General features: G+C 47.7%; 6 protein-coding genes across 7 annotated transcripts; 3 read left to right on the forward strand and 3 right to left on the reverse strand.

Annotated features, from left to right (window-relative positions):
• Nucleotides 1-27,273: 27,273 nt before the first annotated feature.
• LOC140896823 (olfactory receptor 10D3) lies at nt 27,274-30,984 on the reverse strand. Its single transcript, XM_073308828.1, has 2 exons — nt 30,953-30,984; nt 27,274-28,219 (listed from the first exon to the last, which is right to left on the reverse strand). Exons 1-2 carry the CDS (start codon nt 30,982-30,984, stop codon nt 27,274-27,276), a joined length of 978 nt encoding a protein of 325 aa, XP_073164929.1.
• Nucleotides 30,985-37,445: 6,461 nt separating this feature from the next.
• On the reverse strand, nt 37,446-52,706 carry LOC140896824 (olfactory receptor 10D3). Its single transcript, XM_073308829.2, has 7 exons — nt 52,670-52,706; nt 52,133-52,244; nt 51,960-52,088; nt 50,134-50,152; nt 49,109-49,280; nt 46,409-46,700; nt 37,446-38,391 (listed from the first exon to the last, which is right to left on the reverse strand). Exons 1-7 carry the CDS (start codon nt 52,704-52,706, stop codon nt 37,446-37,448), a joined length of 1,707 nt encoding a protein of 568 aa, XP_073164930.2.
• A 16,368-nt stretch (nt 52,707-69,074) lies between these two features.
• Nucleotides 69,075-79,383, reverse strand: LOC140897094 (olfactory receptor 10G6). 2 transcript variants are annotated; one of them, XM_073309398.1, is made up of 2 exons: nt 79,351-79,383; nt 69,075-69,959 (listed from the first exon to the last, which is right to left on the reverse strand). In XM_073309398.1, exons 1-2 carry the CDS (start codon nt 79,381-79,383, stop codon nt 69,075-69,077), a joined length of 918 nt encoding a protein of 305 aa, XP_073165499.1. The 2 variants fall into 2 exon arrangements, with proteins under 2 accessions (XP_073165499.1, XP_073165500.1); XM_073309399.1 differs by lacking the exon at nt 79,351-79,383 and having other exon boundaries at nt 69,075-69,983.
• Nucleotides 79,384-83,736: 4,353 nt separating this feature from the next.
• LOC140896825 (olfactory receptor 10D3) lies at nt 83,737-84,818 on the forward strand. The gene is made up of 2 exons (XM_073308830.2): nt 83,737-83,795; nt 83,873-84,818. The coding sequence occupies exons 1-2, from the start codon at nt 83,737-83,739 to the stop codon at nt 84,816-84,818; spliced, it is 1,005 nt and encodes a 334-aa protein (XP_073164931.2).
• Nucleotides 84,819-93,729: 8,911 nt separating this feature from the next.
• LOC140896826 (olfactory receptor 10D3) lies at nt 93,730-94,811 on the forward strand. The gene is made up of 2 exons (XM_073308831.2): nt 93,730-93,788; nt 93,866-94,811. The coding sequence occupies exons 1-2, from the start codon at nt 93,730-93,732 to the stop codon at nt 94,809-94,811; spliced, it is 1,005 nt and encodes a 334-aa protein (XP_073164932.2).
• Nucleotides 94,812-134,124: 39,313 nt separating this feature from the next.
• Nucleotides 134,125-135,066, forward strand: LOC140896828 (olfactory receptor 10G6). Its single transcript, XM_073308832.1, has one exon. It carries the CDS (start codon nt 134,128-134,130, stop codon nt 135,064-135,066), a length of 939 nt encoding a protein of 312 aa, XP_073164933.1. The 5' UTR covers nt 134,125-134,127.
• Nucleotides 135,067-142,364: the final 7,298 nt, after the last annotated feature.

Raw genomic sequence — 142,364 nt, forward strand, 5'->3', positions numbered from 1 at the left:
AGCAAAGGTGAGGAGAAGGCTCCACAGAGCAGTTGCACTCCCTGAGGCCATGGTGAGCTCCGTTTCTTCTCTCCCTTGCAGAGGAATATACCGAGGCAGAGTCAATCCGTGGAAGGTTTTCAGGAGCCCAGTGGAAATGAGAATTCTCCCTCCCCTCAGGTTTCAGCCTTCTCAAGGGGAAGGATTCTCCGCCTACAGAGGCTGCCGTTTCATTGTGTGCCCCGGGGAGGAACAGCAGCTCTGTGAACTGGGCTGGGCTGGGGACATTGAGGACAGCCCGGACCTCAGGCTGCGGGAATTAACCAGGGTCTGCAGGGGAGGAGGGTGAGCCCTCTAGCGCCATCTGCTGTCCGGTTAGAGAAGGGAGCGCGGGGAAATTCTTGGCTTCAGGGGAATCCCAGCTCGAAGATGGTAGGAATGATACAGAACCACGCACCACTTCACCCCTTTACTCCAATGGAGTTACAGCTGATTTACACCCCCTGAGGACCTGCCCCATTAGCTGCAATTGAGAGCGTCTGAGTCGCACCAGATGAGGATCTGGCCCAGTTATGTGAATGAAGAGGTTGGGGACACTGGGCGCTACACTAGGTAACTCGGGAGGGTGGAAGACCACGAGTGTCGAGGAAGCCCTCCTGCTCTAGGCCCGGATAAACCAAGGCCCCTTTGCTCCTCGAACCCTCTTGTGATCCTGCATAACACTGAGGAAGCTAGCACACAAACTGACAGGTTTGCACACGGCTCGCCAGCCAAGGCCAGCTTCGGCCTGGGAAACAGATAGATAAGGCAGAAACATTTAGCAAAAACCAGTAACAAATAGGACCAAATAAGGCAAGGCTCGGGCAATGCTACTGAGCAAAAACACAACTGGCTGCTTTAGCTGATTGGCTACGGTATTGTACGGGGCAACAGGTAATTGGTTGCATAAGCTTGTGTAGTGAAGTAGGAAAAGGTATAAAATGTATACTGGAATCTGAATGCGGGGCTGCAGGATTTGAGACAGCTCAGTCTCCCTGCACCCTATTTGGAGCTCCAAATAAATCTCTCTGCTTCTCCACCCCGTTGTGGTCATTGGTGTGACGCACACCGGGCAACGAACCCAGCTGTTGCTTGCCTTGGGCACTCTGTGCCGGCAACAAAGATATTGCCGATTTGCACCAGCTGGGGGGGTCTGATTCAGTGACTCCAGTGGAGCAACAGCAGTTTACACCAGCTGGGGATCCGTCCCTGCAGCTCCTCGGCCCAGCTGCCTGTCAGAGGATGAGGGTTTTTGCCCTGAGCCCCGTTCTGCCTGTGTCACTGTGCTCTCACTGCACAGAGGTAGCTGCCTGAGTCCCCCACCTGGGAGTCGGTGATGTGCAGAGGGCTGCGTTTCCCATCTTCCAGGGGCTGCCCCACGAACCGCTGCTCGGTAGCGTTGTCCTGAGGGCTCACGGCCAGCGGGTAGGTCAGGCCTCGCCCAGGGAGCGGCTGGTACCAGTGGAAGGTTTGGTACTTGGTGGTGAACGCGCAGGACATGGTGACAACCTCCCCTTCCCAGTAACCAGCGACTGGGGGCTCCGATCCACTTGGGCTTCCCATCAGGAGACTGAAGGGAAACAAAAGAACAGTTGAAATGTAGCATTCAAGTGTAGGTGAGAGTGTGTTACTTTGCCTCTCTACCTATCTGACCATTCTTCCCTATGTGCTATCTCCCTATCCTTCCCTCTGAAGCACCTTTCCGTCCATCCATTGACCCATGCACCTTATCTCTCTCCACCTAGAATCTTCCCCAGTCTGAAAAGAGGCAAGAAATGCTAACAAAGAACCCCGGGACAAGATGACTCTGTAAGTAGATCAGACACGGAGTGTGTCCCATTGGCAGCCCCCTCTTTCCCATGTATAGGTGGTGTAACTCTGAATCAAACAGAGCAGGGAACTGAATCAAATACGTCTCCACTCATTTCTGCCTCAATGTCCGACAAGCGAAGCAGCTGCCGTGGAGGAGCCCAGAGTGTTCTGAGCAGAAACTTACAGTGCAAAGGAAGAAAGACCCAGGGGCTTTGCAGCCTCTTGATTCCCAGGGGGGTGAGGTGAATTTCTGGCACCGGTAGCAGCCGGGCACTGGGGTGCAATGGTGCCTGGCTCATCCCGGCCTGATTTTCCTTTTCTCCTCAGACACAGCATGTGACACTCCCAGCCTAGGGTCCTGTGACAGCCTCAGCTTGCTCCTGCACAAGCTCAGCTGCCCTCCCACAGCTGTACACCCCCAGCGCGGACAAAGGCACCCAGCACGAGGGGCTTCCTTGGGAATATCTCAACAGCACCCGCTGCGAGGAGGCAGGAGGGTCCAGGGGCTCTAATGTTAGCCAAGGCCTGGGTTCGAGTCCTTCCTCCACCCCAGGCATTCTGGGGGCTTTGGGAATTGGGAAAGTCACTCAGGGCCATGTTTTTAAAGGAATGGCTAGTGGGGTTTTCAGACACACCCAGGAACCCTAACCCCCACTGATTTCAAAGGGTGGTTCGCACCGAGGCACTTCTGAAAAATCCCACTGTTAGGATATAGATATTCAGGCCTGTCTGTAAAGGCCTGTACTCTAAGAATTTAGGTGTATTCTTATCACTTGGCTAGTGATAGAGGTATAAAAGAAAGAATCAAAACCACTGTCTACCAGTGTAAGGGCCTTCTCAGTGTAAGGGAGGGATAGCTCAGTGGTTTGAGCATTGGCCTGCTAAACCCAGGGTTGTGAGTTCAATCCTTGAGGGGGCCATTTGGGATCTGGGGCGAAAATTGGGGATTGGTCCTGCTTTGAGCAGGGGGTTGGACTAGATGACCTCCTGAGGTCCCTTCCAACCCTGATATTCTATGATTCTATGATTCTTACTGTGACAGTTTGTGGCCCTGTGCTTAGGCTCAGGCCTTTGGCTAAGCAGCAGAGGCAGCCATAAGCTGGGAAGCGACCGGTCACATCCTCACATTCCAAACTAGTCACATTGAAATAAGGTGCTATTGGGCTGTTAGGCACTATCAGGACAGGATTGTATTCCTATCACCTCCAGAGAAAGGGAAGTGCCTAGAAAATGTTAAAGGAAACTTAGTTTGATAGCATCCTGTCTGGCAAGAACTCACTTATCAATAGCTGGGATGTGAAATCCTCACTTCTGTATTGTTTTGTCATTATAGTTCCCACTTTGCTGTTGTTTGTCTGTATAATCTCTGTCTGGTTCTGTGATTGTTCCTGTCTGCTGTATAATTAATTTTGCTGGGTGTAAACCAGGTGGTGGGATATAATTGGTTACATAATCATGTTACAATATGTTAGGATTGGTTAGTGAAATTTCAGGAAAATGATTGGTTAAGGTATAGCTAAGCAGAACTCAAGTTTTACTATATAATCTGTAGTCAATGAGGAAGTGACTGGGGTGGGGGTGTGGGTGTGGGTGGGGGTGGGGGTGGGCGTGGGCATGTGGGTGTGTGAGATGGGAACAGGGAATGGGGGTAAGAAAATTGGAATCATGTTTTGCTAAAGGGGGAGATGGGAACAGGGAATGGGGATAAGAAAATTGGAATCATGTTTTGCTAAAGGGGGAAATGGGAACAGGGAATGGGAGTAAGGAAGTTGGAATCATGTTTGGCTAAGGGTAGGAATGGGAACAGTGACACAGGTGTAAGGCTTTGTGGTGTCAGAGCTGGGAAGGAGGATACTAAGGAAGGAAACTGGAATCATGCTTGCTGGAAGTTCACCCCAATAAACATCGAATTGTTTGCACCTTTGGACTTCGGGTATTGTTGCTCTCTGTTCATGCGAGAAGGACCAGGGAAGTAAGTGGGTGAAGGAATAAGCCCCCTAACACCCACCAGGTACCTAAAGACCTTTAAAAATCTGCCCTTCTCTTCCTCAGATCCCCAGCCATAAAATGGGGGTAACTTTCCCACCTCGCAGGGGTGTTGTATGGACAAATAAAGTGAAGATTGTAAGGTGGGTAGACACTGTAGTAATATGGTCAGAGAAATACCTAATGCAGGCAGTTTTAGGCTGGAATGGTCAAAGATTTCTGAGGGAATTCATAGCCCAATTTCCCTTGCATTCTACTGGGTTCTGAGCACCTAATTCCCTTAGGTTCATTTGAAAATACTTTAAAAGCTACCTGGGTGCTTTTGTCTCCCCCTTGACCCAACCCCTGCAGTATCTCAGCACCCCACAGATATGAATGGATTTGGCCTGGGATTTTCAAAGGAACCAAAGGGAGTTGGGAACCGATGTCCTGTTGAATTTCAGTGAAGTTTGGCTACCTAGATCCTATAGCTCTCTTTGGCAATCCCAACCTTGAATTCAACAGAACATGGGTTCCTAACCTGCTGGCTGTGAGCCCTCAGGAGAACGCTACCGAGCAGCGGTTCGTGGGGCAGCACCTGGAAGATGGGAAATGCAGCCCTCTGCACATCACCGACTCCCAGCTGGGGGACTCAGGCAGCTACCTCTGTGCAGTGAGAGCAGAGTGAGTTTGTTGTGTTTGAAACTTAGGGAGTGTGCATTTGTGTTTGATCTGCACGTGAGTGAGTTTGATATATGTGCTAGTTTGTGTGTGTGTGAGTGTCACCGTGAATGTATGAGTGAGAGAATTTGAGGTGTGTGTGTGTGTGTGAGTGACTGTGGGTGTCTGATGTATGTAAGAGCAACTTTGGTATATATGTGATTCTGGGTGTGAGTGGTTTTGTGTGTGTGTGAACTGTAAGTTCACATACATATGAATATGTGTGTGTGTGTGTGATAGAGAGAGAAGGCTAGAGAGAGAGTGGGACATGCATGTCTGTCTGTCTGTAAAACACATAAGTAGTTGTGTGTCTAAACAACATTTCAATGCCCAGGCTGTATCAAGGATGTGCCTTTATATTTAATAGTGAAACAGTGGTGGAAAACTCCTGCACCATTTTCCATTAATTCCTGCAGCTGTCAAATTGGAACGAAATGGCCGCCAGATGGCAGCACATGATCACAAGCCTGTTGTTTGCTTTCAGCCTGGGGTTTGCCCCATTTTTATCACATTTTCTTTTCAGATCAACCCAGCAGGGCCTGAGGCAGCTCGGTTATTTCGCTCTCGGTTTTAGGTGATGGAGAACTGTCCACTTTCAATGCATTCTATAGTTCCTTGTGACTTGAAAACACAGGCTGAGAGTTTGAAACCAGCCTAAGGGAATTAGATGCCCGATTCCCATTAAAATTCATGCAGATTGAGCATCCACATTTCCAAAGCAGCCTAAGGGAATTAGATGCCCAAATCCTATTGAATTTCAATGGAAGTTGATCCTCTAAATCGTCTAGGCCTTTTTGAGAATGCCAGCCTCAGTATAAATCTGGGAACTCTCTTTCCAGGAATAACTGAGCTCTTCTGACCATATGGTGATGTTTGCCCCAGTGCAGAGGGGCCAGTGCGAGCCCCAGGTCACAATTAAGTCCATAAATTGAAGGCAGAAGTGAGGATTAAGCGTCACTTGGGTTAAGTGTCAACCCAGGATGGAATTTCAGCTGGGATTTCCGAAGGAGCCTAAGGGAGTTAGATGCTCAGCACTCATTGGTTTTGAATAGAATCAGGGTCCCTAACTCCACAAGGAACCCATTCCAACCTTCACACCCCCCCCAGTGAGATATTAATAGATTGCTTGATGCATGGATCCTAAAGTGAGAAGAGACCTTTGTGATCATCTAATCTGACCTCCTGCATGAACACAGGCCAGATAATGATCCTCAAGGATTCCTGCACCCAGCCCATAGCCTGTGGTTGACATAGAGAAGAGACACCCAGTCATGATTTAAATATTTCAAATGATGGAGAGTCCACCATGTCCCTGGATCAGTTGTTTCAGTGTTTAATTACCCTCAGAGTTAAAAATGTGCACTTTGTTTCTAGTCTAAATTTGTCTCACTCCGGCTTCCAGCCCTGGGATCTTATTCTGCTTTTGTCTTGTTCCATCTCCTCTTTGAGGCGAATTTCTGAGTCCCATTGTGGTGCTCCCTTTTCCCAGAAATCAGGAAGGGTTTTCATCTCTAGGAACACAGCTGTGGTAGGTCTCACCCCACTTCATAACCCTCTCCCCACGCCCCACCCCCACCCATTTCCTGCCCATGCTCGCCTCCTAACTTCACTTGCAAGAGTCAGTTTCTTACAGTAGTTGGAGAGGTGTCAGGTTTTTGTTCAGGGCTCCCTATGAATTTCAACATTGTGTGTGTCCCTACTGAAAGCGCAGAAGTACATGGCCACGTCCCCCAACTCCAGCTCTGTGATCCTCATACTGACGGAGCTTTTGGATTTCTCCAAATTGAAAAAAAATCTCTCTCCTGCCTCATTTGTCTTTTCTCCTCCAGAATGTTGCCAAGAAAGGAAAATAACCTTTTTTTCTGGAGGGCTGTTTGTACCAATAAAAAATATAACTGCTTGCCACAGTTTCATAAGTGCAGTCCAGGGAAATGGACTCGCGCTCCGCCCCTGACACTGAAGGCTGGGTCTGAGTTACAGCATCTTCCATGCTGGAGCCTGGCACAAGAGGAGGGGGAAAGAGAGGTTAGTCGGAGGATGCTGTCACTGAGGGGAGTTCTTTGTTCTAGGATTTTTTAAGGATCTGCAGGGATTTCATGGAATCACAGAAATGTCAGGCTGACCTCAAGAGGTCATGCAGTGCTCCCCCCCGGCCATGAGACCACCCCTGACAGGTATTTGTCTAACCTGATCTTCAAACCCTCCAGCGATGGGGATCCCACAGCCCCCCTACTTAACGTGTCCGGAGCTCAACTCTGCTTATAGTTAGAAAGGTTTTCCTAACATCTAATCAAAATCTCCCTTCCTACAAACTAGGCCAGTTATTTCTTGCCCTGCCATAGAGAACAGATCACCCTCCTCTTTATTCAGGCCCCCAGATTCATTGAAATTCAATTCCTGTGGGATGAAGGGGGAGGCATGTGGAGAATCTTTCAGAAATGGGATTTGGAATTGTACTCACTGAAAAGCCAAATCAGCACAATGGCTGAGCCCGGGATCGTGACCATCCCCCCAGCGTCTCGGCTCTTCTGCAGGGAGCCTCCGCTTTTCTCTCCAGCCAGCCTGGGAGAGAGTCACCCAGGCGGCAGCTCTTCTCCACCCGCAGCCCTGGGCGGAGGGAGGCGAGAGAGCCGGTGTCTGAATGGTGAAGGTCAGACATCAGGCAGTGATGTCACAGCTGGAGGTGGGGCCAAGCATGAGCCTCCCCTCCCCTCAATACCTGCCCTGCCGCTGAGCCCACAGGTGCTGGAACTAAGGGTGCTGGGGGGAGAGTGGGGGCTGCTGCGCCCCCTGGCTTGAAGCGGTTTCCATCAGATCCAGGGTTTACAGTTTGGTTCAGTGGTTCTCAGCACCCCACTGTACACATTGTTCCAGCGCCCCTGGCTGAGCCCCCACATGCCTCACCGCGTATGAGGGGCTGGCAGGAGAACTCGGCCAGGGACACCAGAGGCTGGAATAAACTGGTGCGCCCTGTCTATGGAGAGCCACGCTGACTGTGCTGCGGTGCCGTCTGGAGGAGAACAGCCCGAACCGCAGCCGGACCCAGGGCCAGCCGGAAACTGACCCATCATCTCTGTCCCAAAAGCTGGGGGCGTTTTTCCCTTCGCTGCCGGTGGATTCTTCCATGGCTGCAAACGGTGGATGATGCCAGGTGGTCCAGAGAAGGGACTTTTCACTGTAAAATTCCATTTCCTAAAGAAAAGTTCCCCTCCAGGATTAACCCGTTGCTTTTAATGTGTGTGGCCATAGGTTTTAAGGAGTGTCAATTGGGAAAGAAAAGCACTAGGACTCCCAGCCCTATATCTGGTTACGTCAGTGAATGTAAACCCACAGTGGTGCCAATAAAGTCAGTGCATTTGATAAGCAGTGTGGTCTAGTGGATAACCAGCTGGAATGGGGTTCAGGGCTGCTTGGTTCTTTCCCTCCCCCTCCCTTTGACTCTCTTTCCACTTTCTGCCTTTCTCTCTCTAGCCCCTATAGCTTGTGAGATCTTGGGGGCAGGGACTTTCTCTGTGTCTATATACACCAGCTGGGGATCTGGCCCATTGACTCCAGCTGAGCTGTGATGCATTCACACCAGCTGGGGACCTCTGCGCCTGCATCTCCCCCACCAAGCTGCTTTGCAGAGGATGAGGGTTTTTATGCGGAGCCCAGCTTGGGTCACTGTGCCTCTGCCCCACACAAGTAGGGGCCTGAGTCCCGCAGCTGGGAGTCCGAGCTGTGACGAGAGCTGCTCTTCAAATCCTCCAGGTGCTCGCTCATGAACCACCCATCAGTGGCTGTCTCCCTAACATTGACAGTCACTGGGGGCCTAGCCCTCTCCGGGGGGAGCTGCTGGTACTACAAGAAGGTTTGGTAAGCACTGGTGTAAGTCCAGGTCACGGTGGAGATGTCGCCTTCCTAAACAACCAGTGACTCAGGTCTCTGAACCATCTGGGCCTCACAGCAGGAGGCTGCAGGGAAATACAATGATAGCAATTAAAACGATGTATATCGGAGTGTTACTGTACCTGTTTAACCTAATGTCTGTTTGTCTGCCAGAAGCTGCAACTGGGCGACAGGCAATGGATCACTTGATGTTTACCTGTTCCATTCATTCCCTCTGAAGCATGCTAACAAATCCTCCAAATCACTACAAATACTGAAATACAACAGTGACATGTCCAGTTGGCAGCCCCCTCTCTCTTTGTGTGCAGTACCTCTTACTCAAACAGAGCTATAAATGGAATCAAATGCTGCTTCAACCATTTCTGATTCAACGACCCACAAGCAAAGCCGCTGGATTGGAAGAGGCCAGAGTATTCTGAGCAGAAACTTACAGTAGAAGAAACCAAGGGGGGTTTCAGCCTCATGGCTCTCAATTGAGTAGTGTTAATTTCTTGACACCTGAGACATTCAAGGCACCGAGATACACTGGCTGCCTGTCTCATCTCTGCCTCTGCTTGCTAGGCACCTAGATAAACCGCCTTCATACAGCTCTGCAACCCCGGCATAGACACCTAACTTAAAGCAGATCCACAGGGACTATTCCAGAAGCCTCAGCTGAGATAGAATGTCTTCAGGCCAGGATGGTGAACATTGTGGAGGCTGGAATGTGGGTGTTTGTGAATGACTGTGTGAGTACGTGAGAGTAAATTTGATGTGTTTAAGTTTGATTGTATGAGTGAATTTTATGTGGATGAGTGGATGTATCCAGAATATACTGGGTTATATTTCTAAATTACAGGTCACATGTCCTGGATGACATGAGGATGTACACTGATGTTTGACATCAGTCTAGTAGAACAGTGGTGGAAAACTTCAGGACAATTTTATACCATTTTTCTGTAGATGTGAACACTGGATGAAATGGCCATTAGGTGGCAGCACTTGAACACAAACCTGCTATTTCCTTCCAGACAAGGGCAGGTCACACTTTTATTAAATTTTCTGTATAAATAAACACACTGGGCCTTCAAACAGTTCTATTCTTTCTCTTTTGGTTTTGAGTTATGGGGACTCTTCTACTTTCAATCCATCTTATATTTCCTTGTGAGTTGAAAATGCAGGCTGCAACTGTGAAGACTGCCTAAGGGTAGGCAGGTTAATTAATATCTAAAATTAATGGGGATTGGGCATGCAGGATGGGATTTCCAAAGCAGACTAAGAGAATTAGGTGCCCAAATCCCTTTTAATTTCAATGGGATTTGACCATCCTTTGAAAATTCCAGAATCAATATAACTCTGGGATGTACTTTTTTCAGTTCTGCCTAAACACCTCTTTTGATACAGTGGTGTTTGCCCCTGTTCAGAAAGGCCAGCACACATTACATTATGCACTGAGGGTTGAACTAAGATTTAAGTGGTGCATAGGCCTTTTTGCTGATCAACTGCACAATTTCATCTGTGGGAAGTTAGCACTTAAATCCCCCTTGAGTTTCAATAGAATGTGGGTGCCTCACACCATGAGGAGCCTGTGACAGTTCCAGCCTTCACAACCAAGCATTTATTCAGCAGGTTGATGGATTTGTAAGGCCAGAAAGGACCATTATGATCATGTGATCTGCTCCCCTGTATTACACAAGACAGAGAATTTCAGCCAGTGCTCCCTATGGCTGAGCTATAGTATGTCTTTTAAAAAGAGAAATCCATTCTGGGTTTGAACCATACAAGTGATGAAGAACCCAGCACCCCAGTTGTTAAGTTGATGCAATGGGTAACTGAAACGCTCTGGAAATTTTTTGCCTTATTTCTAGCCTGAGTTTGTTCAGTTTCCTGACATTGGATCTCATTCTGACTTGCTCTACTAAATTAAAGACCCTATGTAACCATGCCTTTGTGGGTCACAACTGAGGATGCCAAATTCAGGACAAACTGCTGAGAAACAGGACAAACACAACCCAAAACTGGTGGTTATTCTTTTATAAAATATACCAAACCAGCCACAAAAGTAAACTCCTGTTTCATCATACTGGCTAACAAGAAAACATAAAGGCAGTTTCCTCAGGCATTCCAGTTCTTATATCACCACCAAAACCACTGGATTCAGAGATGAGTGGTTCTTTACAACCAGTCTCATCAAATAATAGGTTCTTCTGATCCCAAGGGACCAGCCACACACCCAGGTCAATATGTAACTTAGATCTTACCCAAAAATCACACTGATGCCAATCCTTTAGTATCTAAAATCTAAAGGCTTATTTATAAAAAGAAAGAAAGAAAGAAAGAAAGAAAGAAAGAAAGAAAGAAAGAAAGAAAGAAAGAAAGAAAGAAAGAAAGAAAGAAAGAAAGAAAGAAAGAGGAGAGTTAAAAATGGTTAAAGGAATCAATTACATACAGTAATGACAAAGTTCTTGGTTCAGGCTTGTAGCAGTGATGGAATAAACTGCTGGCTTAAGTCAAGTCTCTGAAGCACATCCACAGCTGGGATGGGTCATTCAGTCCTTTGTTCAGAGCTTCAGTTTGTAGCAAAGTTTCTCCAGAGGTAAGAAGCAGGATTGAAGACCAAATGGAGAAGATGCAGCTGCTTTTTATAGTCTCTTGCCATGCGGCCTGTGCTTCCTTTGTTTCAAACACAAGCTGCCCAGCACATGGCTTGGAGGCCTTAGAGTTCTGTCCATGGGCATGTCCCTGCATCCCTTGCTGAGTCATAATGTGTACCTGCCTTCTCTCAATGGTCAGTTGTGTAGCTGTTCGTCCTTATGGGCCATCAAGCAGGCTAGGCAGTGCTGATGCCACACTGTCTGACAGTGTCACCCAGAAGCATAGCACAAGTTTGAAATACAGATATACATAATACAAAGGTGATACAAACATATAAACAAGATTATCATATCTGGAAAATTATAACATTTTTGCAGAAATCTGGCTGTGACTGGTGTCCCCAGCAGGGGATAGCTATGGTCATTCAATTAGGGTTAACTGCAAAGAATGGGGTAAACAATCCCCATAGAGCTAGTGGATATTCCAATACTTATAACTTCACATACAAAAATGATACACACATACAGATAGCATAATCATAACCAGCAAATCATAACCTTTTCATAGACACCTCACTCGACAACATTTGTGCAAGATTTGCTGCAAATATATAACAGTGGTTGCAACAATGATTTATATGGTTATATTGTAATCAGATAATGTCACACCCTCTGCTACCAGAAATCTTCTCCCAATAAAGGTCCCTCCAGTCCTTGGGTTTAATTCTGCTGTGTTTCTTTCCAGCTCTCCCCTTTGTGGTGAATTTCTGACCACAACTGTGGTGCTGATTCCCAGAAATCGGTTAGAGGTTTTCGTCTCCAGGAAGCCAGCTGCAGCAGTACCCCCTCTCCTCCCATCTCCCCACCACCACCACCACATACACACACACACCCCTTTCCTGTCTGTGGTCTACTTCTAACTTCGCGTGTAGGAGTTAGTTTCTCAGAGAAGGAGAAAGCTGTAGGAGTTTTGTGCCAGGTTCCCTGTTAATCACATCACTGTGTGTCTCTATTGAAAGCACAGAAGTACATGGCTGAGTCCCTCAGCTACAAACCCATGATCCTCAAACTGATGGAGCTTTCAGATTTCTTGAAGTCCACAGAGCCTCTTTCCCCAGCCTCATTGTTCTTTAATCTTCTGGAATATTCCCAATGTAGGAAAACACACTTTTCCGCTTTATGTTGTTTGTACCAATTGTGATGGGGCAAGGCCAGATGGCTATAGAAAAGTAGTGGGAGATAGATATATTAGCTCCAGGCTAAACAAATCCCTGGTACCAGGTAAGTGAAATGGAAGATGCTCTAGGTCAATTAAGACACCTGGGGCCAATTAAGAACTTTCCAGAAGGCATGGAGAATGCTAGGTTGATTGGGACACCTGAAGCCAATCAGGGGCTGGCTGAAACTAGTTAAAAGCCTCCCAGTCAGTCAGGTGGGTGTGCATGTCAGGAGCTGTGGGAGGAAGTTGCACTGTTGGAGAGACTGAGCAGTACGCACCATATCAGGCACAAGGAAGGAGGCCCTGAGGTAAGGGTGAAGTGGAGCTTGAGGAAGTGAGGGCTGCTGTGGGGGAAGTAGCCCAGGGAATTGTACATGTCATGTTTCTAAAAGGTCAGCTACCATAGCTGATACTATTAGGGTCCCTGGGCTGGAGCCTGGAGTAGAGGGTGGGCCCAGGCTCCCCACCACTACCTTTGCTCCCCTGATTAATCGCTGAGACTGGGAGACAACAGAGACTGTGCAAGGAAGGATAACTTTTCCTCACCTCCCTCGCTGGCTTATGATGAAAATGGCTCAGTTGACTGTGACCCTTGTCTCCAGAGAAAGAAGTCTTACGAGGAGGGTCACAGTGAGCCTCTGAGGCTAGCAAACTCCTCCAGGAAACGCGGGACCCACGGAGGCAAGGACAGAGCTTTGTCACACAATACAAAGAATAATAGCTAGCGTCCGTTTCGTAAGCCCAGTCCAAGGTCACAGACCCACTCTCCACGCCTGACGCCGCCAGCTGGGTCTGCGTTACCGCATCTTCCATGCTGGAGCCAGTTACGCAGAGCGGGTGAGGGAGAGGTTAGTCATAGAATGTTGCCACTGAATTGATTTATGGAGCGTATCCCTCACAGATTATCCTGATGATGATAATCTTCTTTGTCATCGTCATCTTGGATCAGGCACTGACACTTATTTTCTTTGCACAGCACCTACCCTGAGGTGGAAATCATTGGCTGTTGCAGATTAATTATTGGCAAATATATATATATATATATATATATATATATATATATATATATGTTGTTATTATTTATTTATTTATTTATTTTTCCAATCCACCATCAGTTTTACTCGGATTCCCAATGATTTCCATTGCAACTTTTTACCCATAGGAAGACTGGCCCAAGGACTGGGCAGCATTGTGATATTTTCCCATTACATAAGAACGGCCAGACTGGGTCAGACCAAAGGTCCATCTAGCCCAGCATCCTGCCTTCTGACAGTGACCGATGCCAGGTGCCCCAGAGGGAATGAACAGAACAGGTTATCAAGTGATCCATCCCCTTCATCCAAGGTTTTACAAAGCTTCAGGCTGAGATTTTTCAAAGGAGCAGAAGAGAACTAGGTACCCAAAACCTCCCTTTGAAAATCCCTGCCCAGTTCACCGAGTCCCCCCAACCCTCACTTCTAGTCAAGTCTATTCTGGCTCTGAGTTAAGAAGATTCCAATTGTAGAGTCTCTATTTACCAAAAAAAAAAAAGGAATACTTGTGGCACCTTCGAGACTAACCAATTTATTTGAGCATAAGCTTTCGTGAGCTACAGCTCACTTCATCGGATGCATACTGTGGAAAATACAGAAGATGTTTTTATACACACAAACCATGAAAAAATAGGTGTTTATCACTACAAAAGGTTTTCTCTCCCCCCACCCTACTCTCCTGCTGGTAATAGCTTATCTAAAGTGATCACTCTCCTTACAATGTGTATGATAATCAAGGTGGGCCATTTCCAGCACGAATCCAGGGTTTAACAAGAACGTCTCAGGAACAGTGGCGGGGAAGGAATAAACAACGGGAAATAGGTTACTTTTTGAAGGAATAAACAAGGAGAAATAGGTTACTTTTTATAATTATAAAAAGTAACCAATTTCCCCTTGTTTATTCCTTCCTCTCCCCCCCCCCCCCCCAAACTGTTCCTCAGACGTTCTTGTTAAACCCTTGATTTGTGCTGGAAATGGCCCACCTTGATTATCATCCACATTGTAAATAGGGCAGGGAGCTCATTAATGGAGAGACGGTCCTGGAGAGAGGTGTGAGGGGAGGCCCTCTGTGGGATGAACATGTGGTTGTCAGGTTGAGTTACCCATAGAAAGTAGGGTAGGTTCCTGTGGCCGGGGGGGCGGGGGGGTGTCCCTGAGATAGGGCCTGCAACAGGAGACAGAGACCCAGGCTGCTCCTGAGGGGGGTCCCTGAGATTGGGCCCGAAAGAAGCGAGGAGTTCCTCAGAGCTTAACTGCTGGAGTCACTGGCGAAGGGAAACAGCAGGGCATTACTCTGGGCAAGAAGAGAGAGAAGAGGAAGCAGGGCCAAGAAGCAGAGGACTTCAGTGGGCCCAGGCAGGGGCAGAAAAGCTGTTTGGACAGTTGCTGAGGACGTTAAGTTGCCCAGTTTGTTAGCCCAGAAAGGGGAGTGAACTGCTGAATGACTTGGCTGGAGCCTGGAGCCCAGAGAAAACACAGCCGGAAATGGACCCGGCAGCCAAGGAAGTAGCCAGGCAAAGTCCCCTGCCACGTCAGACCCGGACACGAGCGGTGAGGCCTCGGGCATAGAAGCATCGACCGCTCCCTGGGGCTCCTGGGGAAATGCTGCCTTCATGGCCAAGGTCAAAGCGCCTCCGGTAGAGCCGGGAGCCGAAACCACGTTTCCTCGGTCCCCCCACACCGCCCTAACCAGGGAGCCTCCCCCTCAGCAGGGCTATAAACTCCTGCCCCCGTCTGCCCACGGGCCTCTGTCCCACACCGCCCGGCGCGCCCCCAGTGCCCCGCAGCCCCCTCCCGGGTCACACCCACAGTTACTGTACAGGCTACGCTGCCCCCTGTGTCACTGTGCCCCGGTCTACACTAGGAGTTGAGGTCGAATTTAGCAACATTAAATCGATTTAACCCTGCACCCGTCCACACGACGAAGCCCTTTTTTTCGACTTAAAGGGCTCTTAAAATCGATTCCCTTACTCCACCCCCAACAAGGGGATTTGCACTGAAATCGGCCTTGCCGGGTCGAATTTGGGGTACTGTGGACACAATTAGACAGTATTGGCCTCTGGGAGCTATCCCAGAGTGCTCCATTGTGACCACTCTGGATAGCACTCTCAACTCAGATGCACTGGCCAGGTAGACAGGAAAAGGCCCACGAACTTTTGAATTTCAATTTCCTGTTTGGCCAGCGTGGCAAGCTGCAGGTGAGTGCAGAGCTCATCAGCAGAGGTGACCATGATGGAGTCCCAGAATCGCAAAAGAGCTCCAGCATGGACCGAACAGGAGGTACGGGATCTGATCGCTGTATGGGGAGAGGAATCCGTGCTATCAGAACTCCGTTCCAGTTTTCGAAATGCCAAAACATTTGTCAAAATCTCCCAGGGCATGAAGGACAGAGGCCATAACAGGAACCTGAAGCAGTGCTGCGTGAAACTTAAGGAGCTGAGGCAAGCCTACCAGAAAACCAGAGAGGCAAACAGCCACTCCAGGTCAGAGCCCAAAACATGCCGCTTCTATGATGAGCTGCATGCCATTTTAGGGGGTTCAGGCACCACTACCCCAGCTGTGTTATTTGACTCCTTCAATGGACATTGAGGCAACACAGAAGCAGGTTTTGGGGACGAGGAAGATGTTGATGATGATGAGGTTGTAGATAGCTCAGAGCAAGCGAGCCGAGAAACCAGTTTTCCTGACAGCCAGGAATTGTTTCTCACCCTGGACCTGGAGCCAGTATCCCCGAACCCAACCAAGGCTGCCTCCCGGACCTGCCAGGTGGAGAAGGGACCTCTGGTGAGTGTACCTTTTAAAATAGTATACATATTTAAAAGCAAGCATGTTTAATGAAAAATTTGCCCTGGCATTCGCGGCTCTCCTGGATGTACTCCCAAAGCCTTTGCAAAAGGGGAATAGATGGGCCAGCCCTCTGTGGAGAAAGAGGTGGTTAGGGACTATTTAGAAAAGCTGGACGTGCACAAGTCCCTGGGATGGACGCGTTGCATCCGAGAGTGCTGAAGGAACTGGCGGCTGTGATTGCAGAGCCATTGGCCATTATCTTTGAAAACTCGTGGCGAACGGGGGAAGTCCCGGATAACTGGAAAAAGGCTAATGTAGTGCCAATCTTTAAAAAAGGGAAGAAGGAAGATCCTGGGAACTACAGGCCAGTCAGCCTCACTTCAGTCCCCGGAAAAATCATGGAGCAGGTCCTCAAAGAATGAATCCTGAAGCACTTACATGAGAGGAAAGTGATCAGGAAGAGTCAGCATGGATTCACCAAGGGAAGGTCATGCCTGACTAATCTAATCGCCTTCTATGATGAGATTAGTGGTTCTGTGGATGAAGGGAAAGCAGTGGATGTATTGTTTCTTGACTTTAGCAAAGCTTTTGACACGGTCTCCCACAGTATTCTTGTCAGCAAGTTAAAGAAGTATGGGCTGGATGAATGCACTATAAGGTGGGTAGAAAGTTGGCTAGATTGTCAGGCTCAACGGGTAGTGATCAATGGCTCCATGTCTAGTTGGCAGCCGGTGTCAAGTGGATTGCCCCAGTGGTCGGTCCTGGGGTCGGTTTTGTTCAATATCTTCATAAATGATCCGTAGGATGGCGTGGATTGCACTCTCAGCAAATTTGCGGATGATACTAAACTGGGAGGAGTGGTAGATATGCTGGATGGCAGGGATAGGATACAGAGGGACCTGGACAAATTGGAGGATTGGGCCAAACGAAATCTGGTGAGGTTCAATAAGGATAAGTGCAGGGTCCTGCACTTAGGACGGAAGAACCCAATGCACAGCTACAGACTAGGGACCGAATGGCTAGGCAGCAGTTCTGCAGAAAAGGACCTAGGGGTGAGAGTGGACGAGAAGCTGGATATGAGTCAGCAGTGTGCCCTTGTTGCCAAGAAGGCCAATGGCATTTTGGGATGTATAAGTAGGGGCATAGCGAGCAGATCGAGGGACGTGATCGTCCCCCTCTATTCGACATTGGTGAGGCCTCATCTGGAGTACTGTGTCCAGTTTTGGGCCCCACACTACAAGAAGGATGTGGATAAATTGGAAAGAGTCCAGCGAAGGGCAACAAAAATGATTAGGGGTCTGGAACACATGACTTATGAGGAGAGGCTGAGGGAACTGGGATTGTTTAGTCTGCGGAAGAGATGAATGAGGGGGGATTTGATAGCTGCTTTCAACTCCCTGAGAGGTGGTTCCAGAGAGGATGGTTCTAGACTGTTCTCAATGGTAGCAGATGACAGAACGAGGAGTAATGGTCTCAAGTTGCAGTGGGGGAGGTTTAGATTGGATATTAGGAAAAACTTTTTCACTAGGAGGGTGGTGAAACACTGGAATGCGTTGCTTAGGGAGGTGGTGGAATCTCCTTCCTTAGAAGTTTTTAAGGTCAGGCTTGACAAAGCCCTGGCTGGGATGATTTAATTGGGGATTGGTCCTGCTTTTGAGCAGGGGGTTGGACTAGATGACCTCCTGAGGTCCCTTTCAACCCTGATATTCTATGATTCTATGATTCTATGAAAAGGTTTCTGGGGAGGGCAGCCTTATTGCGTCCTTCATGGTTGGACACTTTACCACTCCAGGCCAGTAGCACGTACTCGGCAATCATTGTAGAACAAAGCATTGCCATGTATGTTTGCTGGCGTTCAAACAACATCCTTTCTTTATCTCTCTGTGTTATCCTCAGGAGAGTGATATCATTCATGGTCACCTGGTTAAAATAGGGTGCTTTTCTTAAGGGGACATTCAGAGGTGCCCGTTCCTGCTGGGCTGTTTGCCTGTGGCTGAACAGAAATGTTAGCCACGGGGAGGAGGGAGGGATGAGGGGCTAGCCATGCAGTGGGGAGAGGCAAAATGCGACCTTGGAATGAAAGCACATGTGCTATGTATGTAATGTTAACAGCAAGGTTTACCGTGAAAGAGTGTACCCATTGTTCTATAAAATGTGTCTTTTTAAATACCACTGTCCCATTTTTTTTCTCCACCAGCTGCATGTGTTTCAAGGATCACAGGATCTTCTCCTTCCAAGAGGCTAGTGAAGATTAGAAGGCAAAAAAAACGCACTCGCGATGAAATGTTCTCTGAGCTCATGCTGTCCTCCCACACTGACAGAACACAGACGAACGCGTGGAGGCAGACAATGTCAGAGTGCAGGAAAGCACAGAATGACTGGGAGGAGAGGTGGTGAGCTGAAGAGAGTAAGTGGCGGGCTGAAGACAGTAAGTGGCGGGCTGAAGACAGGGCTGAAGCTGAAAGGTGGCGGCAGCATGATCAGAGGAGGCAGGATTCAATGCTGAGGCTGCTGGAGGATCAAACTAACTTGCTCCAGCATATGGTTGAGCTGCAGGAAAGGCAGCTGGAGCACAGACCGCCACTACAGCCCCTGTGTAACCAACCGCCCTCCTCCCCAAGTTCCATAGCCTCCTCACCCAGACGCCCAAGAACACAGTGGGGGGGCCTCTGGCCACCCAGCCACTCCACCCCAGAGGATTGCCCAAGCAGAAGAAGGCTGGCATTCAATAAGTTTTAAACTTTTAAACTTTTAAAGTGGTGTGTGGCCTCCTCCACCACCCCTCCCGGTGCTTCTCTCCTCCATCACCCCTTCCGGGCTATCTTGGCAGTTATCCCCCTATTTGTGTGATGAATGAATAAAGAATGCATGAATGTGAAGCAACAATGACTTTATTGCCTCTACAAGCAGTGATCGAAGGGAGGAGGGGAAGGTGGTTAGCTTACAGGGAAGTAAGGGGTGAACCAAGGGGCGGAGGGTAAGGAGTGAACCAAGGGGCGGAGGGTTTCATCAAGGAGAAACAAACAGAACCTGCATACCGTAGCCTGGCCAGTCATGAAACTGGTTTTCAAAACTTCTCTGATGCACACCGCGCCCTCCTGTGCTCTTCTAACCGCCCTGGTGTTGGGCTGCACGTAACCAGCAGCCAGGCGATTTGCCTCAACCTCCCACCCTGCCATAAATATATCCCTCTTACTCTCACAGATATTGTGGAGCGCACAGCAAGCAGTAATAACAGTGGGGATATTTCAGAGTAACAGCCGTGTTAGTCTGTATTCGCAAAAAGAAAAGGAGTACTTGTGGCACCTTAGAGACTAACCAATTTATTTGAGCATAAGCTTTCGTGAGCTACAGCTCACTTCATCGGATGCATACTGTGGAAAATGTAGAAGAACTTCTACACTTCTACACTTTCCACAGTATGCACCGATGAAGTGAGCTGTAGCTCACGAAACACTTCTTCTACATTTTCCACAGTATGCATCCGATGAAGTGAGCTGTAGCTCACGAAAGCTTATGCTCAAATAAATTGGTTAGTCTCTAAGGTGCCACAAGTACTCCTTTTCTTTTAGTGGGAATATTGGTTTCGCTGAGGTCTAACCGAGTCAGTAAACTGCGCTAGCGTGCCTTTAAACGTCCAAATGCACATTCCACCATCATTCTGCACTTGCTCAGCCTGTAGTTGAACAGCTCCTGATTACTGATCAAGTTGCAGAGGGGGAGGTTTAGGTTGGATATTAGGAAAAACTTTTTCACTAAGAGGGTGGTGAAACACTGGAATGCGTTACCTAGGGAGGTGGTAGAATCTCCTTCCTTAGAGGTTTTTAAGGTCAGGCTTGACAAAGCCCTGGCTGGGATGATTTAACTGGTAATTGGTCCTGCTTCGAGCAGGGGGTTGGACTAGATGACCTTCTGGGGTCCCTTCCAACCCTGATATTCTATGATTCTATGATTCTATGATACTGTCCAGGCTGCCTGTGTATGGCTTCATGAACCATGGCATTAAGGGGTAGGCTGGGTCCCCAAGGATAACTATAGGCATTTCAACATCCCCAATGGTTATTTTCTGGTCTGGAAATAAAGTTCCTTCCTGCAGCTTTTGAAACAGACCAGAGTTCCTGAAGATGCGAACGTCATGTACCTTTCCTGGCCATCCCACATTGATGTTGGTGAAATGTCCCTTGTGGTCCACCAGTGCAGCACTATTGAAAAGTACCCCTTGTGGTTTATGTACTCGCCAGCTTGGTGCTCCGGTGCCAAGATAGGGATATGGGTTCCGTCTATGGCCCCACCACAGTTAGGGAATCCCATTGCAGCAAAGCCATCCACTATGACCTGCACATTTCCCAGGGTCACTACCCGTGATATCAGCAGATCTTTGATTGCGTTGGCTACTTGCATTACAGCAGCCCCCACAGTAGATTTGCCCACTCCAAATTGATTCCCGACAACTGGTAGCTGTCTGGCATTGCAAGCTTCCACAGGACTATTGCCACTTGCTTATCAGCTGTGAGGGCTGCTCTCATCTTGGTATTCATGCGCTTCAGGGCAGGGGAAAGCAAGTCACAAAGCTCCATGTAAGTACTCTTATGCATGGAAAAGTTTCGCAGCCACTGGGAATCGTCCCAGACCTGCAACACTATGCGGTCCCACCTATCTGTGCTTGTTTCCCGGGCCCAGAATCAGTGTTCCACCGCATGAACCTGCCCCATTGGCACCATGATGCCCACATTGCCAGGGCCCATGCTTTGAGAGAAGTCTGTGTCCATGTTCTCATCACTCTCCTCACTGCGCTGACATTGCCTACTCGCCCGGTTTCGCTTTGCCAGGTTCTGGTGCTGCATATACTGCTGGATAATGCGCGTGGTGTTTAATGTGCTTCTAATTGCCAAAGTGATCTGAGCAGGCTCCATGCTTGCCGTGGTATGGCGTCTGCACAGAAAAAAGGTGCGGAACGATTGTCTGCCGTTGCTCTGACGGAGGGAAGGGCAACTGACGACATGGCTTACAGGGTTGGCTTACAGGGAATTAAAATCAACAAAGGGGGTGGCTTTACATCAAGGAGAAACAAAAACAACTGTCACACAGAATGGCCACCTCAAGGATTGAACTTAAAGCCCTGGGTTTAGCAAGCCAATGCTCAACCCACTAAACTATCCCTTCCTCTGGTAGTTCAGGTAGGACTGAATCTCCATTAAAGTTTTCAAGGTGCCCCTGACAGACCTCACCGAAACGATTGTCGGCTGTTGATTTCACGGAGGGAGGGAGGGGGGAGCAAATGAGTACAAAACAAATCTGGTTTGTTTCTTGTTTTGATCCACTCCATCTATCTTTTACATCTTTGGCTGGCAGCAGACAGTGCAGTAGGACTGCAAGCCATCCACATCTCCTGGCTGCCCGGCAGAAGATGGTGCAATAGGACTGCCTGCAGGACTAAAGAGAATGACCTGGTCGAGTCACTCCTAATTTAGTCCCTGCGCCCATGTCTGCCCAGGCGCTCCTGACCGACCTTACCGAGGTGGCCAGGAGCACCTTGGACACGATGACGATGGTTTTCAGGCCTATTGCACCGTCTGCTGCCACAAGGCAATGGGTTGTTGCTGCTGTGTAGCAATGCATTACCGCGTCTGCCAGCACCCATGAGACATACGGTGACAGTGAGCTGAGCAGGCTCCATGTTTGAATGGTATGGCATCTGCCAGGAATAAAGGCACGAAACGATTGTCTGCCGTTGCTTTCATGGAGGGAGGGAGGGAGGGCCCGGCGACATGTACCCAAAACCACCCGCGACAATGTTTTTAGCCCCATCAGGCATTGGGATCTCAACCCAGAATTCCAATGGGTGGCGGAGACTGCAGGAACTGTGGGATCGCTACCCACAGTGCAACACTCCGGAATTTAACTCTAGCCTTGGTACTGTGGAAGCGCTCCGCCAAGTTAATGCACTTAATACACTTAGAGCATTTTGAGTGGGGACACACACAATCGACTATATAAAAACGATTTCTAAAAAAATGACTTCTATAAATTCAACCTAATTTCATAGTGTAGACATAGCCTGGGTCTGCACGGCACAGAGGTAGGGGGCGGTGTCCCACAGCTGGCAGCCGCGGATGTGCAGGGAGCTCCACTTCTGCCCCGGATCGTGATACGCAGTGAAATTCGGTTCTTGTGTCTCGCTCCCCTTGCCGAACAGCATCAGCAGGAAAAGGGGCCACTCCCCAGGAGCCTTCCGGTACCAGTGTAAACGGGTGAGTGCACTGGAGTAAGTGCAGGTCACGGTGCCATTCTGCCCCTCGGAGACATCCAGCCATTCCGGGCTGTGCTCCACAGAGAACTGCCCACTGGCCACTGGGAATAACGGAGACAAGGGGGAACCAAGTCAGACACTGCCCCAAGCCACCTGCCCCTGGGAACCGAGGAGTGGGGTGGGAAGAGAGACAGGCTGCGGGGGGACAGACCGACCAATCTCTCCATTTCACTCCCTTCTTCCCCACCACACAGTCAATGAAATCCAGCCCCGGCTCCCTGCTAGTAACCAGGGGTTCTGTCTCCCCAGCTCTTACCCCACAGGTGCATTAACTGGATCACCCAGGACACCCCCCGCGGCCTCCCCGTCCCTGCGCTCACTGACACCCCAGGGCGCGGGGATGCTGCTGAGTTCTCCCTGGGGCCGGCACGTGTGTTGGGGGTCTCCTGTGCTGGAGGGATCGGACACGTCCTTCTCCCCCCTCGTGTGCCCAGCCAATCAGCAACCAGCCCCTTCTCTCCCATCACAGCCGTGTGCCACTCTCACGGCACAGAACTCCTTCGCTCAGGGCCCTTCACCTTGTGAGGGCTGCCCCCTTGTGGACAAGTATATAAACGGGTGCAGAAATATTTAGTTCTTTTCAAAGGGAAGTCAGGCGCCCAGCTCCCATTGACTTCTACCAGAACTGGGTGTCCAAATCCCCTAGGCAACCTGCATGAAGAAAGCACTCCTCTCAATTACTAAGCTAAAGCTGTAGGGAGAGATTTCTCCAAATGACCTAGGGGATTCAGGAGTACAAATCCCCTTAAAAAACAATTGGGCAGTATTATTTTCATAGAGTTTGTCTATAAAGGTCCATTAGTCTGATCTCCTGTATATCTATATCACAGACCTTTAAATGTCATCCAATTACTCATGTATTGACCCTAATAACCTGTGTTTGCCTAAAGTGTCTTCAAAGGATCACAGAATCACAGACATGTGGGGCTGGAATTCATCTATGTCTCATCCATCCCCCTGTACTGTGGCAGGACAAACCTAGATCATCCCTGACTGGTGTATGTCCAACCTGGTCTTATAAACTTCCATTGATGGGGATTCCATAACCTCCCTTGGAAGCTTATTCCAGCCCTTAACTACCCTTAGCTTTTGAAAGTTTTCTCTACTATCTAATCTAAATCTCCCTTCCTGCATATTTAGCCCATTGTTTCTTGTCCTACTATCAGTGGACATGGACAACAATGATCACTGTCCTCTTTGTAACAGCCCCATATACCTGAAGACTGTTATCAAGTCCGTTTTCTTTCCTCCTCCCCCCTCCCCCCCCGCCCCTCGTGCAAGTCTTCTTTTCTTAAAACCAACCAGACCCAGTTTATTAGTTTTTCCTCATAGGTCAGGTTTTCTAAATCTTATCATTTTTGTTGCTCTCCTCTGGACTCTTTCCAATTTGTCCTCAGCTTTCTAAAAGAGCAGCACCCAGAACTGGACATAGTACTCCAGCTGAGGCCTCACCAATGCTGAGTAAAGTGGGAATCACTTCCCAGCTCTTACATACAACACTCTGTTAATGCACCCCAGAATTGTATTAGACTTTTTCACAACTGCATCACATTATTGGCTAATATTCAACTTGTGATCCCCAATGATCCCCAGATCTTTTTCAGCACTGCAGCCACCTAAGTAGATATTCCTCATTTTGTAGCTGTGCATTCAATTATTTTCCTTCCTAAATGAAGTACATTGGTGTCTTTACTGACTTTCATCTTGCTGATTTCAGACCAATCTCTAATTTGTCAAGGTCATTTTGAATTTTAAGCCTGTCCTCCAAAGCACTTACAAACTCTTTCAGCTTGGCGTCATCTGCAAATTTTATAAGCACACGCTCCATTCCATTATCCACATAATTAAATTGAATATTACTGGACCCAGGACTGACCCTCGTGGGACCCCACTAGATACACCCTCCCAGTCTGACAGAAAACTATTGATAACTACTCTTTGAATATAGTCTTTCAACCAGTTTTGCACCCACTTTATAGCACTTTCCTGTAGACCAGGTTTCCCTAGTTTGCTTATAAGAAAGAATCATAGAATCATAGAATATCAGGGTTGGAAGGGACCTCAGGAGGTCATCTAGTCCAACCCCCTGCTCAAAATCAGGACCCATCCCCAATTAAATCATCCCAGCCAGTGCTTTGTCAAGCCTGACCTTAAAAACTTCTAAGGAAGGAGATTCCACCACCTCCCTAAGCAACGCATTCCAGTGTTTCACCACCCTCCTAGTGAAAAAGGTTTTCCTAATATCCAACCTAAACCTCCCCCACTGCAACTTGAGACCATTACTCCTTGTCCTGTTCTCTTCCACCACTGAGAATAGTCTAGAACCATCCTCTCTGGAACCACCTCTCAGGGAGTTGAAAGCAGCTATCAAATCCCCCCTCATTCATCTCTTCCGCAGACTAAACAATCCCAGTTCCCTCAGCCTCTCCTCATAAGTCATGTGTTCCAGACCCCTAATCATTTTTGTTGCCCTTCGCTGGACTCTTTCCAATTTATCCACATCCTTCTTGTCGTGTGGGGCCCAAAACTGGACACAGTACTCCAGATGAGGACTCACCAATGTCGAATAGAGGGGGACGATCATTAGCAGTCCCTCCCGGCCATACTGTACGACCCCAGACAGGAATCATAGAATCATGAATCATAGAATCATAGAATATCAGGGTTGGAAGGGACCCCAGAAGGTCATCTAGTCCAACCCCCTGCTCAAAGCAGGACCAATTCCCAGTTAAATCATTCCCAGGAGATGCAGAGTTTTTCAAATATTGTGTGCAGTTTTTCTTTTTTTTTCTGCAGAATTTTAATTTTTTTTGCACAGAATTCCCCCAGGAGTAGATCATAGCACCATTGTTCTGGGTGCCACTCAGACAGAGTGACAGAGAATCAGCCTTCATTAACTAACCCAAGCAGCGGAAATGTTATCAATGCCAGCCCTCCTCTTGTCATTGGGATGAACATCGCTCTGCATCTTTCTGGGTCTTGGGCATGTTCTCTTACCCTCCCCTTTGCACAGTCAGGTTTCAGGAGAAAGGGTCTTTACAGCATTATGGCTGATTTAACTGAACCAAAGCTGCTCCGTCACTAGCTAGCTAAGCAGAATAGACTCAAGCCTCGTCTTGCATCTCTACTGTGCATCTACCCTAAGAGGCTGGCGGGGGTTAGCTACATCGCTGGGAAGCTCTGTAGTGTGGACAAATCCATAGACACCACACAGAGAGGGATATGAGAAAGACAGGGCTGGATTAGGGGGTTTCCAGCAATGATCTCATCAATCCATTTGCTGGTGTCCCGGCACCGCAGTTTTAATAAGGCTCCTTGCAATTTCTCTAGTCGCGATCATTTCCTGCTCTTCCTCTGGTAGGCGTCTTACTTGGGAGCCAGGATGAAGAGGCAGAAGCAGATGGTATAATTAATCTCTGTAGATCTGTTATCCCCAGCCCAGTCAGAGTATCCCACAGGGTGCAATGGCCACTAGGATTAATTAAAATGTCGATATTTCTAATGAGTACCTAGGCTGTTCCTTCTCATTGCACTGGGAGCCAGGCTCAGAAGTTACTCTTGACTGCTTTAGCTGAGTTCCATGTGTCATTACCATGAACACCAGAGCCAGAACTGCATTTGACTATTTTAATTTGTATTATCACTATTGTTATAGTAGAATTATGGTAGGACCTACAGTCTGGAACTGAGACATGGGTCCCTTTGTGCAACATGCAGCGCAGATACATAGACACAGTTCCCACCTGAATGCGATCCACATTTCATAGCTGAGAGTGACAGAGGATTTAATTATCCACGTGTAACGCCAAGAGACCTGGGTCACAGGCAGGATTGAACCTGGGAACCTTTGGAGCTAAAGGCATGAGCCTCTACCACATGAGCTAAAAGTCAACTGGCACTTAGCTAAGTCTGTAAAGCAGACTCACCAATCTCTCTCTCTCAGTGGTCTCAGTAGCTCTAGGTTACACATGTATAATGGATGGGGAAACTGAGGCACAAAGCAATGTAGTGAGTTACTTAAGGTCAAATACAGAATCTTCTATGGAGCCTGTACTGGAACCTAGATATCCTGTGTCCCAGGCCTTTGTCGTAACTGTAAGATAATGGTTTGCAAATAATTCCCATGGGCTCTTTAAATGTAGGTATGTTGAATTGATACAGTTTTCAATTACAAGATACTATAGCCACCGGCTCTCTTGGCGTCTCCCTCTATGGCCGCCCAGTGCCCATGGTTTGGAGGTCAATGGAGCTTTCCCATTATTCATCAGAAGCTACAGTGGTTTTAAAAATCAATGTACACATTTTGTGCACTGATCTCCCGTTCCAGGTTGTCTTTTCTCAGGCACCATAAGTCTGGATTTGTGGCATTTTAATGCAGCTAAACATATGCGTGTACATCTGGGAACAAAGAATCGAGGCTGTGCTTACAGGATGGGGGCCACTCTCCTGAGGAGCAGCAACTCTGAAAAAGATTTGGGGATCATGGTGAAGAATTAGCTGAATGTGAGCCCCCAGTGTGATGCTGTGGCCAGAAGACCTAATGTGACCCTGGGATATATAATGGAGCAATCTCTAGTATGAACAGAGAGGTGATTTTACCATTGGTGTGACCGCTGATGGTACACTCTGTCCAGTTCTAGTGTTCACAATTCCAGACAGGTGTTGACACATTGGAGAGGAATCAGAGAAGAGCCATGAGAATAATTGAAGGAGTAGAAAACCTGCTTTATAATGATGGACTTAAAGAGTTCGAGCTCTGTAGAGCTGTGTAATAAGGCCAAGATTTTCAACGTCCTCTTCAAGGTTTGAATCTCCAATTTCTACTAACTGTAGTGCAGACTGATTGTGCCTGTCGCTTAGGCAGCTTTGAAAATGTCAGCCTCACAGCATGTCAAAGACAGCTCGGTATTTCCAAGCAGACCCATATGCTATGCCTGCAGCTGCTGCATATCAACGTGCAGGCGTTTGACCCCCTCTCAGTTTTCTTAGAGCCGCTTTCACCTCCTTGTTCCTCAGCGTGTAGATGGCTGGGTTCAGCATGGGCGTGACCACGTTGCCGAAGATCTGCACAGGGGTCACCAGCACTTTGCTCAGCTGGGGCTGTGTGTAGACCAGGGCGCAGGGCCCGAAGAACAGCGTCACCACCGCCAGATGCGAGGCGCAAGTGGAGGCTGCTTTGCGCCGCCCTTCGGCCGAGTTTATCTTCAGGACGGAATAGACGATCCTGACGTAGGACGCGAGGATGAGGAGGAAGCAGGTCGTGGGCACCATGCCAGTGTTGGTAAAGGTCACGGTCTCGATGATGTATGTGTCTGCACAGGCCAGCTTGACCACCGGGAAGATGTCGCAGAAGAAATAGTCCACCACATTGGACCCGCAGTAGGGCAGCGTGAAGGTCAGGCTGGTGAGGATGGTGGCGTGGAAGGAGCTGGTGATCCAGGTGCCGGCGGCCAGGAGGGCGCACACCCTCCGGTTCATGATGAGCAGGTAGCGCAGGGGGTGGCAGATGGCCACGTACCGGTCGTAGGCCATGACGGTGTAGAGCAGGCACTCGGTGCTGCCCAGGAAGTGGTAGAAGAAGACCTGGGACATGCACCCGCCCAGAGAGATGGTTCTATTCTTGGCCCAGAGGTTGGCCAGGAATTTAGGGGTGCTGATGGAGGAAAAACCGATGTCCAGCACGGAGAGGTTGCAGAGGAAGAAATACATGGGGGTGTGCAGACGGGGGTCAGCGAGGATGGCTAATAAGATAAGCAGGTTGCCCAGCAGGGTGCAGAGGTAGAAGGCTAAGAAGGTGATGAAGAGGATGGTCTGGAGGCCATCGGTGTTGGGGATCCCTAAGAGGATGAAATGAGTCACCACAGTATGGTTGACCCGCCCCACGGAGGACTCATTCCTGGGGTAGGGGAGAGAAATAACGCCAGTGAGTTACTGAAACCAAAAGACCTGTCATCCTAGAGCTGCAATGCTCACCCTTCCTTCCACAGCCTCCATGACTCACAGTCATTCGGAGTGGTGTATATTTCTATCATTGTAATGCCACTTGCGGTCAGGGTCTCACTGTGCTGGTGCTGAACATGGAAAGAGCAAATGTCTGGCTTGAAGATCCTACAGTTCAGAGAGGAACAAAGGGGACGTATTTTCTATTCTATTCTAGTCCATTCCAGTTTCTTTTCCTCTTTCCTGTTGTCATAAATATAAAGGGAAGGATAAACCCCTTTAAAATCCCTCTGGCCAGAGAAAAAAAAATCCTTTCACCTGTAAAGGGTTAAGAAGCTAAAGGTAACCTCACATGCACCTGACCAAAATGACCAATGAGAAGACAAGATACTTTCAAAAGCTGGGAGGAGAGAGAGAAACAAAGGGTCTGTGTGTCTGTCTATATGCTGTTTCTGCCGGGGATAGACCAGGAATGGAGTCTTAGAACGTTTAGTAAGTAATCTAGCTAGGTATGTGTTAGATTATGATTTCTTTAAATGGCTGAGAAAAGAATTGTGCTGAATAGAATAACTATTTCTGTCTGTGTATCTTTTTTGTAACTTAAGGTTTTGCCTAGAGGGATTCTCTATGTTTTGAATCTAATTACCCTGTAAGTTATCTACCATCCTGATTTTACAGAGGTGATTTCTATTTACTTCTATTTCTATTAAAAGTCTTCTTGTAAGAAAACTGAATGCTTTTTCATTGTTCTCAAATCCAAGGGTTTGGGTCTGTGGTCACCTATGCAAATTGTTGAGGCTTTTTATCCAACGTTTCCCTGGAAAGGGGGGGTGCAAGTGTTGGGAGGATTGTTCATTGTTCTTAAGATCCAAGGGTCTGGGTCTGTAGTCACCTAGGCAAATTGGTGAGGCTTTTAACGAAACCTTGTCCAGGAAGTGGGGTGCAAAGTTTTGGGAAGTATTTTGGGGGGAAAGACGTGTCCAAACAGCTCTTCCCCAGTAACAATTTTTTGTTTGGTGGTGGTAGCGGCCAATCCAAGGACAAAGGGTGGAATATTTTGTACCTTGGGGAAGTTTTGACCTAAGCTGGTAAAGATAAGCTTAGGAGGTTTCTCATGCAGGTCCCCACATCTGTACCCTAGCGTTCAGAGTGGGGAAGGAACCTTGACACCTGTCCTATTCCAATGTCTTCAATTCTGTTCTGTCTAAGCCCTTTCCCCACCCCTGTCACCACAGTACCTTTGAGCCTTCCTTTTGAGGCTAGCATTTGTCATATATAGTTTGGTCTCTCCCTCATGCTCTCCGCAGAGGGATAGCCGTGTGTGCAGTGGAGTGATTGTTTTGGTAGGGTTTTGTTGTTATAAATGCACTGGCTGCTATGTGTTTGTGTTAAGGAAGAGGACGAGGATGGAAATTACAAACCAATGAATGTGGTGAAGAATTGCCTCAGCTTTGTTAATGATGTGAATTGTTGGGGAGGGTGTTATTGGGATTAGCGAGAGCAGGAAAAGGAAAGAAGAAGGGGAATAGTCATAGCCAGAGGTGCTGGAACTCGGGCTGCTGGGCGGGGGGCAGCTCCTCCCTTGACATGGTTACCATCATATCCAGGGTTCACAGTTTGGTTCAATTTCTCAGCACCCCCACTACACAAATTGTTCCTCAGCACCCATGGCCATAGCTTGTCTCTGCTCGGCCGTGATCAGCAGGCTCGGCTGTGTGGATAACATGCCAGAGGGATTTTTAAGGTGAGATTTAAAGGACAATAACAAAGAGCCTGTTTGGGTTTTGCCAGGGAGTTTTCCCTGTGCAGGAGAGGCAGAGCTGAAGGGGAAACGCTGGCAGGGTGGGGATATAACACATGGAGAGAGGGAGATAAAGGATAGATACACCATAGACAGACAGACAGGCAGGCAGGTACTGCACGGAGAAGGATGGATAAACGGTGGATCGATTTCTCTCTAAAGAAAATATTTGGCTGACGTCATCTCCCTCTGTGCGAGACAGAGACTGTCAGATTCAGAGACAGGCAGAGACCGAGGGACCGAGAGAGAAGAACTTTACCAAAGTAGGAGTCTTACACTGGCTGCATTGGGAAAGGCCGATCCAGCTGCCTGGAATTCTTCCTTTCTGTCCCCGGCCGTGATTCCTATGTAGCACCATCCAGCTTTCTTATCCCAAATGGCCCATCGCCCAGGAGAGGTGCACAGCCTGGGCTCTTGGTATCCAACCCGGAGACCTAATCCGCTCCGAAGCTAGGCAGGGCTGCCTGCAGCGTATCACCCCACACTGCCGCTGAGCCCCACAGCTTCCAGCCTCCTTATGGCTCTCCGTGGTCGTTAAATCCCCTTCGGGACCAGGGCCCTGAATCCCCACCAGGCTCCCAGACTGAGACCGCAACAGAGTCGCCAATTAATGGAGATTTTGCATCATTTGAGAGAACGTTCATAGACCCCTGGGACCAACCCTCCGCGGGCATCAGTAAGTGTAGCGCCATGGAACTGAAAAGGCCAGATCCCCAGCTCCACCAGGGTCCAGATTCTGCTCTCGCTCCCCCTGACCTGACTCCTGGGAAACTCCATTGGATTCCCTGGGGCTGTTTCCTCTCTCAGCCACACACCCTGGTGTAAATCAGGAGTAATGCCATTGGACTGAAGGGAGCTGCGTAGATTTCTACCAGCTGAGAATCTAACCCAGACATTGTGACGGGGGAGGGGATGTTCATGTTCGTCTAGGCTCTCCTGCGATGTGACACAAGGCAGAGAATTCCCCCCAGGGTGTGAAATAGGTGTAAACTGGGCCAGAGGTTCATCTGGAGGCCTCTGAAGCCAACAGAGCTTTGTCCTTGGTTTGTATCCCCTGCTGTTCCCCTGCCCCCTTCTCTGTGTCTCTGTGTGCACAAGATTGTATCCATGCACTGGTGAAATTCACCCCTGAAATTCATAGATAGCCACATACTGTATGAATACAACCCTGTGCAGACAGAGGGCAGCATACGTCCTGTGCACCAGTTCTCATCACTTTTTGCAGTACAGTAGAGACTCCAAGAGGAGCATTGAGTTATTTTTGGCAGCACAGTACAGCAGCCCCCAACTCCAGCAAGATCCTGGTACTGTTGTTCTGGGTGCAGCTCAGACACAGAGTGAGGCAGACCCTGCCTTTCAGGTTAATCTAAATTAACCCAAACATAGGAAGGATTATCTATGCCATCCCTCCTCTTCTCATTGGGTTGAATGTCACTCTGCATCTTTCTGGGCCTCGCGTGTGTTCTCTTACCCTCTGTAACAAGGCTGGTTCTGGCGGGACCGCACGGAGAGTGCCAATTCAGGACAAACTGCTTCAAGCAGGGCAGTTACAGCCCAAGACTGGGGTTTTTCCACCTCTAAGGCAAACCAAACCAGACAGACAGAGCAGACTTTGGTCTCACCCCAGTGGCTAACCACAAGTCACACAAGCAATTCCCTTCGACACTCCCGTTTCCCAGTATCACCACCAGTGCCACTTGTTATGGGGACAGATGGTTAGGAAAACCAATACCCCAGTAAAAGAAGAAAGGTTCTCTCAATCCCAAAGGACCAAGCCCCAGACCCAGGTCAATATACAAGTTAGATCTTACCCACAAATCACGCTGTTGCCAATCCTTTAGAATCTAAAATCTAAAGGTTTATCCATAAAAGGAAAAAGATAGAGATGAGAGCTAGAATGGGTTAAATGGAATCAATTACATACAGTCATGGCAAAGTTATTGGTTCAGGCTTGTCGCAGAGGTGGAATAGGCTGCAGGTTCAGATCAAGTCTCTGGAGAGCATCCCCAGCTGGGATGGGTCTTTCAGTCCTTGGTTCAAAGCTTCAGGGTAGCAAAGTCCCTCCAGAGGTAGGAAGCAGGACTGAAGACAAGATGGAGAAGCTGCAGCAGCTTTTTATATTCTCTTGCCGTGTGGTCTTTCTTCTTTTGTCCCAAGGACAAGCTGCCCATCACATGGCCTGGAAAACCCTCAGAGTTCTGTCCATAGACATGTCCCTGCATGCCTTGCTGAGTCGCAAGGCATATCTGCCTTCTCTCAATGGGTCAGTTGAATAGCTGATGGTCCTTAATGGGCCATCCAGCAGGCTAGGCAGAGCTGACGTCACATTGTCTGGGGTGTCCCCCAGAAGCACAGCACAAGTTTGAAATACAGACAGTACAGAGCCAATACTTACAACTTTAAATAGAAAAATGATACATGCATACAGATAGCATAATCATAATGACCAAACCATAACCTTGTCTTAGACACCTTATTTGACTCCCTTTATGCAAGATTTGGTGCCACTACAGGACCTTGGTTGCAACAATGTTCTATACGGTCCCAGTTCAAGTCAATAACATCAGACCCTCCCCTTTGCATAGTCCGGGTTCGGAGGAAGGGCCTTTAGAGGATTATGGCTGATTTAACGGAACCAAAGCTGCTCCTTCACTAGCCAGGTAAATGGAATAGACACAAGCCTCGTCTTGTACCTCTACTGTGCATCTACACTAAGGGGCTGGTGGGGGTTGGCTACATCGCTGGGAAGCTCTGTAGCGTGGACAAATCCACAGACCCCTGCACAGAGAGGGATGTGAGAGAGACAGGGCTGGATTAGGGGGGTTCCAGCAATTACCTCCTCCATCCATTTGCTATAGCCCAGCACTGCAGTTTTAATAAGGCCTCTTGTGATTCCTCTAGTCGCGATCATTTCCTGCTCCACCTCGGGTGGGCGTCTTACTTGGGAGCCAGGATGAAGAGGCAGAAGGCAGAGGGTATAATTATTCTCTGTAGAAGTGTTATCCCCAGCCCAGTCAGAGCATCCCACGGGGTGTAATGGCCGCTGGGATCAATTAAAATGTCGACATTTCTAATGAGCCCCCAGGCTGGGCCTTCTCACTGCGCTGGGAGCCAGGCTCAGAATTTACTCTTGACTGCATCAGCTGGGTTCTGTGTGTCTTTGCCACGTACCCCGGAGCTGGATCTGCATTTGACTATTTTAATTTCTATTATCAGTAGTATTATCATGGGTATTATGGTAGGACCTACATTTTGGAACTGAGGCGTAGGCTGCTTTGTGCCACACCCAGCAAAGACAGATAGAAACAGTCCCCAACTGAATGTGATACACATTTCATCGCTGCGAGTGACCAACGATTTAATTTTTCATGTATAACAGATGGGGAAACTGAGGCACGAAGAGATTTAGTGAATTACTTAAGGTCAAATACAGAGTCTACTATAGAGCCTGTACTGGAACGCAGATCTCCAGTGTCCCAAGCCTTTGTCTTGGCCACAAGATAATGGTTGGCAACTAATTCCCATGGACTCTTTAAATGTAAGTCTGTTGAATTGATACAGTTCTCAGTTACAAAATTTTATAGCCACCTGCTTTCCCTGCTTCTCCCTCTACGGCCATCCAGTTTTCGACCAGAACGCCCAGTCGAAAAGCGGTCCTGGCAGTTCCCGTGAGCACCCAGGGGGCTCCGGGCGAAGGCAGGCTCCCTGCTTGCCTGAGCTCTGCATGGCTGCTGGAAATGGCCACCAGGTCCTTGTGTAAGCTCCATGCACAGGGAAGCTCCATGCACAGCCCCCGCCCCTAGTGCCAGTTCCACAGCTCCCATTGGCCATGAACTGCAACCAATGGGAGCTGCAGGGGCAGTGCCTTTGGGTGTGAGGGCAGCACGCAGAGCCTCCCTCACTGTCCATGCACCTAGAGCCTGTGTCTTCCTCCTGGGATCCGTGGCAAGCGCTGCCGAGACCCCACACCCCAAACCCATCCTGCACCCCAACTTCCTGCCCCAAACTCCCCATCCCCAACTCCACCCCAGATCCCAGACACCCAGCCAGAGCCCTCACTCCCCCACACACACTCCAACCCCCTGTCCAAGCCTGGAGACCCCTCCTGCACCCCAAACCCCGCATCTCTGGTCCCACCTGAGTGTCCACACCCCCAGAGAGAGTCCTCATCCCCTGACAAGTTTCCTCCCCCACTCTGAACTCTAGGGTACAGATGTGAGGACCTGCATGAAAGACCCCCTAAGCTTATTCTTACCAGCTAGGTTAAAAACTTCCCCAAGGTACAAACTTTGCCTTGGCCTTGAACCGTATGCTGCCACCACCAAGCGTGTTAACAAAGAACAGGGAAAGAGCCCACTTGGAGATGTCTTCCCCCAAAATATCCCCCCCAAGCCCTACATCCCCTTTCCTGGGGAAGGCTTGATAATAATATCCTCACCAATTGGTACAGGTGAACACAGACCCAAACCCTTGGATCTTAAGAACAATGAAAAATCAGGTTCTTAAAAGAAGAATTTTATTTAAAGAAAAGGTAAAAGAATCACCTCTGTAAAATCAGGATGGTAAATACCTTACAGGGTAATCAGATTCAAAACATAGAGAATCCCTCTAGGCAAAATCGTAAGTTACAAAAAGACAAAAAAACAGGAAGATACATTCCCTCCAGCACAGCTTATTTTACAAGCCATTAAACAAAAGAAAATCTAATGCATTTTCTACCTAGATTACTTGCTAACTTTACAGGAGTTGTAAGGCTGCATTCCTGATCTGTTCCTGGCAAAAGCATCACACAGACAGACAGACGGTTTGCTCTCCCCCCCTCCAGATTTGAAAGTATCTTGTCCCCTCATTGGTCATTTTGGTCAGGTGCCAGCGAGGTTATCCTAGCTTCTTGACTTCCTGGCTTGGAAGTCAATGGAGTTTTCCCATTGTCCATCAGAATGTACTTTGTTTTTTAAAATCAATGTTAAAGGTTAAAATCAAGGTTAAATCCCATGGCCTAGGAGTTAGTGATTGTGACAGGTTGTCCCCCGCTCCAGAGTGCCACCTGATGGGGTACCACTGAGCCTGCCAGTTCCACCAGCCTGGGCTCCGTTACACTGTCTTGCTGAGCCAGGCCCTCAAACCTCCTCAAGCGCACACACAGGTAGGGACACATCCAGCTGCAGAAAGACACAGACACTGAAATCAGCTCTGCGTGGGAATATTCAGCTAGGGAATTGCCAGCACCCAAGTTCACACCCCCTCTGGTATGTAAACGCAAAATGGTTTTGTCTTGTGCTGCACAGAGAACTGTACAGCATAAGCTCATGAAATCCACTCCCTCCCTCAATGTGGAGGAAGATATGCACACTCCCCCCACCCGCCCACCCTGGTGTTATGAATTCCACAAACTGGTTTTAGAGAAAGCAAAAATACGTTTATTAACTACAGAAGATATATTTTAAGTGATTAAATGGGATAGCAAACAGGTCAAAGCAGATTACCTACTAAATAAACAAACTGCAAACTGAGTTAACACACTAGATTGGTAGGATATGAATTAGCAAATTCTCACCCTGAGAGACAAGCAGGCTGGCAGATTTTTAAGGCATAAGCTGCCTAGGCTTTGCAGCTTGGGTTTCCCACGTTTTCATACATAGGCTAGAAATCCCTTAGCCTGGGACCATCACTTCCCCCTATTCTGTCTTTGTTCTTCGGGTGTTTCCAGGTGACTTGTTGTAGGGAGAGTGAGATACCATCATGATGCCATTTCCCCCCTTTTATAGCTTCTTCCCACTTTCTGGAAAGCTCTTTTGCTGTGACCTGGGTCAAACAGTTCCCATTGGGCAGTGCTGTCTCTGAGAGGTTTCTATTGTACGCAGTTCCTGGGATAATCCTTGTGCTTGTGCATTTCCTCCCTGAGCCATTAACTTTATTTGGCCTTTTTACTGTTGTACCTGAAAGTCTTCTTGTTTCAGTTTCAGTAGCACAAACATAGGCAAACTTCATAACTTCACATACAAAGAAAGCACATACAATTCAATGAGATATTAATGTCTAGCAGATCAAGACTTTTAGAATGATAACTTACAAAGCATACTTTGTGCAAAACATGTCCTAATTACATGACAGTGGTGAATATTGGGGTGTCAGGGTATCACAGTGATAAATCAGAAAAATACATTATTATTTCTGTCGTATGGAAGGCCTGGAGGCTCACTTGCAAGGGGTGCTGCAAAGACACACTGCGAGAGACAGCCCCTGCCCCAAAGGGATTACGAGAGAAATGGTTGGGAGAAAGGAATAATTTTTAGCAGTGTCTCAGGTGAGGAACTGAGCCCCAAAGAGATTATGTCATCCTCCTAATTTCCTGCCTAGCCTTCATGAAATCTGGCATTAATGTATTCACTTCCTGCCTCACCCAAACCCTGGGTAACTTTATTGACTTCATCCGTCATGAGAACACTAGCGTAACTCAGCTGCCCTACTTCAATCTGAGCAGAATTCCTTTGGCCTTTTCCCTAACACTAACCCTAGGCTAACACCAGTGTGTTTCTCCCTTGTCCTGGGAAAACTCCATTGATGTTCATCCGAACCCCAACCCTGGAATAGCTCCTTTGACCTCCTCCCCAGTCTGGATCAGGATCTCTGGTTAAGGGGGTGCAAGGAAACAATGTGCATTTTAATGCAGTTAAAGGTACGCACCTATATCTAGGAATGAAGAATCAGGGCTATGCTTATAGGACTGGGTCCTCTCTTCTGGGGAGCCGTGACTCTGAAAATGATTTGCGGGTCATGGTGGAGAATCAGCTGAACGTGAGCTCACAGTGCAACGTTGGGGCCAGAAGAGCTAATGAGATCCTGGGATGCATAAAGGAGGAATCTCGAGTACGAGCAGAGAGGTGATTTTAGCTCCCTGTTTGGCACTGGTGTGACCGCTGATGCAATATTGTGTTCCGTTCTGCTGTTCACAATTCCAGACGGGTGCTGATAAATTGGAGAGGGTTCAGAAAAGAACCATGAGAATAACTGAAGGAGTAGAAAACCTGCCTGATAATGATAGACTTAAAGAGTTTGAGCTCTGTAGAGCTGTGTAATAAGGCCAAGATTTTGTAAGTCCTCTACAAAATTTGGATCTCCAATTCTTATTAATTTGAATATAGACTGAGTGTGCCTGTCCCTCAGGCAGCTGGGAAAAGATCAGCCTTACACCATGTCAAAGACAGCTCAGTATATTAGGAGCATTTCTATGACTGGTAGAGATCCACATAGATAGATGGGGCTGTGTGGGGATGGGGAGAGACAGAGACGTTCACAAGAGCCACAGAGCCGCCATGGAGATGTATTTGTCGATGTACTTCCAAGCAGACCCACATGCTACTTCTGCAGCTGCCGCATATCAACGTGCAGGCGTTTGACCCCCTCTCAGTTTTCTTAGAGCCGCTTTCACCTCCTTGTTCCTCAGCGTGTAGATGGCTGGGTTCAGCATGGGCGTGACCACGTTGCCGAAGATCTGCACACGGGTCACCAGCACTTTGCTCAGCTGGGGCTGTGTGTAGACCAGGGCGCAGGGCCCGAAGAACAGCGTCACCACCGCCAGATGCGAGGCGCAAGTGGAGGCTGCTTTGCGCCGCCCTTCGGCCGAGTTTATCTTCAGGACGGAATAGACGATCCTGACGTAGGACGCGAGGATGAGGAGGAAGCAGGTCGTGGGCACCATGCCAGTGTTGGTGAAGGTCACGGTCTCGATGATGTATGTGTCTGCACAGGCCAGCTTGACCACCGGGAAGATGTCGCAGAAGAAATAGTCCACCACATTGGACCCGCAGTAGGGCAGCGTGAAGGTCAGGCTGGTGAGGATGGTGGCGTGGAAGGAGCTGGTGATCCAGGTGCCGGCGGCCAGGAGGGCGCACACCCTCCGGTTCATGATGAGCAGGTAGCGCAGGGGGTGGCAGATGGCCACGTACCGGTCGTAGGCCATGACGGTGAAGAGCAGGCACTCGGTGCTACCCAGGAAGTGGTAAAAGAAGACCTGGGACATGCACCCGCCCAACGAGATTGTTCTACTCTTGGCCCAGAGGTTGGCCAGAAATTTAGGGGTGCTGATGGAGGAAAAACCGATGTCCAGCACGGAGAGGTTGCAGAGGAAGAAATACATGGGGGTGTGCAGACGGGGGTCAGCGAGGATGGCTAATAAGATAAGCAGGTTGCCCAGCAGGGTGCAGACGTAGAAGGCTAAGAAGGTGACGAAGAGGATGGTCTGGAGGCCGCTGGCATTGGGGATCCCTAAGAGGATGAAATGAGTCACCACAGTGTGGTTGACCCGCCCCACGGAGGACTCATTCCTGGGGTAGGGGAGAGAAATAATGCCTGTGAGTTACTGAAACCAAAAGACCTGTCATCCTAGAGCTGCAATGCTCACCCTTCCTTCCACAGCCCACGTGACTCACAGTCATTCGGAGTGGTGTATATTTCTATCATTGTAATGCCACTTGGGGTCAGGGTCTCACTGTGCTGGTGCTGAACATGGAAAGAGCAAACGTCTGCCTTGAAGATCCTACAGTCCAGAGATGAACAGACAAAGGGGACATTCTATTCTATTCTAACCAATTTATTTGAGCATAAGCTTTCGTGAGCTACAGCTCACTTCATCGGATGCATACTGTGGAAACTGCAGAAGATCTTTTTATATACACACAAAGCATGAAACAATACCTCCTCCCACCCCACTCTCCTGCTGGTAATAGCTTATCTAAAGTGATCACTCTCCTTACAATGTGTATGATAATCAAATTGGGCCATTTCCAGCACAAATCCAGGTTTTCTCACCCCCCAACACACACACAAACCCACTCTCCTGCTGGTAATAGCTTATCTAAAGTGACCACTCTCCTTACAATGTGTATGATAATCAAGGTGGGCCATTTCCAGCACAAATCCAGGGTTTAACAAGAACGTCTTTGGGGGGGGTAGGAAAAAACAAGGGGAAATAGGTTACCTTGCATAATGACTTGATGGTGGGATGGAAATTGTTGAAATCATGGTGGAATTCCTCAAGGGCTTCTTTTCCGTGGGTCCAGATGATGAAGATGTCATCAAGAGAAGCAAAGTGTGTGTTGTAAATGGCTTGTCTAGTTTTAGTAAAGTATGCATCCGATGAAGTGAGCTGTAGCTCACGGAAGCTTATGCTCAAATAAATTGGTTAGTCTCTAAGGTGCTACAAGTCCTCCTTTTCTTTTTGCGAATACAGACTAACACGGCTGTCACTCTGAAACCTATTCTATTCTAGTTTCTACTCTTCTCTCCTGTCCTTTTCCAGTTTCCTCAATTCTATTCTATGTAGGCCCTTTCTCCACCCTTCTCACCATGGTACCTTAGAGCCTTCCATTTGTGGCTAACATTTCCCATATGTGGTTTGTTCTCTCTCTCTCTGTCTCTCCTGCTCTCCACAGAGTTATTATCCTCTGTGCAGTGCAATGCTTTGTTTTGGTAGGGTTTTGTTGATATAAAGGCACGGGCTGCTATGTGTTTGTGTTAAGGAAGAGGACAAGGATGGAACATACAAACCAATGAATGTGGTGAAGAATTGCCCCAGCTTTGTTAATTATGTGAATTGTTTGGGGCTTTATTGGGGTTAGAGAGAGAAGGAAAAAGAGAGAATGAAAAGCGGAATAGCCACAGCCATAAGTGCTGGAACTCGGGGTGCTGGGGGTTCAGCAGCACCCCCTGGTTGAATGTGGTTTCCCTCATACTCAGGGTTCACAGTTTGGTTCAGTGGCTCTCAGCATCTCCACTACACAAATTTTTCCAGCACCCCTGGCCACAGCCTGTCTCTGCTCGGCCGTGATCAGCAGGCTCGGCTCTGTGGATAACATGCCAGAGGGATTTTTAAGGTGAGATTTAAAGGACAATAACAGAGACCCTGTTTGGGTTTTGCTAGGGATTTTTGCCATGCAGAAGAGGCAGAGCTGAAGGGGAGATGCTGGTGGGTTGGGTTTATGACAGGTGGAGAGTGGGAGATAAATCATAGAGATACACAACAGACAGGCAGGCAGGTATTGCACGGAGAAGGATGGATACACGGCTGGATCGATTTCTCTCTAAAGAAAATATTTGGCTGACGTCATCTCCCTCTGTGCGAGACAGAGACTGACAGATTCAGAGACAGGCAGAGACCGAGGGAACTTTACCAAAGTAGGAGTCTTACACTGGCTGCATTGGGAAAGGCCGATCCAGCTGCCTGGAATTCTTCCTTTCTGTCCCCGGCCGTGACTCCTGTGTAGCACCATCCAGCTTTCTTATCCCAAACGGCCCATCGCCCAGGAGAGGTGCACAGCCTGGGCTCTTGGTATCCAACCCGGAGACCTAATCCACTCCGAAGCTAGGCAGGGCTGCCTGCAGCGTATCACCCCACACTGCCGCTGAGCCCCACAGCTTCCTCACAGCTTCCAGCTTCCTTATGGCTCTCTGTGGTCGTTAAATCCCCTTCAGGCCCTTCAGGATCAGGGCCCTGAATCCCCACCAGGCTCCCAGACTAAGACCGCAGCAGAGTCGCCAATTAATGGAGATTTTGCATCATTTGAGAGAACGCTCATAGACCCCCGGGACCAAGCCCTCCGCCGGCATCAGTAAGTGTAGCGCCATGGAACTGAAAGGGCCAGATCTCCAGTTCCACCACGGTGTGGATTCTGCTCTCTCTCCCCCTGACCTGACTCCTGGGGAACTCCACTCCTCAGGAGGTCATCTAGTCCAACCCCCTGCTCAAAAGCAGGACCCATCCCCAATTAAATCATCCCAGCCAGGGCTTTGTCAAGCCTGACCTTAAAAACTTCTAAGGAAGGAGATTCCACCACCTCCCTAGGCAATGCATTCCAGTGTTTCACCACCCTCCTAGTGAAAAAGTTTTTCCTAATATCCAACCTAAACCTCCCCCACTGCAACTTGAGACCATTACTCCTTGTCCTGTCCTCTTCCACCACTGAGAATAGTCTAGAACCATCCTCTCTGGAACTACCTCTCAGGGAGTTGAAAGCAGCTATCAAATCCCCCCTCATTCTTCTCTTCCGCAGACTAAATAATCCCAGTTCCCTCAGCCTCTCCTCATAAGTCATGTGTTCCAGACCCCTAATCATTTTTGTTGCCCTTCGCTGGACTCTCTCCAATTTATCCACATCCTTCTTGTAGTGTGGGGCCCAAAACTGCACACAGTACTCCAGATGAGGCCTCACCAATGTCCAATAGAGTGGGACGATCATGTCCCTCGATCTGCTCGCTATGCCCCTACTTATACATCCCAAAATGCCATTGGCCTTCTTGGCAACAAGGGCACACTGCTGACTCATATCCAGCTTCTCGTCCACTGTCACCCCTAGGTCCTTTTCCGCAGAACTGCTGCCTAGCCATTCGATCCCTAGTCTGTAGCTGTGCATTGGGTTCTTCCGTCCTAAGTGCAGGACCCTGCACTTATCCTTATTGAACCTCATCAGATTTGTTTTGGCCCAATCCTCCAATTTGTCTAGGTCCCTCTGTATCCTATCCCTCCCCTCCAGTGTATCTACCACTCCTCCCAGTTTAGTATCATCCACAAATTTGCTGAGAGTGCAATCCACACCATCCTCCAGATCATTTATGAAGATATTGAACAAAACCGGCCCCAGGACCGACCCCTGGGGCACTCCACTTGACACCGGCTGCCAACTAGACATGGAGCCATTGATCACTACCCGTTGAGCCCGACAATCTAGCCAACTTTCTATCCACCTTATTGTCCATTCATCCAGCCCATACTTTCTTAACTTGCTGACAAGAATACTGTGGGAGACCGTGTCAAAAGTTTGCTAAAGTCAAGGAACAACACGTCTACCGCTTTCCCCTCATCCACAGAGCCAGTTATCTCATCATAGAAGGCAATTAGATTAGTCAGGCATGACTTGCCCTTGGTGAATCCATGCTGACTGTTCCTGATCACTTTCCTCTCCTCTAAGTGCTTCAGAATTGATTCCTTGAGGACCTGCTCCATGATTTTTCCAGGGACTGAGGTGAGGCTGACTGGCCTGTAGTTCCCAGGATCCTCCTTCTTCCCTTTTTTAAAGATGGGCACTACATTACCCTTTTTCCAGTCATCCGGGACCTCCCCCAATCACCATGAATTTTCAAAGATAATGGCCAATGGCTCTGCAGTCACATCCACCAACTCCTTTAGCACTCTCGGATGCAGCGCATCTGGCCCCATGGACTTGTGCTTGTCCAGCTTTTCTAAACAGTCCCAAACCACTTCTTTCTCCACAGAGGGCTGGTCACCTCCTCCCCATGCTGTGCTGCCCAGTGCAGCAGTCTGGGAGCTGACCTTGTTCGTGAAGACAGAGGCAAAAAAAGCCTTGAGTACATTAGCTTTTTCCGCATCCTCTGTCACTAGGTTGCCTCCCTCATTCAGTAAGGGGCCCACACTTTACTTGACTTTCTTCTTGTTGCTAATATACCTGAAGAAACCCTTTTTGTTACTCTTAACATCTCTTGCTAGCTGCGACTCCAGGTGTGATTTGGCCTTCCTGATTTCACTCCTGCATGCCTGAGCAATATTTTTATACTCTTCCCTTGTCATTTGTCCAATCTTCTACTTCTTGTAAGCTTCTTTTTTGTGTTTAAGATCAGCAAGGATTTCACTTTTAAGCCAAGCTGGTCGCCTGCCATATTTATTATTCTTTCTACACATAGGGATGGTTTGTCCCTGTAACCAATAAGGATTCTTTAAAATACAGCCAGTTCTCCTGGACTCCTTTCCCCCTCATGTTATTCTCCCAGGGGATCCTGCCCATCAGTTCCCTGAGGGAGTCAAAGTCTGCTTTTCTGAAGTCCAGAGTCCGTATTCTGCTGCTCTCCTTTCTTCCCTGTGTCAGGATCTTGAACTCAACAATCTCATGGTCACTGCCTCCCAGGTTCCCATCCACTTTTGCTTCCCCTACTAATTCTTCCCGGTTTGTGAGCAGCAGGTCAAGAAGAGCTCTGTCCCTAGTTGGTTCCTCCAGCACTTGCACCAGGAAATTGTCCTCTACACTTTCCAAAAACTTCCTGGATTGTCTGTGCACTGCTTTATTGCTCTCCCAGCCAATATCAGGGTGATTGAAGTCTCCCATGAGAACCAGGGCCTGAGATCTAGTAACTTCCGTGAGTTGCCGGAAGAAAGCCTCGTCCACCTCATCCCCCTGGTCCGGTGGTCTATAGCAGACTCCCACCACGACGTCACCCTTGTTGCTCACACTTATAAGCTTAATCCAGAGTCTCTCAGGTTTTTCTGCAGTTTCATACTTGAGCTCTGAGCAGTCACACTGCTCCCTTACATACAGTGCAACTCCCCCACCTCCTCTGCCCTGCCTGTCCTTCCTGAACAGTTTATATCCATCCATGACAGTGCTCCAGTCATGTGAGTTATCCCACCAAGTCTCTGTTATTCCAATCACATCATAATTCCTTGACTGTGCCAGGACTTCCAGTTCTCCCTGCTTCTTTCCCAGGCTTCTTGCATTTGTGTTGGAGAATGGAGATCTCCCCTTCAGATCTGGTCAAAGATGGAGGACTCTGATCCACTTTAATTTGGCAGCTCACCCCTGTAGACAAAGGCAAATGGAGAAGCAACAGATGAGCTTGTTCGGTTCTCATCAGCCCCTCATCTTCCCCAGCGATTGCTCCTTATCACTGTTTCTTCTTCAGCCAAAATAAATCAGAACCTCTTAATATTGTGGGCCTGGGTGTAAATCTTTGTGGCTCCATCAAAGTCAGCAAACCTCTCCTGATAAGCACCAGCTGAGTGCCTGCTCCGTTCTTGTGATATTCAGTCCATCATCTCCTGAAGAATGGAGAGGCTTCTTGGGTCATCAGGGACTAGAACTGCTCTGGGGAACTGAGGCACTGAGAGATCTGGGAGGGGGTTTTCAAAGGAGCCAGGCACTCAACTCATATTGCAGTTTCAATGGGATTTGGGCGCCTGACTCTGTTGGCCTCCTTCCAAAACCCAAGCCTAAATCACTTGCCTAAGGTCACAAATTCTCTGGCAGTGCCAGGAAATAAACTCACATCTCCTGAGTCCCAGGCTAATGGCTAAAGCACCAGACCTTCCTCATTTCCACATTATTAGATTATTAGAGATCAGATTAGATCTTTACCGTCATTAAACTCTATGAATTATTATTATAGCACTTGGAGACCCAGCCGAGATCAGAGCCCCTTGTGCCAGGCGCTGTAGAGACACAGAATACAAGACAATTCCTGTCCCCCAGAGCTCAATAGACAAAACCTCCACAAACATACAATGGAACTGAACTGAGCTGGGGGGTGAGGCATTGTGCTGGATGCTGCAGAGACCCCCAGGAACTGAGATCTGGGCCCTGTTTCGCCAGGCACTGCACAGACACAGTGTGGAAAAGCCCGCGCCATGATGAGCTCACAGTCTAGACAGACAAACTCCCCCTAGAACTGAATGGACAGTATCACTGACAAGGATGCCAGCTGCCTTTCCATTGCTGCTCTGGGTTACCCCTCAGCGCACTGAGGCCAGGGGATCGTGCTTTCTCCCTGCCTCCAGGACAGTGATGCAAAATCTCTCTGCAGCCCTCTTTGCTGGAGGAATCACACACTTTATTCTCACACTGTGAGCCCAGACAATCAGGGACAAGCCCTTAGTCTCACTAAAATAGAACCATGCCCTGGCATAACCCTTTGCCTCTGTTTCAGAGTAGCAGCCATGTTAGACTGTCTCCGCAAAAAGAAAAGGAGGACTTGTGGAGTCTTAGAGACTAACAAATTTATTTGAGCATAAGCTGTAGCTCATGAAAGCTTATGCTCAAATAAATTCGTTAGCCTTTAAGGTGCCACAAGTCCTCCTTCCCTTTGCCTCTGGTGTCTTAGGGGAAAAGCTGCTCTCTGCTGGGCAAAGAGACAAGAGACCGGTGCAACTTGATTAACCTCAATCTCCTTCCTCTTCGTTAGAAATGCTGCCCCCTCCTGGCCAGAGACACACACATTGAAGTGAATCCCCCTGTGGTTTCAGAGTAACAGCCGTATTAGTCTGGATTCACAAAAGGAAAAGGAGTACTTGTGGCACCTTAGAGACTAACCAATTTATTTGAGCATGAGCTTTCGTGAGCTACAGCTCACTTCATCGGATGCATACTGTGGAAAGTAGAAAGCTTATGCTCAAATAAATTGGTTAGTCTCTAAGGTGCCACAAGTACTCCTTTTCCCCCTGTGGTTGTCACTGTTGGTATGTTTTGTGTCTGTGTTAAATAGTTCCCTTTCCCCTGGGTTTAACGCTCTGTCTTGCCTCCCCCTGGGCAAAGGGGGGATCCCCAGAGCTGGGCTTCATGGGAATGGGCAGAGCCAGTTCTGCACAAACACTCTGCCGCTGTCTCAGCCTTGTGCTGTAGGGCGCAGCCTGTGGCAACCGGAGATCAGCCTGGGTTTAATCCTCAGTGTCTAAGGCTCCCCCAAGGAAGGGGGCTATTTTGTGTCACTGGTGTATCTTGTGTATCTCCATTTCTGTTTCTTATGCCTGGCTGTCTGTCCCTCTCCCTGTCGATGTATCTATAAACCCACCCAACTCTTTTTTCTTTTCCCTTTTTTTCTCCCTGTTCATTTGTTTTTATATTTTATCTTTTAATTTCCTTCCTCCCTCCAAACCTCCAGGCTCCTTAGATCAGTGGTTCTCAACCAGGGGTGTGCCTACCCTTGGGGATACACAGATGTCTTCCTGGGGGTACAGCAACTCATCTAGCTACTTGCCTAGGTTTACAACATACTACCTAAAAAGCGCTAGCAAAGTTGGTACAAACTAAAATTTCATCCGTCAGTGACTTGTTTATGCTGCTCTATGTACTATACACTGAAATGTAGGGACTATATTTATATTCCAGTTGATTTATTTTACAATTATATTGTAAAAATGAGAAAGTCAGTATTTGTTCAGTAAGTGTGGCTGACACATCTGTAGCTTTATGTCTGATTTTTGTAAGCAAGTAATTTTTAAGTGAGGTGAAACTTGGGGGTACACAAGACAAACCAGACCCTTGGAAAGGGCACAGTAGTCTGGAAAGGTTGAGAGCCGCTCCCTTGGGGGTCTTTCCCTAGGAGGTATTCCCCAAGTGCATTCCCGCCTCAGCCTCTCTGTCTCAGCTCCCGACCCATGCGATGGGGATCCTTGCACAGCCCTGCCTCACCTGGGGGTGGGGGGCTGACCGTGTTAAGGAAGGTGATGCACGCTCAGAGATGCACTGTGTAAGGAGTAGGTGGTGGTGTTGTACCACCAGCCAGCCTGACAGTTACCCTCCAGCTGGGGAGTTTTTGCACAGGCTGCCAGTGCTCCTGTGTCACTGTGTCTCCACGGCGCAGAAGTAGGTGGCTGCATCTCCCAGCTGTGATTCTCTGATGTGCAGGGAGCTCAGCTGCTTCCCCTTGTCGAGCTCCGCCGTGAGGTTGGGCTCCTTGGTTTGTTTCCCATCGGACACCAGAATCAGCAGGGAGACAGGCTGGCCTCCGGGAAGCTGCCTGAACCACCGCAAATTCCAGAAATTGCTCGTCGTGTAGTGGCAAGAGATGCTGCCGTTCTGCCCTTCCCGAGTGACCGCAGACAGGTTCTGGTGCACCTCGGCCTGGCAGCTCCCCCCTGTGGGCAGAAGGCAAAAGACACACCCCATAGATGACAGGGCACCTCTGCCCAGTTCACACACTGGCCAGATACAAAGCCCGGTGGAGTTTCTCTTCATTTCCAGGGGCTTGCATCTGGCCCACGACTGCTGTTTTCCTTAGATTAGTGCTGTCAATGAGATTCCCAAAGGCACGGTAAGAGACATCCCTTGCCCCAAAGAGCTTACAGATTAAATAGTCAAGCAAAGGGTGGGAGGGGAAACTGAGGCACAGAAAAGGGAAGGAACTCCAGCAGGCCAGAGCTGGGAACTGAACCCAGGAGTCCTGTATCCCCATCCACGCCAGTACAGAGAATGGTGCGTGGCTAGCAAAGCAAAGGGAGAGTCAGAGAATTAGTCTTTGTCTCTTAAATCCACCATCACGTTCAGCATCTTCTGTAGCGTTTCCTGTCCCTGAACTTACAGGGAATGTTCACCAGCAGTAGCAGCAGCTGTGGGAACGGCAGCCAGGATCTCTTCATTGTCCCTCAGCAAAGAAGCCGTATAGCTGGGTGTTCCCCGTTCAGTACAAAAGGTTCTGTCCCCTCACAGGTAGATTTAATTCTCCCCCTGGGACAAATTTACCAGCTCCTCCTCCTCAGGGCCGGTGCAAGGATGTTTCGCGCCCTAGGCAAAACTTCCACCGTGCGCCCGTCCCCCCAGGAGCCCTGTGGCAGCTCCCCATCCCCCCCCCCAGCCCGAGGAGCTGTGTGTAGCAGCTCCCTGCCCCCCTCCCTTCCTCCCTCCCCTCAGCCCGGGGAGCCATGTGGCAGCTCCCAGCTCCCCACCCCCCGCCCCATCGGCCTGAGGAGCCATGCGGCAGCTCCCCACCCCAGCTCACCTCTGCTCTGCCTCCTCCCCGGAGCGCGCTTTTGGCCGCTCCCAACCACTTGGCGCCCTAGGCGGCCGCCTAGTTTGCCTAGTGGTTGCACCGGCCCTGCTCCTCCTGAACAAGGAGCCTCTTCGGTACCCACAGGCTGCAGCTACGGGGTAGCCTAAGACAGCCAGGAAATGAGTCCCAGGGAGTCACTTCGCAGAACTGCTTTGAGCAAGTGGGTGCCCTGAGTGGGCAGAGCCTGGCTTCTAGACACAGACGGGTTGTGGGGAAGAGCCAGGGCTGTGGGTGAAGAGCTTGAGTGATGGGCGGGATTTGGGCTGTGCATGGAATTTGGAGAGGGCACGGGCCTTGGATGGGCTCGGGCTGTCGGCCTGGCTTAAATTGTGCTAGACTCTGGCTCACAATCTGAAGGTTACCTGCCCTCACCCTCCTCAGATTTGCCCCTTGATAACAGAAACACTATTTGCTCTAAATTCAGAGGGACATGGGTACAAGAAACATCCTGCTCACATCTCACTCATTGTGCCCATCGGACTTCTCCATTCCCTACAGCAGTTTTCCGCCAGCAGAGATTCCAAAGGGGACTAAGGGAGTTGGGTGCTCAGCTCTTTTATGCCTCTTTGCAATGTGCATCCCTGCTGGGCCTGAATGACCCACAGGGCTACAGACAGACGCAGCCACATTGCTTATTCTATTGGTGCCACAAACTGCTGAAGAGGATGAGCCTTCTCCCTCCCCTGAAATGTAACCCTTGTGAAAGTATGGTCATGGCGTGGGCGACAGGGGATGGGTCACTGGATGATTCCCTGTTCTGTTCACTCCCTCTGGGGCACTTGGCAATGGCCACTGTCAGGAGACAGGATACTGGGCAGAATGGACCTTTGGTCTGACCCAGTCTGGGTGTTCTAATGTTCTTAAGTAGATTTCACGTGTCTAGAGGAATAATCCGCCAGTATAAGTGTTGCAGGCTACTTACACACAAGGAAGTGATGTTTCCTGCTGCGTCAGGCATGACGGCGATTTCTTCAAAACGATCTTATATTAGAATATGGAGAAAGGAAAAATGTCTCTTCTCATTCTCTGCAGTCTTCATGCTTCATTATCGAGCTCCCTCGCTTTCCTGATCCACTAGGGCTAGATTTCCTGTTGCACATCTGTCTATGCAGCCATTTAGCCACCCTGCCCGCTGCTTTGTCCATCCCTCCCTCTTGCTGCAATATCACCCGTCTCTGTGGCATCTGAGGGGGGATAGTAAAATCATTTCCCACATAGACCCTGAGGGGTCTACAAATCTTTGCACACACACACCCCCTCTCCTCCCTGGCAGCTGCCATGGATTTTGTAGTCGTGCAAGTACACAGCTGAGGGCCCAGGCTGGGGAAGCTGAGAGAACAATTGTGGTGTCCAAGGCCATGGTGAAGGAATCTCCCTGTTCAGAGCCACCCATGATCCTTAATATCATGAACTGCACGGAGCTGCCTGGGAACTGCCGGTAGCAATGGATGCTCTGCTCTCTCCCTGGTAACTGGAGCTGTACGTATTCTCCCTCACCGAATGACAGCGTATGGGCCTCGGGCCCTGTGGGGAAAACAGGGCGAGGGAGGCCAAAGGAGGTGATGCCCAGGGAGGCGGGGGCGGGTGTTTGGCTGGAAGTCCCCTTACAGTGGAGGGCTAGAGATGAGCCACCAGGAGACAGACGGAGTTTTACAAACTGCATGTGGTTCTGTTGTGCAGAGAAGAGGAAAGGCTGACCACAAAGAGATGGAATTGGCATAAATGCAGTTCTTTGTTTATAAAATACCAAGTGATGCCAAACTCTTAAATCCTGCATGAGTGTGAGGCGGGAAGTGTGTGTGTGTGTGAGAGAGAGTAACAAAGACTGAGTACAAAAGGATGTAATACCTGGCAGCAGAAGGAAGTTCATGGGTGCTGTGGGGTCTGCCAGATCCTGCAATGAAAGGCACGACTGGGTCCTTTTGCCTAGAGATCTAAGTCTGACACAGGACATTCTCTGGGTGTGGGCTGCATTCTGGGGGCCAGTCTGTTTATCTAGGAGTGTGCCGTGTTGTTGTAGCTGTGTGGGTCCCACTCTATTGGAGAGACAAGGTGGTGAGGTCATATCTTTTATTGGACCAACTTCTGTTGGTGGGAGAGACCAGCTTCCCAGCGGAGGAAGAGCTCTGTGTAGCTGGAAAACTCGTCTTCCCAACAGAAGTTGGTCCAATAAAGGATGTTATCTAGGAGTGTGCATGGATCTGTCTCTGAGATGAAATGTGTGCGTGTGTCATGGTGTATATGTGGAGAGATCTATATTTCTGAGTGTGCATGAAGGGGTAGGTATGTCAGAGAATGCCTCTGTGTGTGTGATTTCAGTGTGAGGGTTTCTGTCTGTGTGTTAGAATCTGCCTATGTGTGTGAGTCTAGGTGAGATATTCTGTGTGTGTGAGTGAGAGAGAGAGAGGTGAATGTGTATGTCTGTGCAAATGTGTCTGTGTATGTGTATGTCAGGTTGTATGTGAGAATGCTTGCGTGTCAGTGTGTCATTGTGTATGTGAGAATGTCGGTGTGCATGTTACCAGTCTGAAAGTGTTTGACCTGAATAAGAGGGAAAATCACATGGGAATTACTGAGTTACCGGATTGTCTCCCCAGGGAATGCTTCCCCATTGACTAGAATTGCAGAGCTAGGAAGCTATTTTTGATATAAAACCACCCGATCCAGGCAATTGCGGAAGACAAAAAGGTTTTTAATTTTCCAGAAAGAAAAGGAGTACTTGTGGCACCTTAGAGACTAACAAATTTATTTGAGCATGAGCTTTCGTGAGCTACAACTCACTTCATGGGATGCATTCAGTGGGGAGATTTATATACAGAATCACAGAATATCAGGGTTGGAAGGGACCTCAGGAGGTCATCTAGTCCAACCCCCTGCTCAAAGCAGGACCAATCCCCAATTTTTGCCTCAGATCCCTAAATGGCCCCCTCAAAGATTGAACTCATTATTTTCTTTGTTGGGCCTGTCCTGTAGTAGGTGACTTCTGGGTACTCTTCTGGCTCTGTCAATCTGTTTCTCCACTTCAGCAGGTGGGTATTGTAGTTGTAAGAATGCTTGATAGAAATAACAGAACACCACTAGCCGTCACCTTCAGCCCCCAACTAAAACCTCTCCAACACATCATCAAGGATCTACAACCTATCCTGAAGGACGACCCATCACTCTCACAGATCTCGGGAGACAGGCCAGTCCTTGCCTACAGACAGCCCCCAACCTAAAGCAAATACTCACCAGCAACCACACACCACACAACAGAACCACTAACCCAGGAACCTATCCTTGCAACAAAGCCCGTTGCCAACTGTATCCACATATCTATTCAGGGAACACCATCACAGGGCCTAATAACATCAGCCACACTATCAGATGTGTTCACCTGCACATCTACCAATGTGATATATGCCATCCTGTGCCAGCAATGCCCCTCTGCCATGTACATTGGCCAAACTGGACAGTCTCTACGTAAAAGAATAAATGGACACAAATCAGACGTCAAGAATTATAACATTCATAAACCAGTCAGAGAACACTTCAATCTCTCTGGTCACTCCATTACAGACCTAAAAGTGGCAATACTTCAACAAAAAAACTTCAAAAACAGACTCCAATGAGAGACTGCTGAATTGGAATTAATTTGCAAACTGGATAAAATTAATTTAGGCTTGAATAGAGACTGGGAGTGGATGGGTCATTACACAAAGTAAAACTATTTCCCCATGTTTATTTCCCCATCCCCACCCCCCACTGTTCCTCAGACATTCTTGTCAACTGCTGGAAATGGCCCACCTTGATTATCATTACAAAAGGTTCCCCCCCCGCACCCAGCTTTCCTGCTGGTAATAGGTCACCTTACCTGATCACTCTTGTTACAGTGTGTATGGTAACACCCATTGTTTCATGTTCTCTATGTATATAAATCTCCCCACTATATTTTCCACTGAATGCATCTGATGAAGTGAGCTGTAGCTCACAAAAGCTTATGCTCAAATAAATTGGTTAGTCTCTAAGGTGCCACAAGTACTCCTTTTCTTTTTGCGAATACAGACTAACACGGCTGCTACTCTGAAACCTGTAATTTTCCAGGTGTTTTTTCAAGGTTCCTCCTTAAATTACTGACCCCTCTTCTCCTGCCTTTATTCTATTCACATTTCTTTTATTCTAGTCTATTCCAATGAATTCTTTTCTGTTCCATTCTGTTCTTATTACCTCTAGCCTACTCTGTTCTACTTTCCTTTCTTCTCTTCTGTGCTCATATCCTTCCATTCCATTCTAATGTCTTCTTGTCTGCTCTCTTCGGTCCTTGTGGCCTGCCGCACCCAGGGTTTCATGATGGGCTGCCTGTGCTCACCTAGCACGGTGCTCCATGGCACACAGATACACAGCAGAGTCTTCCAAGCGGCTGCTGTTCAGGTACAAGAAGCTGCTTTTGGTTTTGATGTCCAGGCTCATGGTGAAATTCTCTCTAGTGTCTCTGCGGCTAGAGGACAGGGAGGCCATGAACCGCCCTGGGGCTGGCAGTACCAATGCACGCTGTACTCGGTGCCCGTGTAGGAGCAGTTGAGCTGGATGGGTTCTCCTTCATGGGCAGGGGCCTGGGACCGGTCCTGGGTCACTGTGTATTGGGCCAAAGTACCTGGGGGGAGGAGGTTGGTTTTAGTTCAGGTTTCCTTGCTCAGCAATGGCAGAAAAATACATGCACTTCTGTGTAGACAAGGGAGAAAACAAGCAAACGGAAATACACCCTTCCCTCTGTACCGTCTGTCCATCCATCCATCCACCTTCCTTTTGCGCTGTCTGCCTGTCCATCCATCCACCCTTCCCTCTTTGCTGTCTTTCCATTTGTCTCTCTATCACTCTGCACCATCTGTCCATCCTTCCCTCTGTGCTGTCTGTCTGTCCATCCATTCACCCTTCCCTCTGCTCTGCCCATCCTTCCCTCTGCACTGTCGGTCTGTCTACCCACGGGCTCCCATCCCCATGGTATCGGAGTGCCTTTCTTTCAGAAAAGCCTGGAAATCCCAACCCGTGGCGCCGTGCTCAGAACAGAGCCTTGAATACCTGGAGCCAGCACCAGCAGCAAAGCGGGCAGGCTCATTGTCAGGGACCCAGCTGCAGAGTGAAGTGGCTGGACGAGGTGAAGCTCTGACACCGCTCAGCCTCCAGGGGTGGCCTTCAGGCTGGAAGGAAATCGGTACATTTACCCTGCTCAAGTGGGTGGGGGAGGGAAAGGGTTTTGCTTCTGAGTGCCCTGGGCCTAATCCTCCACTGGTGCAGATTAACTGGGTTCCATCAGAGTCACTGGGCCGGTTCCCCAGCTGGAGCAAACTGGCCATAGCTGCGCTGTGTAAATGGCTGATGTAAATCACTGGAGCTGCATTTAAATCTGGGGCAGCTGGTCCCGTTTCTGACAGTTAAGGCTCTGTCCCTATAATTCATGGATTTCCCTCTCTGTTGTGCTCTCCTGGGTTAAGCAATACTTATGTAGCGTGCACACACCAACATCAAGGAAGCAAAAATAAGATGGTTATAAGCCTCTGGCCAAAGGGGGTAACAAGGCAAGGCATCAGCCTGTCTCCCTAGCAGGCAAAGAAATGTATCAGGATTTTTTTTTAAATGGTGAGGGGTAGCAAATGCAAAGGGAATTTCAGTCAAACGCAGATTGATGTAGCCGTAAGTGGTTGGAGTGGAACAGCCACTAAGTGGCAGCAGAGGGTAAGAAATATGAAGAGGGCTGGTGTTACCTTAAGGTGTATTCTGAGAATGCGTTGGAGGATCCATTGGGCCTGGCGTCCCATCTCCAAAACAGGCTAGTGCTGCACTGTGATAAAGGCTGCCAGCCTCTAAGAAATTACATGGGAAGCAGGGGAAGGCAGACAAGGGGTGGGAGGGAAAACAGATGTGCAGAGAGCGGAAAGGACTTGCCCAAGTTCATATAGCAGAGTCAAGATGACTTAGACTGTAAGTTCTTTAGGGAAGGGTCTGGGCTGTCTGTCTGTGCATCTACACGCCCTCGGTACTACTGCCAATAATAATAAAACCCTCCTATTGTCAGTGCTAATGCTCAGTCCACCAGGCCAAGTTGCTTTCCTATGTACTTGCAGAGAAAGGCAGAACAAGAAACCACAGTTGGACGGCACAACCAGACAAATGCAAGTAGGCTCAGCAGAATTCAGTTTTTATTTTTTTATAATTTTGATGAACCACATCCATGGGGTATTTTTAAGCATTTTAAAAATTATTTTTATCTAGTTGTACAAAATTAGCCGGGGTGAGGAGTGGGGGGGCAACATCGAATATGACAATATACAAAGTAAGTATCCTTAAATTAAACTATAAAAAATTCTCAAGCAGAATTGTACCTATCTTTACCTATCTGTAAATTTCAGTTTTTACAGATGGAAATATTTTTTCATCAGTTTGTGTGCACAGGGAAATCGATGTTGACCAACATTTGCCAATAAAAATCTGATTCCTCCACGCCTAGAAAATAAGACATACTTTTTTTTAACAGTGAGGGTGATTATCTATTGGACTCAACAGTCGAGGGAAGTGGAGGATTTTCCATCCCTTGAAGTCTTTGGACCCAGACTGGAGGCTTTTCAGGAAGATGATGATTTATTGAGATTAATACAGGGGCTACTCAGAGAAATTCTCCAGCCTGTGATATGCAAGAGATCAGACCAGAGGATCTAACAGTCCTTTCTGGCCTTAAACTCTCTGTTTCGGAAGGTGTCAGTCCCCATAATTCATTGTATAAAACTAGCCTGGAGTGAAATAATTTCATCCGGGGACTCAGTTTTGTCTAAAGCAGATGGAATGCTAATAGCAGCCTTGTGGTTAAAACAAATAGGCCAGAGCCTGGGAGATCTAAGATGTGAGCCTCCTGCTTTCCCGAGGGGCAGGCTCACTCCTATCAGCAGTATCCTTGTTCTCATTTAGTGTCACCTAGATCAGAGTTCAGCAACCCCGTCCCAAGCAGAGCATTTACTCCCAAAAAGGAGAAGGACCAGAAACTCCATAAAGTCCACCCAGGACTCTGGTCCAGATCCTCCAGGATATTTAGGCACTTGACTCCCATTGATCTCAGCCAGGACTTGGGCTTTTATTACTGATGTTGATGTTATATGGGAGGTTTCAGAGTAACAGCCGTGTTAGTCTGTATTCGCAAAAAGAAAAGGAGTACTTGTGGCACCTTAGAGACTGACCAATTTATTTGAGCATGAGCTTTCGTGAGCTACAGCTCACTTCATCGGATGCATACCGTGGAAACTGCAGAAGACATTATATACACACAGAGACCATGAAACAATACCTCCTCACACCCCACTGTCCTGCTGGTAATAGCTTATCTAAAGTGATCATCAAGTTGGGGAGTTGGATCATCAATATGGGAGTTGCTCAGAGAGCATGAGGATAAGTGTGAGGATAGCGAGAGATGTCAAGAGTAACAAGAAGGGTTTCTTCAGGTATGTTGGCAACAAGAAGAAAGCCAAGGAAAGTGTGAGCCCCTTACTGAATGAGGGAGGCTACCTAGTGACAGAGGATGTGGAAAAAGCTAATGTACTCAATGCTTTTTTTTGCCTCTGTCTTCACTAACAAGGTCAGCTCCCAGATTGCTGCGCTGGGCATCACAACATGGGGAGTAGATGGCCAGCCCTCTGTGGAGAAAGAGGTGGTTAGGGACTATTTAGAAAAGCTGGATGTGCACAAGTCCATGGGGCCGGACGAGTTGCATCCGAGAGTGCTAAAGGAATTGGCGGATTGCAAGAGCCATTGCAGAGCCATTGCTCTGTGATTGCAGAGCCATTGGCCATTATCTTTGAAAACTCGTGGCGAACAGGGGAAGTTCCAGATGACTGGAAAAAGGCTAATGTAGTGCTAATCTTTAAAAAAGGGAAGAAGGAGGATCCTGGGAACTACAGGCCAGTCAGCCTCACCTCAGTCCCCGGAAAAATCATGGAGCAGGTCCTCAAAGAATCAATCCTGAAGCACTTACATGAGAGGAAAGTGATCAGGAACAGTCAGCATGGATTCATCAAGGGAAGGTCATGCCTGACTAATCTAATCGCCTTCTATGATGAGATTACTGGTTCTGTGGATGAAGGGAAAGCAGTGGATGTATTGTTTCTTGACTTTAGCAAAGCTTTTGACACGGTCTCCCACAGTATTCTTGTCAGCAAGTTAAAGAAGTATGGGCTGGATGAATGCACTATAAGGTGGGTAGAAAGTTGGCTAGATTGTCGGGCTCAACGGGTAGTGATCAATGGCTCCATGTCTAGTTGGCAGCCGGTGTCAAGTGGAGTGCCCCAGGGGTCGGTCCTGGGGCCAGTTTTGTTCAATATCTTCATAAGTGATTTGGAGGATGTTGTGGATTGCACTCTCAGCAAATTTGCGGATGACACTAAACTGGGAGGAGTGGTAGTTACGCTGGAGGGGAGGGATAGGATACAGAGAGACCTAGACAAATTGGAGGATTGGGCCAAAACAAATCTGATGAGGTTCAATAAGGATAAGTGCAGGGTCCTGCACTTAGGACGGAAGAACCCAATGCACAGCTACAGACTAGGGACCGAATGGCTAGGCAGCAGTTCTGCGGAAAAGGACCTAGGGGTGACAGTGGACGAGAAGCTGGATATGAGTCAGCAGTGTGCCCTTGTTGCCAAGAAGGCCAATGGCATTTTGGGATGTATAAGTAGGGGCATAGCGAGCAGATCGAGGGACGTGATCGTCCCCCTCTATTGGACATTGGTGAGGCCTCATCTGGAGTACTGTGTCCAGTTTTGGGCCCCACACTACAAGAAGGATGTGGATAAATTGGAGAGAGTCCAGCGAAGGGCAACAAAAATTATTAGGGGTCTGGAACACATGACTTATGAGGAGAGGCTGAGGGAACTGGGATTGTTAATCTGCAGAAGAGAAGAATGAGGGGGGATTTGATAGCTGCTTTCAACTACCTGAGTGGTGGTTCCAGAGAGGATGGTTCTAGACTATTCTCAGTGGTGGAAGAGAACAGGACAAGGAGTAATGGTCTCAAGTTGCAGTGGGGGAGGTTTAGGCTGGATATTAGGAAAACCTTTTTCACTAGGAGGGTGGTGAAACACTGGAATGTGTTACCTAGGGAAGTGGTGGAATCGCCTTACTTATAAGTTTTTAAGGTCAAGCTTGACAAAGCCCTGGCTGGGATGATTTAATTGGGGATTGGTCCTGCTTTGAGCAGGGGGTTGGACTAGATCAGCTCCTGAGGTCCCTTCCAACCCTGATATTCTATGATTCTATGATTCTATGATAAGTAACAGCATAAAACCCTAAGGAAGGCAACCCAGGGAGCTGCAGCAGTGGTTAAAATGGGCAGGCCGTTGCTTCCTGTCAGGTTCTTTGTTTGTGTGAGACACTTTATCCCTCTTTGCAAGATGGTTTTGTCTTTGTAAAAGGTAGAATTTACAGCCCAGACTAGACAGGGGATCGGACGACCAGTTGCTGTAAATCGGTCATCGCTCCACTGGAGTCCATGGGCCAGATCAGTAGCTGGGTGAATTGGTGTTACTGCAATAGACTCAGTGATGCCAGATGCCCAGCTGGTGTAAATTCGAGTAGCCAAATTACACCCGCTGAGCCTCTGGCCCGCTGAGGGCTGTGAAGCAGACAGAGCCGAGAAAGCTGCACAGCCGTAACGAGGGTCTTAACAAGCCGCGCAGTGTTTTCCTGTTGCTAGGGCAAAATGTTACCATGTAACTTCTGGTTCCCATTGCGGCTCATTGAAAATCTTGCAGTTCCTCCCTGTGATGACTTTTTAATTGTTGCCTTTGCTACCTGTTTGCAAGGTCTGCAATCCCCAGGGTTAATTAGGGAAAGCTTTGAATTAATGCCCCCATGGGGCTTGTTAGCAGCAGTGTGAGAGGTTGGCAACCAGTGAGTGTATGTTTGGAAAAGAAGGCAATTGTAGCTAAAGGAAACCCAGCTGTCTGCAAAGTGGAGCTAAGCCAAGGTGAGATATGAGCAAGGCCCAAAGTCCCTCGAGAACAATTACGATGTAACAAGCAGAAGCAAAAATGTAAAGCCAGATCCCCACCTGGTGTAAATCAGCCAGAGGTCAGTCGAGTTCAGTGGGATTCCGCGGATTTACTCCTCCTGACAAAATGGACCTGGGGTCCATGGAGAATTTCTCAGCAGCAATCACTCACAAATGGATGCTAAAGACAAGCAGAGTGGCACATTATGCTTAAACACCCTGTGACAGCCAGATGGCTCGTGGATGGTCTGGAAATGGGATACGGGGCCTTCCCCCTCTTGGGGGCACCAGCTGCAATCCCGTCCTGGAGCAGCAGGATTGGCTGGCTCCGGGCTGGGCGGCGGGGATGTGGAATGGGGCTTCTCCACTCTAGAGGCAGCTGGCTATGATCTGGCCCTAGGTCAGGGGGACTTCCTGGCTCAGGGGGTTAGGATAGGGTATGAGGCCTTTCCCCACTAAGTGATGCTGGCTTCAATCTGCCTCCAATCCAGGGAATTTGGGAACGGCATATGGGGCAGTGGCTCAAGTCCACTAGTGGCTATGGGTCACTGAAGTAAAGTGGCTGTTCAACTGGCTCTGTAAAAGTATCTGGCAGTGGCCCGGGCACGTAATAGTGGAAACACTGCAACATCGGGCACCAGCTCCCAGCCCTGTTGTATCATTTGTCAGAGACACCAAGTGTCAAATGCGGCAGTGACTCTGAACTCCCATCTCGCTCCTGGTGCTGACCATGCTGGGGAATGGGTCTGAGTTGGTGCTGGCCCCGGAGCCCTAGTCTGGCGCTGTGCTGCAGGGAGCAGGGTGGGCGGTTCAGTAGGGGGCGCTCGCCCCTCAGAGTCGGTGCTGACCCCAATGCCCCAGGAGGGCACTAGGGGGTGCTGTGCTGCAGGGAGCAGGGTGGGAGGTTCAGTAGGGGGCGCTCTCCCCTCACAGTCGGTGCTGACCCCAATGCCCCTGGAGGGCACTAGGGGGTGCTGTGCTGCAGGGAGCAGGGTGGGAGGTTCAGTAGGGGGCGCTCTCCCCTCACAGTCGGTGCTGACCCCAATGCCCCTGGAGGGCACTAGGGGGTGCTGTGCTGCAGGGAGCAGGGTGGGAGGTTCAGTAGGGGGCGCTCTCCCCTCACAGTCGGTGCTGACCCCAATGCCCCTGGAGGGCACTAGGGGGTGCTGTGCTGCAGGGAGCAGGGTGGGAGGTTCAGTAGGGGGCGCTCGCCCCTCAGAGTCGGTGCTGACCCCAATGCCCCAGGAGGGCACTAGGGGGCGCTGTGCTGCAGGGAGCAGGGTGGGAGGTTCAGTAGGGGGCGCTCTCCCCTCACAGTCGATGCTGACCCCAATGCCCCAGGAGGGCACTAGGGGGTGCTGTGCTGCAGGGAGCAGGGTGGGAGGTTCAGTAGGGGGCGCTCACCCCTCAGAGTCGGTGCTGACCCCAATGCCCCAAGGTCGTGCTAGGAGGCTCAATGCAGTGGGAATTTCCCTCTTTTGGGTTACACTTGAAACCAGCACTTTACTATTAGTGACCTTGTTGCTTTTCCTTCGAGCTAGCCCTGGTATCCAGCCCAGACTCAGACTTAGCTTGTAACATTTTGTCGCCTTCAGTTCACATTTTTGTTTTGAACTGGCTACAGGACTCTTCTTCCTCTACTATAAGGCACTGTTATAGTGCACTGTAAAACAGCCACAGCATCCCACCCCAGAAGTGGCTACTCTAGAGCCGCCAATGAGGCATCTCCCAGGTGGGTTATTTAGCTAACATTTCTCAACAGTCTGAAGTTTTGGGATGAAAAGGCCTCAGGATTGGCAATCAATACAATTATTATTAATCATTAAAAGGATCAGGCAACTGCAAGTACTGTTTAAAGTATTGCACAGGCTTGTTTCTCCTGAAAAAAAAAATGTACCAGTCGTTATTAGCACTTGGCATCAACTAAATAGATGACAGGGTTCCACAAGAGAGAACGTGTGGCAGCCATTATTGTAACTCGGCTTCGGTACTCTTTCCTGGAGTTGGACAAAACATGGTGGATGGATTGATCAATAGATGAGATATTGTTTGCAGTGTCGCAGCCATGGTGGTCCCAGGGTCTGGGAGAGAAAAGGGGGTAAGATAATACCTTTCTTGGGCAACTTCTGCTGGTGGAGGGGACAAGCTTTCGAGCTAGGCAGAGCTTTTCCCCAGGTCTGGAGCTGGGAATCAGTGTCACACAGCTAAATACAAAGGACTTGGGCCCAGATCCTCCCATTGATTTCAATGATGATCTGGACTTTTATTATTGCTATTGATTTTATACGGAAGTTGCTCAGATACTGCGGTGATAAGTAATAGAATAAACAGGGCCCTCACATGTCGGGGGAGAAGGGTACACTTTACCAGGGCCCAGCCCAGGTTGCAATCCCCATTACCATGAGGAAAAAATTGAGGCTAAATTGTAGATCATTCCTGCAGATATTTATAGAAACTTATTTCCCTGTATCTATTGGACATACCCTGGACATATCTATTGTCCAGATCTTGTGAGATTTGATGGAGCTAATCAGAAGCAGTGTTAGAGCAGTCTCAAGCCACATTCTGAACAGTGAGTTGCTGGGCCTGAGGCCCTTCTCTAGAATAGAGAGCCTGCTTGTGCCATTAAACTAGCGCGTGTAGTTTGCGACTGAGAGACAGAGACTTGTGCTCCTCTGTGTGACATGGTCTATCAAGATCAAGAACTACCCGCCCCAGAGTTCCTTGTGCGAAGGCAGGAGAGAGGGACAGCTGGTGGGAGGGGCAAAGCACCATAAGACAGTGGGAGCTAGTAATGCTGCTTCTTCTGGGAGGATTTGCAGTCCCAAAATATATGTGAGTAAGTGTCTAATTCACTCACAGTTACACACACCTAGGGTGACCAGCTGTCCCATTTTTAAAGGGACAGTCCCGTTTTTTGGGACTTTTTCTTATATAGGTGCCTATTACCTCCCACCCCTATCCTGTTTTTTCACAGTTGTTATCTGGTAACCCTACACATACCCCATACTGCCATGTCTGGTGGTGGCTCTAAATACAAATCAGGCAGCCAGAAACGTAAGGAGGTAAAAGAAAGGGAACTAAAAGAAGCTAAAGGATGCCAATCTATCCTCCAGTTTTTCAAATCAGACACGGCCTTTCTGCAGTCAGGCAACATACTAACCAGGGAAGCAAATGAACAAAATAAGATGAAAATGATTTCAATACAGAGACTGTGTCTGTGGCACTGGCAATTGGTAACACAGAAAAGCTGCCAGAACATGTGGCTCCAACCTAATGCGTGAAGATAGTCGAGTCGAATCACCATTAGCGCCACCTCATGCAGAAGGTTTATGAGACGTAGGCGAGAGTAGTGCGCGTGAGAGTGTACGTGTGGGATGAGGGATTGCGGTATGTGTACGGGAGGGGGCCCATGTTACATGTGTGTACTGGGCCTGAAAAAGCTATGCTTGGACCCTGAGAATAAAACTGAGAGGAAGGTAACACAGGCCGCTCCAGGAATAGCTAAAATGCTCAGCCTGTCACTTCTCTTCAGGTTCTTATGTTGTATGAGACGTTTTATCATAAGGGGCTCACACATGTGGTCGGAGACCACTTGAAATGAAATGGTCACTTAACACCTCTGCAGGCATAGGATAAAGGAAGGTTAGTAGGCACCACGGGATGTTACATCCAATTGGAATGAGCCATAAACTCATGACTCTGCTTGTTGGGATTCCCTCCAAGACCTTTTCCCCTCAGTTGATCCAGAACAGCTTGACACTTCACCCAGCTCTCTGTGATCCAAAAACTCACTTCTACTCCAGATCTCATCACTCATGTCTCTTTATTCGGCTTACAGCAAAGGTACACTGAGTTGATCTGACTCAAGTGTAGGGGGTGAGTATAGGACATACCACACATCCAAAGTTACACAGCCAGCATCTTCCTTTAAATACATTATATATATATATATATTACATTGCATGTACTATACATTGTATCACACATTCTGGGGTTGGCTTGGTTACTTTGCAGCATGCTCTGTCCAAGCATTGTCCTCACTCAACCGACTCTTTACCTCATCTCTACATTCCTAACTTATCTTGTCCACTGTTATCTTGTTTGTAGTGAACTTGGTGTCCTTGGGTGTTCTCCCTCTTCTCTTAGCTGGCTTGGACAGTCTGACTTCTTAGCCTACTGACCCACTTACTTATTTTATTTAGCACAGACATTCTGTTTTCAGCCTAATGATCTGTTTACCTCCCTAATTCTAGCCTCCAAGAAGTGAGACCCGACTCCATGTGTTAATTACTCATGTCTGGCCAGGCCTCAGCTACATGTCCCTGCTTCTGTCTTTCTCTTTTATATTAGCAGTCGTTTCAGCTGCATCATCTTCCTCTCTTTCTGGGCTCTCTTTTTCAAGTTTACCCAGCAACTCAAACTCAAGACCACAGATGTTGTACTTATTTGAACCACCATCAATATTAGCTTTAAGGACAAACCACAGAGTGCAAGTTCACCTCTTCTGGGACAGCCCACCAGGGGGCAATTTCACTTTATAAGCTTCCTTTGCTTTTAAAGCATCCTTTGGTAATTTTAGCTTTGCTTTTATTTTAATTACATTATGAAACACTGGTACAAAATTGTCATAAATATAAAGGGAAGGGTAGACACCTTTAAAATCCCTCCTGGCCAGAGGAAAAATCCTTTCACCTGCAAAGGGTTAAGAAGCTAGGATAACCTCACTGGCACCTGACCAAAATGACCAATGAGGAGACAAGATACTTTCAAAAGCTGGAAGGAGGGAGAAAAACAAAGGGTCTCTGTCTGTCTGGGTGATGCTTTTGCCGGGGACAGAACAGGAATGGAGTCTTAGAATTTAGTAAGTAATCTAGCTAGATATGCATTAGATTATGATTTCTTTAAATGGCTGAGAAATTAAGCTGTGCTGAATAGAATGGATATTCCTGTCTGTGTGTCTTTGTGTAACTTAAGGTTTTGCCTAGAGGGATTCTCTATTTTGAATCTAATTACCCTGTAAGGTAATCCTGATTTTACAGAGGTGATTCTTTTTGACTTTTTACTTCTATTAAAATCCTTCTTTTCAGAAACTGAATGCTTTTTCATTGTTCTTAAGATCCAAGGGTTTGGGTCTGTGGTCACCTATGCAAATTGGTGAGGATTTTTACCAAACCTTCCCCATGCTGCTGGCTCCAGGGAGGAGCTGCAGAGATCTGCAAAGGATTACAAACAATTGAGCAATGATGGAAGCTGACCCTGCCACACATCTCATGCGCTGACCCGTGTGTGATGCCACTAGCCAGAGCAGATGAACAGGTACCAGACACAAGACAGACAGGATGAAATCAGAGATGTGAGAAGGAGGGTGACAGAAATCTGAGTGGGTGACAAACCCCACTTTTCAGGGAGTGAGTTGACCCCAAACTGAGAGGTTAGGGAGAAACTTCTACTATAGGCAGGTTAACTGCAGGCTTTCTTGCCCCTTCCAATGAAGTAGCAGGGACCAAATGTGATCTGAGACCGGAGATTGAACTAGAGCAACCTTGGGTCCCATCAGGTCTGACTCTCTCTGTCCCTAAAGCTAAGCAGTGTCTCTGCCTCAGACCCACTCACCTCTCTTATAACACCAGGAAGAACAGATTCCTTGTTGTCTTCAATGTGGCACCGTTCCCGAGACACCCAAGTATTTGAAGGGTGCTTGAACCCTTTGGGACCATTGCTTGCTAAGCACTTGGAAGCACCTTGACTATGGCAAACACAGGATACGCCTGGCACCTGGCTCTCCTGTTATCGGGTGTGTTGCCAGCAGGGGAAGGGGGTTCTCCTGGGCATCTGACGTCACCTCTGGAGCATTACACTGCTGCTCCCTGCATGAAGGTACCCATGTCACTGGAGCAATGGAGGGATCAGTCTGCTTTGAGCATGTGCTGGTGGTGGGGAAAGTATCAGTGGGGCACTGAAAGAGCCCAGGCTTTGGTTGTGCTGTGTGCATGGCGGGGACGGGGGATCCTCAGGCTGAGGTGACAGGGGAGCAACAGGTCAGCGCTGAGGGGTTGCGGCAGGCTGAGAGGCGGGAGGGGGCACTGCAGATTAGATCTGAGGAGCAATGGCTGTTGAGCAAACAGGAAGTCGATACCGAGCCCCCAGGAGACGAACGGGGCTGCGAGGGTGGGGGGAGTAACAGATTTGTGGTGCACTAGCAGGGAGAACTGTAACAACATGGGAGGGAGGCAGAAGGGATGGCTGGGAGTAGTCCATGGCAAAGGGGCCAGCGGCTCCGGAGTGAGGTGCATTGGCCAGGCTTGGCTAACTGCAGGAGAAATGGACCCAGCCAAAGACTCTGAGGGGGCATGAAAATCCCACTTCCCAGGGGGAGTCTGGGACAAGGGAAGAGGTCACTGAATAGCACAGGGTGCGGCCGTGGGGAGGCTGCACCCAACTGCAGACTTGGTGCAAGGAGAAGGCGGAGGCCACAGTGCATCCTAATGTTAGAGGAAAACGTTGGGCCAGATTTCCTGCTGCAGTCTGGCCCCTTTGTGCCACCAGGGCAGTGCAAAGGGACTGGAAAGCACCAGGATCTGCTCAGTTGTGAATTGCCCCGTTGGTGGGGGAGCTCTGAGCCAGTCCAGATTTCACTTCCTCAGGGAAACTGCCCTGCAGGGCCCTGAATATCGGCTAAGCCAGTGGCTCCAACAGAACAGAGAGAGACTCACGCCAGAGCCTCTGTGTGCGGCTATTTAAAGGGAAAGGAAAATAGGGCCAGATCCCCCAATGGTGTAAATCAGTGTAGCGACACTGACATCAAATGGGCCAGAACCCCAGCTGGTATAGATTGTCCATATGCCATTAAAGCCCATGGGCCAGATCCCCAGCTAATGTAAATCCATGTAGATCTATTGGAGTCAATATGCCATATCCCCAGTTGGTGTAAATCAGCATTACACAATTTGAGCCCATTGGGCCAAATACTCAGTTACTGTAAATTGGCCATAGCACCGTTGGAGTCAATGGGTCAGAATCCTACCTGGTGTAAATCAGACATACCTTCATTGGAATGAATGGGTCCAGAACCCCACATGGTATAAATCAGCCAAATCACCACTGAAATCATCCCAATATCACTGATTTAAGGTGCCTGAGCATCTAGCCCAGACTACTACTGATGCCACAAAATTCTTGCCACACTTTCCAAAAATTCCAGACCCCCAAGGCTACCCTCTAACTGCACAGTGTGTGGCCACAGGTGTGTACAGAGGGCAGTTCTCTGTGTGTGTGAGAGAGAGAGAGAGCGCGTGAGTGAGAAAGTGAGCGAGAGGCAAATTGGAGCGGGGAAGATGCTGGCCTCTTGTGTGTAATAACAACGAGGAGACCTGTGGCACCTTAAAGACGAACAAATTCATTTGGGCATCAGCTTTCGTGGGCTGGAACCCACACTCCTCATTGTTTTTGCTGAAACAAACGAACACAGCTACCCCTCTGAAACTTGTGCATAATAGTATCAGTTGTGGGTAGGGACTTGTCTTGTGTGTCTAATGACTTAGGCTGGAATTTTCAAAGGAGCAGAAGGGATTTGGACACCAACTTCTCCTACATTCAGTGGGTGTTAGGCATCGCAGCTCTCTGAAAAGCCCACTGCCTCTACATGGATGTTACATACTCAGGTTTATTTCTTTACATTTAAACTGCATGCAGAAAAGCCTTGATGCCTGTCAAGGTTCCTTCCCCACTCTGAACTCTAGGGTACAGATGTGGGGACCTGCATGAAAGCCACCCTAAGCTTATTTTTACCAGCTTAGGTTAAAACTTCCTCAAGGTACAAACTATTTTACTTTTTTTCCCTGGACTTTATTGCTCCCACCACCAAGCATCTAACAAAATATATCCAGGAAAGAGCCCACTTGGAAAAGTCTTTCCCCCAAAAATCCCCCCAAGCCCTACACCCCCTTTCCTGGGGAAGGCTTGATAAAAATCCTCACCAATTTGTACAGGTGAGCACAGATCCAAACCCTTGGATCTTAAGAACAAGGAAAAAGCGATCAGGTTCTTAAGAGAAGAATTTTAATTGAAGAAAAAGTAAAAGAATCACATCTGTAAAATCAGGATGGTAAACACCTTACAGGGTAATCAGATTCAAAACATAGAGAATCCCTCTAGGCAAAACCTTAAGTTACAAAAAGACACAAAAACAGGAATCTACATTCCATTCAGCACAGCTTATTTTATCAGCCATTTAAACAAAACAGAATCTAACGCATCTCTAACTAGATTGCTTATTAACCCTTTACAGGAGTTCTGACCTGCATTCCTGCTCTGGTCCCGGCAAAAGCAACACACAAACAGACAGAGAGAATCCTTTGTTTCCCCCCACCCCACCCTGCCCTCCAGCTTTGAAAGTATCTTGTCTCCTCATTGGTCATTTTGGTCAGGTGCCAGCGAGGTTATCTTTAGCTTCTTAACCCTTTACAGGTGAAAGGGTTTTTCCTCTGGCCGGGATTTAAAGGTGGTTAGCCTTCCCCTTTATATTTATGACAATGCCGTTCTTCCCTTCTCCCATAACCCTGTGATTGTGTCCCATCCACTCCATTCCCCTTTCTCGGAGAAACATCACCAGTGATGGGGCACTCGCTGCCTTTATTGCCTGTTACATGAGCCCAGCAGCTTCACGTCTCAGCAACTCGCGAAACTGTCCTGGATTTAGCCTCGCAACCCCCCAAGGGAGGTAGAAAAATAAAATTAACTGACCACATCCTGGCCACTTGCCATGTCCTGGCAGGGTAGGAGGCAGCACTGGGCTCCCTTCATTCTGCAGTAACAGAGAGCGTGGCTGTGTCAATTTCAGCACAGTGCTAGACCCCGGACTAGGCCATTTGCATGCCTGGGAGACACAGTGGGGTGGACTGGCTGTTTGGGTCCATGAGCAGTTTGAATTGGCCTGCTCTCTCCGGGAAGTTATAGCCACAGAAAACAGCTGGAGGGGCAGCCCCAGGGTTGTGATTGTACCAGGTAATTAGATTCTCACGGGTTACACTGTTGTTACAGGGAAACTCGGCTGAGTCCCCTGCTGGGAGAGTTCAGGAGGCTGAGAAATCTCCTCATTGACTCCTCCACCTTGAAAAACTGCCACCACTGAGCCCAGAGTGTAAATAATAATCTAGGCATTGACTGGAGAGCTCCTGCTCGCCTCAGGAAACAGCACTGGAAAAGCCAGCCTACCAAGGGCCCTCTGAAACTGAGTGGACAGCCAGAGTAGAAAATTTGGCTGGGGTATCACAGGGGTCTAAGAGAATCCTGCACCCATGGGAGGCTTCTTGTGCCCTTAAGTTTCGTTGCAGGTCCCAGGATTGGCTCTATCTTATGCATACGGAGAAAGTGTTTGTCCACAAGCCAGTTTCTTCAGGCCTTTTTCTTCACTCAGTGTCTGACATTCGCTATCCAGGGCTGGATTGTTGCTAGCTACATGGAGATCATTTTAAGATGCCTCTGGCAGCTTCCAACGTCCCAGGAGCTTTCCTGGGACAAGTCTGTGTCAAGCATGATCTAGTCGCGTAAAACCAGCAGGGGATCACTCAGACAGGCCAGGCACTGTGGGGAGAATTCCAGCACTGAGATTGCAGAGCGGCTGTGGGTTGGGACTGAGGGGCATCAGCCAAGCTATGGCTGGGGAAGCCCATTGCTAGAGTAGCAGTGGGCAACCCCAGCTAGTGTAAAACCACCATACTTCATTGGAGTCAATATGGTCAGAGCCCCATCCAGTGTAAATCAGCCACAGCGCCACTGAAGTCATCACAGCACCACTAAATTAGACCAGATGAGCATTTGGCCATGAGAATACCCCCAGATAAATAATTCCTGCCACATTTACCATCTGTAGGGCTGGGAAGGAATTTTCCCCCAGGTCAGACTGACAGTGACTGTGGGGTTTTCTTGCTTTCCTTTGCAGTGAGGGTGGGGGGCACGGGGGCAGTCACTTGCCAGGATCATCTGCATATGTCTCACTAAATCAATTCCCTGCAAGTTCAGGGCCCTCAGGTGATGGTACACCTCGGTCCCTCCTGTTCTCTGCCTGTGACCCAGAATAGTTTTGTTTGCTGAGGACTGTAACGCCTGGGTCTAATTTCATGTGTTGGGCTTAGTGGGAGGATGCTGGGTGGTGGTGGAGGCCTGTGAGATACAAACGGGCCGACTGGCTGTGCCGATGGTCCCGTCTGGACGTAAACTCTATGGCATTTCACAAAAATTCCAGAAGCCTTCATTTTATGTCATCTTCTGCCTGGACAGCAAGTTACTGGCGGTTTCTATAGAGAGAGCGTGTGTATGTGTGTGAGAGAGACAGAGACAGAGCAAAGAAACTGTTCTCTGTTGTGAAATGCCCTATTAGTTGTGTGACTGGACGTGTCTTTTGCGCATAGTCACTTAGAGGGAATCTTAAAAGGGGTAAAGAGCTCTGGGGTGCCGGCCCACAGTTTCTAGCTAGAAGACATGTCCTTCACATCAACCCCCTTCTCTGGGTGATGGGGATTCCCTCCTCTCTTACTTTTCCAAGTCTGGGGTTTTCTTTTCAGTTTCAAGCTGTTTCAGTGTTTCCCCGTTAACTCTAATGGGCCACCATTGTCTTTTCCTGGCTGGACAAGGGATGGATAGTTTTGTGTAAACTACAGGCTTGGGAGAACCCTCCTCCCCACTCTGAGGTGTACTGGAATTTGTAGTACCGGTCATGAGCATATAATTTAAGACAGAGATTCATAACCAGTCTGTATTCATACCTGGCCATCAAGTTCAGAACATTACAAGCTTTCATACAAGACCTTACCTGGTCTATATTTTTGCACAATGACATTGTATGCAACCAGTGGATTCGATTGCCTGTTTGAGAGGTTCATACCTCCCTGTCCTTCTGTTAGGTGTCTGGACCTTCCAGTCCCCTCCCACCCCCACTGTTACCCTTAGACCCCACTCCCCTCCCGGCTCTAGGGATAGAATCCAGGAGTCTGGATTCCCAGCCCTTTCTCTCCCCAATCTAACCTGCTAACCCCCACTACCTTCTCACAGCATTGACTACAACCCAGGAGTCCCCCACCCACCCCCCAGTCCCTTCTCTAAGTGTTCAATAATTGGAACAAATGTTCCCAGAGGTAGAAGGAGAACCCAGGAGTCCGGGCTTTAATCACTAGGCCCCACTCCCGTCTTCACACTGGGGACAGACCCCAAGATTCCTGACTCCTAGCCCTCCTGCTCTAAGCACAGTAACCTGCGCCTGTCCCAGAGTCAGGGGCAGATATAAAAAATCCATCTGTTCCTACTCCAAGCCACTGACCCCAACTCCCCCACAGAAGAGAGGCAGAACAGGGGAGTCCTGACTTCTGTCTCCAGGACCCTCTCTCCTGTCCAGTTCTCAGGCAGCTCCTGCTGAAGGCAGGATAATTATGGCTCAAGCCCTGACACTTTCCTGCCTCACAGTCTCAATAGAGCAGCTTTCATCTCCTTGTTCCCCAGTGTGTAGATGAGGGGGTTGAGGAGCAGGGTTACTGTGGTGTAGAATACAGCCAGCACACCATGCAGTGGGTGCTGGGAACCTGGTCTCAGGTAGATGAAGACCAGGGGCACGTAGTAGGTCACCACCACCGTGATATGAGCCATGCAGGTGGAGAAGGCCCGATGCTTGCCCTCAGCGGAGCAGATCCTCAGGATGGCCAAGATAATGTAGACGTAAGACATCAGGATCAGCAGGAAGCAGGTGACAGCCAGGAAGCCGATGTCCATAGATGTCACCAGCTTATTGAGTGCCGTGTCCCCACAGACCAGCTTCAACACAGCCGGAATATCACAGAAGAGGTAGCCTACCTGGGTGTCCCAGCCGTATGGCAGCCGGAAGGTGAGCACGGTCTGCATTGTGGAGTTCAGGGAGACCCCTAGCCAGGTCCCCGCTGCCAGGCACAGGCAGGCTCCACGGTTCATAATGACGCTGTAGCGCAGTGGCTTGCAGATGGCCAGGAAGCGGTTGTAGGGCATGACCGTGTAGAGGAAGCACTCGGTGCAGCCAAGGAAGTGGAAGAAGAAGAGCTGGGCCATGCAGCCATGGAAGGAGATGGCCCCGCCGCCCGGCAGGAAGCCAGCCACCACCTTGGGCACCACCACCGAGGAGACCGTCATGTCCAGGAAGGACAAGTGGCAGAGGAACCAGTACATGGGCTTGTGCAGCCGACACTCCCGGGCCACCGCCAGCAGGATGAGCAGGTTCCCGCATAGTGTCAATAGGTAGATGAGGAAGAAGAAGAGGAACAAGGGCACCTGCAGCTCTGGGGGGTATGGGATCCCCACCAGGATGAAATGGGTGAGCTGGGATCTGTTCCCACACTCCATTCACTCTGTGTCCCTGTGAGTGAATGCGGGGTGTTAATGATTAATGAGCAGAGAAGCAATGGGTGATCTTTTCAGGGGCATTTGGGATAAGACTCACTCTCGTGCAGGGGGAAGAAACTTCCACTCTGGAAAGTCAATACTGGAACTGTCAGTTCAGGCCACCATCAAGGAGCGAGTGGCTGTTGGGTGGCATGAAGGACTCACTTGCCATTGGAAATGGGAATTTTCACCAACTAGGGACCTGGCCCCATAGTGAGGAAGAGCAGCAGAGAGAGCCTGAAACAGGTGACAGACTAGTCCTACAGCTGCCCCTCTGAATACCGTTACCTGGCGTGTGTTCCAGTTGGGATGCCATGGCTAGGTCTTTAAGCCACTCCCACTTGCTCTCTTCTAGGCTCTGAGATCTCCCTTTACCCCCCAATCAAACATTCCACACAGGAGGTGCCTTTGTGTCCAATGTGATGCCACTAAGCTGGGTGGGTCCCAGTGCTGATCTTCTCTGGCAGTTTCTCTGTTTCTGTGCATCATTTCTCCCCTCTGTTTAATTTCTCCTTCAGCTCTGCCGTGTCCTTTCTCTCTGCAGCTTCTTATAACCTGGCGTCCCTGCTGCCCTCGTCTCTGCATTCTCCCCTCTTCCCCCTTGTGTATTTCTCTCTCCGCAGCACCACTCATGGCTGCTCTAATATTAAACTGTTGACATTTGCTGTATTTTTACGTGAATAATGAGGTCCCCCATTGGCAAACCCCAATGATCATTATTAGAAATGGTGTTTGGGGCAAAAATGAAGGAGACAGAGCATTGACTTAGGATCTTAAAAGAATGGCCCAGTGTGGAACTTCAGAGCGGGCAGTTTGGTCTCAGTAGGGGGCGCTCTCCCCTCACAGTCAGTGCTGACGCTAGTGTTCCAGCATGGCACTAGGGGGCGCTGTGTGTCAGGAAGTGGGATGAGGGGGTCAGCAGGGGATTTTCTCCCCTCCATGTCCGTTCTGAACCCAAGGTGGCATTAGAGGATGCTGTGTTGCAGGAACCAGCATGGTGACACAGTCGTGGGGGAGGGCTCTCCTCTCTGAATCAGCACTGACTGCAATTCTCCAATATGATGCTAGGGGGTGCTGTTCTGCAGGGACATGGGGCGGGGATCAATGCAGGAAGCTGTCCGCTAGCAGTCAGTGCGGAACCCAATGCCCCAGTGCACTGCTACAGTGTGCTGTGCTGTAAGGAGGAGGGGTTCAGTATTGCAGAGACCCGCCTACACACATCCCCAGCACCAAACTCTTCCACCCTATGACACCCCATATTTCCCTACACAAATACACACCTGTTCCCCTTCCCTCCTGCACCCCACATTCCCCTGTGCGCACACATCAGTTTCCCCTCCCTCCTCCACTCCACGTTCACGCACACACACACACCAGTTCCTTCCCTCCTGCACCCCACATTCCTCTCCATACACAAACCAGTTCCACTCCTTCTTGCATTTGTCCTTTCTCTGACTATGTAACCCACACGCCTCCTGGTTGTGGTGCTTTGTCCCATGTAATGGCACCGAGACCATTTAGAGATGAATGAGTCTGCTGCAGCCTTAACCAAGAGCCATGTGGCTTTTAGCTCATAGACTCATAGATAGACTCATAGATATTAAGGTCAGAAGGGACCATTATGATCATCTAGTCTGACCTCCTGCACAATGCAGGCCACAGAATCTCACCCACCCACTCCTGCAATAAACCTCTCACCTATGTCTGAGCTACTGAAGTCCTCAAATCATGGTTTAAAGACTTCAAGGTGCAGAGAATCCTCCAGCAAGTGACCCATGCCCCATGCTACAGAGGAAGGCGAAAAACCCCCAGGACCTCTTCCAATCTGCCCTGGAGGAAAATTGCTTCCTGGCCCCAAATACGGCGATCAGCTGAACCCTGAGCATGTGGGCAAGACTCACCAGCCAGATACCCAGGAAAGAATTCTCTGTAGTAACTAAGATCCCACCCCATCTAACATCCCATCACAGGCCATTGGGCCTATTTACCATGAATATTTAAAGATCAGTTAATTGCCAAAATCATGTTATCCCATCATACCATCTCCTCCATAAACTTATCAATTTTTAGTCTTGAAGCCAGATAGGTCTTTTGCCCCCACTGCTTCCCTTGGAAGGCTATTCCAGAACTTCACTTCTCTGATGGTTAGAAACCTTCGTCTAATTTCAAGTCTAAATTTCCTGATGGCCAGTTTATATCCATTTGTTCTTGTGTCCACGTTGGTACTGAGCTTAAATAATTCCTCTCCCTCTCCGGTATTTATCCCTCTGATATATTTATAGAGAGCAATCATATCTCCCCTCAACTTTCTTTTGGTTAGGCTAAACAAGCCAAGCTCTTTGAGTCTCCTTTCATAAGATAGGTTTTCCATTCCTCGGATCATCCTAGTAGCCCTTCTCTGTACCTGTTCAAGTTTGAACTCATCCTTCTTAAACATGGGAGACCAGAACTGCACGTAGTATTCCAGATGAGGTCTCACCAGTGCCTTGTATAACAGTATTAACACCTCCTGATCTCTACTGGAAATACCTCGCCTGATGCATTCCAAGACCGCATTAGCTTTTTTCACGGACATATCACATTGGCAGCTTATAGTCATCCTGTGATCAACCAATACTCCAAGGTCCTTCTCCTCCTCCGTTACTTCTAACTGATGCATCCCCAGCTTATAACTAAAATTCTTGTTATTAATCCCTAAATGTATGACCTTACACTTTTCACTATTAAATTTCATCCTATTACTATTACTCCAGTTTACAAGGTCATCCAGATCCTCCTGTATGATATCCCGGTTCCTCTCTAAATTGGCAATACCTCCCAGCTTTGTATCATCCGCAAACTTTATTAGCACACTCCCACTTTTTGTGCCAAGTTCAGTAATAAAAAGATTAAATAAGATTGGTCCCAAAATCAATCCCTGAGGAACTCCATTGGTAACCTCCCTCCAGCCTGACAGTTCACCTTTCAGTAGGACCCGTTGTAGTCTCCCCTTTAACCAATTCCTTATCCACCTTTCAATTTTCATATTGATCCCCATCTTTTCCAACTTAACTAATAATTCCCCATGTGGCACCGTATCAAATGCTGTACTGAAATTGAGGTAAATTAGATCCACTGCATTTCCTTTGTCTAAAAAATCTGTTACTTTCTCAAAGAAGGAGATCAGGTTGGTTTGGCATGCTCTACCTTTTGTAAAACCATGTTGTATTTTGTCCCATTTACCATTGACCTCAATGTCCTTAACTACTTTCTCCTTCAAAATTTTTTCCAAGACCTTGCATACTACAGATGTCAAACTAACAGGGCTGTAGTTACCCGGCTCACTTTTTTTTCCTTTCTTAAAAACAGGAACTATGTTAGCAATTCTCCAATCGTACGGTACAATCCCTGAGTTTACAGATTCATTAAAAATTCTTGCTAATGGGCTTGCAATTTCATGTGCCAATTCCTTTAATATTCTTGGATGAAGATTATCTGGGGTCACCGATTTAGTCCCATTAAGCTGTTCGAGTTTTGCTTCTATCTCAGATATGGTAATATCTACCTCCATATCCTCATTCCCATTTGTCATGCTACCATTATCCCTAAGATCCTCATTAGCCTTATTAAAGACTGAGGCAAAGTATTTGTTTAGATATTGGGCCATGCCTAGATTATTCTAAACCACCACTCCATCCTCAGTGTTTAGCAGTCCCACTTCTTCTTTCTTTGTTTTCTTCTTATTTATATGGCTATAGAACCTTTTACTATTGGTTTTAATTCCCTTTGCAAGGTCCAACTCTACTTGACTTTTAGCCTTTCTCAGTTTATCCCTACATGTTCTGGCCTCAATAAGGTAGCTTTCCTTGCTGATCCCTCCCATCTTCCACTCCCTGTAGGCTTTCTGCTTTTTCTTAATCACCTCTCTGAGATGCTTGCTCATCCAGCTTGGTCTACCACTCCTGCCTATGAATTTTTTCCCCTTTCTTGGGATGCAGGCTTCCGATAGCTTCTGCAGCTTTGACTTGAAGTAATCCCAGGCCTCCTCTGCCTTTAGATCCATAAGTTCTTCAGTCCAATCCACTTCCCTAACTAATTTCCTTAATTTTTGAAAGTCAGCCCTTTTGAAATAAAAAACCCTAGTCGCAGATTTATTTTTGTTTATCCTTCCATTCAGTTTGAACTGAATTAGCTCATGATCACTTGAACCAAGGTTGTCCCCTACAACCATTTCTTCTATGAGGTCCTCACTACTGACCAAAACCCAATCTAAAATGGCATCCCCTCTTGTCGGTTCAGCAACTACTTGATGGAGGAATCCATCAGCTATCACATCTAGGAAAATCTGAGCCCTATTATTATTACTAGCACTTGTCCTCCAGTCTGTATCTGGGAAGTTAAAGGCTCCCAGGATCACGCAATTTCCATTAGTATTTACTTCATTAAAAACATTGAAGAGGGCTCGATCCATATCCAGATCGGATCCCGGCGGTCTCTAGCCCACCCCAAGCACTATCCCAGGGGAGGCTCTCGTAGTTTTCTTCCCCAGTGTGATTTTTGCCCAGACGGACTCTGTCTGATCCATTCCATCGCTTCTTATTTCTTTACATTCTACCTCATCCTTGATGGACAATGCTACTGCACCACCTTTGCCTTTATTTTGGTCTTTCCTAAACAGCACAGACCCTCAATACCCGTAGTCCAGTCGTGACGACTATTCCACCCTGTTCCTGTTCTCCCTAGAATATCTGCTTTCACTTCCTGCACCAGTAGCTCTAGTTCCTCCATTTTGTTACCCAGGCTCCTCGCATTGGTGTACAAACATCTTCATTTTTGCTGTTTGGCCTCGCTCACATTCTGTACCCGATTAGGCACAGACATTCTACAGCCACTCTGACCTATTAGACTGGTACCCACGCTGCCCTTCCTCCTTAAATCCATTCTCCTACCCACGGCTGTATCCTTTCTTACTTTGTTTTCTTCCGTCTCAATGCTAAAATCCAGCGTGGAGATTACCTGGACATCTCCCAACCATCTCCCCCAATTCCTAGTTTAAAGCTCTCTGAATCAGTTGTGCCAGCCTCCATCCTAGAAGTCTATTTCCTTCCCTACTCAGATGAAGTCCATCCCGAGAGAACTGTCCTCTGTCCATGAATGCCTCCCAGTGGCCATAGATCCCAAAGCCCTCCTTCTAGCACCACTGCCTGAGCCATCTGTTGATAGTCATAATCTTGTCACGCCTTTGTTGCCCTTCTCTAGGAACAGGCAGAATCCCACTGAAGATCACCTGAGCCTCAATTTCCTTAAGTGTCTTCCCCAGCGTGGCATAGTCTCCCTTGATACATTCCAGTAAGAATCTACTGGTATCATTTGTTCCTACATGAAGGACAATCAGTGGATTCTTTCCTGCTCCCTTTAGGATCCTTTTCAACCTCAGGTCCACATCTCATATCTTAGCACCTGGAAGACAGCACACCCTTCTATTCTCTGGATCAGCTCTGGTTACAGGCCTGTCTATTCTTCTCAGTAAGGAGTCCCCGATCACGTAGACCTGCCTTTTCCTGGTGACGGTGTGATTCTCCGGTCTAACCCTGTTCCCTCTGGCTGCAGGTTCTTTCCATTCCTATTCTCCCTTGTAATCCTCTTCAACCCATCCTGTATCCTCCTGGCGCTCATATTTGGTGTAGTCTCCATTGGCTCTTCCCCTTTTCCTATAGGACTAGCAGCTCTTCTCTTCTTCCTTGCCCTTCCACCTTCAGTGACCACCTGCTGAACCCCTTCTTCATTTTCCAACTCTGCAAACCTGTTCTTAAGCTCTATTTCTTCTTCACTAGCCCGTCTTTTCCTCTGTCCGGTTCTCTTAGTCACATGCTTCCACTGTCCATTTTCTTCACCCAGCAGTCTCCCCTCAGAATTCTTCAGTCCTCTTTCCATCTGCAAGTCTGAGCTTTTCCCTTCAGCTGCCTCATGTCTTTGCTCCATAATCTGCTCGAACCCCCTTCTAAACTCAGTCAGACTTTCCACCTGCATCTCCAATCCTAGGATCTTTTCTTCCATCAGCTCTATCAGACGGCACTTCATGCAGACAAAACTCTTTCCAGGTACCCCCTCCAGGATCATGTACATACCACAGCTTCCACATCCAGTCATCTTCATTGTGTCTTCCACTACATGGGTCACTCCCACTCATGTGGTAGAGGCTCATTCACTAAGCTTCAAAGTCCCCAGGTTCGATCCCACCTGCTGACGACTGGGGTGTGTCGGTGTTACACCTACACACACAATATTTCTTTTTTCTCTTTCCCCTGTTTCCACACAGTCTAAGTTTCCTCTTCCTGCCCTCTCAGTTGCTTGTGTGTGTGTGGGGGGGGTAATTTTGGTTGTTATTTTTCATAACTGGAGGTTTATCTGCCAGCACATAAAATCTTCTCCTTTAGAGAAACTCACAAAGAACTTCCATCTTTCAAAATGGCCTCCCACCTCCTTAGTCCTCAAGGGGAGTAAAACCACAGCTTCCCTCAGATGAGCTACCCTCTTTCAAAATGGCCACTCCCTCTCCTTTTTTCCAGCAAGAATGAAGCCAGCAACCACCATTTTAAGGCTTTTATGGGCAGCCTGTGGCTTCAGTCCCAGTGAGAACAATGGGAGATAGATGGCCACCAAACTGAGTGAGTTATTTCCCTAGTCTCACTGAGAACAGCAGGAGATGTTGTGACGCAGCAGGGAGTGGGGCAGACTGACTGGGGAATGGCATCTAGTTCTGCTGGGACTGTCTGCCCGGGGCACGGGAGAGCAGGGGGTGACTCCACTGGAGTGAGGGGACCTGAGCCTATCACCGGAGCTGGGAGGGGGTTGGACCCAGGTGACACCTTTGCCCGGGAAACTGGACAAAGGCTGGAGGAGGAGCCGGGGCGTGGAAGAGTGAGACTGGGGGAGGGGGGTTTTGGTTTCAGTTTGGGGCTGGGTGGTCCAACGCAGGGAACCCCAGGGCTGGGGTCTAAGCTCCCTGCTCCCCAGAAGGACTTGACTGAGGGGTCCTGGTTATACCCACAAGCTCTGTTTTAGACTGTGTTCTTATTGTCCAATAAACCTTCCGTTTTACTGGCTGGCTGAGAGTCACGGTGAATCCCAGGAAGAGGGGTGCAGGGCCCGGAGTCCCCACACTCCGTGACAGCTGTCAGCCATTTTGGAAGAGGGCAGTGCCAGTTCTACGTGGAACTCTCTGTAGTAGCATGTTGTTCATCAGACTGTTCTGAAGGAGAAATTTTCACTTACGAAAAATAATGGGGGGGGGGAATGACCATTAATCCCAATTAAAGTCTTCAGCTGTAGCCAATACACAAGATTTCAGTGAATTTTAACCATAAGGGAAGTTTGACACCTCTGAGCTATTTTATTATTAAGGTTTCAGAGTAGCAGCCATGTTAGTCTATTCGCAAAAAGAACAGGAGGACTTGTGGCACCTTAGAGACTAACCAATTTATTTGAGCATAAGCTTTTGTGAGCTACAGCTCACTTCATCGGATGCATTCAGTGGAAAATATAGTGGGGAGATTTATATACATAGAGAATATGAAACAGTGGGTGTTACCATACACACTGTAACCAGAGTGATCACTTAAGGTGAGCTATTACCAGCAGGAGAGAGGGAAGGGGGGAACCTTTTGTAGTGATAATCAAGGTGGGCCATTTCCAGCAGTTGACAAGAATGCTTGAGGAACAGAGGGGGGGGGAATAAACATGGGGAAATAGTTTTACTTTGTGTAATGACCCATCCACTCCCAGTCTTTATTCAAGCCTACATTAATTGTATCCAGTTTGCAAATTAATTCCAATTCAGCAGTCTCTCTCTGGAGTCTGGTTTTGAAGTTTTTTTGTTGAAGAATTGCCACTTTTAGGTCTGTAATCAAGTGACCAAAGAGATTGAAGTGTTCTCCGACTGGTTTTTGAATGTTATAATTCTTGACGTCTGATTTGTGTTCATTTATTCTTTTACGTAGAGACTGTCCAGTTTGACCAATGTACATGGCAGAGGGGCATTGCTGGCACATGATGGCATATATCACATTGGTGGATGTGCAGGTGAACGAGCCTCTGATAGTGTGGCTGATGTGATTAGGCCCTATGATGGTGTCCCCTGAAAAGATATGTGGACACAGTTGGCAACGGGCTTTGTTGCAAGAATAGGTTCCTGGGTTAGTGGTTCTGTTGTGTGGTGTGTGGTTGCTGGTGAGTATTTGCTTCATGTTTGAGGGCTGTCTGTAAGCAAGGACTGGCCTGTCTCCCGAGATCTGTGAGAGTGATGGGTTGTCCTTCAGGATAGGTTGTAGATCCTTGATGATGAGTTGGAGAGGTTTTAGTTGGGGGCTGAAGGTGATGGCTAGTGGCGTTCTGTTATTTTCTTTGTTGGGCCTGTCCTGTAGTAGGTGACTTCTGGGAACTCTTCTGGCTCTGTCAATCTGTTATTATTATTTATTTATTATTAAGATCCTTCAGCTCAAAGAAATGATCCAATACTACGTGTTAATTATTAAAAGGACCCTTTTTAATTCATAAACAAATTAACCGATTTATTTGTAAATTGTTAGAAAAGTCATTCTGTGCCCAGAGAGTAAGAGCTATAATATTTGACTATGCTGTGGGTTTTTTTCATAGGTTCCTGGAGTTTAAGGCCAGGACCATTAGATCATTTAGTTAGACAGGCCAGGGAATTTCATACGGTTACTCCTATAGTGAGACCAATAACTTGTGTTTGACTAAAGCATATCTTCCAGAAAGGCATCCCACCTTGATCTGAAGACTTCAAAAGATAGAGACTCCATCACCTCCCTTGGTTGCTAGTGTTAATAATTAATCACCTTTCCTGTTAAAAAACGCATAGCTTTGTTTCTAATTTGAGCTCGCCGGACTTCAGCTTCCAGTCTTTAGTTCTTGTGCCTTTCTCTGCTGGATTAAAGAGATGATTCATGCCTTGTCTTTTCTTCTCATGAAGGTTCTCACACCCTGTCACGAAGTCACCTCTTGATCTTCTTTCTGATAAGCTAAATAGATGGACCTTCTTAAACCTCTCTTTGTAAGGCAAATTTTTTCCAGCCCTCAAGTAATTTTTATTGCTCATCTCTGAACCCTCTCCAATTCCTTTGTACATAACAAAGGTGCTGAATCCTTGCTTTAAGTCCAAGCCTTACTCCTGGGGGAATTCTGCACCAAAAAATTAAAAATTCTGCACACAATATTTCAAAATTCTGCATCAAATTCTGCATCTTGTGTTAAAATAATACAACACAATCACACCAATTTCAAAAAAACAACAAGGTGGCACCTTAAAGACTAACAGATTTATTTGGGCATAAGCATCTGAAGAACTGGGCTTTTTTCCCATGAAAGTTTATGCCCAAATAAATCTGTTAGTCTTTAAGGTACCACCGGACTCCTCGTTGTTTTTGTGGATACAGACTAACACAGCTACCCCTCTGATACTTGATACCAATTTCAATTATTTGTGGTCATTTATTTCATAATACCTGTCAGCAAGTATGTCTTTAACAACAGAGACAGAAAAGAAGATTCAGGAAATGTTTTTTGACAAATAGATTCTTTACTAGGCATATTAATTCAGAACTCTGAGTAATAATTCATTTAAACTACAATACAGAACCATATTTCTCTCACCCCTCAGAAACAGTGCAAAGGCTTGGGGGAGTCAGGGGTAATAGAGGACCGGAGGGAGAGGGAAGTAAATTGCTGGGAAGGAGCCTGGGTATGAACTTGGTGGGTTGTTATGTATGGGTGGGGAAAGTATGAAACAGGTTATTTTGTGGGGTGGGAAGGGATTCTTAGGGAGCTTCCCCCATGCAGACCCTCATTAACCCCGAGCCTCTCCTGTTCAGTCAGGTACATCTACCCCTTTCCACATGTGCCCTACCACCCCTATCCAGACACCCACTCCCCTATCCCCATGTGGCCTTGCACCCCCCCTCCTGTCCCTATTTGTCCCTGTACCCCCTCCCTGTCCCCATGTGTCTCTGTGCCCCCGCCAGCCACTCCCCTGTTCCTATGTGGCTCTGTTCCGACTAGTGCAGAATTCCCCCAGGAGTACCATGATATTGTTGGAGTTGACCGGGGAGGGGCGTATTATACTGCCAAAAATAACTCAATGCTCTTGTCAGAGTCTCTAGTATACTGCAAAAAGTGATGAGACATGGTGCACAGGACGTTTGCTGTCATCTGTCTGCACAGCAGTGAATTTCACCCTCACATAACCACACCAGTGCATGGATACATCCCTGTGCACAGAGACACAGAGAAAGGGCAGGGGAACAGCAGGGGATACAAACCAAGGACAAAGCTCTGCTGGATTCAGAGTCCTTCAGCTGAACCTGTGGCCCAGGTTACTCCTATTTCACACCTCTGGGGGGAATTCTCTGCCTTGTGTCACACCGCAGGAGAGCCTAGATGAGCATGAATGTCCCCTCCCTCCCTCACAATGTCTGGGTCAGATTCTCAGCTGGTAGAAATCTACACAGCTCCTTTCAATCCAATGGCGTTACTCCTGATTTACACCAGGGTGTGTGGCTGAGAGGGGAGACAGCCCCAGGAAATCCAGTGGAGTTCCCCAGGAGTCAGGTCAGGGGGAGAGAGAGCAGAATCCAGACCGTGGTGGAACTGGAGATCTGGCCCTTTCAGTTCCATGGCGCTACACTTACTGATGCCGGCGGAGGGCTTGGTCCCGGGGGTCTATGAGCGTTCTCTCAAATGATGCAAAATCTCCATTAATAGGCAACTCTGCTGCGGTCTCAGTCTAGGAGCCTGGTGGGGATTCAGGACCCTGGTCCCGAAGGGCCCAAAGGGTATTTAACGACCACGGAGAGCCATAAGGAGGCTGGAAGCTGTGAGGAAGCTGTGGGGCTTGGCGGCAGTGTGGGGTGATACGCTGCGGGCAGCCCTGGCTAGCTTCAGAGCAGATTAGGTCTCCGGGTTGGATACCAAGGGCCCAGGCTGTGCACCTCTCCTGGGCGATGGGCCGTTTGGGATAAGAAAGCTGGATGGTGCTACACAGGAGTCACGGCCGGGGACAGAAAGGAAGAATTCCAGGCAGCTGGATCGGCCTTTCCCAATGCAGCCAGTGTAAGACTCCTACTTTGGTAAAGTTCCCTCTGTCTCTGAATCTGTCAGTCTCTGTCTCGCACAGAGGGAGATGACGTCAGCCAAATATTTTCTTTAGAGAGAAATCGATCCAGCCCTGTATCCATCCTTCTCTGTGCAGTACCTGCCTGCCTGTCTGTCTGTCTGTGGTGTATCTATCCTTTATCTCCCTCTCTCCATGTGTTATATCCCCAACCTGCCAGCGTTTCCCCTTCAGCTCTGCCTCTCCTGCACAGGGAAAACTCCCTAGCAAAACCCAAACAGGGTCTCTGTTATTGTCCTTTAAATCTCACCTTAAAAATCCCTCTGGCATGTTATCCACAGAGCCGAGCCTGCTGATCGTGGCCAAGCAGAGATAGGCTGTGGCCAGGGGTGCTGGAAAAATTTGTGTAGCGGAGATGCTGAGAGCCACTGAACCAAACTGTGAACCCTGAGTATGAGGGAAACCACGTTCAACCAGGGGGTGCTGCTAAACCCCCAGCACCCCGAGTTCCAGCACTTATGGCTGTGGCTATTCTGCTTCTCATTCTCTCTTTTTCCTTCTCTCTCTAACCCCAATAAAGCCCCAAACAATACACATAATTAACAAAGCTGGGGAATTCTTCACCACATTCATTGGTTTGTATGTTCCATCCTTGTCCTCTTCCTTAACACAAACACGTAGCAGCCCGTGCCTTTATATCAACAAAACCCTACCAAAACAAAGCATTGCACTGCACAGAGGATAGTAACTCTGCAGAGAGCAGGAGAGACAGAGAGAGAGAGAGAACAAACCACATATGGGAAATGTTAGCCACAAACGGAAGGCTCTAAGGTACCATGGTGAGAAGGGTGGAGAAAGGGCCTACATAGAATAGAATTCAGGAAACTGGAAAAGGACAGGAGAGAAGAGTAGAAACTAGAATAGAATAGGTTTCAGAGTGACAGCCGTGTTAGTCTGTATTCGCAAAAAGAAAAGGAGTACTTGTGGAACCTTAGAGACTAACCAATTTATTTGAGCATAAGCTTTCGTGAGCTACAACTCACTTCATCGGATGCATACTGTGGAAAGTGTAGAAGATCTTTTTATATACACAGAAAGCATGAAAAAAATACCTCCTCCCACCCCACTCTCCTGCTAGTAATAGCTTATCTAAAGTGACCACTCTCCTTACATTGTGTATGATAATCAAGGTGGGCCATTTCCAGCACAAATCCAGGGTTTAACAAGAATGTCTTGAGGGGGGGGGAGGAAAAAACAAGGGGATATAGGTTATCTTGCATAATGACTTAGCCACTCCCAGTCTCTATTCAAGCCTAAGTTAATTGTATCAAATTTGCAAATGAATTCCAATTCAACAGTTTCTCGCTGGAGTCTGGATTTGAAGTTTTTTTGTTGTAATATAGCAACTTTCATGTCTGTAATTGCGTGACCAGAGAGATTGAAGTGTTCTCCGACTGGTTTATGAATGTTATAATTCTTGACATCTGATTTGTGTCCATTTATTCTTTTACGTAGAGACTGTCCAGTTTGACCAATGTACATGGCAGAGGGGCATTGCTGGCACATGATGGCATAGATCACATTGGTGGATGTGCAGGTGAACGAGCCTCTGATAGTGTGGCTGATGTTATTAGGCCCTGTGATGGTGTCCCCTGAATAGATATGTGGGCACAGTTGGCAACGGGCTTTGTTGCAAGGATAGGTTCCTGGGTTAGTGGTCCTGTTGTGTGGTATGTGGTTGCTGGTGAGTATTTGCTTTAGGTTGGGGGGCTGTCTGTAGGCAAGGACTGGCCTGTCTCCCAGGATTTGTGAGAGTGTTGGGTCATCCTTCAGGACACGTTGTAGATCCTTAATAATGCGTTGGAGGGGTTTTAGTTTGGGGGCTGAAGGTGACGGCTAGTGGCGTTCTGTTCTTTTCTTTGTTAGGCCTGTCCTGTAGTAGGGGACTTCTGGGAACTCTTCTGGCTCTATCAATCTGTTTCTTCACTTCCGCAGGTGGGTATTGTAGTTGTAAGAATGCTTGATAGAGATCTTGTAGGTGTTTGTCTCTGTCTGAGGGGTTGGAGCAAATGCGGTTGTATCGCAGAGCTTGCCTGTAGATGATGGATCGTGTGGTGTGGTCAGGGTGAAAGCTGGAGGCATGTAGGTAGGAATAGCGGTCAGTAGGTTTCCGGTGTAGGGTGGTGTTTATGTGACCATCGTTTATTAGCACTGTAGTGTCCAGGAAGTGGATCTCTTGTGTGGACTGGACCAGGCTGAGGTGGTGGGATGGTGGTGGGATGGTGGGATGGAAATTGTTGAAATCATGGTGGAATTCCTCAAGGGCTTCTTTTCCATGGGTCCAGATGATGAAGATGTCATCAAGAGAAGCAAAGTGTGTGTTGTAAATGGCTTGTCTAGTTTTAGTAAAGTCCAGCCATGAGGAAGTTTGTGTGGAAAGTTGTGTGGAAGGTTGTTTTTTTATGAGAGTAAAATAAATTGGTTAGAATAGAATAGAATGTCCCCTTTGTCTGTTCATCTCTGTACTGTAGGATCTTCAAGCCAGACATTTGCTCTTTCCATGTTCAGCACCAGCACAGTGAGACCCTGACCCCAAGTGGCATTACAATGATAGAAATATACACCACTCCGAATGACTGTGAGTCATGGAGGCTGTGGAAGGAAGGGTGAGCATTGCAGCTATAGGATGACAGGTCTTTTGGTTTAAGTAACTCACTGGCATTATTTCTCTCCCCTACCCCAGGAATGAGTCCTCCGTGGGGCGGGTCAACCATACTGTGGTGACTCATTTCATCCTCTTAGGGATCCCCAACACCGATGGCCTCCAGACCATCCTCTTCATCACCTTCTTAGCCTTCTATCTCTGCACTCTGCTGGGCAACCTGCTTATCTTATTAGCCATCCTCGCTGACCCCCATCTGCACACCCCCATGTATTTCTTCCTCTGCAACCTCTCCGTGCTGGACATCGGTTTTTCCTCCATCAGCACCCCTAAATTCCTGGCCAACCTCTGGGCCAAGAATAGAACCATCTCTCTGGGCGGGTGCATGTCCCAGGTCTTCTTCTACCACTTCCTGGGCAGCACCGAGTGCCTGCTCTACACCGTCATGGCCTACGACCGGTACGTGGCCATCTGCCACCCCCTGCGCTACCTGCTCATCATGAACCGGAGGGTGTGCGCCCTCCTGGCCGCCGGCACCTGGATCACCAGCTCCTTCCACGCCACCATCCTCACCAGCCTGACCTTCACGCTGCCCTACTGCGGGTCCAATGTGGTGGACTATTTCTTCTGCGACATCTTCCCGGTGGTCAAGCTGGCCTGTGCAGACACATACATCATCGAGACCGTGACCTTCACCAACACTGGCATGGTGCCCACGACCTGCTTCCTCCTCATCCTCGCGTCCTACGTCAGGATCGTCTATTCCGTCCTGAAGATAAACTCGGCCGAAGGGCGGCGCAAAGCAGCCTCCACTTGCGCCTCGCATCTGGCGGTGGTGACGCTGTTCTTCGGGCCCTGCGCCCTGGTCTACACACAGCCCCAGCTGAGCAAAGTGCTGGTGACCCCTGTGCAGATCTTCGGCAACGTGGTCACGCCCATGCTGAACCCAGCCATCTACACGCTGAGGAACAAGGAGGTGAAAGCAGCTCTGAGAAAACTGAGAGTGGGTCAAACGCCTGCACGTTGATATGCAGCAGCTGCAGAAGTAGCATGTGCATCTGCTTGGAAATACATCGACAAATACATCTCCATGGCAGCTCTGTGGCTCTTGTGAACGTCTCTGTCTCTCCCCATCCCCACACAGCCCCATCTATCTATGTGGATCTCTACCAGTCATAGAAATGCTCCTAATATACTGAGCTGTCTTTGACATGCTGTAAGGCTGATCTTTTCCCAGCTGCCTGAGGGACAGGCACACTCAGCCTATATTCAAATTAATAAGAATTGGAGATCCAAATTTTGTAGAGGACTTACAAAATCTTGGCCTTATTACACAGCTCTACAGAGCTCAAACTCTTTAAGTCTATCATTATCAGGCAGGTTTTCTACTCCTTCAGTTATTCTCATGGTTCTTTTCTGAACCCTCTCCAATTTATCAGCACCCGTCTGGAATTGTGAACAGCAGAACGGAACACAATATTGCATCAGTGGTCACACCAGTGCCAAACAGGGAGCTAAAATCACCTCTCTGCCCGTACTCGAGATTCCTCCTTTATGCATCCCAGGATCTCATTAGCTCTTCTGGCCCCAACGTTGCACTGTGAGCTCACGTTCAGCTGATTCTCCACCATGACCCGCAAATCATTTTCAGAGTCACGGCTCCCCAGAAGAGAGGACCCAGTCCTATAAGCATAGCCCTGATTCTTCATTCCTAGATATAGGTGCGTACCTTTAACTGCATTAAAATGCACATTGTTTCCTTGCACCCCCTTAACCAGAGATCCTGATCCAGACTGGGGAGGAGGTCAAAGGAGCTATTCCAGGGTTGGGGTTCGGATGAACATCAATGGAGTTTTCCCAGGACAAGGGAGAAACACACTGGTGTTAGCCTAGGGTTAGTGTTAGGGAAAAGGCCAAAGGAATTCTGCTCAGATTGAAGTAGGGCAGCTGAGTTACGCTAGTGTTCTCATGACGGATGAAGTCAATAAAGTTACCCAGGGTTTGGGTGAGGCAGGAAGTGAATACATTAATGCCAGATTTCATGAGAGCTAGGCAGGAAATTAGGAGGATGACATAATCTCTTTGGGGCTCAGTTCCTCACCTGAGACACTGCTAAAAATTATTCCCTTCTCCCAACCATTTCTCTGGTAATCCCTTTGGGGCAGGGGCTGTCTCTCGCAGTGTGTCTTTGCAGCACCCCTTGCATGTGAGCCTCCAGGCCTTCCATACGACAGAAATAATAATGTATTTTTCTGACTTACCACTGTGATACCCTGACACCCCAATATTCACCACTGTCATGTAATTAGGACATGTTTTGCATGAAATATGCTTTGTAAGTTATCATTCTAAAAGTCTTGATCTGCTAGACATTAATATCTCATTGAATTGTATGTGCTTTCTTTGTATGTGAAGTTATGAAGTTTGCCTATGTTTGTGCTACTGAAACTGAAACAAGAAGACTTTCAGGTACAACAGTAAAAAGGCCAAATAAAGTTAATGGCTCAGGGAGGAAATGCACAAGCACAAGGATTATCCCAGGAACTGCGTACAATAGAAACCTCTCAGAGACAGCACTGCCCAATGGGAACTGTTTGACCCAGGTCACAGCAAAAGAGCTTTCCAGCAAGTGGGAAGAAGCTATAAAAGGGGGGAAATGGCATCATGATGGTATCTCACTCTCCCTACAACAAGTCACCTGGAAACACCTGAAGAACAAAGACAGAATAGGGGGAAGTGATGGTCCCAGGCTAAGGGATTTCTAGCCTATGTATGAAAACGTGGGAAACCCAAGCTGCAAAGCCTAGGCAGCTTATGCCTTAAAAATCTGCCAGCCTGCTTGTCTCTCAGGGTGAGAATTTGCTAAATCATATCCTACCAATCTAGTGTGTTAACTCAGTTTGCGGTTTGTTTATTTAGTAGGTAATCTGCTTTGACCTGTTTGCTATCCCATTTAATCACTTAAAATATATCTTCTGTAGTTAATAAACGTATTTGTGCTTTCTCTAAAACCAGTTTGTGGAATTCATAACACCAGGGTGGGTGGGTGGGGGGAGTGTGCATATCTTCCTCCACATTGAGGGAGGGAGTGGATTTCATGAGCTTATGCTGTACAGTTCCCTGTGCAGCACAAGACAAAACCATTTTGCGTTTACATACCAGAGGGGGTGTGAACTTGGGTGCTGGCAATTCCCTAGCTGAATATTCCCACGCAGAGCTGATTTCAGTGTCTGTGTCTTTCTGCAGCTGGATGTGTCCCTACCTGTGTGTGTGCTGGAGGAGGTTTGAGGGCCTGGCTCAGCAAGACAGTGTAACGGAGCCCAGGCTGGTGGAACTGGCAGGCTCAGTGGTACCCCATCAGGTGGCACTCTGGAGCGGGGGACAACCTGTCACAATCACTAACTCCTAGGCCATGGGATTTAACCTTGTGCCTTGAAATGAAAAAATAATAAAAGAAATAAAATGAAAGGAACCTGGGGTAGATAACATCTCCCTGCAGAACAGTGCAAGTGAGCCCAGCATCCCGGTACTAGAAAAAGCCCTGACTCGGGGGGAAGAGCACCCCCTACAGAATTGCCTCCACCACTCCCTGCACTTCAGCGCCCCCTTTGAACTGCTGGGGTTCATCCTGAATTTTCTCTGTTGTTTCTTTGCATTGGTCGAGGGAACCAATTTCCAACAAGACACAAATCCAGACTATGTGCCTGAGATAAGAAAACCTGGAATGGAAGATCAGTGCACAAATTGTGCACATTGATTTTAAAAAACAAAGTACATTCTGATGGACAATGGGAAAACTCCATTGACTTCCAAGCCATGGGCACTGGACGCAGGGTTGCCAACTTTCTAATCGCACAAAACTAAACACCGCTTGTCCTTGCCCACTACTCCACCCCTTCCTCAAGGCCCCTCCCCTGCCCCACATCTTCTATGAGGCCCCACCCCTGCTCGCTCCATCCCCCTTCCCTCTGTCACTCACTCTCCCTCACCTTCATTCACTTTCACCGGGCTGGGGCACAGTGTTGGGGTGCAGGAAGCGGTGAGCCCTCTGGCTGGGGGTGCGGACTATGGGGTGGGACTGGGAATGAGGGGTTTGGGGTGCTGGAGAGGGCTCTGGGCTGGGGCAGGGAGTTGGGGGGTGTCATAAATATAAAGGGAAGGGTAACCACCTTTCTGTATACAGTGCTATAAAATCCCTCCTGGCCAGAGGCAAAACCCTTTCACCTGTAAAGGGTTAAGAAGCTAGGATAACCTCGCTGGCACCTGACCAAAATGACCAATGAGGGGACAAGATACTTTCAAATCTGGAGGGTGGGAGAGCAAAGGGTCTGTCTGTCTGTGTGATGCTTTTGCCGGGAACAGATCAGGAATGCAGCCTTACAACTCCTGTAAAGTTAGTAAGTAATCTAGCTAGAAAATGCATTAGATTTTCTTTTGTTTAATGGCTTGTAAAATAAGCTGTGCTGGAGGGAATGTATCTTCCTGTTTTTTTGTCTTTTTGTAACTTAAGATTTTGCCTAGAGGGATTCTCTATGTTTTGAATCTGATTACCCTGTAAGGTATTTACCATCCTGATTTTACAGAGGTGATTCTTTTACCTTTTCTTTAAATAAAATTCTTCTTTTAAGAACCTGATTTTTCATTGTTCTTAAGATCCAAGGGTTTGGGTCTGTGTTCACCTGTACCAATTGGTGAGGATATTATTATCAAGCCTTCCCCAGGAAAGGGGATGTAGGGCTTGGGGGGGATATTTTGGAGGAAGACATCTCCAAGTGGGCTCTTTCCCTGTTCTTTATTAACACGCTTGGTGGTGGCAGCATACGGTTCAAGGACAAGGCAAAGTTTGTAACTTGGGGAAGTTTTTAACCTAAGCTGGTAGAATAAGCTTAGGGGGTCTTTCATGCAGGTCCTCACATCTGTACCCTAGAGTTCAGAATGGGGGATGAACCTTGACAGGGGATGAGGACTCTGTCTGGGGGTGTGGACACTCAGCTGGGACCAGAGATGCGGGGTTTGGGGTGCAGGAGGGGTCTCCAGGCTTGGACAGGGGGTTGGAGTGTGTGTGGGGGAGTGAGGGCTCTGGCTGGGTGTCTGGGATCTGGGGTGGAGTTGGGGATGAGGAGTTTGGGGTAGGAAGTTGGGGTGCAGGATGGGTTTGGGGTGTGGGGTCCCGGCAGCGCTTGCCATGGATCCCAGGAGGAAGACACAGGCCCTAGGTGCATGGACAGCGAGGGAGGCTCTGCGTGCTGCCCTCACACCCGAAGGCACTGCCCCTGCAGCTCCCATTGGTTGCAGTTCATGGCCAATGGGAGCTGTGGAACTGGCACTAGGGGCGGGGGCTGTGCATGGAGCTTCCCTGGCCACACATGTGCCTAGGGGCCACAAGGACCTGGTGGCCATTTCCAGCAGCCATGCAGAGCTCGGGCAAGCAAGGAGCCTGCCTTCGCCCGGAGCCCCCTGGGTGCTGACGGGAGCTGCCAGGACCCCTTTTCGACTGGGCGTTCTGGTCAAAAACTGGGTGCTTTGCAACCCTAACTAGATGGCCGTAGAGGGAGAAGCAGGGAAAGCAGGTGGCTATAATATTTTGTAACTGAGAACTGTATCAATTCAACAGACTTACATTTAAAGAGTCCATGGGAATTATTTGCCAACCATTATCTTGTGGCCAAGACAAAGGCTTGGGACACAGGAGATCTGCGTTCCAGTACAGGCTCTATAGTAGACTCTGTATTTGACCTTAAGTAATTCACTAAATCTCTTCGTGCCTCAGTTTCCCCATCTGTTATACATGAAAAATTAAATCGTTGGTCACTCGCAGCGATGAAATGTGTATCACATTCAGTTGGGGACTGTTTCTATCTGTCTTTGCTGGGTGTGGCACAAAGCAGCCTACGCCTCAGTTCCAAAATGTAGGTCCTACCATAATACCCATGATAATACTAGTGATAATAGAAATTAAAACAGTCAAATGCAGATCCAGCTCCAGGGTACGTGGCAAAGACACACAGAACCCAGTTGATGCAGCCAAGAGTAAATTCTGAGCCTGGCTCCCAGCGCAGTGAGAAGGCCCAGCCTGGGGGCTCATTAGAAATGTAGACATTTTAATTGATCCCAGGGGCCATTGCACCCCGTGGGATGCTCTGACTGGGCTGGGGATAACACTTCTACAGAGAATAATTATACCCTCTGCCTTCTGCCTCTTCATCCTGGCTCCCAAGTAAGACGCCCACCCGAGGTGGAGCAGGAAATGATCGCGACTAGAGGAATCACAAGAGGCCTTATTAAAACTGCAGTGCTGGGCTACAGCAAATGGATGGAGGAGGTAATTGCTGGAACCCCCCTAATCCAGCCCTGTCTCTCTCACATCCCTCTCTGTGCAGGGGTCTGTGGATTTGTCCACGCTACAGAGCTTCCCAGCAATGTAGCCAACCCCCACCAGCCCCTTAGTGTAGATGCACAGTAGAGGTACAAGACGAGGCTTGTGTCTATTCCATTTACCTGGCGAGTGAAGGAGCAGCTTTGGTTCAGTTAAATCAGCCATAATCCTCTAAAGGCCCTTCCTCCGAACCCGGACTATGCAAAGGGGAGGGTCTGATGTTATTGACTTGAACTGGGACCGTATAGAACATTGTTGCAACCACGGTCCTGTAGTGGCACCAAATCTTGCATAAAGGGAGTCAAATAAGGTGTCTAAGACAAGGTTATGGTTTGGTCGTTTTTTATGATTATGCTATCTGTATGCATGTATCATTTTTCTATTTAAAGTTGTAAGTATTGGCTCTGTACTGTCTGTATTTCAAACTTGTGCTGTGCTTCTGGGGGACACCCCAGACAATGTGACGTCAGCTCTGCCTAGCCTGCTGGATGGCCCATTAAGGGCCATCAGCTATTCAACTGACCCATTGAGAGAAGGCAGATATGCCTTGCGACTCAGCAAGGCATGCAGGGACATGTCTATGGACAGAACTCTGAGGGTTTTCCAGGCCATGTGATGGGCAGCTTGTCCTTGGGACAAAAGAAGAAAGACCACACGGCAAGAGAATATAAAAAGCTGCTGCAGCTTCTCCATCTTGTCTTCAGTCCTGCTTCCTACCTCTGGAGGGACTTTGCTACCCTGAAGCTTTGAACCAAGGACTGAAAGACCCATCCCAGCTGGGGATGCTCTCCAGAGACTTGATCTGAACCTGCAGCCTATTCCACCTCTGCGACAAGCTTGAACCAAGAACTTTGCCATGACTGTATGTAATTGATTCCATTTAACCCATTCTAGCTCTCATCTCTATCTTTTTCCTTTTATGGATAAACCTTTAGATTTTAGATTCTAAAGGATTGGCAACAGCGTGATTTGTGGGTAAGATCTAACTTGTATATTGACCTGAGTCTGGGGCTTGGTCCTTTGGGATTGAGAGAACCTTTTTTCTTTTACTGGGGTATTGGTTTTCCTAACCATCTGTCCCCATAACAAGTGGCACTGGTGGTGATACTGGGAAACGGGAGTGTCGAAGGGAATTGCTTGTGTGACTTGTGGTTAGCCAGTGGGGTGAGACCAAAGTCTGCTCTGTCTGTCTGGTTTGGTTTGCCTTAGAGGTGGAAAAACCCCAGTCTTGGGCTGTAACTGCCCTGCTTGAAGCCGTTTGTCCTGAACTGGCACTCTCCGTGCGGTCCCGCGAGAACCAGCCTCGTTACAGAGGGTAAGAGAACACACGCGAGGCCCAGAAAGATGCAGAGTGACATTCAACCCAATGAGAAGAGGAGGGATGGCATAGATAATCCTTCCTATGTTTGGGTTAATTTAGATTAACCTGAAAGGCAGGGTCTGCCTCACTCTGTGTCTGAGCTGCACCCAGAACAACAGTACCAGGATCTTGCTGGAGTTGGGGGCTGCTGTACTGTGCTGCCAAAAATAACTCAATGCTCCTCTTGGAGTCTCTACTGTACTGCAAAAAGTGATGAGAACTGGTGCACAGGACGTATGCTGCCCTCTGTCTGCACAGGGTTGTATTCATACAGTATGTGGCTATCTATGAATTTCAGGGGTGAATTTCACCAGTGCATGGATACAATCTTGTGCACACAGAGACACAGAGAAGGGGGCAGGGGAACAGCAGGGGATACAAACCAAGGACAAAGCTCTGTTGGCTTCAGAGGCCTCCAGATGAACCTCTGGCCCAGTTTACGCCTATTTCACACCCTGGGGGGAATTCTCTGCCTTGTGTCACATCGCAGGAGAGCCTAGACGAACATGAACATCCCCTCCCCCCTCACAATGTCTGGGTTAGATTCTCAGCTGGTAGAAATCTACGCAGCTCCCTTCAGTCCAATGGCATTACTCCTGATTTACACCAGGGTGTGTGGCTGAGAGAGGAAACAGCCCCAGGGAATCCAATGGAGTTTCCCAGGAGTCAGGTCAGGGGGAGCGAGAGCAGAATCTGGACCCTGGTGGAGCTGGGGATCTGGCCTTTTCAGTTCCATGGCGCTACACTTACTGATGCCCGCGGAGGGTTTGGTCCCGGGGGTCTATGAGCGTTCTCTCAAATGATGCAAAATCTCCATTAATTGGTGACTCTGCTGCGGTCTCAGTCTGGGAGCCTGGTGGGGATTCAGAACCCTGGTCCCGAAGGGCCCGAAGAGGATTTAACGACCACGGAGAGCCATAAGGAGGCTGGAAGCTGTGGGGCTCGGCGGCAGTGTGGGGTGATACGCTGCGGGCAGCCCAGGCTAGCTTCAGAGCTGATTAGGTCTCCGGGTTGGATACCAAGGGCCCAGGCTGTGCACCTCTCCTGGGCGATGGGCCGTTTGGGATAAGAAAGCTGGATGGTGCTACACAGGAATCACGGCCGGGGACAGAAAGGAAGAATTCCAGGCAGCTGGATCGGCCTTTCCCAATGCAGCCAGTGTAAGACTCCTACTTTGGTAAAGTTCCCTCAGTCTCTGCCTGTCTCTGAATCTGTCAGTCTCTGTCTCGCACAGAGGGAGATGACGTCAGCCAAATATTTTCTTTAGAGAGAAATCGATCCAGCCCTGTATCCATCCTTCTCTGTGCAGTACCTGCCTGCCTGTCTGTCTGTCTGTGGTGTATCTATCCTTTATCTCCCTCTCTCCATGTGTTATATCCCCACCCTGCCAGCGTTTCCACTTCAGCTCTGCCTCTCCTGCACAGGGAAAACTCCCTGGCAAAACCCAAACAGGCTCTTTGTTATTGTCCTTTAAATCTCACCTTAAAAATCCCTCTGGCATGTTATCCACACAGCCGAGCTGATCACGGCCGAGCAAAGACAAGCTGTGGCCACGGGTGCTGAGGAACAATTTGTGTAGTGGGGGTGCTGAGAAATTGAACCAAACTGTGAACCCTGGACATGATGGTAACCATGTCAAGGGAGGAGCTGCCCCCCGCCCAGCAGCCCGAGTTCCAGCACCTCTGGCTATGACTATTCCCCTTCTTCTTTCCTTTTCCTGCTCTCGCTAATCCCAATAACACCCTCCCCAACAATTCACATCATTAACAAAGCTGAGGCAATTCTTCACCACATTCATTGGTTTGTAATTTCCATCCTCGTCCTCTTCCTTAACACAAACACATAGCAGCCAGTGCATTTATAACAACAAAACCCTACCAAAACAATCACTCCACTGCACACACGGCTATCCCTCTGCGGAGAGCACGAGGGAGAGACCAAACTATATATGACAAATGCTGGCCACAAAAGGAAGGCTCAAAGGTACTGTGGTGACAGGGGTGGGGAAAGGGCTTAGACAGAACAGAATTGAAGACATTGGAATAGGACAGGAAAGAGGAAAAGAAACTGGAATGGACTAGAATAGAATAGAAAATACGTCCCCTTTGTTCCTCTCTGAACTGTAGGATCTTCAAGGCAGACATTTGCTCTTTCCATGTTCAGCACTAGCACAGTGAGACCCTGACCCCAAGTGGCATTACAATGATAGAAATGTACACCACTCCTAATGACTGTGAGTCATGGGGGCTGTGGAAGGAAGGGTAAGCATTGCAGCTCTAGGATGACAGGTCTTTTGGTTTCAGTAACTCACTGGCGTTATTTCTCTCCCCTACCCCAGGAATGAGTCCTCCGTGGGGCGGGTCAACCACACTGCGGTGACTCATTTCATCCTCTTAGGGATCCCCAACACCGATGGCCTCCAGACCATCCTCTTCGTCACCTTCTTAGCCTTCTACCTCTGCACCCTGCTGGGCAACCTGCTTATCTTATTAGCCATCCTCGCTGACCCCCATCTGCACACCCCCATGTATTTCTTCCTCTGCAACCTCTCCGTGCTGGACATTGGTTTTTCCTCCATCAGTACCCCTAAATTCCTGGCCAACCTCTGGGCCAAGAATAGAACCATCTCTCTGGGCGGGTGCATGTCCCAGGTCTTCTTCTACCACTTCCTGGGCAGCACCAAGTGCCTGCTCTACACCGTCATGGCCTACGACCGGTACGTGGCCATCTGCCACCCCCTGCGCTACCTGCTCATCATGAACCGGAGGGTGTGCGCCCTCCTGGCCGCCGGCACCTGGATCACCAGCTCCTTCCACGCCACCATCCTCACCAGCCTGACCTTCACGCTGCCCTACTGCGGGTCCAATGTGGTGGACTATTTCTTCTGCGACATCTTCCCGGTGGTCAAGCTGGCCTGTGCAGACACATACATCATCGAGACCGTGACCTTCACCAACACTGGCACGGTGCCCACGACCTGCTTCCTCCTCATCCTCGCGTCCTACGTCAGGATCGTCTATTCCGTCCTGAAGATAAACTCGGCCGAAGGGCGGCGCAAAGCCGCCTCCACTTGCGCCTCGCATCTGGCGGTGGTGACGCTGTTCTTCGGGCCCTGCGCCCTGGTCTACACACAGCCCCAGCTGAGCAAAGTGCTGGTGACTCCTATGCAGATCTTCGGCAACGTGGTCACGCCCATGCTGAACCCAGCCATCTACACGCTGAGGAACAAGGAGGTGAAAGCAGCTCTAAGAAAACTGAGAGGGGGTCAAACGCCTGCACGTTGATATGCAGCAGGTGCAGGAGTAGCATATGGGTCTGCTTGGAAATACCGAGCTGTCTTTGACATGCTGTGAGGCTGACATTTTCAAAGCTGCCTAAGCGACAGGTACAATCAGTCTGCACTACAGTTAGTAGAAATTGGAGATTCAAACCTTGAAGAGGACGTTGAAAATCTTGGCCTTATTACACAGCTCTACAGAGCTCGAACTCTTTAAGTCCATCATTATAAAGCAGGTTTTCTACTCCTTCAATTATTCTCATGGCTCTTCTCTGATTCCTCTCCAATGTGTCAACACCTGTCTGGAATTGTGAACACTAGAACTGGACAGAGTGTACCATCAGCGGTCACACCAATGGTAAAATCACCTCTCTGTTCATACTAGAGATTGCTCCATTATATATCCCAGGGTCACATTAGGTCTTCTGGCCACAGCATCACACTGGGGGCTCACATTCAGCTAATTCTTCACCATGATCCCCAAATCTTTTTCAGAGTTGCTGCTCCTCAGGAGAGTGGCCCCCATCCTGTAAGCACAGCCTCGATTCTTTGTTCCCAGATGTACACGCATATGTTTAGCTGCATTAAAATGCCACAAATCCAGACTTATGGTGCCTGAGAAAAGACAACCTGGAACGGGAGATCAGTGCACAAAATGTGTACATTGATTTTTAAAACCACTGTAGCTTCTGATGAATAATGGGAAAGCTCCATTGACCTCCAAACCATGGGCACTGGGCGGCCATAGAGGGAGACGCCAAGAGAGCCGGTGGCTATAGTATCTTGTAATTGAAAACTGTATCAATTCAACATACCTACATTTAAAGAGCCCATGGGAATTATTTGCAAACCATTATCTTACAGTTACAACAAAGGCCTGGGACACAGGATATCTAGGTTCCAGTACAGGCTCCATAGAAGATTCTGTATTTGACCTTAAGTAACTCACTACATTGCTTTGTGCCTCAGTTTCCCCATCCATTATACATGTGTAACCTAGAGCTACTGAGACCACTGAGAGAGAGAGATTGGTGAGGCTGCTTTCCAGACTTAGCTAAGTGCCAGTTGACTTTTAGCTCATGTGGTAGAGGCTCATGCCTTTAGCTCCAAAGGTTCCCAGGTTCAATCCTGCCTGTGACCCAGGTCTCTTGGCGTTACACGTGGATAATTAAATCCTCTCTCACTCTCAGCTATGAAATGTGGATCGCATTCAGGTGGGAACTGTGTCTATGTATCTGCGCTGCATGTTGCACAAAGGGACCCATGTCTCAGTTCCAGACTGTAGGTCCTACCATAATTCTACTATAACAATAGTGATAATACAAATTAAAATAGTCAAATGCAGTTCCGGCTCTGGTGTTCATGGTAATGACACATGGAACTCAGCTAAAGCAGTCAAGAGTAACTTCTGAGCCTGGCTCCCAGTGCAATGAGAAGGAACAGCCTAGGTACTCATTAGAAATATCGACATTTTAATTAATCCTAGTGGCCATTGCACCCTGTGGGATACTCTGACTGGGCTGGGGATAACAGATCTACAGAGATTAATTATACCATCTGCTTCTGCCTCTTCATCCTGGCTCCCAAGTAAGACGCCTACCAGAGGAAGAGCAGGAAATGATCGCGACTAGAGAAATTGCAAGGAGCCTTATTAAAACTGCGGTGCTGGGACACCAGCAAATGGATTGATGAGATCATTGCTGGAAACCCCCTAATCCAGCCCTGTCTTTCTCATATCCCTCTCTGTGTGGTGTCTATGGATTTGTCCACTCTACAGAGCTTCCCAGCGATGTAGCTAACCCCCGCCAGCCTCTTAGGGTAGATGCACAGTAGAGATGCAAGACGAGGCTTGAGTCTATTCTGCTTAGCTAGCTAGTGACGGAGCAGCTTTGGTTCAGTTAAATCAGCCATAATGCTGTAAAGACCCTTTCTCCTGAAACCTGACTGTGCAAAGGGGAGGGTAAGAGAACATGCCCAAGACCCAGAAAGATGCAGAGCGATGTTCATCCCAATGACAAGAGGAGGGCTGGCATTGATAACATTTCCGCTGCTTGGGTTAGTTAATGAAGGCTGGTTCTGTGTCACTCTGTCTGAGTGGCACCCAGAACAATGGTGCTATGATCTACTCCTGGGGGAATTCTGTGCAAAAAAAATTAAAATTCTGCAGAAAAAAAAAGAAAAACTGCACACAATATTTGAAAAACTCTGCATCTCCTGTCTGGGGTCGTACAGTATGGCCGGGAGGGACTGCTAATGCAGGAAGCTGGATCCTGGGAGAGGCAGCACCACATTCTTCTCCCCTTGGCTGCTGCATTTCCTGGGAGTAGAGCCCTGCGGATCAGCAGATACCGATTGCTATCCACTGATATCCTCATCTGCAGATAGAAATTTGCATCTGCGCAGGGCTCTACACACCAGTTTGAATTATTTATGATCATTTATTTCAAAATACCTGTAAGTAAGTATGTCTGTAACATACTTACCTCCGGTGGGGAGGTGGGCTTTGTTCTATCCCCACAGTACCCTCTGGTGGGCAAAAGGCAGAACTGCAGTAACATTTTGGCAGAAGCTCTTTTCTGCACAAAAAATTAAAATTATGTGCAGCTCATTAAAGCTGAAGTAGAACAGAATTCCCCCAGGAGTAAAGCCTTGACTCCATCTTAACAATGAAAGCATGGTCAACCACCTCCATAATTGTACATATAACTAGGTCAAAAGAAACAGTTCAGAAATTAAAATATTTAACAATCTTTGCTATCTGTCATTTCACCAAAATGATGCAAAATCCAGTAATTGCTCATTAGGCTGATGCCTCTGCTACCACAGTCTTCCAGGAGCTTATCCCAAGAGTGAGTGAAGAAAGATAAAAGCACCTTCTTCTTCAAAGGTTTACTCTTTGTTTCAATTGTTTCATCCAGAACATGACTGTTAGGATATAGATATTCAGGCCTGTCTGTAAAGGCCTATACTCTAAGAATTTAGGTGTATTCTTATCACTTGGCTAGTGATAGAGGTATAAAAGAAAGAATCAAAACCACTGTCTACCGGTGTAAGGGCCTTCTCTTACTGTGACAGTTTGTGGCCCTGTGCTTAGGCTCAGGCCTTTGGCTAAGCAGCAGAGGCAGCCATAAACTGGGAAGCGAACGGTCACATCCTCACATTCCAAACTAGTCACATTGAAATAAGGTGCTATTGGGCTGTCAGGCACTATCAGGACAGGATTGTATCCTATCACCTCCAGAGAAAGGGAAGTGCCTAGAAAATGTAAAAGGAAACTTAGTTTGATAGCATCCTGTCTGGCAAGAACTCACTTATCAATAGCTGGGATGTGACATCCTCACGTCTGTATTGTTTTGTCATTATAGTTCCCACTTTGCTGTTGTTTGTCTGTATAATCTCTGTCTGGTTCTGTGATTGTTTCTGTCTGCTGTATAATTAATTTTGCTGGGTGTAAACTAATTGAGGTGGTGGGATATAATTGGTTACATAATCATGTTACAATATGTTAGGATTGGTTAGTTAAATTTCAGGAAAATGATTGGTTAAGGTATAGCTAAGCAGAATTCAAGTTTTACTATATAGTCTGTAGTCAATCAGGAAGTGAGGGAGGGGGTGGGTGTGTGGATGGGGGAGATGGGAACAGGGAATGGGGGTTAGGAAATTGGAATCATGTTTTACTAAAGGGGGAAATGGGAACAGGGAATGGGGGTAAGGAAATTGGAATCATGTTTTGCTAAAGGGGGAAATGGGAACAGGGAATGCGGGTAAGGAAATTGGAATCATGTTTGGCTAAGGGCAGGAATGGGAACAGGGACACAGGTGTAAGGCTCTGTGGTGTCAGAGCTGGGAAGGGGGATACTAAGGAAGGAAACTGGAATCATGCTTGCTGGAAGTTCACCCCAATAAACATCGAATTGTTTGCACCTTTGGACTTCGGGTATTGTTGCTCTCTGTTCATGCGAGAAGGACCAGGGAAGTAAGTGGGTGAAGGAATAAGCCCCCTAACATAAGCCCCCTAACAATGAGCACGGCAGGGTATGTGAAATCATCCGGCTCCAGGAAACAAACAAACCACTCCACAACGTGGATTAAAAAATACTTCACCTGTGCACAGGTAATCCCATAACTAACCACTGCAGAGGGTCTTACACGATTCTCTGAAGCACAGATTCACAGAAACGTAGTGCTGAAAGGGGCCTCAACAGGACATCTAGTCCAATCTCCCCACTCTGAGGCAGGGCCAAGTATATCTAGACCATCCCTGACAGGTGTTTGTCTCATCTCTTCTTAGAAACCTCCAATGATGGAGTTTCCACAGCCTACCTTGGAAGCCTGTTCCAGTCCTTAACAACCCTTATAGTTTGAAAGATCTGACAAAGTGGATTCCAGCCCACGAAAGCTTATGCCCAGATAAATTTGCTAGTCTTTAAGGTGCCGCAGGAAACTCCTCATTGTTTTTGCTGAAACAGACTAACACAGCTACCCTTCTGAAACTTGTCACCTTCCTGAAGTGTGATGCCCAGAACTGGGCACAGTACTCCAGCTGGGACTTTACCAGTTGTGAGTAGAGCAGGAGAATTACCTCCTATGTCTAACATACAACACTCCTGTTAATACACTCCGTCAAGGTTCCTCCCCCACTCTGAATGCTAGGGTACAGATGTGGGGACTTGCATGAAAACCTCCTAAGCTTATCTTTACGAGCTTAGGTCAAAAACTTCCCCAAGGTACAAAATATTCCACTCCTTGTCCTTGGATTGGCCGCTACCACCACCAAACAAATACTGGTTACTGGGGAAGAGCTGTTTGGAAATGTCTTTCCCCCCAAAATACTTCCCAAAACCTTGCACCCCACTTCCTGGACAAGGTTTGGTAAAAAGCCTCACCAATTTGCCTAGGTGACTACAGACCCAGACTCTTGGATCTTAAGAACAATGAACAATCCTCCCAACACTTGCACCCCCCCCCTTTCCTGGGAAATGTTGGATGAAAAGCCACACCAATTTGCATAGGTGACCACAGACCCAAACCCTTGAATCTGAGAACAATGAAAAAGCATTCAGTTTTCTTACAAGAAGACTTTTAATAGAAATAGAAGTAAATAGAATCATAGAATCATAGAATCATAGAATATCAGGGTTGGAAGGGACCCCAGAAGGTCATCTAGTCCAACCCCCTGCTCAAAGCAGGACCAATTCCCAGTTAAATCATCCCAGCCAGGGCTTTGTCAAGCCTGACCTTAAAAACCTCTAAGGAAGGAGATTCTACCACCTCCCTAGGTAACGCATTCCAGTGTTTCACCACCCTCTTAGTGAAAAAGTTTTTCCTAATATCCAATCTAAACCTCCCCCACTGCAACTTGAGACCATTACTCCTCGTTCTGTCATCTGCTACCATTGAGAACAGTCTAGAGCCATCCTCTTTGGAACCCCCTTTCAGGTAGTTGAAAGCAGCTATCAAATCCCCCCTCATTCTTCTCTTCTGCAGGCTAAACAATCCCAGCTCCCTCAGCCTCTCCTCATAACTCATGTGTTCCAGTCCCCTAATCATTTTTGTTGCCCTTCGCTGGACTCTCTCCAATTTATCCACATCCTTCTTGAAGTGTGGGGCCCAAAACTGGACACAGTACTCCAGATGAGGCCTCACCAATGTCGAATAGAGGGGAACGATCACGTCCCTCGATCTGCTCGCTATGCCCCTACTTATACATCCCAAAATGCCATTGGCCTTCTTGGCAACAAGGGCACACTGCTGACTCATATCCAGCTTCTCGTCCACTGTCACCCCTAGGTCCTTTTCTGCAGAACTGCTGCCTAGCCATTTGGTCCCTAGTCTGTAGCTGTGCATTGGGTTCTTCCGTCCTAAGTGCAGGACCCTGCACTTATCCTTATTGAACCTCATCAGATTCCTTTTGGCCCAATCTTCCAATTGGTCTAGGTCCTTCTGTATCCTATCCCTCCCCTCCAGCGTATCTACCACTCCTCCCAGTTTAGTATCATCCGCAAATTTGCTGAGAGTGCAATCCACACCATCCTCCAGATCATTTATGAAGATATTGAATAAAACCGGCCCCAGGACCGACCCCTGGGGCACTCCACTTGATACCGGCTGCCAACTAGACATGGAGCCATTGATCACTACCCGTTGAGCCCGACAATTTAGCCAGCTTTCTACCCACCTTATGGTGCATTCATCCAGCCCATACTTCCTTAACTTGCTGACAAGAATACTATGGGAGACCGTGTCAAAAGCTTTGCTAAAGTCAAGAAACAATACATCCACTGCTTTCCCTTCATCCACAGAACCAGTAATCTCATCATAAAAGGCGATTAGATTAGTCAGGCATGACCTTCCCTTGGTGAATCCATGCTGGCTGTTCCTGATCACTTTCCTCTCATGCAAGTGCTTCAGGATTGATTCTTTGAGGACCTGCTCCATGATTTTTATAGAAAATAGAAATAAAGAAATCCCCTCTGTAAAATCAGGATGGTAGATATCTTACAGGGTAATTAGATTCAAAACATAGAGAATCCCTCTAGGCAAAACCTTAAGTTACAAAAAAGATACACAGACAGAAATAGTTATTCTATTCAGCACAATTCTTTTCTCAGCCATTTAAAGAAATCATAATCTAACACATACCTAGCTAGATTACTTACTAAAAGTTCTAAGACTCCATTCCTGGTCTATCCCCGGCAGAAACAGCATATAAACAGACACACAGACCCTTTGTTTCTCTCCCTCCTCCCAGCTTTTGAAAGTATCTTGTCTCCTCATTGGTCATTTTGGTCAGGTGCCAGTGAGGTTACCTTTAGCTTCTTAACCCTTTACAGGTGAGAGGATTCTTTTTCTCTGGCCAGGAGGGATTTTAAAGGGGTTTACCCTTCCCTTTATATTTATGACAACCCCAGAATGATATTAGCCTTTTTTGCAACTGCATCACAATATAAACAGTGAGGTGGCAATGTTTGCAGAAAATACAAAGCAGACTGGGAAGAGTTACAAAGGGATCTCACAGAACTGGGTGACTGGACAATAAAATGGCAGATGAAAGTCAATGTTGAGAAATGCTAATGAAGTACATGGTGTAACCATGCCTCAGTGGGTCACAACTGAGAATACCAAATTCAGGACAAACTGCTGAGAAATAGGACAGATATACCCCCAAACTAATGGCTATCCCTCCATAAGATATACCAAAACCAAGAACAAAAGTAAACTTCTGTTTCACCACAGTGGCTAACAAGAAGTCATAAAAGCAGTTTCCTTAGGTATTTTAGTCCTTGTATTACCACCGAAAACATTGGATTTAAAGATGAGTGGTTTTTAAAACTAATTTAATCAAATAAAAGGTTCTTCTGATCCCAAAGGACCAGTCATGCACCCAGGTGAATATATAATTCAGATTTCACCCAAAAATCACACTGATGCCAACCCTTTAGTATCTAACATCTAAAGATTTATAGAAAGAAAGAAAGAAAGAAAGAAAGAAAGAAAGAAAGAAAGAAAGAAAGAAAGAAAGAAAGAAAGAAAGAAAGAAAGAAAGAAAGAAAGGAAGGTGAGAGTTAAAATTGGTCAAAGGAGTCAAATACATACAGTAATGGCAAAATTCTGGGTTCAGGCTTGTAACAGCAATGGAATAAACTGCTGGGTTAAGTCAAGTCTCTGGCTGCTTCCAAATCATTGGAAGGACCTCAGTCCTGTGGTTAGAATGCTCCCATTAGTATAAGTTCAAAGTCCAGAGGCTGGAGCAGAAAAGAGGCAAAATGGAGGTGTTTCCATTCCAAGATCTTTTATATCTTCTGCCATGTGGTGGGAAACCCATTGTTTCAAACAAAGCCCTCAGCAAAGCTAGTGGAAAATTAGGGGTGACAAGATAGTGTTCAGAGTCACATGTCCATGCATGAAGGTTTGGACACAGTAGAAGCCATTACCTATACCTCAAACAGCATGTTTGTAGAACAGTCCATTCAGTGTAGATGGGCATCCCCATAGTCCATTGTCAGGTAAGTGTTTCTTCATGAGCGACTTAATTTGAATAGTCCCTCCAAAATGTGCTGACTAAATACCCTGTGGGCATTACCCCAGGAGCAAACATTTGAAACACAGGTATAGAGCCAATGCTCATAACTTCAAATACAAAAATGATACATGCATACAGATAGCACAATCATAACCAGCAAATCATAAGCTTCTCATAGACATCTTAGATGTCACATTATATGCAAGGTTTTTGCAAATATATGTAAGCAGAGTCAGGATGAGCTCCACCGTGACATCTGGTGGTGCGGTGTGGCAAGTTGTGGAAAAGAACTTCAGGGGCCGATCTCATTTGCATAGGCACACCCACCCCGCCTAGAATGAGCCCACAGCTGCCCAAATGGTCACTTTGGCTGCTGTGGGATCCCCAGTTTCTCTGTCATTGGGGCAGGAAGAATAAATTGTTATTATCCTGATTATGTGAATCAAGGACAGTGGAACTGTACTTGGCCTTTGTTATAATGGAGGGACTCGCCATCAACTAAGTAGCACTTGCTAGGCAAGGGACATGGGTTCCAAAACTCAGTGAATTGAAAGAGGTTAAGGATAGGTGTTAATATGGGTCTTACATGTTAATTACACTGCCCTTTTCCTCTACTGTGGAATGCTAGAGCTAATTTTGGTTCTGTTATGAGTCTAGTGACAGGCTGCTGAGCTGAATTCACTTTGGGCTAACGGTGCACCAGCACTGAGGCTCCCCTGCTACAAGCTGAAATCACAAAAGAGTGAAAATGACTAAGAGCTGAAATCACTGAGTGTTGTGTTCAGTAGTGGGGGAGCCTGAAGATCTATTGCAGAGCAGTATGTGGGACAGCTGGAGCAGTTCATGGGGCAGCTGCGTGGAGCGGAGTGGCTGGTGGAGTGGACCAGTATGGGAGACAGTTGGAGCAGCTCACAGGGGGCTGGTAGAGCAGAGCAGAGCCCCATGGAGAGGTGGGGCAATCAGCTTCGGACCACATAAGGTGCCCCTTAACCCTCCCACCTCCACCCAGGTTAGGAGGTAAAAATATGCAGATAAATTTTCATACTCTGGGGCTGCACTGACCAGGGGCAGAGATTTTTGGGTTGTTGGACTTCTGGGACTTTGGGTAACTTTTGGGTTGCTGGACTCAAGAACCAAAGGGAAAGGACATGGCCCAATTTGCTTGGGATGGGTTTTTGCTCATGGATTGTGTTATGAATCCGGTTGGTGGTGTTTCCCCAACGTAATGCCACATTGTTTCTCTCTGTTATTAAAAGACTTTTGCTACACTCAGACTTGATGCTTGTGAGAGGGGAAGTATTGCCTCTTGGAGGCGCCCAGCGGGGGTGGTATATATTTGTCCCAGGTCACTGGGTGGGGGCTCGAGCCAGTTTTGCATTGTGTTATTGTAATGGAACCCCTAGATACTGAACCTGGCCCTTGTTGCTGCCAACTCTGATGGGCAGAAGGGTTACATTTATAACAGTGGTTGCAACAATGATTTATATGGTCATATTTGGATCAGATAACTTCACATATAGAATCCCAACTATACATACAGAATGATGGGGTCTAAATTAGCTGTTACCCATCAAGAAAGAGATCTTGTAGGCATTGTGGATAGTTCATAGAATCATAGAATATCAGGGTTGGAAGGGACCCCAGAAGGTCATCTAGTCCAACCCCCTGCTCGAAGCAGGACCAATTCCCAGTTAAATCATCCCAGCCAGGGCTTTGTCAAGCCTGACCTTAAAAACCTCTAAGAAAGGAGATTCTACCACCTCCCTAGGTAACGCATTCCAGTGTTTCACCACCCTCTTAGTGAAAAAGTTTTTCCTAATATCCAATCTAAACCTCCCCCACTGGAACTTGAGACCATTACTCCTCGTTCTGTCATCTGCTACCATTGAGAACAGTCTAGAGCCATCCTCTTTGGAACCCCCTTTCAGGTAGTTGAAAGCAGCTATCAAATCCCCCCTCATTCTTCTCTTCTGCAGGCTAAACAATCCCAGCTCCCTCAGCCTCTCCTCATAAGTCATGTGTTCCAGACCCCTAATCATTTTTGTTGCCCTTCGCTGGACTCTCTCCAATTTATCCACATCCTTCTTGTAGTGTGGGGCCCAAAACTGGACACAGTGCTCCAGATGAGGCCTCACCAATGTCGAATAGAGGGGAACGATCACGTCCCTCGATCTGCTCGCTATGCCCCTACTTATACATCCCAAAATGCCATTGGCCTTCTTGGCAACAAGGGCACACTGCTGACTCATATCCAGCTTCTCGTCCACTCTCACCCCTAGGTCCTTTTCCGCAGAACTGCTGCCTAGCCATTCGGTCCCTAGTCTGTAGCTGTGCATTGGGTTCTTCCGTCCTAAGTGCAGGACCCTGCACTTATCCTTATTGAACCTCATCAGATTTCTTTTGGCCCAATCCTCCAATTTGTCTAGGTCCTTCTGTATCCTATCCCTCCCCTCCAGCGTATCTTCCACTCCTCCCAGTTTAGTATCATCCGCAAATTTGCTGAGAGTGCAATCCACACCATCCTCCAGACCATTTATGAAGATATTGAACAAAACCGGCCCCAGGACCGACCCTTGGGGTACTCCACTTGATACCGGCTGCCAACTAGATATGGAGCCATTGATCACTACCCGTTGAGCCCGACAATCTAGCCAGCTCTCTACCCACCTTATAGTGCATTCATCCAGCCCATCTCTGCAAACATCCACTCAATGTGCAGAAGTTGTCAAAAAATCTAACAGAATGTTAGGAACCATTAGGAAAGGGATAGATAAGGCAGAAAATAGATGCCCGCACTTTAAATACTGCATGCAGTTCTGGCTGCCTCATCTCAAAAAAGATATATTCGAACTGGAAAAGATACAGAAAAGGTAACAAAAATGATTAAGGGTATGAAACAGTTTCTGTACAAAAGATTGAAAAGACTGGGATTAACAAGAGATATAATAGAGGTCTATAGAATCAAGTATAGTGTGGAGAAAGTGAAATAGGAAATATTATTTACCCCTTCATATAATACAAGAACTAGGGGTTTGTGATGGGTTTGATCACAGAGAACCTCTGGGACTGCCACCTGATGTGTTGGAATTACCTCTGAGCCCATTTTCCCTGATGGCTTGGGACTCCAGAACCCTGCCTTGTAGAGCCAGACACACCCGCCTACTCCAGCACAGACTCAGGGTCTGAACCATGCACCCCAAAGCTGCAGACTTAACTGAAAACCACTCCTGTCTCCAGCACCCAGACACCCAGCTCCCAATGGGATCCAAACCACATATAAATCCGTTTTACTCTGTATAAAGCATATACAACATAAACTCATAAATTGTCCGCCCTGAATATCACTGATCACTGAGAGAGATGCACAGGTGTTAGCTCCCCCAGGTATTAATCACTTACACTGGGTTTACATTTATACAAATAGGATGACCACACTCAGTAGATTATCAGCTTTGTAATGATATCTTACAAGAGACCTTTTGCATGAAGCATATTCCAGTTACATTATATTCACAGGTTTCAGAGTAACAGCCGTGTTAGTCTGTATTCACAAAAAGAAAAGGAGTACTTGTGGCACCTTAGAGACTAACCAATTTATTTGAGCATGAGCTTTCGTGAGCTACAGCTCACTTCATCGGATGCATACCGTGGAAACTGCAGCAGACTTTATATACACACAGAGACTATGAAACAATACCTCCTCCCACCCCACTGTCCTGCTGGTAATAGCTTATCTAAAGTGATCATCAGGTTGGGCCATTTCCAGCACAAATCCAGGTTTTCTCACCCTCCACCCCCCCCCACAAATTCACTCTCCTGCTGGTGATAGCCCATCCAAAGTGACAACTCTTTACACAATGTGCATGATAATCAAGTTGGGCCATTTCCTGCACAAATCCAGGTTCTCTCACCCCCTCACCCCCCTCCCAAAAACCACACACACAAACTCACTATCCTGCTGGTAATAGCTCATCCAAAGTGACCACTCTCCCTACAATGTGCATGATAATCAAGGTGGGCCATTTCCAGCACAAATCCAGGTTTTCTCACACACCCCCACCCCCATACACACACAAACTCACTCTCCTGCTGGTAATAGCTCATCCAAACTGACCACTCTCCAAGTTTAAATCCAAGTAAAACCAGAACATCTGGGGGGGGGGGTAGGAAAAAACAAGGGGAAATAGGCTACCTTGCATAATGACTTAGCCACTCCCAGTCTCTATTTAAGCCTAAATTAATAGTATCCAATTTGCAAATGAATTCCAATTCAGCAGTTTCTCGCTGGAGTCTGGATTTGAAGTTTTTTTGTTTTTTGTTTTGTTTTTTTGTTTAACCTATCCTAAAGGATGACCCAACACTCTCACAAATCTTGGGAGACAGGCCAGTCCTTGCCTACAGACAGCCCCGCAACCTGAAGCAAATACTCACCAACAACCACATACCACACAACAGAACCACTAACCCAGGAACTTATCCTTGCAACAAAGCCCGTTGCCAATTGTGCCCACATATCTATTCAGGGGACACCATCACAGGGCCTAATAACATCAGCCACACTATCAGAGGCTCGTTCACCTGCACATCCACCAATGTGATATATGCCATCATGTGCCAGCAATGCCCCTCTGCCATGTACATTGGTCAAACTGGACAGTCTCTACGTAAAAGAATAAATGGACACAAATCAGATGTCAAGAATTATAACATTCATAAACCAGTCGGAGAACACTTCAATCTCTCTGGTCACGCAATCACAGACATGAAGGTCGCTATCTTAAAACAAAAAAACTTCAAATCCAGACTCCAGCGAGAAACTGCTGAATTGGAATTCATTTGCAAATTGGATACTATTAATTTAGGCTTAAATAGAGACTGGGAGTGGCTAAGTCATTATGCAAGGTAGCCTATTTCCCCTTGTTTTTTCCTACCCCCCACCCCCAGATGTTCTGGTTTTACTTGGATTTAAACTTGGAGAGTGGTCAGTTTGGATGAGCTATTACCAGCAGGAGAGTGAGTTTGTGTGTGTATGGGGGTGGGGGTGTGTGAGAAAACCTGGATTTGTGCTGGAAATGGCCCACCTTGATTATCATGCACATTGTAGGGAGAGTGGTCACTTTGGATGAGCTATTACCAGCAGGATAGTGAGTTTGTGTGTGTGGTTTTTGGGAGGGGGGTGAGGGGGTGAGAGAACCTGGATTTGTGCAGGAAATGGCCCAACTTGATTATCATGCACATTGTGTAAAGAGTTGTCACTTTGGATGGGCTATCACCAGCAGGAGAGTGAATTTGTGGGGGGGGGTGGAGGGTGAGAAAACCTGGATTTGTGCTGGAAATGGCCCAACCTGATGATCACTTTAGATAAGCTATTACCAGCAGGACAGTGGGGTGGGAGGAGGTATTGTTTCATAGTCTCTGTGTGTATATAAAGTCTGCTGCAGTTTCCACGGTATGCATCCGATGAAGTGAGCTGTAGCTCACGAAAGCTCATGCTCAAATAAATTGGTTAGTCTCTAAGGTGCCACAAGTCCTCCTTTTCTTTTTATTATATTCACACTCATTAGCATATTTTCATAACATCGTATAGAGTGCACGGTCACACCCTCCTCCTGAACTTACTACCAGAGACTTGGACACTGTCCATGGCGGAGGCAGTATTCCTAAAATTCCAATTTGGGCTCCCCTCTGGGGCAGACACTCCTGTGTCCCCCAAAATGGAAGGTGAACCTGATACAGCTGTGGGCTCACAGCTACCAGCTATGATAGACCCTTCACTGGCCAGCAAAATTTCCCCCCTCCATTTTACTCAGGTTGGGTTTGCTTCCAACTACAGAATCCTTGGGGTCTGTTCCCACGGCAGCAGTTGCCAGGACCTCAACTTCCAGCTCCAGGATACACGTCTCTGTGCACCTCTTCCACTCCATTACAGCCAGCTCATGCTTCTGGGGCTCAATTTGTGCTTGTCTCTGGACCTCAATTTCTTTGTCTTTTCATAGAATCATAGAATATCAGGGTTGGAAGGGACCTCAGGAAGTCATCTAGTCCAACCCCCTGCTCAAAGCAGGACCAACACCAACTAAATCATCCCAGCCAGGGCTTTGTCAAGCCTGACCTTAAAAACTTCTAAGGAAGGAGAGTCCACCACCTCCCTAGGTAACGCATTCCTGTGCTTCACCACCCTCCTACTGAAAAAGTTTTTCCTAATATCCAATCTCCCCCACTGCAACTTGAGACCATTACTCCTCGTTCTGTCATCAGCTACCACTGGGAACAGTCTAGATCCATCCTCTTTGGAACCACCTTTCAGGTAGTTGAAAGCAGCTATCAAATCCCCCCTCATTCTTCTCTTCCGCAGACTAAACAATCCCAGTTCCCTCAGCCTTTCCTCATAAGTCATATGTTCCAGTCCCCTCATCATTTTTGTTGCCCTCCGCTGGACTCTTTCCAATTTTTCCACATCCTTCTTTTAGTGTGGGGCCCAAAACTGGACACAGTATTCCAGATGAGGCCTCACCAATGTCGAATAGAGGGGAAGGATCACGTCCCTCGATCTGCTGGCAATGCCCCTACATGTACATCCCAAAATGCCACTGGCCTTCTTGGGAACAAGGGCACACTGTTGATTCATATCCAGCTTCTCATCCACTGTAGCCCCTAGGTCCTGTTCTGCAGAACTGCTGCCAAGCCATTCGGTCCCTAGTCTGTAGCGGTGCATGGGATTCTTCCATCCTAAGTGCAGGACTCTGCACTTGTCCTTGTTGAACCTCCTCAGATTTCTTTTGGCCCAATCCTCTAATTTGTCTAGGGCCCTCTGTATCCTATCCCTACCCTCCAGCGTATCTACCACTCCTCCCAGTTTAGTGTCATCTGCAAACTTGCTGAGGGTGCAATCCACACCATCCTCCAGATCACTTATGAAGATATTGAACAAAACCGGCCCCAGGACCAACCCTTGAAGCACTCCACTTGATAGCGGCTGCCAGCTAGACATGGAGCCATTGATCACTACCCGTTGAGCCCAACAATCTAGCCAACTTTCTATCCACCTTATTGTCCATTCATCTAGCCCATACTTCTTTAACTTGCTGACAAGAATACTGTGGAAGACCATGTCAAAAGCTTTGCTAAAGTCAAGATACAATACATCCACTGCTTTCCCTTCATCCACAGAGCCAGTTATCTCATCATAGAAGGCAATTATATTAGTCAGGCATGACTTGCCCTGGTGAATCCATGCTGATTGTTCCTGATCACTTTCCTCTCCTCTAAGTGCTTCAGAATTGATTCCTTGAGGACCTGCTCCATGATTTTTCCAGGGACTGAGGTGAGGCTGACTGGCCTGTAGTTCCCAGGATGCTCCTTCTTCCCTTTTTTAAGGACAGGCACTACATTAGCCTTTTTCCAGTCGTCCGGGACCTCCCCCGATCGCCATGAGTTTTTCAAGATAATGGCCAATGGCTCTGCAGTCACATCCTCCAACTCCTTTAGCACTCTCGGATGCAGCGCATCCGGCCCCATGGACTTGTGCTTGTCCAGCTTTTCTAAATAGTCCTGAACCACTTCTTTCTCCACAGAGGGCTGGTTACCTTCTCCCCATGCAGTGCTGCCTGTTAGGGGGCTTATTCCTTCACCCACTTACTTCCCTGGTCCTTCTCGCATGAACAGAGAGCAACAATACCTGAAGTCCAAAGGTGCAAACAATTCAATGTTTATTGGGGTGAACTTCCAGCAAGCATGATTACAGTATCCTCCCTTAGTATCCTCCTTCCCAGCTCTGACACCACAGAGCCTTACACCTGTGTCCCTGTTCCCATTCCTGCCCTTAGCCAAACATGATTCCAAATTCCTTACTCCCATTCCCTGTTCCCATTTCCCCCTTTAGCAAAACATGATTCCAATTTCCCCACCCCCATTCCCTGTTCCCATCTCCCCCACCCACACCCCCGCCCACTTCCTGATTGACTGCAGACTATATAGTAAAACTTGAGTTCTGCTTAGCTATACCTTAACCAATCATTTTCCTGAAATTTAATTAAACAATCCTAACATGATTATGTAACCAATTATATCCCACCACCTTAATTAGTTTACACCCAGCAAAATTAATTACACAGCAGACAGGAACAATCTCAGAATCAGACAGAGATTATACAGACAAACAAAAGCAAAGTGGGAGCTATAATGACAAAACAATACAGAAGTGAGGATTTCACATCCCAGCTATTGATAAGTGAGTTCTTGCCAGACAGGATGCTATCAAACTAAGTTTCCTTTTACATAGAATCATAGAATCATAGAATATCAGGGTTGGAAGGGACCTCAGGAGGTCATCTAGTCCACCCCCTGCTCAAAAGCAGGACCTATCCCCAATTAAATCATCCCAGGCAGGGCTTTGTCAAGCCTGACCTTAAAAACTTCTAAGGAAGGAGATTCCACCACCTCCCTAGGCAACGCATTCCAGTGTTTCACCACCCTCCTAGTGAAAAAGTTTTTTCTAATATCCAACCTAAACCTCCCCCACTGCAACTTGAGACCATTACTCCTTGTCCTGTCCTCTTCCACCACTGAGAATAGTCTAGAACCATCCTCTCTGGAACTACCTCTCAGGTAGTTGAAAGCATCTATCAAATCCCCCCTCATTCTTCTCTTCCGCAGACTAAACAATCCCTGTTCCCTCAGCCTCTCCTCATAACTCATGTGTTCCAGACCCCTAATCATTTTTGTTGCCCTTCGCTGGACTCTCTCCAATTTATCCACATCCTTCTTGTAGTGTGGGGCCCAAAACTGGACACAGTACTCCAGATGAGGCCTCACCAATGTCGAATAGAGGGGGATGATCACGTCCCTCAATTTGTTCGCTATGCCCCTCCTTATACATCCCAAAATGCCATTGGCCTTCTTGGCAACAAGGGCACACTGCTGACTCATATCCAGCTTCTCGTCCACTCTCACCCCTAGGTCCTTTTCCGCAGAACTGCTGCCTAGCCATTCGGTCCCTAGTCTGTAGCTGTGCATTGGGTTCTTCCGTCCTAAGTGCAGGACCCTGCACTTATCCTTATTGAACCTCATCAGATTTCTTTTGGCCCAATCCTCCAATTTGTCTAGGTCCCTCTGTATCCTATCCCTGCCCTCCAGGGTATCTACCACTCCTCCCAGTTTAGTATCATCCGCAAATTTGCTGAGAGTGCAATCCACACCATCCTCCAGATCATTTATGAAGATATTGAACAAAACCGGCCCCAGGACCGACCCCTGGGGCACTCCACTTGACACCGGCTGCCAACTAGACATGGATCCATTGATCACTACCCATTGAGCCCGACAATCTAGCCAACTTTCTACCCACCTTATAGTGCATTCATCCAGCCCATACTTCTTTAACTTGCTGACAAGAATACTGTGGGAGACCGTGTCAAAAGCTTTGCTAAAGTCAAGATACAATACATCCACTGCTTTCCCTTCATCCACAAAACCAGTAATCTCATCATAGAAGGCAATTATATTAGTCAGGCATGACTTGCCCTGGTGAATCCATGCTGACTGTTCCTGATCACTTTCCTCTCCTCTAAGTGCTTCAGGATTGATTCTTTGAGGACCTGCTCCATGATTTTTCCGGGGACTGAAGTGAGGCTGACTGGCCTGTAGTTCCCAGGATCCTCCTTCTTCCCTTTTCTAGGCACTTCCCTTTCTCTGGAGGTGATAGGCACTATCAGGACAGGATTGTATTCCTAACAGCCCAATAGCACCTTCTTTCAATGTGACTAGTTTGGAATGTGAGGATGTGACCGGTCGCTTCCTAGTTTATGGCTGCCTCTGCTGCTTAGCCAAAGGCCTTAGCCTAAGAACAGGGGCTCAGACTGTCACAGTAAGAGAAGGCCCTTACACCAGCAGACAGTGATTTGGATTCTTTCTTTTATACCTGTATAACTAGCCAAGTGATAAGAATACACCTAAATTCTTAAAGTACAGGCCTTTGCAGACAGGCCTGAATATCTATATCCTAACACTGCCCAGTGCAGCAGTCTGGGAGCTGACCTTGTTCGTGAAGACAGAGGCAAAAAAAGCATTGAGTACATTAGCTTTTTCCACATCCTCTGTCACTAGGTTGCCTCCTTCATTCAGTAAAGGGCCCACACTTTCCTTGACTTTCTTCTTATTGCTAATATACCTGAAGAAACCCTTCTGGTTACTCTTAACATCTCTTGCTAGCTGCAACTCCAGGTGTGATTTGGCCTTCCTGATTTCACTCCTGCATGCCCAAGCAATATTTTTATACTCTTCCCTGGTCATTTGTCCAATCTTCCACTTCTTGTAAGTTTCTTTTTTGTGTTTAAGATCAGCAAGGATTTCACTGTTAAGCCAAGCTGGTCGCCTGCCATACTTACTGTCACGGTTCCTCCCCCACTCTGAACTCTAGGGTACAGATGTGGGGACCTGCATGAAAAACCTCCTAAGCTTATCTTTACCAGCTTAGGTCAAAACTTCCCCAAGGTACAAAATATTACATCCGTTATCCTTGGACTGGCCGCTACCACCACCAAACTAATACTGGTTACTGGGGAAGAGCTGTTTGGACGCGTCCTTCCCCCCAAAATACTTCCCAAAACCTTGCACCCCACTTCCTGGACAAGGTTTGGTAAAAAGCCTCACCAATTTGCCTAGGTGACTACAGACCCAGACCCTTGGATCTTAAGAACAATGAACAATCCTCCCAACACTTGCACCCCCCCTTTCCTGGGAAATGTTGGATAAAAAGCCTCACCAATTTGCATAGGTGACCACAGACCCAAACCCTTGGATCTGAGAACAATGAAAAAGCATTCAGTGTTTTACAAGAAGACTTTTAATAAAAAATAGAAGTAAATAGAAATAAAGAAATCCCCCCTGTAAAATCAGGATGGTAGATATCTTACAGGGTAATTAGATTCAAAAACATAGAGAACCCCTCTAGGCAAAACCTTAAGTTACAAAAAAGATACACAGACAGAAATAGTTATTCTATTCAGCACAATTCTTTTCTCAGCCATTTAAAGAAATCATAATCTAACACATACCTAGCTAGATTACTTACTAAAAGTTCTAAGACTCCATTCCTGTTCTGTCCCTGGCCAAGAGGACTACAGACAGACACAGACCCTTTGTTTCTCTTCCTCCTCCCAGCTTTTGAAAGTATCTTGTCTCCTCATTGGTCATTTTGGTCAGGTGCCAGCGAGGTTACCTTTAGCTTCTTAACCCTTTACAGGTGAGAGGAGCTTTCCTCTGGCCAGGAGGGATTTCAAAGGGGTTTACCCTTCCCTTTATATTTATGACACGCCCCCCAAATCTCAGCTAGGGTGAAACACTGGCTGGGATTTCTTCCTGGAGCTCTAGGAAAACAGAGTTAATAAGACACATGCATCTCTAAATATACTACCAAGTACATAAAGACTAACAATATTTTCCACATCTCAAGGACGATTTTAACCAGTTGATTCTGGGAAACTTTCACGGGAGAGTGCATCAGCCACTTTGTTAGAAGCTCCTGAGATGTGTTGGATGTCGAAATCAAAATCTTGGAGAGCTAAACTCCACCGAAGAAGTTTTTTGTTAGTTTCTTTGACGGTGTGAAGCCACTTTAGTGCAGCATGGTCAGTTTGCAGGTGGAAACGCCGTCCCCAAACATATGGGCGTAGCTTTTCCAGAGCGTAGACAATGGCATAACATTCTTTTTCAGTGACTGACCAGTTGCTTTCCCTCTCAGACAGTTTTTTGCTGAGAAACACTACAGGGTGGAATTCTTGATCAGGTCCTTTCTGCATTAAAACTGCTCCCACACCACGCTCGGATGCATCTGTGGTTACTAGGAACGGTTTGTCAAAGTCTGGGGCCCTTAGTACAGGGTCAGACATGAGTGTCGCTTTAAGCTTGTTAAAGGCCTTCTGACACTTTCCGGTCCACTGAACAGCATTTGGCTGTTTCTTTTTGGTTAGGTCTGTCAGTGGGGCAGCGATTTGGCTGTAGTGCGGTACAAATCGTCTGTAATAACCGGCCAAGCCTAAGAAGGATTGAACCTGTTTCTTTGACTTTGGGACAGGCCACTTTTGGATAGCATCCACTTTGGCCTGTAGGGGGCTGATAGTTCCTTGACCCACCTGGTGTCCAAGGTAAGTCACTCTGTTTAGGCCTATTTGACACTTCTTAGCCTTAACAGTTAGTCCTGCCTCCCTTATGCGCTCAAGGACTTTTTGTAGATGTTCCAGGTGGTCTGCCCAGGAATCCGAAAATATGGCCACATCGTCAAGGTAGGCGACTGCATATTCTCCTAATCCTGCTAGGAGACCATCTACAAGTCTTTGGAAAGTGGCGGGTGCATTTCGCAGCCCGAAAGGGAGTACATTAAATTCATACAGCCCGAGATGTGTGATGAAGGCTGACCTTTCCTTGGCAGATTCATCTAGCGGTACCTGCCAGTACCCCTTGGTTAAGTCCAAGGTAGAGATGAACTGGGCCCTTCCCAGTTTCTCTAATAGTTCATCTGTGCGTGGCATGGGATAGTTGTCTGGGCGAGTTACAGCATTTAGCTTACGGTAGTCCACGCAAAAACGTATTTCCCCATCTGGTTTGGGAACGAGAACCACTGGAGATGCCCATGCACTTTCAGAGGGGCGGATTACACCCATCTGTAACATATCCTGGATCTCCCGTTCTATAGCAGTTTTAGCTTGAGGAGACACCCGGTAAGGGTGGACCCTAATTGGGTGAGCATTACCTGTGTCAATGGAGTGGTATGCCCGTTCAGTCAGTCCTGGGGTGGCTGAGAACGTTGGCGCGTAGCTAGTGCACAGCTCCTGGATCTGCTGTCGCTGCATACGCCCAAGGGTCATGGAGAGGTTCACCTCTTCCACACCACCAGCACATTTCCCTTCGTAGTAGACACCTTCAGGCCACTCAGCGTCGTCTCCTCCCTGGGCTGTAAACTGACAAACCTTTAATTCTCTGGAATAAAAGGGCTTTAGAGAATTAATATGATACACCTTAGGCTTTCGGTTGGAGGTGGGGAATGCTATGAGATAATTAACAGCTCCCAGGCGCTCCTGGACCACGAATGGCCCTTCCCACGATGCTTCCATTTTATGGGCCTGGAGCGCCTTTAAGACCATGACCTGGTCTCCTACTTTGAAGGAACGCTCTCTGGCATGTTTATCATACCAGGCTTTTTGCTCTTTTTGAGCATCCTGTAAGTTTTCTCTAGCAAGGGCTAAAGAGGTTCGGAGGGTGTTTTGTAGGTTGGTTACAAAGTCCAGAATGTTAGTTCCTGGAGAAGGTGTAAATCCCTCCCATTGCTGCTTCACCAACTGCAATGGCCCCTTAACCTCACGGCCATATACAAGTTCAAATGGGGAAAACCCTAAACTGGGATGTGGTACAGCTCTGTAGGCAAAGAGCAACTGCTGCAATACTAGGTCCCAATCATTGGAGTGCTCATTTACGAATTTACGTATCATGGCCCCCAAAGTTCCATTAAACTTCTCCACCATGCCATTTGTTTGATGATGGTAAGGAGTGGCAACCAAGTGATTTACCCCATGAGCTTCCCAAAGGTTTTTCATAGTTCCTGCCAGGAAATTAGTCCCTGCATCTGTGAGGATGTCGGAGGGCCAACCTACCCTGGCAAAAATGTCTGCTAGTGCCTGGCACACACTTTTAGCCCTGGTGTTGCTTAGAGCTACTGCTTCCGGCCATCGGGTGGCAAAATCCATGAAAGTCAGTATGTACTGCTTTCCTCTGGGTGTCTTTTTCGGAAAAGGACCCAGAATATCCACAGCTACTCGCTGAAATGGAACTTCAATGATGGGGAGTGGCTGGAGAGGGGCTTTGACCTGGTCTTGGGGTTTTCCCACTCTTTGGCACACCTCACAAGACTGGACATAGGTAGAAACATCCTTGCCCATTCCCTCCCAGTGGAATGACCCCCCCAAACGGTCTTTGGTCCTGTTCACCCCAGCATGGCCACTAGGGTGATCGTGGGCTAAGCTCAAGAGCTTGGCCCGGTATTTAGTTGGAACTACCAACTGTCTCTGAGGATGCCAGTCTTCCTGGTGTCCACCAGAAAGAGTTTCCTTGTATAAAAGTCCTCTTTCTACAACAAACCTGGATCGATTAGAAGAGCTGAGAGGCGGTGGGTTGCTCCGTGCCGCCGTCCAAGCTCTCTGGAGGCTTTCATCTGCTTCCTGTTCAGTCTGGAACTGTTCCCTTGATGCTGGAGACATCAGTTCCTCATTGGATTGTGGACCTAGGCTTGGTCCCTCTGGAAGCGATATAGAGGATGGAGCTGCTTCTGTTGACTGTGAACCGCTCTCCGCTGGTGCACTATGTTGGGATTCAGGCTCCGGCTGAGCCTCTTGGGTAGGGTTATCGGCTGCTGCCAGTTCAGGTTCAGTGGGGCCCTCTGGTGTTGAGGTTGCAAGTACTGGATTCAGTGCTGACACGGGGTCTGGTGTTGGTTGTTCGGCTGGTTCCGGTTCTGGGACTGGTTCCGTCTGGGTCTCTGGGACTGGATCCACTACTGCTGTTGCAGACATTGGCCTGGGGTCCGGGTCCATCACCTCTGACCGGGTTCTGATAGAAGTTTCCGGAACAGAGCTAGGCCTCACGGCTTGTTTAGCCTGGCTGCGGGTGACTGTTCCCACCCTCTTGGCCTGCTTCACATGATTGGCCAAGTCTTCCCCCAACAGCATGGGGATGGGATAATCATCATAGACTGCAAAAGTCCACATTCCTGACCAGCCCTTGTACTGGACAGGCAACTTGGCTGTAGGCAAATTGAAAGAGTTGGACTTGAAGGGTTGAATCGTCACTTGGATCTCTGGGTTGATTAAATTGGGGTCCACTAAGGAAGCATGGATAGCTGACACTTGTGCTCCGGTGTCCCTCCACGCGGTGACCTTCTTCCCGCCCACACTCACAGTTTCCCTCCGCTCCAAGGGTATCTGGGAGGTATCTGGGCCTGTGGACCTCTGGTGTGATTCCGGTGCAATGAACTGTAATCTGTTGGGGTTCTTGGGGCAGTTGGCCTTTACATGCCCCAGCTCATTACATTTAAAACATCGTCCAGCTGACGGGTCACCGGGGCGAGGTGGGTTGCTGGAGAACGGGGTGGTGGGACGATAAGGGGTCTGGAGGGTTCTTTGGGAGGTAGGTGGGGCTTTGGGCGGCCCCCGGTAATAGGGTGTGGTCTGGGGTGGTCCCTTCTGGTCTCCGCTCCAACTGCGACCAGTTTTCTTCTTCTCTGCCACCTCCACCCATCTGGCTCCAATCTCTCCTGCCTCAATTACAGTTTTGGGTTTCCCATCTAGGATGTATCTTTCTATTTCCTCAGGAACACCCTCTAAGAATTGTTCCATTTGCATTAGGAAGGGCAAATTTACTGGAGATTCAACACTTGCTCCTGATATCCAGGCATCCCAATGTTTTACAATGTGGTAGGCATGTCGGGTAAATGACATGTCTGGTTTCCACCTTAGGGCTCTGAACCTCCGACGAGACTGCTCGGGTGTTATCCCCATTCTGACTCTCGCCTTGGATTTAAACAGTTCATACTTGTTCATGTGTTCTTTAGGCATTTCAGCTGCCACCTCAGCTAAGGGTCCACTGAGCTGCGGCCTCAGCTCTACCATGTATTGGTCAGTAGAGATGTTGTACCCAAGGCAGGCCCTTTCGAAGTTTTCTAAGAAGGCCTCAGTATCATCACCTGCCTTGTAGGTGGGGAACTTTCTGGGATGGGAAGTGGTACCTGGAGAAGGATTGCTAGGGTTTGTTGGTATATTCTGCTGGGCCTTTATCCTCTCCATCTCCTCCACATGCTTCCTCTCTTTTTCCTTCTCCTCCTCCACATGCTTCCTCTCTTCTTCCTTCTCCTCCTTCTTCAGCCGCATGAGTTCTATCTGTCTTTCATGTTCCCTTTGTTTTTCCTCAGCCTGAAATTTGGCTAATTCCAGCTGTAGTCGAGCTGAGGATTTGGCCATTCTAACCTCTCTGTTTTTAACTAACTTTACACCCGAGGTTTAGAAATAAACAAACAAAACTTGGCTGTAATTTTTTGCTGTGCTGGAATAGAATACCTATTCTCTGATAGTGATTGTCAGCCTACAGAAAAAGACAATTCCCTTGTCTCTGCTCTGGGCCCAAATTAAAGCAAAAAACCTCCAACTACTTGGAAACCTGCTTACCCAGCCCAAAGAAAAAAAAAATTTCTTTTCAAACCTGTGCTCCTTGTAAAACAAAAAAAAAATCAAAATCCTAAAAAAAACCCTGCCACTTTTGTCTCCAGGCAAATGGGTAGAGCACACACCCCCTATTTACTTTTAGGAAGAAAAGAAAAAAAAAACCTCTGGGTTGGAAGACTGTGAATTTCCCTGCAGGAGTTAAGTACCCTGCCTCCAGGCAAAGAAAACCTGCAATTCACAAGATAATCCCCTTTTGTCTCTGCTTGGCCACAAAGCAGAGAGAAACCAAGCTGCTTTCAGTTTCAAAGCTGCCTTCTGGACTTCCTAAAAATTCCTTTTTAAAATCTGTATTTCTAGTTCAAAAAATCTCAACTGGATCTCAAAATGATTTCAGGTTAATCCCACCGCTGCCACCATGTCACGGTTCCTCCCCCACTCTGAACTCTAGGGTACAGATGTGGGGACCTGCATGAAAAACCTCCTAAGCTTATCTTTACCAGCTTAGGTCAAAACTTCCCCAAGGTACAAAATATTACATCCGTTATCCTTGGACTGGCCGCTACCACCACCAAACTAATACTGGTTACTGGGGAAGAGCTGTTTGGACGCGTCCTTCCCCCCAAAATACTTCCCAAAACCTTGCACCCCACTTCCTGGACAAGGTTTGGTAAAAAGCCTCACCAATTTGCCTAGGTGACTACAGACCCAGACCCTTGGATCTTAAGAACAATGAACAATCCTCCCAACACTTGCACCCCCCCTTTCCTGGGAAATGTTGGATAAAAAGCCTCACCAATTTGCATAGGTGACCACAGACCCAAACCCTTGGATCTGAGAACAATGAAAAAGCATTCAGTGTTTTACAAGAAGACTTTTAATAAAAAATAGAAGTAAATAGAAATAAAGAAATCCCCCCTGTAAAATCAGGATGGTAGATATCTTACAGGGTAATTAGATTCAAAAACATAGAGAACCCCTCTAGGCAAAACCTTAAGTTACAAAAAAGATACACAGACAGAAATAGTTATTCTATTCAGCACAATTCTTTTCTCAGCCATTTAAAGAAATCATAATCTAACACATACCTAGCTAGATTACTTACTAAAAGTTCTAAGACTCCATTCCTGTTCTGTCCCTGGCCAAGAGGACTACAGACAGACACAGACCCTTTGTTTCTCTCCCTCCTCCCAGCTCTTGAAAGTATCTTGTCTCCTCATTGGTCATTTTGGTCAGGTGCCAGCGAGGTTACCTTTAGCTTCTTAACCCTTTACAGGTGAGAGGAGCTTTCCCCTGGCCAGGAGGGATTTCAAAGGGGTTTACCCTTCCCTTTATATTTATGACACTTACTATTCTTTTTACACATCGGGATGGTTTGTCCCTGCAACCTCAATAAGGATTCTTTAAAATACAGCCAGTTCTCCTGGAGTCCTTTCCCCCTCATGTTATTCTCCCAGGGGATCCTGCCCATCAGTTCCCTGAGGGAGTCAAAGTCTGCTTTTCTGAAGTCCAGGGTCCGTATTCTGCTGCTCTCCTTTCTTCCCTGTGTCAGGATCCTGAACTCAACCATCTCATGGTCACTGCCTCCCAGGTTCCCATCCACTTTTGCTTCCCCTACTAATTCTTCCCTGTTTGTGAGCAGCAGGTCAAGAAGAGCTCTGCCCCTAGTTGGTTCCTCCAGCACTTGCACCAGGAAATTGTCCCCTACACTTTCCAAAAACTTCCTGGATTGTCTGTGCACTGCTGTATTGCTCTCCCAGCAGATATCAGAGTGATTGAAGTCTCCCATGAGAACCAGGGCCTGAGATCTAGTAACTTCCGTGAGTTGCCGGAAGAAAGCCTCGTCCACCTCAGCCCCCTGGTCTGGTGGTTTATAGCAGACTCCCACCACAACATCACCCTTGTTGCTCACACTTCTAAACTTAATCCAGAGATTCTCGGATTTTTCTCCAGTTTCATACTTGAGCTCTGAGCAGTCCAGGATTTGCTGGTGAGCAGCCTTTTCTTTTTCCAGGGCAAATTGTGCATCAATTTCCACTTGTCTCACCTCGAGACCGTCACTCGATGAGCTGGTTACCACCGAGAATGACCCTCCTGCCAGAACAGGCACCCTTCACTCGTGTCTTGCTGAGTTAGACACTCCAGTCAGCTCCAGCACAGACCCCGAGGTTGGGCCACACCCGTCTGCAGTTCACTGAAACTGGGATGCACTCAGCTCAGGGGCTTCATAGTTAACAGAGACTTTCCCAGCGGCCAGTGTTCAGCCTTCCTGGGCAATTTGCAACCTGTGCAGTTCTAGCTTCTTCTGATCTTCACTCTTATTTATTTTGCTTATTTTTCTGTTCCTATTTCCCTTACTCGAAATAAGCAAATAGAAAATAACAAACCACTTTGCCTGTTCTCCAGCCAGCACACTTAAAACTCACTTTAAATCACTACCAGTGTCTCAAAGCAATCAGCTGTGCACAGATCCTGCCAAGTATGCCACTGTGACGGGTTGGGTCACAGAGACCCCTTGGGACTGCCACCTGATGTTCTGAGACTACTTCTGAGCCTGTTTTCTCTGCCAGTGGCCTCCAGAACCCTGCCTTGTCGAGCCAGACAGGCCAGCCTGCTCCAACATAGATCCAGGGTCTGAACCACACGCCCCAAAGCTACAGACTTAACTGAAAGCCACTTAGCAGGTGCTCCTGTCTCCAACACCCAGAAATCCAGCTGCCAGTGGGATCCAAACCCCAAATAAATCCGTTTTACTCTGTATAAAGCTTATACAGGTGTAAGCAGAGTCAGGATGAGCTCTACCCTGACATCTGGTGATGAGTCATGGTGGGTTGTGGAAAAGAACTTCAGGGGCTGATCTCATTTGCATAGGCACACCCACCCTGCCTAGATGGTCACTTTGGCTTCTGTAGGAGCCCCAGTTTCTCTGTTATTGGGGAAGGAATAAACTGTTATTATCCTGATTATGTGAATCAAGGACAGTGGAACTGTACTTGCCCTTTTGTTATGATGGAAGAACTCGCCATCAACTAAGCAGCACTCGCTAGGCAAGGGTCATGGGTTCCAAAACATAGGGAAGGAAGAGAGGCTGGGGATAGGTGTTAATACTTTGTGGCATGGGTCCCCTGCTGAGGGTCTTACATGCTAATTGCACTTCTTCATTTCTCCCCTGTGGAATATCAGAGCTAAGTTTGATTCTATTAGGAGTCTAGTTACATACTGCTGAGCTGAATTCACTTTGGGCTAATGGTGCACCAGCACTGAGGCTTCCCTACTACAAGCTGAAATCACAAAAGAGCTAAACTTACTAAGAGTTGAAATTGTTGAGTAGTGGGGGAGCCTGAAAATATACAGTAGAGCAGTTTGTGGGATGGCTGGCAGAGTGGAGTGGCTGGTGGAGCAGAGCAGTTTGCGGGACAGCTGGAAGAGTGGAGCCCCATGGAGAGGTGGGGCAATCAGTTTCAGACCATGTAAGGTGCCCCTTCACCCCCACCCCCATCTCCACCTAGGTTGGGAGGTAAAACTCTGCAGGTAAACTTTTGAACTCTGGGGCTGCCCTGACCAGGGACAGAGACTTTTTGGTTGTTGGACTTTTGGGACTTTGGGTGACTTTTGGGTTGCTGGACTCAAGAACCAAAGGGAAAGGACACACCCCAATTTGCTTGGGGTTGGCTTTTGCTCATGGGTTGTGTTATGAATCCTGTTGGTGGCATTTCCCCAACATAATGCCACATTGTTTCTCTGTTATTAAAAGGCTTTTTGCTACACTCAGACTCTGTGCTTGCGAGAGGGGAAGTATTGCCTCTTGGAGGCACCCAGCGGGGGTGGTATATATTTGTCCCAGGTCACTGGGTGGGGGCTCGAGCCGGTTTTGCATTGTGTTATTGTAATGGAACTCCTAGATACTGAACCCAGCCCTTGTTGCTGCTAACTCTGATGAGCAGAAGGGTTACACAGGGTAAACTCATAAATTGTCTGCCCTCTATAACACTGATAGAGGGATATGCACAGCTGTTTGCTCCCCCAGGTATTAGTCACTAACTCTAGGTTCAATAATAAGCAAAATTGATTTTATTAAATATAAAAAGTAGGATTTAAGTGGTTCCCATAGAATCATAGAATCATGGACTTTAAGGTCAGACGGGACCATTATGATCATCTAGTCTGACCTCCTGCACAACTCAGGCACCAGAATCTCACCCATTCACTCCTGTAACAAACCCCTAACCTATGTCTGAGCTATTGAAGTCCTCAACTTGTGGTTTAAAGACTTCAAGGTGCAGAGAATCCTCCAGCAAGTGACCCATGCTGCAGAGGAAGGCGAGAAAATCCCAGGGCCTCTGCCAATCTACCCTGGAGGAAAATTCCTTCCCGACGCCAAATATGGTGATCAGCTAAACCCTGAGCATGTGGGCAAGACTCACCAGCCAGACACCCAGCAAAGAATTCTCCATAGGAACTCAGATCCCACACTATCTAGTGTCCCATCACAGGCCATTTGGCATATTTACTGCAACTAGTCAAAGATCAATTAATTGCCAAAATTAGACTATCCCATCATACCATCTCCTCCATAAACTTATCAATCTTTAGTCTTGAAGCCAGATAGGTCTTTTGTCTCCACTGCTCCCCTTGGAAGGCTATTCCACAACTTCACTCCTCTGATGGTTAGAAACCTTCATCTAATTTCAAGTCTAAACTTCCTGATGGCCAGTTTATATCCATTTGTTCTTGTGTCCACATTGGTACTGAGCTTAAATAATTCCTCTCCCTCTCTGGTATTTATCCCTCTGATATTTTTATAGAGAGCAATCATATCTCCCCTCAGCCTTCTTTTGGTTAGGCTAAACAAGCCAAGCTCTTTGAGTCTCCTTTCATAAGACAGGTTTTCCATTCCTTGGATCATCCAATGGCATTTTGGGATGTATAAGTAGGGGCATTGCCAGCAGATCGAGGGACGTGATCGTTCCTCTCTATTCGACATTGGTGAGGCCTTATCTGGAGTACTGTGTCCAGTTTTGGGCCCCACACGACAAGAAGGATGTGGAAAAATTGGAGAGAGTCCAGCGGAGGGCAACAAAATGATTAGGGGACTGGAACACATGACTTACGAGGAGAGGCTGAGGGAACTGGGATTGTTTAGTCTACAGAAGAGAAGAATGAGGGGAGATTTGATAGCTGCTTTCAACTACCTGAAAGGTGGTTCCAAAGAGGATGGATCTAGACTATTCTCAGTGGTAGCAGATCACAGAACAAGGAGTAATGGTCTCAAGTCGCAGTGGGGGAGATTTAGGTTGGATATTAGGAAAAACTTTTTCACTAGAAGGGTGGTGAAGCACAGGAATGCGTTACTTAGGGAGGTGGTGGAATCTCCTTCCTTAGAAGTTTTTAAGGTCAGGCTTGACAAAGCCCTGGCTGGGATGATTTAATTGGGGATCGGTCCTGCTTTGAGCAGGGGGTTGGACTAGATGACCTCCTGAAGTCCCTTCCAACCCTGATATTCTATGATTCTATGATCCTAGTAGCTTTTCTCTGTACCTGTTCCAGTTTGAATTCATCCTTCTTAAAAATGGGAGACCAGAACTGCACACAATATTCCAGATGAGGTCTCACCAGTGCCTTGTATAACTGTACTAACACCTCCTTATCTCTACTGGAAATACCTTACCTGATGAATCCCAAGACCACATTAGCTTTTTTCATGGCCATATCACATTGGTGGCTCATAGTCATCCTGTGATCAACCAATACTCCAAGGTCCTTCTCCTCTGTTACTTCCAAGTGATGCGTCCCCAGTTTATAAGAAAATTTCTTGTTATTAATTCCTAAATGAATGACCTTGCACTTTTCACTATTAAATTTCATCCTATTACTATTACTCCAGTTTACAAAGTCATCCAGATCTTCCTGTATGATATCCCAGTCCTTCTCTGTATTGGCAATACCTCCCAGCTTCGTGTCATCCACAAACTTTATTAGCACACATTCCCATTTTTTGTGCAAAGGTCAGTAATAAAAAGATTGGTCCCAAAACCGATCCCTGAGAAATTCCACTAGTAACTTCCTTCCAGCCTGACAGTTCACCTTTCAGTATGACCCACTGTAGTCTCCCCTTTAACCAATTCCTTATCCACCTTTCAATTTTCATATTGATCCCTATCTTTTCCAATTTAGCTAATAATTCCCCATGTGGAACCGTATCAAATGCCTTACTGAAATTGAGGTAAATTAGATCCACTGCGTTTCTCTTGTCTAAAAAATCTTCTCAAAGAAGGCGATCAGGTTGGTTTGGCACGATCTACCTTTTGTAAAACCATGCTGTATTTTGTCCCAATTACCATTAACCTCAATGTCCTTAACTACTTTCTCCTTCAAAAATTTTTCCAAGACTTTGCATACTACAGATATCAAACTAACAGGCCTGTAGTTACCTGGATCATGTTTTTTTCCTTTCTTAAAAATAGGAACTATGTTAGCAATTCTCCAGTCATACGTTACAACCCCTGTGTTTACAGATTCATTAAAAATTCTTGTTAATGGGCTTGCAATTTCATGGGCCAGTTCCTTTAATATTCTTGGATGAAAATTATCTGGGCCCCCCGATTTAGTCCCATTAAGCTGTTCAAGTTTGGCTTCTACCTCAGATGTGGTAATATCTACCTTCATATCCAAGTAATAACAGACAGAATAAAGTAAGTTACCAAGCAAAATGAAACAAAACACTCAAGTCTAACCCTAATACATTAAGAAACTGATTACAGATGAAATCTCACCCTCAGAGATGCTCCAATAAGCTTCTTTCACAGACTAGACTCCTTTCTAGTCTGGGCCCAATCCTTCCCCCTGGTACAGTCCTTGTTCCAGCTTAGATGGTAGCTAGGGGATTTCTCATGATTGCAGCCCCTTTTGTTCTTTTCCACCCCCCTTTATAGCTTTGGCACAAGGTGGGAATCCTTTGTCTCTCTCTGGGTTCCCACCCTTCCTTCTAAATAGAAAAGCCCCAGGTTTAAGATGGATTTCAGTACTAGGTGACATGGTCACATGTCCTGTGAGACCCCAAGACTTCATTCTTCCTGGCCTGACTCACAGGAAGGCCTGCAAGAAAACAGCCATTTACAACCAATTGTCCTAGTTGATGGGAGCCATCAAGATTTCAAACCACCATTAGTGGCCCACACTTTGCATATTTACAATAGTATCTCAGAGTTATATTTCATATTTATAGTTTCAGATACAAGAATGATACATTTATACAAATAGGATGACCACACTTAGTAGATTATAAGCTTTGTAATGATACCTTACAAGAGATCTTTTGCATGAAGCATATTCCAGTTACATTATATTCACACTCATTATCATATTGTCATAAAATCATATAGAGTGCAATGTCACCTGGTTACCTAATGAAATTAATAGACAGCAGGTTTAAAACAAACCTAAGGAGGTACTTCTTCACACAATGTACAGTCAACCTGTGGAGCTTATTGCCAGAGGATGTTGTGAAGGCCAAAAGTATAACTGGGTTCAAAAAAGAATTAGATGAGTTCATGGAGGACAGGTACATCAATGGCTATTAGCCAAGATGGTCAGGGACACAACCCAAAGCCTCTGACTTGCCAGATTCTGGAATTGAACAGCAGGGGATGGATCACTGATAATTGCCCTGTTCTGTCCATTCACTCAGAAGCATCTGGCACTGGCCACTGTTGGAAGACTGGACACTGGGCTAGATGGGCCTTTGGTCTGATCCAGTGTGGCTGTTCTTATATTTCTTTCATTGTTGTCTCGTATTCAATTTGTGATCCATCTGGTACTGACTATCATTGGAGGCAGAATACTGTACTAACTTGAATTCTGGGCAGCAATATCTAGGAAGCCACAGTGCTCTTCTTTCTAAGAGTGAGGAGTATGTCTATCTATCTATCTATCTATCCCCATACAGCCCATCTATCTATCTATCATCAGTCACTCAACCAAGATTTACTTGTAAATTCTCAGAAAATTCACCGTGCCTATGTACTTCTTCCTCACTAAATTACACCAGGCCTTCTCCACCTGCATGGCACATATCACTGTGGTGGTAACCTACTACGTGCCCCTGGTCTTTGTCTACCTGAGGCCGGGATGCCATGATCCACTGGACAGGGTGGTGGCTGTATTCTACACCATGGTGACCCCACTTCTCAACCCCTTCATCTACATGCTGAGAAACAAGGAGATTAAAGAAGCCCTGATAAGACTGGGGAGCAGGAGACTAGCTGTGCCCTGAGTAGTGATTATCCTGCCTTCAGCAGGAGCTGCCTGAGGACTGGACAGGAGAGCGGGACTTGGACTTGGACTTGGACTTGGGGGATTCAGGACTCCTGGATTCTAGCTAGTGTCTGAAGGACTGTGGTCTGCCAGGGTGGGAGATGCGTGGCACCTGGTAATCTTAGCAGGCGTCAGCTGTGTTTTTTTAATTATTATTGTTGTTGTATGTTCTCTCTGTAATTCTAAACTTAACGGACTGTGTGAAATCTGACTGGTCACTGGTCATTCTTGTCCTTCTCCCTGAGAAGGAGCAAACCACAGGTGCTGGATTAAGCTCAGACCCTTGGAGATAGTCACAGTAAATTGCAGGGGGGTTCAAGGTCCCTGGTCGAGTGGAAGAGGTACACAGATCCTTGTGATGCTGCACTCCATATGATTTTATGAAAATATGCTAATGAGTATGAATATAATGTAACTGGAATATGCTTCATGCAAAAGGTTTCTCGTAAGGTTTCATTACAAAGCTTATAATCTACTGAGTGTGGTCATCCTGTTTGTATAAATGTATCATTCTTGTATCTGAAACTATAAATATGAAATATAACTCTGAGGTCCTATTGTAATTATGCAAAGTGTGGGCCATTAATGTTGGCTTGGAATCTTGATGGCTCCCATTAACCAGGACAATTGACTGTTGATGGCTCTGTTTACTTGCAAGTCTTCCTGTGAGTCAGGCTGGGAAGAATGAAGGCTTGGGATCTCACAGGACATGTGACCATGACACCTAGTACTGAAATCCATCTTAAACCTGGGGCTTTTCCATTTAGAAGGAGGGTTGGGGACTCAAAGAGACAAAAGATTCTCACCTTGTGCCAAAGCTATATAAGGAGGTGGAACAGAACAAAAGAGGCTACATTCATGAGAAATCCACTAGCTACCACCTGAGCTGGAACAAGGGCTGTACCGGGGAAAGTACTGGGCCCAGACAAGGAGGAGGCTAGTCTGTCAAAGAAGCTTATTGGAACATGTCTGCGGTTGAGACTTACCGCATTTAGTTTTTACTGTTTAGGCTTAGACTTGTGTGTTTTATTTTATTTTGCTTATTACTTCACTTTGTTCTGTCTGTTATTACTTGGAACCACTTAAATCCTACTTTTTGTATTTAATAAAATCACTTTTAACTTATTAATTAACCCAGAGTATGTATTTATACCTGGGGGGACAAACAGCTGTGCATATCTCTCTATCAGTGTTATAGAGGGCAAACAATTTATGAGTTTACCCTGTATAAGCTTTATACAGGGTAAAACAGATTTATTTCGGGTTTGGACCCCATTGGGAGTTGGGTACCTGAGTGTTGGAGACAGGAGCACTTCTTAAGCTGTTTTCAGTTAAGGCTGCAGCTTGTCGGGGATGTGGTTCAGACTTGGATCTGTCTTTGCAGCAGGCAAGTGTGTCTGGCACAACCAGGCAAGGCACTGAAGTCCCAAGTTGCCAGGGAAAACGGTCTTAGAGATAGTCCCAGCACATCAGGTGGCAGTTCCCAAGGTGGTTTCTGTGACCCAACCCATCACAATCCTAACCCAGTGAGAGGTGACTGACGGAAGCATTTGAGCTAAGGGGGCACTGTGAGCATACAACAAAGGGGGTAGAGGTGCAATTAACACTGGAACTGTGACACTCAAAATCATCTATTCTGGACTTAAAGTCTATGAAAACATTATCTGTTTCTTACCTTGGCCTTCCTCCCCACCAAACCTCCTCCACTACGTTCCATTATTATCTACCAGCTACCCTGGAAGGTCTTCTGAGGAGGAGCCGTCTCTCACTGTGTGTCTGTGATGCACAGTGGGGTCCTAATCTCAGTCACTGTGTGTCTATGATACACCTGGCACAGTGGGGTCCCTAGCTCAATCATTGGGTGACTCTGAAGTGCCTTACATGTTGGAGGTCAGTTTCTGTATATTTAGGCAGCGTCTGCCACAAAGGGGTCCCGATCTCCATTCCTGTGTGTCTGTGCGGTGCTTGGCACAGTGGGGTCCCAGTCTCAGTTCCTGTGCATTTGTGCAGTGCCCAGCACTGCGGTGTCCTGATCTCTGTTGCTCTGTATGTCTGAGCAGTGTCCAGAAGAGTGGGGTCCCCAACCACAGTCACTCTGGGTTTGTCTGTGCAGCGGGATCCCACCCGCTGTCATTGTTTGTGCAGTCTCTGACCCAGTGTGGTCCTGACCTGTTACTGTGTCTGTGCAGCCCCTGGGGGAACAGGGCTCCATTCCCAGCTGGGCCTCCAGGTGCAACCACCATGCACACAATAAGTATTAGTGAGATCTGTCAGGCTGATCCAGACCTGGGAGCACTGGACAGACTCGTTCAGGGAGCCTTTCACCTCTAGGTCTCCAAGCTGCACTGCCCACCTCGAGAGCAGCCAAAAGCCATTGCAACCCAATAGAAGTGCAGCTACCCATTTCCACCCGCTCAGGATCTGGGCCAGGGTTCTTCAGAAACAACAGAGACATTTCCACCTGCAAGGTGTGCCCGTGCGGTCACAGCACTGTGTCGTGTTACAGGAGTGCTCTGGAAAGGAGACAAGCCTCCATGAGTGCATGGCTTGTTAGCAGCGAAGCTGCAGGTATGTGACACTCTGGAACATGTAGTGGAGTTCCTGGATTTCATAGGAGCAATGGAAGTTGTTGTTGTGCAAATGGTTTATTATGGGTGTGACGTTGCACTCTATATGATTTTATGAAAATATGCTAATGAGTATGAATATAATGTAACTGGAATATGCTTCATGCAAAAGCTCTCTTGTAAGGTATCATTACAAAGCTGATAATCTACTGAGTGTGGTCATCCTGTTTGTATAAAGGTGTCACTCTTGTAACTGAAACTATAAATATGAAATATAACTCTGAGGGCCTATTGTAATTATGCAAAGTGTGGGCCATTAATGGTGGTTGGGAATCTTGATGGCTCCCATCAACCAGGACAATTGACTGTGGATGGCTCTGTTCGCAGGCAGGCCTTCCTGTGAGTCAGGCCAGGAGGAATGAAGGCTTGGAGTCTCACAGGAAATGTGACCATATCACCTGGTACTGAAATCCATCTTAAACGTCTTAGTCTTTAAGGTACCACCAGACTCCTTGTTGTTTTTGTGGATACAGACTAACACGGCTACCCCCTGATACTTGACATCTTAAACCTTGTGCTTTTCCATTTGAGGGGGGACCCAGAGAGACAAAAGATTCCCGCCTTGTGCCAAAGCCATATAAGGAGGTGGAACAGAACAAAAGAGGCAGCCATCATGAGGAATCCGCTAGCTACCACCTGACCTGGAACAAGGGCTGTACTAGGGGAAAGGATTGGGCCCAGACTAGGAAGGTGTCCAGTCTGTGAAAAAAATTATTGAAACGTCTCTTAGGGTGAGATTTTATCTGTATTCAGCTTTATTTTATCTGTATTCAATCAGCTGTACTAGCCTTAGATGTGCATGTTTTATTTTATTTTGCTTGGTAATTCACTTTGTTCTGTCGGTTACTACTTGGAACCACTTAAATCCTACTTTCTGTATTTAATAAAATCACTTTTTTACTTATTAATTAACCCAGAGTATGTATTAATACTGGGGGGAGGGCAAACAGCTGTGCATATCTCTCTATCAGTGTTATAGAGGGCAAACAATTCATGAGTTTATCCTGTATGAGCTTTATACAGGGTAAAACAGATTTATTTCGGGTTTGGACCCTATTGGGAGTTGGGCATCTGAGTGTTAAAGACAGGAACACTTCTTAAGTTGCTTTCAGTTAAGTCTGCAGCTTTGGGGCCCGTGGTTCAGACCCTGGGTCTGTGCTGGAGCAGACGGACGTGTCTGGCTCAGCGAGACAGGGTGCTGGAGTCTCAAGCTTGCAGGGAAAGCAGGGGCACAAGTAGTCTTGGCACATCAGTTGGCAGCCCCCAGGGGGTTTCTGTGACCCAACCCGTCACAGTGGGTCACCTGCAACTCAAGAGATTTGGGGGTTCGAGATCTGCCCAGACACTGCGTGAGTCACCTATGCTGGAAAGGTCAAAGAAGGCAACTAAGTCTGTTGGGCCCCTATGAAAATTCCTGACAACCTCTGTGGCCCTCAGCCTGTGAAATGGGCTAACCCTTCCCTCTCTGACACGAGGGAGGAGAGATTCACTGGTGTAAGTGAGGGGCCATAGAAGGACCCAGGGCAATGCAAGCACTCAGGTAGAAATTGTATTCTTCAGAGTCTTCTCACTCTTCCCCTAACACTCCACTTAGTTCAGCCAGATGCCAGGAAAACAAACCTTTGGCGTACAGCTGGTGGGGCATTTTCTGGTGTTTGGTGTGGGGTTTTCTTTGTTTGTTTTTGTTTGTGGATTTTTGGTTGGATAATGTCTATTTTGCAAAACCAGAACTGCTCCTGAAACAGTGTTGGGCTCACTGAAACACCTGACTCAAATAAAAATCTTCAAGATTGTAGAAACACCCTGTTTCAATGTTGTCAGCCCAAAAAGTTGGGGCAAGGGGTTGAGTCAAAACAATGCCCTGTTTAGAATTGTTAAAAAAGGGGAAAGGTCAGTATTGACTAAAACACTTTAAAATGATTAATACGAAACATTTATTTACCCAAAGTGAACTTTTTTTTAGATTTTTTAAGAAACACTTTGGAGATTTTGCTTTTTCCGTTCTGAAAAATTTCAAAATGCCAGAAATTCTCCTGGGATGGAAAACCTTTTTCCTACCTAGCCCTGCTTTGAAAGCAAACCCACCATTGTGTAGTCCGATAGACATGCAGCCAAGAGTCAAAGTGAATGTGCTCGGTGTAAAAAGACATGAGGATATTAACGCTCCTGATGCTTTGGCGAGTCGTGCCAGCTGGGGATACGGCTGCTTTACATTAGAGCTGCCTCTATAACTAGAGTGTAATTAACTGTCCAAGTGAGAGTGTAGACAGGAAATGAAGGTTAAAACATGTACTTTGATCAAAATGTGCCATGAGCTCTCCAGTGACCATGATGGTGACCCCAAGCGCTGGGTTCTCATCTGGGCTCATGCTGACTCTCAGGAGACAGCATCCCCTACAGCATCGTGCCCCCAGCTGCCATGCTGGGACATTGGGTCCAAAACTGACTCAGAGGGTGTGTCTACACTGGGATAAAAGACCGGTGGCTGGCCTGGGTCAGCTGACTCAGGCTGCCGGGGTAAATGTGACTCATGCTGCCGCTGTGTACATGCTCAGACTGGAGCCAAGTTGAGAAATCTACTGAGCGAATGTTTTTGTGTTGTTGGTTTTTTTTAGCCCCAGAGCCCTGCAAGCCCAAGTCAGCTGACCCGAGCCAGCTGCAGGTTTTTGATCCCTGTTCAGACATAACCAGAGAAAACCGGGCCCCACCCCTTTCCCTGCAGCACAGCGCCCCTAGAACTTTGCTGGGACATTGGGGTCAGCACTCACACCAAGGGAAGAGACACTCACTCCACTCTGTGCAAAGCAGCATCCCCTTGCTGAGCCCTGGGCTCAGGCCTGGCTCAGAGCGTTGTGTGTGTGGAATATCAGTGAGAGCAGTTTTCTATAAGAATTATTGCATTAAATTAAGCAAAGGCAGGACCTTTGGTGTAACCATCAGCAGCAGCACGAGGTGCATTCTGCAGTCCAGCCTAGCCAGGCCCACAGACTCTCCTCACTAATGAAATACACGGGTCTTCTTCACTGTGCCCAAACACTTCTAATAATGCCCACTGGAGTTTCCCAGTAGTGGTCGGAGGGCATCATTATATGTACTTATAAATACAGCGAACGTCAACAGTTTAATATTGGCTCAGCCGTGAGTGATCCCGAAGGAGAGAAATACACAAGGGGAGAAGAGAGGAGAGAACAAGGAGGAGCAGAGAGAAGGTTATAAGAAACTGCAGAGAGAAAGGACAAGTCAGAGCTGAAGGAGAAACTAAACAGAGCAGAGAAACGATTGCTAGAAACAGAGAAACTGCCTGATCAGATCAGTGCCGGGGCCCCTCCAGCCTGGTCTCCCGCTGTGGCTGGTACCAATTACTTAGGAGGCAGATGCAAGGAGCCTGCAGCGGGCAGCTCTGGCGTAATCCTCTGTAGGGACGATGACCCTGAGCCCCGGCCAGTTTGAGGCTGGCTTCACGTTCGAATCGACCCCAGCTCCTGTGTGAAGTGTCTGGTTGGAGGGATTTAACGAGGTAAAGGGACAGCCGAGAGAGCACCAGTGAGAGCAGCACAGAGCGCTGGCTGCAGCGTCCCACTGAGCGCACGGCCAGGTACCGTACACAGCTCTACACAGTCATACAGAGGGAGATTTTAAGACTGGAAGAGGCCAGGATGATCCTGGGTACCAAAAGCATAGAATTTCACCCAGTTACCCCTGCACCAAGCCCAGCAACTCCTGCCTGACTAAAGGCCCTCCTCCACAGAGGCAGGCATGCTTCCACAAAGGCAAGTGCTCTTGTCTTGAAGACAGCAAGAGACAGAGAATCTGCCACTTCCCCTGAGAGCTTGTTCCAAGGGTTAATCACCCTCGTGGCTAACCATGCATGCTTTGTTTCCCATTTGAATTTGTCTGTATTTTGCTCTGGGCTTCTATCCCCAGCTCCAAGAGAGGAGTGAGGTCTAGTAGGTTAAAACAGAGCAGGCTGGGAGTCAGGACTTCTGGGGAGTGGGGTTCAGTGGGTTGGAGCAGGAAGGTGCGGAGCCAGGACACCTGGGTTTGATTCTGAGCCCTGTACATGAGTGTTATTCTGAAAGCCCATGCAGAAATCAACCATTTCACTTTTTGTTCATTATAAACACTGCAGGTTCACTCACAGGAACACAAACAGAGTGAATGGAGTGTGGGAACAGATCCCAGCTCACCCATTTCATCCTGGTGGGGATCCCATACCCCCCAGAGCTGCGGGTGCCCTTGTTCCTCTTCTTCCTCCTCATCTACCTATTGACACTATGCGGGAACCTGCTCATCCTGCTGGCGGTGGCCCAGGAGTGCCGGCTGCACAAGCCCATGTACTGGTTTCTCTGCCACTTGTCCTTCCTGGACATGACGGTCTCCTCGGTGGTGGTGCCCAAGGTGGTGGCCGGCTTCCTGCCGGGCGGCGGGGCCATCTCCTTCCATGGCTGCATGGCCCAGCTCTTCTTCTTCCACTTCCTTGGCTGCACTGAGTGCTTCCTCTACACGGTCATGGCCTACGACCGCTTCCTGGCCATCTGCAAGCCACTGCGCTACAGCGTCATTATGAATCGCAGAGCCTGCCTGTGCCTGGCAGTGGGGACCTGGCTAGGGGGCTCCCTGCACTCGTTCATAGAGACTGCACTCACCTTCCGCCTGCGCTATGGCCGGGGCACCCAGGTAGGCTACATCTGTTGCGATATCCCAGCTGTGCTGAAGCTGGCCTGTGGGGACACGGCACTCAACGAGCTGGTGACATTCATCGACGTGGGATTCGTGGCCATGACCTGCTTCCTGCTGATCCTGACTTCCTACATCTACATCATCTCGGCCATCCTGAGGATCCGCTCCAATGAGGGTAGACGTCGGGCCTTCTCCACCTGTGCAGCACATATCACCGTGGTGGTGACCTACTATGTGCCCGTGTTCTTCATCTACCTGAGGCCAGGTTCCCAGCACCCCATGGACAGGGTGGTGGCTGTATTCTACACCACAGTAACCCCGCTCCTCAACCCCCTCATCTACACACTGAGGAACAAGGAGATGAAAGCTGCCCTCATGAGACTGGGGGGCAGAAAACTGCCAGGGCCTGAGCCATGATTATCCTGCGGCCAGCAGGAGCTGCCTGAGAACTGGACAGGGAGAGAGGGACTTGGAGATGAGCATCAGGACTCCTAGGTTATGTCCCTGGCTCTGGGAGGGGAGTGGGGTCTAACAATTGAACTCCAGGTTCCTGGGATCTATTGGAATTTGTTCCAATGCTCTCATGGCTAGAGATGCCCAGATTGGCACTAGGGACTCTTGGGTTGCATTTCTGTTTCTTGGAAGTGAGTCATGTCTCGTGGTAAGAGCAGGGTGGTCTGGGAGTCAGGACTGCTGGGTTCTATTTCCAGCTCTGCCACAGACTCCCTGTATGACCTTGGGCAAGTCCCTTGGCATCGGTTTCCCCATGCAGGTCATTTCCCTACTGCACGACACCCAGGGTTGTGAGGCTAAAGTCATTACTGACTGGGAGGAGTATGAGGAGGGGTTCAGTCATGGGAGCCAGAGAAATAGGCTTTCTAACCACTGCATGGGGTCTGCTTCTGACAATGGGAGGTGATGGAATGGGCAGCTTGGGGTTAGGAGCTGTGTTGCTGTTCTGTGTTTGTACATCACCTGGCACACTGGGGTCCTGGTCCATGAGTGTGGCTCTGACATACTAATCCAAGAGGGAGAAGGGAAAACAACAGAATCTCAGGCTCATCTAATAAGGGGTCCTGGGGCAGAATCCGAGGTGTTTGACTTGTTTTAGGGACACAGGAATGGCCAAACAGCATCAGAACATTGTTCCACACATTCCTGTCAAAGCTCTTCCACTCTTAAAATAAAATGACGTCTGTCACCACATGGTCTTATTTTTGTAAACCCCATCCCCGCCCCCAGTATGCCACATACACTTGTTGTGTCTTATCTCAGGTTAGAATGTCCTGTCCTCAGGGCCCACGCAGTCTCTCTCTGTGCAACACATAGCACAAGGGGGCCCATAGGCACGTCAGTGCTACGAAAAATAACCCCCAACGATTCCCAAAGAGGGACGGGTCTGTGGTGAAGGCACTGGAGTGGGACTTCAGACAGCCTGTGTCACTTGCTCTGTGCATGCCTTGGTTTCCCATCTGTAAAATGGGGCTAGGCCCACTTCCTTAAGGCTGTTTAGATTATAAACTCTTTAGGACAAGGACTGACACTGCACAGTGCCTGCCAGAATGGAGCCAGACCACTAGGCCATGTGGCCAAAGCTGTATGTAGTGAAATTCCTAAACTGTTCTGGCCCAGCAGTATTACTTTCCTTGGTGCCCAGTTCATTGTGGGTTGATGTAAGCAATAGCACTTTTTCAGTAGTAGAGGTTCACATTCCCGTCTAGTGGGTGATGTTTACCCCTGTGCAGTGTTAGGGGGCGTATTCCTTCACCCGCTCACTTCCCTGGTCCTTCTGGCATGCACAGAGAGCAACAATACCCAAAGTCCAAAGGTGCAAACAATTCAATGTTTATTGGGGTGAACTTCCAGCAAGCATGATTCCAGTTTCCTTCCTTAGTGTCCCCCTTCCCAGCTCTGACACCACAGAGCCTTACACCTGTGTCCCTGTTCCCATTCCTCCCCTTAGCAAAACATGATTCCAATTTCCCCCCCCATTCCCTGTTCCCATTCCCCCCACTTACTGCCTGATTGACTGCAGACTATATAGTAAAACTTGAGTTCTGCTTAGCTATACCTTAACCAATCATTTTCCTGAAATTTTATTAACCAATCCTAACATATTGTAACATGATTATGTAACCAATTATATCCCACCACCTTAATTAGTTTACACCCAGCAAAAGTAATTACACAGCAGACAGGAACAATCACAGAACCAGACAGAGATTATACAGACAAACAATAGGGAAATGAAAAGGAGTACTTGTGGCACCTTAGAGACTAACCAATTTATTTGAGCATGAGCTTTCGTGAGCTACAGCTCACTTCATCGGATGCATACCGAAGTGAGCTGTAGCTCACGAAAGCTCATGCTCAAATAAATTGGTTAGTCTCTAAGGTGCCACAAGTCCTCGTTTTCTTTTTGCGAATACAGACTAACACGGCTGTTACTCTGAAACCTGTCAATAGGGAAATGGGGACTACAGTGATAGAACAAACACAGAAATGAGGATTTCACATCCCAGCTATTGATAAGTGAGTTCTTGCCAGACAGGATGTTATCAAACTAAGTTTCCTTTTACATCTTCTAGGCACTTCCCTTTCTCTGGAGGCGATAGGCATTATCAGGACAGGATTGTATCCTAGCAGCCCAATAGCACCTTATTTCAATGTGACAAGTTTGGGATGTGAGGCTCTGACCATTTGCTTCCCAGCTTATGGCTGCCTCTGCTGCTTAGCCAGAGGCCTTAGCCTAAGACCAGGGCCTCAAACACCAGCAGACAGTGATTTTGATTCTTTCTTTTATACCTCTAGAACTAGCTAAGTGATAAGAATACCACCTAAATTCTTAGAGTATAGGTCTTTACAGACAGGTCTGAATATCTATATCCTAACATGCAGGTCCATTGAAAACCCAATTTTCCACCAAAGAAAAGCTTCAAAGGAAAATTTACTATTCGTCCTTAATGATGATGATGATGACTGGCTTTTATATAACTCAAGACGTTCTCATTATCCGGATCAATCTCTGATCCTTGTTTGAAATCTACTAAGCTCTTGGCCTCAATAATAACATGTACTGATGAGTTTGTCAGGCTAATTGTGCAAGTCTAAAATGGTTTAGGACGGAAGTTGGTATAGAACCGGTGAGCTGACCCGCTGCACACCCAGGTTCATCTCACACTTTTGCTTTAGGTTGGGAATTTCAAAAGCACTTCACAGGAGCTAGGTGTCTAACTGACATAGACTTTTAACTTCCTTTGGAAATTCCAGCCTTAAAGTCCAGCTATTTTTCCTGTTCTCTAAAATTTCACTTGTTCTTTGTCAGTCTCATAAATGGGCCCAGCCCTCTCCAGACACTGGTTTCCGGATTTATTTTTAATTTGAACAACTAGAAAAAGCACAGAAAACTGAATGACCAGTTCCAATGACACAACTGCTTGGGGCAGGAAACAAGAAAAAAATTCCCCTTTTATTCCCAGATTTCGGTTCTATGCATATTGCATGTTACTCAAAATTCAAGGCAAGAGGCGCAGAAGACACAATACATAAGCACCACAGATCCAAAATACATTCTGTGTGATGAGTGTAGCCATTCTCACCTCGGTTAAATCTATTAGCATTTTTTCTTCCTTTTTTATCTTTCTAGCTTTATCTATGTAGCGAGTAAAATTTTCAAAACCTCCTAATTAACTTAGGAGAGTAAGTCCCATTTTCACAAGCCATTCAGGAGCCCAGTTCTCACTGAAATTCAATTAGAAATGGCCAGATTTCCAAAGGTTTATCACCACCTAAAGATGCAGATAGGCACGTAGTGGGATTTTCAAATGGACCTTGGTGTTTAGGCCCAGCCTTTAGTCACAGTTCAGAGCAACTGCACCTGTATTTCCCCTTAGTGGTCCAGCAGGAGCATCTCTCTCAGGCTTCCAGCTCCCTAGCTATTGGGCGGAGACCCACATCTCCCTCCCTCCTCAATGGGGCCTTTCCAGGCTGAGCAGTTCCTTTCACTGCATTATTCCCTCAAAAGCCAGCCAACCTAAGCAGCCCAACTTTGCTTCCCTGCCCCCCCACCAGGGGTGGTGCACAGTGTAATTGCCTCAGCTTTAAGTTCACACAGTTCTTCCTAAGTAAGCGTATTTTATTTTTAAGGTAAAAACAATAAAGAAAAAACATTAAAAAATATGCTCTTAAGCAAAATAAGCAGTCATGGGATAAGAGGGAAGATTCTCTCAAGGATTGGTAACTGGTTAAAAGATAGGTAACAAAGGGTAGGAATAAATTATCAGTTCTCAGAATAGAGAGAGGTAAATAGTGGTGTCCCCCAGGGGTCTGTACTGGGCCCAGTCGTATTTAACATATTCATAAACAATCTGGAAAAAGGGATAAACAGTGAGGTGGCAAAATTTGCAGATGATACAAAACTACTCAAGATTGTTAAGTCCCAGGCAGACTGCGAAGAGTTACAAAAGGATCTCACCAAACTGGGTGACTGGGCAACAAAATGGCAGATGAAATTTAATGTTGATAAACGCAAAGTAATACACATTGGAAAAGATAATCCTAACTATACATATACAATGATGGGGTCTAAATTAGCTGTTACCACTCAAGAAAGAGTTCTTGGAGTCATTGCGGATAGTTCTTGGAATTCATCCACTCAATGTGCAGTGGCAGTCAAGAAAGCAAACAGAATGTTGGGAATCATCAAGAAAGGGATAGATAATAAGACAGAAAATATCGTATTGCCTCTATATAAATCCATGGTACACCCACACCTGGAATACTGCATTCAGATGTGGTCGCCCCATCTCAAAAAAGATCTATTGGAATTGAAAAAGGTTCAGAAAAGGGCAACAAAAATTATTAGGGGTATAGAACGGCTTCCGTATGAGGAGAGATTAATAAGACTGGGACTTTTCAGCTTGGAAAAGAGGCGACTAAGGGGGATATGATAAAGATCTATAAAATCATAAGTGGTATAGAGAAAGTAAATAAGGAAGTGTTATTTACTCCTTCTCATAATACAAGAACAAGGGGCCACCAAATGAAATTAACAGATAGCAGGTTTAAAACAAACACAAGAAAGTATTTTTTCATGCAACGCACTGTTAACCTCTGGAACTCCTTGCCAGAGGGTGTTGTGAAGGCCAGTACTATAACAGGGTTCAAAAGAGAGCTAGATAAATTCATGGAGGATAGGTCCACAGTGGCGAGTAGCCACGAGGGCAGGGATGGTGTCCCTAGCCTCTGTTTGCCAGAAGCTGGGATTGGGTGACAGGGCATGGATCACTTGATGATAACCTGTCTGTTCACAAGAAAGAAAGGAAAGCAGCAGAATATGGACCCTGGACTTCAGAAAAGCAGACTTTGACTCCCTCAGGGAACTGATGGGCAAGATCCTCTGGGAGAATAATATGAGGGGGAAAGGAGTCCAGGAGAGCTGGCTGTATTTTAAAGAATCCTTATTGAGGTTACAGGGACAAACCATCCCGATGTGTAGAAAGAATAGTAAATATGGCAGGCAACCAGCTTGGCTTAACAGTGAAATCCTTGCTGATCTTAAACACAAAAAAGAAACTTACAAGAAGTGGAAGATTGGACAAATGACCAGGGATGAGTATAAAAATATTTCTCGGGCATGCAGGAGTGAAATCAGGAAGGCCAAATCACACCTGGAGTTGCAGCTAGCAAGAGATGTTAAGAGCAACAAGAAAGGTTTCTTCAGGTATGTTAGCAATAAGAAGAAAGTCAAGGAAAGTGTGGGCCCTTTACTGAATGAGGGAGGCAACCTAGTGACAGAGGATGTGGAAAAAGCTAATGTACTCAATGCTTTTTTTGCCTCTGTCTTCACTAACAAGGTCAGCTCCCAGACTGCTGCGCTGGGCAGCACAGCATGGGGAGGAGGTGACCAGCCCTCTGTGGAGAAAGAAGGGGTTCGGGACTATTTAGAAAAGCTGGACGTGCTCAAGTCCATGGGGCCGGACACGTTGCATGCGAGAGTGCTAAAGGAGTTGGCGGATGTGATTGCAGAGCCATTGGCCATTATCTTTGAAAATTCATGGCGATCGGGGGAGGTCCCGGACGACTGGAAAAAGGCTAATGTAGTGCCAATCTTTAAAAAAGGGAAGAAGGAGGATCCTGGGAACTACAGGCCAGTCAGCCTCACCTCAGTCCCTGGAAAAATCATGGAGCAGGTCCTCAAGGAATCAATTCTGAAGCACTTAGAGGAGAGGAAAGTGATCAGGAACAGTCAGCATGGATTCACCAAAGGCAAGTCACGCTTGACTAATCTAATTGCCTTCTATGATGAGATAACTGGCTCTGTGGATGAAGGGAAAGCAGTGGACGTGTTGTTCCTTGACTTTAGCAAAGTTTTTGACACGGTCTCCCACAGTATTCTTGCCAGCAAGTTAAAGAAGTATGGGCTGGATTAATGGACTATAAGGTGGATAGAAAGTTGGCTAGATTGTCGGGCTCAACAGGTAGTGATCAATGGCTCCATGTCTAGTTGGCAGCCGGTATCAAGTGGAGTGCCCCAAGGGTCGGTCCTGGGGTCGGTTTTGTTCAATATCTTCATAAATTATCTGGAGGATGATGTGGATTGCACCCTCAGCAAGTTTGCAGATGACACTAAACTGGGAGAAGAGGTAGATATGCTGGAGGGTAGGGATAGGATACAGAGGGACCTAGACAAATTGGAGGATTGGGCCAAAAGAAATCTGAGGAGGTTCAACAAGGACAAGTGCAGAGTCCTGCACTTAGGACGGAAGAATCCCATGCACCGCTACAGACTAGGGACTGAATGACTTGGCAGCAGTTCTGCAGAAAAGGACCTAGGGGTTACAGTGGACAAGGAGCTGGATATGAGTCAACAGTGTGCCCTTGTTGCCAAGAAGGCCAATGGCATTTTGGGATGTATAAGTAGGGTCATTGCCAGCAGATCGAGGGATGTGATCGTTCTCCTCTATTCGACACTGGTGAGGCCTCCTCTGGAGTACTGTGTCCAGTTTTGGGCCCCACACTAAAAGAAGGATGTGGAAAAATTGGAAAGAGTCCAGCGGAGGGCAACAAAAATTATTAAGGGACTGGAACACATGAGTTATGAGGAGAGGCTGAGGGAACTGGGGATGTTTAGTCTGTGGAAGAGAAGAATGAGGGGGGATTTGATAGCTGTTTTCAACTACCTGAAAGGGGGTTCCAAAGAGGATGGATCTAGACTGTTCTCAGGGGTAGCAGATGACAGAACAAGGAGTAATGGTCTCAAGTTGCAGTGGGGGAGATTTAGGTTGGATATTAGGAAAAACTTTTTCACTAGGAGGGTGGTGAAATACTGGAATGCGTTACCTAGGGAGGTGGTGGAATCTTCTTCCTTAGAAGTTTTTAAGGTCAGGCTTGACAAAGCCCTGGCTGGGATGATTTAGTTGGTGTCGGTCCTGCTTTGAGCAGGGGGTTGGACTAGATGACCTCCTGAGGTCCCTTCCAACCCTGATATTCTATGATTCTATGATTCCCTTTGGGGCATCTGCCATTGGCCACTGTCAGAGGACAGGATACTGGGCTTGATGGACCTTTGGTCTGACGCAGTATGGCCATTCTTATGTTCTTATGTTAATAAAAGCTCCTACGTGCATAGTAATAAACTTAGCAGAGATCACCCCAGCTCCACCATGGACTCTGTCAGATGATTAATACAGCCTCAGCTCAGAACTAGCTCCATC

The sequence above is a fragment of the Lepidochelys kempii genome, chromosome 13 (assembly GCF_965140285.1).
Source record: "Lepidochelys kempii isolate rLepKem1 chromosome 13, rLepKem1.hap1, whole genome shotgun sequence".
Taxonomy (NCBI): domain Eukaryota; kingdom Metazoa; phylum Chordata; order Testudines; family Cheloniidae; genus Lepidochelys; species Lepidochelys kempii.

What these genes read in the sequence shown, in the direction of transcription:
- LOC140896823 (XM_073308828.1), bottom strand. Translation starts at nt 30,984, where the DNA reads ATGAACATCCCCTCCCCCGTCACAATGTCTGG. An exon ending in TCCCCCGTCACAATGTCTGG is followed by an intron (nt 28,220 to 30,952) that starts GTTAGATTCTCA and finishes CCCCTACCCCAG; the next exon opens with GAATGAGTCCTCCGTGGGGC.
- LOC140896824 (XM_073308829.2), bottom strand. Translation starts at nt 52,706, where the DNA reads ATGAGCCTGCCCGCTTTGCTGCTGGTGCTGGCTCCAG. An exon ending in GGCCCATACGCTGTCATTCG is followed by an intron (nt 46,701 to 49,108) that starts GTGAGGGAGAAT and finishes TTCTGCCCACAG; the next exon opens with GGGGGAGCTGCCAGGCCGAG. An exon ending in TTCTGCGCCGTGGAGACACA is followed by an intron (nt 38,392 to 46,408) that starts GTGACACAGGAG and finishes CCCCTACCCCAG; the next exon opens with GAATGAGTCCTCCGTGGGGC.
- LOC140897094 (XM_073309398.1), bottom strand. Translation starts at nt 79,383, where the DNA reads ATGGGAAAAAAGCCCAGTTCTTCAGATGCTTAT. An exon ending in CCAGTTCTTCAGATGCTTAT is followed by an intron (nt 69,960 to 79,350) that starts GCCCAAATAAAT and finishes AACAGATCCCAG; the next exon opens with CTCACCCATTTCATCCTGGT.
- LOC140896825 (XM_073308830.2), top strand. Translation starts at nt 83,737, where the DNA reads ATGATAGAAATATACACCACTCCGAATGACTGTGAGTCATGGAGGCTG. An exon ending in TGGAGGCTGTGGAAGGAAGG is followed by an intron (nt 83,796 to 83,872) that starts GTGAGCATTGCA and finishes CCCCTACCCCAG; the next exon opens with GAATGAGTCCTCCGTGGGGC.
- LOC140896826 (XM_073308831.2), top strand. Translation starts at nt 93,730, where the DNA reads ATGATAGAAATGTACACCACTCCTAATGACTGTGAGTCATGGGGGCTG. An exon ending in TGGGGGCTGTGGAAGGAAGG is followed by an intron (nt 93,789 to 93,865) that starts GTAAGCATTGCA and finishes CCCCTACCCCAG; the next exon opens with GAATGAGTCCTCCGTGGGGC.
- LOC140896828 (XM_073308832.1), top strand. Translation starts at nt 134,128, where the DNA reads ATGGAGTGTGGGAACAGATCCCAGCTCACCCATTTCATCCTGGTGGGG.